This window comes from Globicephala melas, chromosome 8, assembly GCF_963455315.2.
Source record: "Globicephala melas chromosome 8, mGloMel1.2, whole genome shotgun sequence".
NCBI classification, from domain to species: domain Eukaryota; kingdom Metazoa; phylum Chordata; class Mammalia; order Artiodactyla; family Delphinidae; genus Globicephala; species Globicephala melas.
Window position 1 is genome coordinate 12556452 of NC_083321.1, and position 144179 is coordinate 12700630.

Consider the following 144179-nt stretch of genomic DNA (forward strand, 5'->3'; position numbering starts at 1 on the left):
AGGGGTGGCCCAAAAAAAAAAAAAAAAAAATAGCATGATGAAACCTGGCAAACGCTACCTCCACTATGTGATTAACGTCATTGGTGAAATTATGTAGACAGCTGGTACCCCTGATATGATGTATCAAGAATGGCACTTAACTCTGTGGTCTTCCTCCCAGGAACCAATAACATCAGTCTATTCATGATTTTTTTAAAAAATCAAACCAACCCAAATCCAGATACATTCTACAGAACACCTGACCAGCGCTCCTCAAGACTATCAAGGTCACCAGAAATAAGGAAAATCTGAGAATCTCTCACCAGCTTAAAGAACCTAGGGAGGGGCTTTCCTGGTGGCGCAGTGGTTGAGAGTCCGCCTGCCGATGCAAGGGACACGGGTTCGTGCCCCGGTCCGGGAAGATCCCACATGCCGCGGAGCGGCTGGGCCCGTGAGCCATGGCCGCTGAGCCTGCGCGTCCGGAGCCTGTGCTCCGCAACGGGAGAGACTACAACGGTGAGAGGCCCGCGTATCGCAAAAAAAAAAAAAAAAAAAAAAAAAAGAACCTAGGGAGACATGACAACTAAATGTAATGTGGTGTTCTGGATAGAATCCTGGAACAGAAAAAAGACATTAGGTAAAAGTAAGGAAATATGATTAAAGTATGGATTTTAGTTAATAATAATGTATCAATACTAGTTCATTAGTTATGATAAACGTATCCTACTAATATAAGTTGTTAACAGTAAAGGAAATGGGGAGGGAGGGTAGATGGAGTATATGGGAACTCTTTGCACTATCTTTGGAACTTCTTTGTAAGTCTGAAACTATCCTAAAATTAAAAGTTTATTAAAAAAAAAAAAAAGGAACTTTGTGACAGTCATTCTTGTATCTTGAAGCACATCTCTGATTGTTTCCTTAGGATAAAGCCCCCAGAGTGAAATTGCCAAGTGAAAATGTATAGATATTTTTATTGACCAGAGATTATTCTTTTAAAATTATTCTTTTTTTTTTTTTTTTTTTGCGGTACGCAGGCCTCTCACTGCTGTGGCCTCTCCCGTTGCGGAGCACAGGCTCCGGACGCGCAGGCTCAGTGGCCATGGCTCACGGGCCCAGCCGCTCCGCAGCATGTGGGATCCTCCCGGACCGGGGCACGAATCCGTGTCCCCTGCATCGGCAGGCGGACTCTCAACCACTGCGCCACCAGGGAAGCCCCTAAAGTTATTCTTTTTATATGTAGATGTTTTGCTGACTTCTTGAACATGTTTTAGCCTTATGTCTTTATTTCAGCTTTTTCCTATGTGCAGACTTCTGAAACTGGAAGAAAACCAAAGGGATCATGAAACCCAACTTCCCTGTTTTACAGATGAGTAAACTGAAGCCCAGAGAACTGAAGTGACTTGCCCAAGGTCAAGTGGCTAGTTAACAGTGGGAAGTAGAGGGACTTCCCTGGTGGTCCAGTGGTTAAGACTCTGCCCTTCCAATGCAGGGGGTGTGGATTCGATTCCTGGTTGGAGAACTAAGATCCCACATGCTGCACGGTGAGGCCAAAAAATGAGAGAAAAAAAAAAACAACAGTGGGAAGTAGAATCCATATCCCTGTGGACTCTAATCTGTGCTAGGCTGTCCCTGGGTGTGTCTAAATGAAATAAAATTTTCTGACTCATGGTGGAATTAGCAATCAACACTCAGACCTGTGTCTATTTTCTGTAAGTAAATGTAAGCGTCTGCTTCCTTTGTCTTGGACGTGGTTGCTAGCAGCTAAAAGGATTTTTAAGTAAATTTAAAGAATGGATTCAGGCACAACTAATAGAACTGCTTGACTAAATTCTTGGGTATATCAGTTTTCCTTTCTGAGCTATTTCTTCCCTATCAGAAAAATTAGGATTCCAACACGTACTTCTTAGCCTCTGACAGGGACCTTGTAGAAACTAAGTAGCTAAACGCGGATATATCTGCAGAAGCCTTAGAAATGTCATTTAAGGAAAAGGCAGTTGAATGAGAACAAAGGGCACATTTTCTGTTAAGTGGTCTGTCATATCCCAAGAAAGTTCATTTCCTTGCCTGTACAGTCTCTAGACAAGGAAAAATCCCAGACTTGGCATTGGTAAGGAAGAAGAGGGCGATGGAAAGGAAGGGAGAGAATTGTTAGACTTCTTGGCTGGAGTTCAGAAACAAATAGTTCCCGAGCCTGGCATTGTCAGGGGCCAGCATCAGGACCAGCCCAAGAAGGCAGACAAGGAACATTACTGTTCCTGACTTGGCTCTGCACACCGTTACTCAACAGAAACTGATGCGTAAGCAGGATCCTAGAGGATGCAAGAGGAGTATAAACAATCACTGGGTGCGGACCTGTGGTTGCCTATAGAAGCTTTGCCAGGCCCAAGATTATAGTCGTACATTCTTATTTAATTTCCAGACATTTTGCAGGATTTGGGCGATGACAAAAGCAAGCTAAAACAAAACTAAAGTCTGGGATTTAGAAAAGCATTGGCCTCTGACCTCAAACTGGAGCCTCTAATCAAAGTCCTAACACTTGCTCAGGTCAGTGAGCATCCTTGCTTTGCGATATGGAAATGACCTATTTGCCTATAAACATCTGTCAGCACCTGCACCAAATTGAAACTTGGCAGACAAAATGAGGAAGGGGTAATACTTCTTAAAACTCTATTTTTATGGTTTGAAGCTTTTTACTCTTTGAAGGACTAGAACAGGAGAGAGAGTGAGAGAACTCACAGGAGGTGATGAAAGGAGAAAAGAATGAAACAGATGGCAAAATCTCCCAATTGTTATTAATTGCCATCGTTGTTTCGCTGAGGAAGATGCAAAGACATTACCCATGACGAAAGAAGTGACAGCCCTGAGGTTTTAAGAAAGGACAGAATGAGAATGGAGCATTTGAAGTGGGTGCGACGTCGCAAGAATCTAGATTCAAATGAGAATCTATACTTAAAAACCTGAATCGCTAGATTAATTGTATTGTGTACTTTCACATGAAAAAGCAGCTCTGGGTTTTGTGTACATGCAAGTAAAACTGTTTACTGGATCAGCTTTGATCTTGGTCTTTAAGCTCAATATTAATTATATTTTATTGAGATGGCTTAACTGTCCCTGTTAAGCCTGGCTACATATCTGGTTCCTTGTTGATGCCTCCAATTCCACCATTAGAGTTCCACTTCTTTGAATTAGATGGTAAATTGATTACTTATCACATGTTAATTCCAGTCAACTGATAGCAGCTGTCTGAATCACTGTGTTGAAAGGATATTGAGGTAGGAAAGGACTCCCACAACTGATTAGCAAGATGAGCAAGAGAGGAAAGAGTGACAGTGGTCTGTGGGTTAAGGGAATGTGTGTTGCAGTACCCATACCTCTGGGAAGGGCAATTTATTAAGCTTTTCTATCACTGGCATCTCAGCATGAATTCATCTCAGATCATTTCCAATGCTGGTTTCAATAGGTATAGCACACATAGAAGCAAAATTCAGGATATATGGTTCAAGCAAGGCCTTTCTTTTCCGGTTTTGTGAATTAAGTACATGCAAGCTCTTACAAAGATATAAAAATAACATTTAAGTAAGCATGTAATGAACCACAACATATTGAAATTTATGGGAAATATTATAGGAAAGGTGAAAAAAATCCAAGGCATATGGTCCCCACGGATGAGTCCAAAGCACAGGAAAATCAGGTCTGGGTGGGAACCCTGGGCTTTCAGGGGCCATCAGAGGACCCTGCTTTCTGAAGTCATGGTGGTTTTCTAAGCCGGTAGAAAGAATCATGTAAAGGGAAGTGAAATGTCACCAACACACTTTGCTTATTCCACAATTTTGCTTTTTAAAGAAACTTCTCCTGATGGGCTCTGCTCTGGGGGTTTCCTGGGGAGAATTTCAAATTCTAGACAGAATGTTGGGGCAATTATTAAGAACCTACAATGTCATCCTGGTTTCCCCATGAGTTACCAACCCTACAGTGATGTCTTCTCTGTTTCAACAAGGCCCACGCATATTAAGGTTCTCTATACTGGGGCCGGATCAACCTTTCAAAAAAATTTTTTGAAATATTTACAAAGTTTGGTTTGAGATCCAATAAAATTCTTATAGCAAATCTACAACAAGAATGTCTAATAGAGTACTTTAAGCACTGAGTTGTAAGGAAAGACATTTAAGTAAATCTAAACTCTTCAGTAATAAAGGAAAAGCTCTTGCAAAAGGTCCCCAGCCTTCTAAAAACCACTCCTCACCCCAGTTCTCTCCATGCTTCTAAGACTTTTTGCCTGGAATGCTCTTTCTCCTTTTGGTACATATCTCTTTTATATTAATTAACATATTTTACTGTTATCTGTATTTCTCCTTTGTCTCTCTGTTAAACTGGCAGAGTCCCAAAAGCAGAGAGTGTGAAAGTTTTATTCTGTCCACAAATACTACTTCATGAACAAAGAGGAAGTGCTGGTCACAATGCTAGGCACCAGTGATACAACAGAAAACGAGGCAGATAAGACCCCTGACTGCACAGAGCCTATATCCTGAGGGATCTTTCTAACCCCAGTGACTAGCACATGGTAGGCGTGCAGTCAAGACTGCAAGAATAAATGAAGCTCCTGCCAGGAATTTGAAATTTAGTCGCTATGATTAACACAGCAACAAAGGTGAATGGCAATTAAAAAAAAAACAAAAAAAACCAGAAATAGAAAATCTCAAGTCATTTGCATTGTGGTTATATCCCAAGTCATTTCTGCTATCACTAACAGCTATTATTGAAAATAACTGTCCAAACAGCAGGAAACCACATTCCTAGAACCCAAGATTTCGTAAAACATATTCAATGTGAAATAATGCTAATTTCAATTAAAGAAATGATTACCTAAAATATTAACTAAGATCCTTATAAATGTAAGGCATGACTATGACTTCTTACAATACTCCTTGAATTCACCATGTCTAGAACATGGACATGAAGGTCAAAGAAGGCTTTGTAGTCAGGAAAACACTAAGCAGTAATCGTTTTTTTCAATTTTAGAATCTTTTACTAATAAAATGTAGTAAATTAATCTTAGTGAATTTTCCCATACCTTAGTAAACCCAAACATGCTTCTGTACAAACACAAAATCCCCATACTCACCAAAACAAAATGAAAAATCTGGGTATTTTTAACATATGGGGAAAATGACAATAAAGCAGTGCTTCCGCAATTTTTTCCCATAGAACAATGGTCCAATGAGTTGTTCCTTGAAAAGAGCATAGAGTCTGGGAAACACATCACACATAAGGCCCAACTGGAGGTTTACAAAGCACACTATCATATTAATGTCTCTGAGAAGTTCTGCAGGAAAGAAATATGTTGAATTTCATTTATCATCATTTCCCATGCTTATTTCAACCACTGATTTCTTCTTTTAAGGAATAGCTATTCAGTTAATTTAGGAAAATCTGATTTAAAGTTCAATTTACAATACCCTTCACTTATACTTAGTGGTGATTTAGCAAACCAAGACACTCTCAAGGCAAACCAAGACAAGAGTGTTAAGCAATAAAAATATTTTTCCTATGAAAGTATCTGTAAATAAAACTTGCTGCACAAACAATAATCTTGGTAACATTCTGCATTATGTTTCTAAATGAAGTCACCCCCTAACCACTAGATGGCAATATAATTCCACTTATGTTACAACCATACCATGCCAGTATATTAATAGTTCAAAGGGTAATTGAGTGTTCTAAGAATGTATATGCGCATTTATTCATCTTTAGTCACTCTTTCAAACACTTCCTAGGAAATTTTAAGTTCTGAGAGCTCTGATGGATGCTGAAAATAAGAAGAGGAATAAGACAGCTGTCAAAAACTATAATTCCTGGATTCCTGGGAAACGAAGATGCCCCATCAATTTACCAACCACTTTTTTTGGAAAAAAAAATAAAAGAAAGAAAGAAGATGCTCCATCAATTTACCAACCTTTTTTTTTGGGAAAAAAAATGAAAGAAAGAAAGGAAGAAACATGGCTACATTAGGCATATTGATTGCATGACACATTCTTACTTTTTTATCTTAAACATTTTATTAATTTTTCACAGTTAAGCCATTTATTATGCAACAAATTTTTTAATCTTTTTTACTCTTTTTTTAATACATAAAAAAATTTTAAGTATACATCACAGAAGTGAGAAAATGTGATGTATGGAAAGCACTGTGATAGACAAGTACCTAAGAAATTATCACAGTCTGAACTGAGTGGCACAAAGCTCACAGGTTGGGTGACTCTGAAGTCAATTTTGACTCAGGGAGGACATGCCAGTCCTCAGTCCCAGGGAGCATTCTGAGCCTTGAAATTAAGGAGAGATGAAGGTGAAGACCCAGCCTGTCTCCGACTTTTAGGCCACAGACCCTAGAGCTTTAGTGTCAGGAAAGAGCTTGAAAGTCAATAAGTACATCATCCTCTTCTAAGAAACTGATGCACAGAGATCTTGGGGGACTTCCCAAGTGAAAAGAGGTTAGCTGAGACACAGCTAGACCTTGAATCCCAGTCTTCTGATGCCCAGCTGATGTTCTTTCCAACACTGCATCATCAATTTTGGAATTTAGGAAAGATCCTCGCCTAAACTCTTTCCAACTTCTTTTTCCCTGCTGGTTCCCAGCTGGCTGCCCATCCTTAGACAAGAGGTGATGTGTGACTGTCTCCTACAGGATTCCCCGAAGCAACACTCTGAGGCAGAGATTTGCACACAGGAGGTTTGTTGGAGGGCGCACTCAGGACGAGCACTTCGTAGGGACTAAGCGAGGCAGGACTGGGCAGAAGAGAAGTTGAAGCCTCAGATGATCCCACTCAGTGCTCTGGAGCTGAATGGTCCTTCACAGTTGTTCTAGATCCAGGCAAGAGGGCAGGACCTTCAGATTTTCCACACTGACCACTCACTGGATACAGGGGGCATAACCATACGCAAGGCAGCTAAAAGCAAAAAAAAACAGTAAGCTAACATCAGGGTGTTGGCAGGGTTCCACTCCTTTCTGGAGACTTTAGGGGAGAATCTGTGCCTGTGCTTTTTCCAGCTTCTAGAGGCTGATCATATTCCTTGCTCATGGCCCCCTTTCTCCATCTTTACATGCCAGCCATTTCGTATAACTCTAACCTTTCTTCCGTCCTCACACCTCTCTCTTTCTGACCTCAACAGGGAAGTGTTCTCTCCTTTTGAGGACTATGTGATTAGACAGGGCCCACCTGCATGATCCAGGCTCATCTTTCCATCTGTAGATCCTTACCTTACTCACATGTAGTACAAAGTCCTTTTTGTCATGTAAGGTCACAGGTTCCAGGGATTAGGAAGTAGACATCTTGCGGGGGGAGGGGGCATAATTCTACCTACCACAATCTGGATTATATATTTTTTGCAAGAATAATTTATATGTTCATATCAGCATTATTCATAATAGCCAAAAAGTGGAAATAATCCAAATGTCCAGCAATTGATGTATATATGTGTGTGTATGTGTATATATATATATATATATAGTATAGGCAAATCTATAGAAACATAAGTAGGTTAGTAGTTTCCAAGGGCTGAGGAGGGGGGATGGTCAGTGACTTCTGGGTGATAAAAATGTTCCCAAATGAGATTGTGGTGATGGTTACACAACTATGTGAATATACAAAAATCACTGAATTGCACAGTTTAGAGGGGGAGATTTTATGGTATGTGAATACTATCTGAAGAAAGTTGGTTAAAACTGCCTTACAGGGAACTCCCTGGTGGTCCAGTGGTTGGGACTCCTCACTTTCACTGACGAGGACCCAGGTTCAATCCCTGGTCGGGGAACTAAGATCTTGCAAGCCACACAGTGTGGCCAAAAAAACCAAAAAAAAGCCTTACAGGTGATGTTGCATCCTTCATTTTATAGCACACCAGGAGGCACCTTATATCTGGTTGTCCTTATTAGTGAGTAATGCTAAGATTGAACTCTGGGTTAAGGTGATGACAACTGATGTAAATTATATTTTTAACAAGTGCTTCAGAAAAGTTATCTACCTTACAAGGATAATGCTGCTTTACAAGGATGCTATGAGAATGAAATCAGAATGTGACATGATTAGTAAATCATAAATATGGTGGGTAAAAAAAATGCCCCCCCCCAAGAAAGATGTCCACATCCTAACCCCTGGAACCTGTGAATATGTTACCTTACATGGCAAAAGGTACCTTGCAGATGTGATTAAGTTTAAGTATCTAGAGATGGGGAGATTACTCTGGATTATCTGGGTGAGCTCAACCTAATTACATGAGTCCTTAAACACAGAGAACCCTTCCCTGAGATCAGAGAGAGATATGACACTGCTGGCTTTGAAGATGAAAGAAGGGGGCCACGAACCAAGGAATGTGTTGGCCTCTAGAAGCTGGAAAAGAAACGGAAAGAGATTCTCCTTTACAGTCTACAGAAAGAATACAGCCATACAGACACCATGATATTAGCCCCATAAGACCTGTATTGGACTTCTACGGAACTGTGAGCTAACAGTATTGTTTAAGCCACTAAATCTACGGTAATTTGTTCTAGTAGCAATAGAAAACCCATACGATAAAGCACACAGAACTCTAATAAGAAGATGACATCGCAAGTGAAATAGTTCAATATGGTAAAACCCAAATTTCCCCAACCCATGGATAAAAGCACAGTTACATTAAAAATGTGAACAAAGGGCTTCCCTGGTGGCACGGTGGCTAAGAATCTGCCTGCCAATGCAGAAGACACGGGTTCGAGCCCTGCTCCGGGAAGATCCCACATGCCGCAGGGCAACTAAGCCCATGCGCCACAACTACTGAGCCTGCGCTCTAGAGCCTGCGCGCCTCAACTACTGAAGCCCGCACACCTAGAGCCCATGCCCTGCAACAAGAGAAGCCACCACAATGAGAAGTCCACGCACCGCAGCAAAGAGGAGACCCTGCTCGCCGCTACTAGAGAAAGCCCGCGCAGAGCAACAAAGACCCAACGCAGACAAAAATAAATTAAAAAAAAAAATCAGTATGGAGTTTCCTTATAAAACTAAAAATAGAACTACCATATGACCCAGCAATCCCATTACTGGGCATATACCCTGAGAAAACCATAATTCAAATAAAGTCATGTACCACAATGTTCATTGCAGCACTATTTACAATAGCCAGATCATAGAAGCAACCTAAGTGTCTATCAACAGATGAATGGATAAAGAATGTGTGGCACATATATACAATGGAATACTACTCAGCCATAAAAAGAAACGAAATTGAGTTATTTGTACTGAGGTGGATGGACCTAGAGTCTGTCATACAGAGTGAAGTAAGTCAGAAAGAGAAAAACAAATACTGTATGCTAACGCACATATATGGAATCTAAAAAAAAAAGTGAACCTAGTTGCAAGGCAGGATTAAAGATGTAGACATAGAGAATGGACTTGAGGACACCAGGTGTGAGGGGGAAGCTGGGGCAAAGTGAGAGTAGCATCAACATATATACACTACCACATGTAAAACAGATGCCTAGTGGGAAGCAGCCGCATAGCACAGGGAGATCAGCTCGGCGCTTATGTGACCACCTAGAGGGGTGGGATAGGGAGGGTGAGAGGGAAAGGATACGCAAGAGGCAGGGGATATGGGGGCACATGTATGCATATGGCTGATTCACTTTGGTGTACAACAGAAACACAGTATCGTGAAGCAATTATACTCCAATAAAGATCTATTAAAAAAAACACGAATACAGTCTCTTGAAAAACTTTCAACACAAAATGCCCCTCTGCCCTTCACTCCCTCTCCTCACTGTCCCTACGGTCGCTTAAGAGCAAAGAAAAGGAGACAGGGTGGAGATTCACTGACTGACACAGCGACGCAGGGAGAGGTGACCGCAAGCTAGGAATCCAGCAGAGGGCACCCATCTGCTGGGCCTCCCCGGACCTCGACCCTCGCGGGAGACTGGGCCCCGCTGCCCAGGCGGGCGTTTTTAAAATGGAAACAAGCCCGGCCCCGCCCCCTGCCCTGAGAACGCCGGGAAAATGGCGCCGCGCCTTGGGGCTTCCTAGCAGGCCACGCAAAGGTTCTCGCAGGTAGAGTCTGCAGGCTTCCCCTACCTGCTTCTCATCTGGCTTCCTCCCTGCCCACCCTGTCTCCAACTAACTGGGTGGGAGCCTCACAACGCAGTGTCGGACACGCGCTTGACCTCTGCCGGCTTCTTCATGTGCCCGCATCTCCATCCGCTCAGCCCCCGGAAGTGACGATGTCCGCCGGGTCCTGCTGATGTCCCGTCGGGCCTCGCGGTGGCGCGGAAAAATGGCGACGGCGGGAGCCATGGAACGGAGCTTCGTGGAGCTCAGCGGAGCTGAGCGCGAAAGGCCGAGGCACTTTCGGGAGTTCACAGTCTGCTGCATTGGTACGGCAGAATCCCAGTAGGGCGCGATCCGATCCTTCGCTTCTGGCTTCTCCCCTGGATCCCTAAATCTCTGACCTCCCGTTCATCCTTCTGAGCCCACATGCCTATAGCCCCGGAATCAGAGCTTCTTTAGTGTCCTACTTGTGCGTCTTTGCTTCCCCTTCTTTTTGTATGGATTGTCAGTCCGTCACCCTCTGCTTTCTCAGCACCCTCAGTGCGTGTCATTCCCAGAGAACCACCTGTGCAGGCTGACCACTTTCATTTTGCAGGAACTGCAAATGTCGTGGCCGGAGCCGTGAAATACGGTGAGAGCGCGGGAGGCTTCTGTTATGTGGAAAGTGGCAAGTTGTTCTCCGTCACCAGAAACAGGTTCATTCATTGGTAAGTGCTGTGTTTGGCAAACCCCCTGGAAGGTCGGGTTGTTCGGCGGCGGAATTTTCGCGGCTGTTCTTAAGGTGTCATTCATTCTCCGAAGTGGTTATCGACAGGAAAAGAGAAAGACTGTTTTCTATTCATATGTGAATCAGTGGAAAATTAAGGAGACCCAGAGTTCTAGAAGAGGTACCCTCCCAGGCAGCACTAAAAGCAGAAGAAGTGTAGCTTAGGGGTTAAAGTCCAAAAGACCAGTTTTAAACATGAACCCATTATGTTTTTATAGTGCTTTACAGCTTCCTTCATTCTACAAATATGTTTGAGCCTTTATAGTCAGGCACTGCTAGGTGTGCTGGGGGTGAAGTGAGGAACAAAAACAATCACCATTTTCATCATGCAAGATGTAACAGTGTAAGAATAGATGTGGACCCACCTTTCATGGGGCAGTTTTGAGAAGGGGGAAGACATTATATAGCTAATGACCACATTTATAAATACAAATTTTTCATACTTGCCTAAGAGGAAAAGTATAGGGGCTTTGAGGGGCTAATGGGAGTACCAAATATTATTGGTGGTGCTGGGAAGGCCTAAAGCAAGTCACATTTAAACTGAGATCTGAAGGATGAAACGTTAGCCAGGCAAGGGGTTGAGGGAGAGAGCAGTTCAGCAAGTGGGATCACCGTGCAGAAAATCCATGAGGTGGAAAGAACATGACAGGTTTGAGGAACTGACTGAAGGTCTGTGTGGCTTAGGTGCAAATGGGCAAAATGGAAAATGATGTGACAGATGCTAAGACTAAGGAGGTAGGCAGGACTCAGATCAGGAAGGACTCTAAGGTCCTTTTTAAGGATTTTGGATTTTATCCTTAGTACATTGAGCAATCATTGATGGGTTTTAAAGGATTACTAAAATGATCAAAATCACATTTTAAAATAATCAGTCTACTTTGTGGAAAGTAGATTTGGGTTGGATGGGTACAATACAAAAGAACAACTTGCTTATATGATGGACCAGGTAAGATGTTAGTGACTCAATTGTGGGAGTGGCTAGGAAAAGAGAAATACATGGATTCAAGATACACTTAGAAGTTAACTTCATTTGGACCTGGAGATAGATTAAATATGGGGTGAGTGAGGGGTAGTAAGGGAAAAGGAGGGAGCAAGGACAAGCTCCTATTTTCTAGTGTGACTAACCAAATATTGGGTAGAGGGTTTGCCATCTAATGAGATACAGAAGATGGGTTTTGGAGAGATGTAAATAATTCTTTTAGAGGTACTATTGAAGTATCTGTGTAGTAGCTCTTTGGCAATGTCACGTAGGCATTGAAATTTATAGGCTCAGAAGGAAGACCTGTGTTAAAGATGCATATCTCATTTATATAAGAAATATTTACGACGGAATTCCCTGGCGGTCCAGTGGCTAGGACTCGGCACTTTCACTGCTGTGGGCCCAGGTTCAATCCCTGGTCAGGGAACTAAGATGCCACAAGCTGCTCAGCGTGGCCAAAAAAAAAAAAAGAAATATTTTTGAGTGCCTAATATGTTCCAGTCAATGTTTAGGGACTGAGGACATAGCAGGGAGCAAAGCAGGCAGTCCCTGCTCTTGTGGAGGGAGCAGATCAACAACAATAACCAAAAATACCAAGTAAATATAATTCACCAGGTAATAATTAGAAGAGAACAGGGAAGAGGGAAGGGGAATTATTATTTTTAATATTTCACACAAGGTAGTCCGGCAAGACCCAGTGATAAGTTGGCACTTGAGCAGAGGAAGTAAGGATATCTGAGGGATGAGATTTCAGGTAGAGCCTTCCAAGAAAAAGGAACAAAAAATGCAAAAACCCTGAGCCAGGAGCTTGTGTGTTGTTTTCAAAGAATGGCAAAGGGCTAGGAGTCTGCAGCTGAGTGCACAAAGGATAGCGGAGTAAGGTAGCCAAGAGCCAGATTAAGGCTTTGTCGGTTATTTTAAGGCTTTGACTCTTACTCTGAGTGAGATCAGAGGTTTTTAAGTGAAGAAATGGCATGGTCTAAGTCGTGTTTTTAAAAGGTTGCTTGGCTGCTGTGTTGAGAACCAAGTGTAATAGGAAAGGGTGGGAGCAGGGAGACCAGTTAGAGGTTGGTGCCACAATCCAGACAAAAAATGGTGGTGGCTTAGACTGGGGTTGGTATTGTTAGAGGCAGTGAGAAATGTTCTGATTGTGGATATGGTTTTTTTTTTTGCGGGGGGGTGCTGTGTTGGGTCTTCGTTGCTGTGCGCGGGCTTTCTCTAGTTGTAGCAAGCAGGGGCTACTCTTCGTTGCAGCATGCGGGCTTCTCGTTGCAGTGGTTTCTCTTGTTGCAGAGCACGGGCTCTAGGTGTGCGGGCTTAGTTGCTCCGCGGCGTGTGGGATCTTCCCAGACCAGGGCTCGAACCCATGTCCCCTGCATTGGCAGGCAGATTCTTAACCACTGTGCCACCAGGGAGGTCCCTGTGGATATGTTTTAAAAGTGATTTTATTAGAATTTACTATTAGATCAGATGTAGGGTATATAGAAAGAGGAGATTCAAGGGTGACCCCCAGATTTTTGGCTTGAACAACTAGAAGTTATAGAGATGTCATTAATGAGTTGGAAAAGTGCAGGTGAAGCAGGTGTTTTTGTGTCTTTGTCTTTCAGGTTTGCTCTGTCCTGGAATTCTGTTTTGGACAGGTTTAGTTTGAGATCCCTGTTAGATATACAAGTAGAAGTGTTGAGGCCGTAGTCAGGAGGTCAGTGGAGAGTTTGGGCTGAATGAGATACAGATTTAGGAATTGTAGGCATTCAATGGCATTTAAAGCTGTTATATCAAAGGAGATCATCTAGAGAATGGATTCGGGTAGTGTGGTAGATGAGGTGATGGCAAGTTAGGGCATTCCCAGAATAGTGCTTTCTATGGTTCCAAAGCTACCACATGGCAGAGTTGTGCCTCAAGAAGAGTCTTCCCTGCATCCTAGTAGGAGGAAGCGATAGAAGGGGAAATACCCACGTTTATAAGGTCACTGTAGTCTGACCCTGTAGTAACATACGTAGAGGCCACATTGCACTGTAAGTAATGAGGGTGTGTGGTGTGAATTTTCATTATAGTGGAGTTTAATTGCTTTGAATATTGTTTTTTAAAAATGGACTATGAAGTTTGGAAATGCCTCCATTTAACAGAGAATCATATAATAAGATTTGAATTTTATACAGTGCTGTGTTTTGTAGACTATATAATGTGGTGGTTTGGAATGTCAAAATTGGTCTGAGTTTGTTTATCCAAAATTTTCAAATTGGGAGAGTTCACCTGGAAATTATTGCCATACATTTCAATGCAACAATCAGAAAGAAAAGCATAAACTTTTTTTTTTTAACAAATGTCTCTTCACTTTAATAGGAAGACCTCTGGAGATACATTGGAGCTGGTGGAAGAGTCACTGGACATAAATCTGTTAAATAATGCAGTTCGCCTCAAATTCCAAAATTGCATCCTCTTACCCGGAGGGGTTCATGTCTCTGAGACTCCGAATCATGTGATAATCTTGATATTAACCAATCAAACAGTGCACAGGTTACTTTTACCACACCCTTCCCGGATGTATAGGAGTGTAAGTTGGTTAAGTATAATATCCTTTAATTCCCAAAGTTACTCTGACTGTCATAAATTTAGTAATAGAGCAATGTCCTTTGGAATTGAAGAATATTTGGATTCTTTGCTGGCCCTAACCAAGCATACTATCATAGTTACTATTTAAAGTTATCACACACATTTTAAGCTGCAAAAATAGTTTCATTAAAAAGAGTAGCTTTGGGGACTTCCCTGGCAGTCCAGTGGTTAAGATTCCATGCTTCCACTTCAGGGGGCACGGGTTCCATCCCTGGTCTGGGAACTAAGATCCTGCATGCCATGTGGTGCAGCCAAAAAAAAAAAAAAAAAAATAGTTTTCTGGGAATTCCCTGGTGGTCCAGTGGTTAGGACTCCACACTTCCATTGCCGAGGGTGCAGGTTCGATCCCTGGTTGGGGAACTAAGATCCCACAAGCCCTGCGGCCCAGCCAAAAATAAAAATTAAAAAAAATAAATAAAGTGGAGAGCCATGATGTAAAAAAAAGAAAAAATAGCTTTCTTTTTAAGCTCAACAATTTTTTATTTTAAAAACTGATAGCGATTGGAAGGAACTGAGCAAAATCCAGTTTATTTTGGTTTAACAGATTTTTCTTTTTAATTACTCCACAGGAGTTGGTAATTGAAAGTCAGATGCAGTCAATATTCACTGACATTGGAAAAGTTGACTTCAGGGATCCTTGCAACTATCAGTTAATTCCAACAGTACCTGGACTCTCCCCTCATTCTACCACCTCGGCAGCCTGGCTTAGCAATGACGGGGAGGCTCTGTTTGCTGTACCATCTGCCTCTGGGGGAATCTTTGTTCTTAAACTACCTCCTCATGACGTACCTGGTAAGAACAGGAACTGAGCATGAATTTAATTTTAAACAAAGGAATACTGGCATTAAAACAGATGTTAGAAGTCCAAGGCCATCATCCAATGCAGGAATTGCTTCTATACTACCCTAAAATGATCATTCATTATTGCTTGCATTATGACTCCCTAATGCTTTACTGTTTTTTTCCTAAGAGGGCGGGATTTTATATAGTGAACGAGGAACTGTCCAGCTTACTGGAGTATGGGAAAACAGATAACTGTAAGGTGACCTATTCTAAGGCCTTTAGTAGACATGAGTTGACTGGTTTTCTACCTTCACTTTGTGGTACTGTAACTAAAATAAGTTACCTGAAACAAGGAAGCTCAGTGCTGATACCCTGCTACAAGTCACCACTCCTCTTACCTGGATTATTGCATTTGCTTCCTAAATAGCTCCCCAGATCTGTCCTTACCCCTCAGCAGAAACTTCTCAGGAAGACCGATACATTTTAAAACCCAGGGTGAGTCATGTCATTCCACTACTCAAAGCCCTCGGATCGGGGCTGTTCTTCATCTCACTCTGAATAAACCCAAAGTCCTTACTGTGACACCCCACTGCCTCTCTAATCTCATCGTCTCATTCTTTCCCCCCTCCTCTGAACCGGCCACATGCCTTCTTGCAATTCCTTGAACATACCAGGTACACCTAGCTCAGGGCTTTGGCGGGGCTAGTCTCCCCAGCTACCAGTGTGGCTCATTCCCTCAACTCCTTTAGGTTCTTACTCAGTGTCACCTCAGTGAGTGACCTGACCACCTTTTTAAAATTGTAACACAATTTTAACAATAACACAATTGTACACATGCACCCCATCCCCATTCACTATACCCTTTCTATGTTTTATTTTTCTCCACTCTTTACATTCTACTTAATTTGTTAACTGTCTCTGCTTCTCCCTTCCTGCCAATGGAATGTAAGTTCCATGAGGACGGGAGTGTTTTAATTTGTTCTATTTACTGCTGTATCTCTAGCATCTAGAACTGTGCCTAGCACATGAAAGGTACTCGGTGTTTCTTTTGGAAAGAATGAAGTGCTGCTTCTGAGCAGCAATATGGGTTACTGTTTGTAAATGGCAAAAATTTCCCCTAGGAATATAAAAATGCTGTTGTTATTGTTCCCATAATGATTCAAAATATTTTAGGTATGGTGTGTGTGGAAAGGTACAGCCTAAGACTTCTTAGTGTAGAAATGTAGAAGCCTGTCACCTGTTACAAATTCCTTGTTCATGGTTGCATCCTTCTTGCCTTTGGGCTTCACTAAGTATGATCAAGAGGTGCCTTGGATATCATTGGTCTATTTTCAATCTTGTAGGGATGGTGTCAGTTGTGGAGCTGAAACAGAGTTCAGTAATGCAACGATTGCTTATAGGCTGGATGCCAACAGTTATCAGGTGAGTGGTCTCTGGTCGGTAAATCATAGGGCCCAAGAACTTAATCTTTTGCCCTGGTCAACACCTGTTAGTACTTCTAGTCTGACTCCAAGGCAAATAAACATTATACTGGAAAGGAGAAGGGTCTACACAACGTTACATTCCATCTGAGAAGAGCTGCACTCCAGAGCCCACTTCATTTGGGACTTGACACTTTGACAACAGAAACTGACTTAACTGTACTTCTCACAATATCCAGTTCAGTGCTCTGCCCTGACTTACCAAATCCAATTTTGTGTAATATTAGAAGTAGAAAGTTTGATGGTTAGAACAGTATTCCATTGATATCTAGAGCTTTTTAAAATTTATCAGAATAATGGATATAAATCAAATAGAAAATGTAGTTATCTTTTTTTTTAATTAATTTGTTTATTTTTGGCTGCGTTGGGTCTTCGTCGCCACACGCGGGCTTTCACTAGCTGCGGCGAGCGGGGGCTACTCTTCGTTGCAGTGCACGGGCTTCTCATTGCAGTGGCTTCTCTTGTTGCAGAGCACACTTCTAGGCACGTGGGCTTCAGTATTTGTGGCGCGTGGGCTCAGTAGTTGTGGCACGCAGGCTCTAGAGCACAGGCTCAGTAGTTGTGGCACACAGGCTTAGTTGCTCTGTGGCATGTGGGATCTTCCCGACCAGGGCTCAAACCCATGTCCCCTGCGTTGGCAGGCGGATTCTTAACCACTGCGCCACCAGGGAAGCCCAGAAAATGTAGTCATCTAATACCAGCCTATAAACTCTTCTCCTTTTGTTAAGAGTGTGCATTTATAATTTTATTTTATCTCTTAAATTGCAAATTCTAATGATCAGGTAATTTGCAACAATAAAACTCTAAAACTTGGCCTTATGTTTTCAGAGGTGATCAGGGGCCTTCAGATCGTCCCCTGAGTCTTGCTGTTCATTGTGTCAAGAACGATGCCTTCATCTTTGCTCTATGTCAGGATCATAAACTACGAATGTGGTCTTATAAGGTAAATGCTACATTTATAGTTACTGCAAGTTAAAATAGGATTGCAAATTGAAGGGGAATTGAAATAAATCTTGCTTCTCATAATATGATCAGATCTCTTAGTTTGGAAATTATGGGGCATTTCCAGGTTCAGACAGTTTCATTTAGCTTTATTTTTCATACATTTCTCCCCTAACTTTTTGTATTTTTATTTTGAAAATTATGAGTCCTACAGAAACATTGAAGTGGTACAGCGTATACTCTTCACTTCGAAACAAATGTATTTTTATCTTTATTTATTTTATTTATTTATTTATTTATTTTGCGGTATGCGGGCCTCTCACTGTTGTGGCCTCTCCCATTGCGGAGCACAGGCTCCGGACGCGCAGGCTCAGCGGCCATGACTCACGGGCCCAGCTGCTCCATGGCATGTGGGATTTTCCCGGACTGGGGCACGAACCCGTTTCCCCTGCATCGGCAGGCGGACTCTCAGCCACTGCGCCACCAGGGAAGCCCAACAAATGTATTTTTAAAATGCAAGTTGGTAAAATAGTTTTCAACATTCGCAAACAAAACAGCTGATGATTTTATTTATCAGACTAAAGAGATATTTTCATCTCAGCCCTTTAAAAAAAAACCCTTAGGGCCCTTCAGATAAATTAGATACAGTGCTGGATGTAATGAATGTGCATTCTTTAAAAAGGGAAGGAGTTTGTTTTTCTTCCTGAATATTCTTTAATACTACTTACTAAATGTTTTCTTGGGCAGGAGCAAATGTGCCTGATGGTAGCTGACATGCTAGAGTATGTCCCTGTGAATAAAGATCTTCGGCTCACTGCTGGGACTGGACACAAATTACGATTTGCCTATTCCTCTACCCTGGGAGTCTGCCTAGGGATATACATGCATGCACCAAAGCGAGGACAGGTATGAAACAAATAAGACACGTATCAAGTTATTCTGTATATACTGATATGGGGAAGTAGCTATAGACTCATTGAGTCTATTTAAGCTTTTCACACCAACCTAGATGTATCTTGTGTTGTTTCCACGGAGATGGTAGGTTTTGTGCTAATATGTGAATTAAAAGATCTTGAAGGAAAAGTCAGGATGAAAGGGAGTAGAGAGTTTAAAGGAATATGGAAGGAAAAGTTAACCAAAACTAAGCAAGAAAGAGCCAATTTGAAAGTATGGGTGAAAAAATGGAGTTGTGAAAGGGATGTAGGTGTTATTAAGAGGTACAGGGGAAGTTAATTTTTAGAAATAATTTTGCTCATCATCTAATCGCTAGCTATTGTATGTCAGTGAGGTATTTAGGATACAATACAATAGTATAATCATATAATAAACAGCCACGGGAATTCCCTGGCATTCCAGTGGTTAGGCCTCTGAGCGTCCAATGCCAGGGGCCTGGGTTCAAAGGGGAACTAAGATCCCGCAAGCTGCGTGGCCAGATAAATAAATAAACAGCCTCTTGTTGGGTATTGTGTGTTTGGCATGTTGCCAGGCCCTTTATGTACATTAATAGCAAACGCTTGGACTGTGCTTATTACTCACACACTACACACATCATCCATTTAATCCTAATAACATTCCAGTGAGGTAGGGTTTGTCCTCGCTCTGCCGGAGCCCTGATTCCCCACGCTGGGTGCTGCTCTGCTTGGTGCCCTCCTCACTCCTGTTGGGCTCTGATATCCCACTCCAGGTTGCCCTTCCACATGGATGCCCTCCTCACCCTACTTGGGCCCGGACACTCTGTACTAGTCCCCCCCCGCCCATGCAGTGGACACCCTTCTCACCTACTTGGGCTCTAGTCCCCAGTGCAGGCTGCCACTCTCTGTGGACACTCCTCACCCTGCTTGAGTTTTCACCCTGCCCCAGACCTTCCATATATGTGGACACCCTCTCACCCTACTCATACGCCTCACCCTAAGCCAGGCTACTCCCAAATATGAAAACTCTTCTACATTCTTGGGTTCTTGATTCATTCTGCAATCCCCTCCTTGGGCTCATAATTTGTTAGAATGACCCACATAACTCAGGGAAACACTCACTTACATTTACTAGTTTATTGGGTGATAAATGATGAAGAGGTATGTAGGGCAAGGTCCAGAAGGGTCTCATGGTATTGAGGTGCACCACCCTCCCAACACATGGATGTGTTCACCAACCTGGAAGCTCTCCAAATCCCATACCTTAAGAATTTTTAAGGAGGCTTCATCACATAGGCATGATGGGTTACTAATTCAATTTCTAGCCTTTCTTCACTTTCCAGAGGATGGGAGTTAGGGCTGAAAGTTTCAAGCTTTTAATTAGACTTGGTCTTTCTGGTGACTAGCTCCCATCCTGAAGCTATCCAGGAGTCACCTCATTAGAACAAAAAGTGTTCCCATAACCCAGGATATTCCAAGGAATTTAGGAGCTCTGTGTCGGGAACCAGGGTCAAAGATCAAATATTAGAACAAAAGATGCTCCTAGCACCTCTATCAGTCAGGAGATTGCAGGAGTTTTAGGAGCTCAGTGTCAGGAGGCAGAACCAGAGACCAATATGTATATTTATTATTACTTCACCGATTCTGATAGAGGTTTGTTGACTCTGTAGATCATATTGGAAAGAATTGCCATCTTGGCAATATTAAGGCTTTTGGTTCATGAACATGGGATGCTTTTCCATTTATTTAGATTGTATTTAACTTTTTTAGCAGTGTTTTGTAATTTTCATAGTATTAAGTTTTGCAGGGTTTCTTTAATCAGTTTATATGTATATATTTTATTCCTTTCGATACTATTGTAAATGAAATTATCTTCTTATTTTCATTTCAGATTGCTCATTGCAGGTTTATAGAAATACAATTCATTTTTTTATATCAATCTTGTATCCTGTAACCCTACTGAACTCTAATTAGTTTTAGTAGTGTTATAGTGGAATTTTGGGGACTTTCTGTTTACAGGACAATATCATCTGCAAATAAAGATAGTTTTACTGCTTCCTTTCCGATCTGGGTGCCTTTTTTTTTTTTTTTTCCCTTAAATTGCCTTGGATAGATCCTCCAGTACAATGTTGAATAGAAGTGACAAGAGTTGTCTTATTCCTGATTTAAGAGAGAAAGTTTTTAGTCTTTCACCATTGAGTGTGATGTTATCTGAGTTTCTCATAATGCCCTTTATCGTGTTGAGGAAGTTACTTTCTATTCCTGGCTTGTTGAGTGTTTTATTAATGAAAGAGTATTCAGTTTGGTACCACGGCCTTGATTCACATTGACACCAATAATTTTACCTACCGTTGCTTTTGCATTATCAGTGCAAATATTAACACAGTGGAAAGGGCAAATGATGTAGTGTTATTATGAAAAGTGTTTTGACCTCACTAATCCCCTGAAACAGTCTTAGGGACCTCTAGGAATCGGACCTCTAGGAATCTATGGACCATATTTTGAGAACCACTGCTCTAAACATTAGTCTGAGATTGAATATGCTATTTTAGGAGTGGTATCAAACTGAGCTGAGCTATTACCTCCTTTGGTTTGAGCATTATGGTTCTATTAATGAAGCCTAAAATCAGATACACTTTTAGCAGCCATGTAACACTGTTGTGCCTATTCAGAGTATAATGAAGTTGAGGTCTTTTTTTTTTCCTTCTTTTTTTGAACAAAAACTGCTCTTCAGCATGTTTTTTTCTCCCTAATCTACACATTTGAAGGTTTTATTTTTAATCTCTGTAATATTTTACACCCATTCCAATTTTTTTTTATTAAATTTATTTATTTATTTATTTTTGGCTGTGTTGGGCCTTCGTTGCTGTGCGCAGGCTTTCTCTAGTTGTGGTGAGCCGGGGCTACTCTTCGTTGTGGTACGTGGGCTTCTCATTGTGGTGACTTCTCTTGTTGTGGAGCACGGGCTCTAGGTTCGCGGGCTTCAGTAGTTGTGGCTCACGGGCTCTAGAACGCAGGCTCAGTAGCTGTGGTGCACGGGCTTAGTTGCTCCGTGGTATGTGGGATCTTCTGGGACGAGGACTTGAACCCATGTCCCTTGCATCAGCAGGCGGATTCTTAACCACTGCGCCACCAGGCAAGCCCTACACCCATTCCTGTTAATTTCATTTGTTTCTTCTTGGTTTTCTTTTCGTTCTTTGGGTTCTAATTATGTTAATAAGTGCATTAATTTAATCATTTCCAGCATCATGTTCTCAGTGTTATAAATATGCCGTCTGTATTTCCATCTAGGACACTAATAAAAATCTCAAACAGAAGTCCTGTAGACCTATGGTGTGGTCTGTGGAATGGTCCTGGGCCACAAATTATTTGTTACTGGATTGCAGTAAGATAGATAAAATCAAAAAAAAAAAAAAAAGATAGATAAAATCAGAAAGTGAGAGAATGCATTAGAAGCTTTTATAGTGACATTGCCACAGACATTCAAGGTTTCTGTATTTCATAAAAGTATCAGTCTGGAACAGATTAGAAATTAAAGAAAAAAAAAACACTTCCTTTCCACATATAGTTTGAGAAGCACTGCACTAGACCAGCATTTTTCCAACTTTTTGGCTAGAATCTACAATATTTTACATTGCTACATAGTATATACATATGTGGTGATGATGGGCATGTAACAGAAAATAGTTTTCATGAAACATGTTTACCTTTACCATGAGTGATGAACTGATAAACTCTGATACTTTGTTTCTTTTTCTTTTTTCTTTTTTTTTTTAATGCTGGTTGAGACCTCCTAAATTTGATTCATGTCCCACTAATGGGTTGAAATATGCAGCTTGTAAATACAGCTCTAGGCTAGAATGAATATGAGCATTACATATATTTCTCATATTTCATACACTCCTATTTTTCTCTCAAAAGGACTCTCACTGTATATTTTTCTTTTAGTACTTCCTTGTGAACAGTTGATTGTGTTATAAGGATAGAATCTTCATCACTCTTATCAGTTTATAATACACTTTCTTTATCAAAAAAAAATTATTTAAAATATTGTCCATCAAATATTATTTTTGAGTTTGACATTTTTTGTTTCAGCAACAGAGTTAAATACTAAACATGAATTATTTTATAGGGTTTTATTTTTAGTGAAGATTGACTAGAGTTGATTTGTATTGTGTGTATGTTTTAAATTATTTTTGGTACTTTGGTAAAAATATAAACTTAAAAATAGATTTCTCACCATAGTGAGATACCACCTCATACCCAAAAGGATAGCTACTTTCGGGGAAAAAAACAGAAATACCAAGTGTTGGAGAGGATGTGGAGACATTGGAACCCTTGTGCATTACTGGTGGGAATATAAAATGCTGCAGCCACTATGGGAAACAACATGGCAGTTCCCAAAAAAATTAGTCATAGAATTTCCATAGGGTCAAGCAATTCCACTTCTGGGTGTATACCCAAAAGAATTAAAGTAGGGTATTTAGGAGATATTTGTACACCCATGTTCATAGCAACAATATTCCCAATAGCCAAAAAAGTGCAAGCAACCTAAGTCTTCATCGATGAAAGAATGGATAAATAAGATGTGGTGGGCTTCCCTGGTGGCGCAGTGGTTGAGAGTCCGCCTGCCAATGCAGGGGACGCGGGTTCGTGCCCCGGTCCGGGAAGATCCCACATGCCGCAGAGCGGCTGGGCCCGTGAGCCATGGCAGCTGAGCCTGTGCATCTGGAGCCTGTGCTCCTCAACGGGAGAGGCCACAACAGTAAGAGGCCTGCATACCGCAAAAAAAAAAAAAAAAAAAAAGAGAAAAAAAAAAAAGATGTGGTATATACATAAAATGGAATATTATTCAACTTTAAAAAGGAGGGAAATTCTGGGACTTCCCTGGTGGTCCAGTCGTTAAGACACTGCACTTCCAATGCAGGAGGTTCAGGTTCAATCCCTGGTCGGGGAACTAAGATCCTACATCCCACATGCCATGCGGCCGAAAAAAGAAAGGAAGGAAGGAAATTCTTTTTTTTTTTTTTTTTTTTAACATCTTTATTGGGGTATAATTGCTTTACAATAGTGTGTTAGTTTCTGCTTTATAACAAAGTGAATCAGTTATACATATGTTCCCATATCTCTTCCCTCTTGCGTCTCCCTCCCTCCCACAGGAAGGAAATTTGACACGTGCTGCAACACGGATGAGACTTGAGGATGTTATGCTAAGTAAAAATACAGTCCCAAAAAGACAAATGCTGTTAAGATTCCATTATGTAGCAGTCAAGGTCATAGTAGAATGCTGGTTGCCAGGGGCTGTGGGGAGGGGGAATGGGGAGTTATTTAATGAGTACAGGGTTTCTGTTCTGAAAAAATGAAAAAAAGTTTTGGAGTTCAGTTGCACAACAATGTGAATATACTTAATACTACTAATCTGTACACTTAAAAATAGTTAAGATGGTAAATTCTACATGTATTTTACCATACTTTTTTAAAAAAATTAGCTTCCGAATGCTGGTAAGTCTTGCATAGAAGCATAACATGTTGGTTGTTTCAAGTACTGAATTATCAACTTGTGTTTTAACAGTTCTGCATTTTCCAGTTGGTAAGCGTTGAGAATAACCGCTACAGCATAGATCACATTTCCTCACTATTCACTTCTCAGGTAGGTTGAGTCATCCTTTGCATATCATAGAAGTACAGGAAAGAAACATTGGCTAACTTAACTATGTTGTAATGGGATTGAAATCTTAAAATGGAATATTTAATGAAACTTCATGCAAAAAAATTTCATTTGGATTTTACCAAGTTCACGTGGTACTGTCTTTTGTTTTCATGCTTTTACCTCTCCTACTAATACAAGTTTAAGTCACCATAACTTAGTACCTTTTCTTTCTTGTTTTAACAAGAGTTTTTGTTTATTTGTTTCCCCCCTACATTTCCTTCTAGGAGACACTGATTGACTTTGCCTTAACCTCTACGGATATCTGGGTCTTGTGGCATGATGCTGAGAACCAAACAGTTGTGAAATATATCAACTTTGAACAGTACGGGTCCCTCACCTCTGTCATCCTACCTTACCCCAAGCAAATTCATACTTAGAAAAGGAGAGCTTTTTATGTAGAACAAAAGTCAAATGTTCGCATTTAAAGGATTCAGACCCGGGTTTGCCTATTTTCTGACATACCTTCTTTTTTATTTTTTGTTATTTCCTACCTTATGATTTTAGGACAAAATAAGTATTCTTAGAGTTGGAATGAGGTGAAGAAAATACCATCTTTTTGGGGAGAGATAGCACATAACCAGAATACTTCTTTTTTTATTTAAAACAAGCTCTGGCTGGTTTTATTAAAGAAAAGTTGTGCATGATTTCCTTTTCACCAGTCTGTTCTGGCGTGCTTCTAATGATATCAAAACCACCTGGATCAGTGATAGCCAGTGTGCATACTCTGTAGTATTTTCCACACATTGTGCCCAGTTCAGTACTATTGCCACTGTAGTGATGGATACATGGCGTAATACTCTATTTCAGATTTCCCCAAGGCTGGGCAGTTGTTGGCAAGGATGACCAGTTTCACTTTGCCTTGTCTGATCATTTTCTAAGTCGTCTTGTACCCGAGCACATACTTTCCACTTTTCATAACAAGTTGGAGCCTAGAGTTGATCGACTCCAACAACTTTTTTGTCTTCCTTGCGGGCACCATCTTCCTGCCTGAGGTGCAGGACACCCCCAACCAAGAGCAGCTGCCAGGATGGCCAGGGAGCGAGAAAGGCCCCAAATGCTTCTAATCTGTGCATTTTCTGTTTCTGTGCAAAGGCTATTTCTGATACCCACAACTTCCAAAAGACACTGCAGCCCCTTTGGGGTCTCAGTTTCCTCATGAGATGAGAAGTAGATTGGACAAATACAGTGCCTCTCAAACTTTTTTTTAAAGCAGGAATCCCTTTTTTTTTCAAAAGATAATGAACTCCAGGGTTTCCCTGGTGGCTCAGTGGTTGAGAGTCCGCCTGCCGATGCAGGGGACACGGGTTTGTGCCCCAGTCCGGGAAGATCCCACATGCCGCGGAGCAGCTGGGCCCGTGAACCATGGCCGCTGAGCCTGTGCGTACGGAGCCTGTGCTCCGCAACGGGAGAGGCCACAACAGTTAGAGGCCCGCACACCGCAAAAAAAAAAAAAGATAATGAACTCCATTATATAACAAAACCAGTATTTTATGAATATAAAATTATAACACAATTTAACATGTTGATAACTAATATTAGATATATTTGGAATATCTGATATTTTTAATGTACATGATATTCATTTCAACATTTTCAATAGTTACAAAATACATTTAAAAACAAATTTTGAATCAAACACTTGTGTAGTCCCTGAAACACCTGTGGAGGATTCCCTAGAACATTGTTTGACGTCTCTGGAACTGCAGTTGACCCTCAAACAACATGGATTTGAACTGTGGGGGGTCCGCTTAATACACGGATTGTTTTCAGTAGTAAACACTGCAGTACTGTTTGATCTGCAGTTGCTTGAATAAGTTATACATGGATTTTTGACGGCACAGAGGGTCGACACCTGTAACCCCCCCATGTCGTTCAAGAGTCAGCTGTAAACTAATTGAGCTCAAGTGGGTCTCTCATGACCCTATATTCTAGAATAGGATTCTAGGAGTGGTTGCCCCCAGATTGACCCTGAACCACACCTCAGAAGATAGAGAGTACCCCTTATAGATGGCATTCAAGCAAAGAATCTGCGGTCAGGTGAGAGTTTGAATCCTGGTTGTACAACTTACTAGCTGTGAGATACCCTAAACCTCACTTTTGACATCTTAAAAATGAGGGCAGTGTGTCCTTCAAAGAGTTATCCTAAGGTATACATGAATAGTATCTAGAATTGCACCTAGTATAATGTGCAGCATATGGTAAATGCAGAATGAAAGTTAGCTATTATTTGTAGATTTGTGTTTAGAGTTTTAATTTCAGGAAGGTGCCTATTAGAACAAGTAAGAGCACTTCTATAGTCCAGACTCTGCTATGAAGATGTTTCTTTTTTTGGAAACTTTTTCAATAGAATTGATCAAGCAGTAGTTGCAGAGGTTCAGTGATGGGACCCTCCCTGCCCAAATACTGCCAACAACATAAGCTTCATTTTTATTCATCATCTTTATGTAGACTGATGGACTTTTTCTCTCTATAGTAATGTTACAGGTCAGTGGAATCCAGTTTTTATGCAACCTCTGCCAGAGGAAGAAATCATTATCAGAGATGATCAAGACCCCAGAGTAAGCAATGCTAAAGTCTTATGTAAGGAGATGATTTACCCTGATCATTAGTTTGAGAAGAACCAGTTGTATTAGCAGAACTCTTTCAGCTGCAGATGAAAGAAACCCACCTCAAACTGACTTAAGCTGAATGTATTGGCTTGTGCAGCTGGGAAGTTCAGAGTTACCTGGTTTCAGCCATGGCTGAAACAATGCCTTCAGGGCTTGATCTCTCCTTTGTCTCAATTCTGCTTTCCTCCTATGTTGGGTTTATTGTCCGGCAGGCTTTCTGAGCAAGCTTGCCTTCTGTGAACTTAGCAACCCCAGGGGAAAGAGCACTTCTGTTCCAGGCCCTGGAGTTGACACTGGCCTGGCTTTAGTCATGTGCTAATTCCTGGCATAGTCACTCTGATCAGAAGGAATAGAATATTCTGGCTTGGCATGAGAAACATGTCCAGCATGGGCCCTGCTATTGTGGAGGGTGAAGTCAGTTGGGTATGGGTACGGGAGGAATGGTTCTTCAGAGAAAGGTAAGGGATTTGTTAGTAAAAGAAGGGGAAATGGATTCTAGGCAGGCACAGACAGTAGGTGTCCACTATACTAACCATGTGAATATATGCATAAAAACTAGACATAAGAGGTATAAGCTATGACGAACATAACTTTAAAAGGTAATGCAGGGCTTCCCTGGTGGCGCAGTGGTTGGGAGTCCACCTGCCGATGCAGGGGACGCGGGTTCGTGCCCCAGTCCGGGAAGATCCCACATGCCGCGGAGCGGCTGGGCCCGTGAGCCATGGCCGCTGAGCCTGCGCGTCCGGAGCCTGTGCTTCGCAACGGGAGAGGCCACAACAGTGAAAACCCCGCATACCACAAAAAAACAAACAAACAAACAAAAAAAAAGGTAATGCAGTAGCAAAACAGGCCAATTTCCCTGTTTTTCAAGGACATCCTCAAGACAAATGGAAGAAAAACTTTCAGTTGATGCATTAATATTAAAATGAGATAAAGATCATGGGCTCTGGGTCTGAAACAATGACCCTTTGTAGGATTGGAAAACCCATTTTGAATATCTGAAATTGAATATTGCAAAATTTTTAATCCCAAGAGTTTATTGGCACTTAACTTCTGTCTAAAAGCCAAAATCACATACTAATTATTAAAATTCTTGTTTTTCTCCATTTTGGTCATTTTATATCTCCTAGAATCTCAGTAGAAGGAAGGAAACTTGAATGAAGGTCAGCCAGGTTTGCTACTTATTGCCAAATCTGGTTTATAAAATTTGGTCAAAATGAGACCATAGGCAGTATGAGACTTTCCATTTTGTTCTCTCTACTTCATTTCCCCACTTGTGAGAACTTTTTGCAGTTTTTTTTGTTTGTTTTTTACATATAATACCTATCATTATCAATTCCTTTTCTTTTATATGTAAACCATAAAAATGAGTTCTTTTGTGGATGGTGTAGAAACCACCTTAGTTTAATTATTCTCTTAACCAGCGTTTGTCACTAATAAACTAGATACAACTCTTGCATTTAAGATTGGCATTTGACAAGCTGTGTTTTCCAGTGGAACCCATTGAAGTGCACCATGAGGAACACAGCATTCTCAGTGTAGTACCTCTAGTTGACTCAAAGACACTGCAGGCTTCACAGTGTGAAAATATATGACTGCTCTGCCACTTGTTACTGCTCAAATGCTGAAGGGCAGAATTTCCACATTCATGTAATAGGAATGCAGCCTTTGGTTTTAACGTGTTGAATTGTTCATTCAGATTTTTCCAAATTTTATCTTTTTTAGAATGATACTAATTCTTGTTTCAATGTTCTAACAGGAGATGTATTTGCAGAGTCTTTTTACACCAGGGCGATTCATTAATGCAGCTTTATGTAAAGCTTTACAGGTCAGTGAGAAAATATTTAGTGTTCATTTAAGACTCTCTCATTTTATTACTAATTATATAATTAATGATTACTGTTAATTTTGTTGTTTTGCATATACTAATACCATAGTTTTGCAATTGTATATACATGTGTTTGTAAATGCTACTGTAATTTTTTAAAATGTTCTTTCCATAAAAATGGCAAGAGTCCAGGCGGGGAGATAGGATTAAGGGCACTTTCCCAATGACTAGTGAAGCATGCCAGTAGTAAAAAGAGAAACTTGTACCTACACTATTGTAAAAAGATATACCATACTACACTGCATATAATCTCTATGCTTGAAAGAAGTTTTCTTGGGTAGGTTTGATGGTACTGTTTTTACCCTTTTGTTAGTACAGTGAAGGTCTAACTTGGTTCAGGTTCAAGAAAATAATCTAAGCTTCAAAGGTACATGGTTTAAGAGATGTTTAACCTTTTCCAAAACAATTCTTTACTTTAAAGTCACTTAGGCTTCCTTAAATTGCTACTTAGCTTCATGAATTTAAAATAGAATAATCACTTATAGAATTCAAAAGTTACTTAGAATCTCCTGGTCTGACCTCCCACACAAAGCAGAAATACCTTCTGAGGCTTCTCTGACAGACAACTATTCAGCTTCTAGTTGTGTCTGCCTCCAGTGACAAGTCTCTCACCAGCTCTTTTGTGACTTACTGTTCAAAACTGTGCCACTTAAAAGTTCAACCCTGGGAATTCCCTGGCAGTCCTGTGGTTAGGACTCGGTGCTTTCACTGTCCGGGCCCAAGTTCAATCCCTGGTCGGGGAACTAAGATCCCACAAGCCGTGCAGTACGGCCAAAAAAAAAGTTCATCCCAGTATTGGATCAAATTTAACCCCCCCACCATTTAGGTAGCATCTTTCTTTGGGAACTTCATAGAACATGTCTCTTCTATAAAGCAACCCTTCAAATATTTTAAGAATCCTTCCATGTTATCTTTCTGCAGGGTAAAAATATACCCAGTTCCTTAACTTTCTCTCAGGTGATGTGGTTTCCAGATCCTTGACTTTTCTTCTAGATACATTCTTAAATATCTGGCTATTCTATGTTTTCTGTTTTCTCTCTAATAAAACTCCAAGATGACACGGTCACTTTCTTCTAAGGTATTATTTCTTTCATTTCATCAGCCCTTCTTATTAACAGTAATCACATGTATGATTTCTCATGGTATCTCTTGCACACGGAGATATTGAATAATCAGTAAGGCGTTGCTCACAAGCTTTGCCTTAGGAGAATTATTCCCATTAGAGTGACCTACCCCACCACTACTCTAGCTCACCTTTGTGCCAGTCAGGATGTATATGTTTGGCATCATCTTATATCTTCCTCCAGCTAAGCAATAGCCATTATGTTTCCTTTTGCTTTTTGTAATGATCCAGATGTACCCAATTATAATTCTTACAGATTCATGAGCTTCTATAGTTTATTCTGGACTATAGAAACTATTTCAAAGTTGCTATGATTTCACAATTAGAAGTTATTTGCATACGACTTCCCTGGTGGCGCAGTGGGTAAGAATCCGCCTGCCGATGCAGGGGACACGGGTTCAAGCCCTGGTCCGGGAAGATCCCACATGCCATGGAGCAACTAAGCCCGTGCGCCACAACTACTGAGCCTGCGCTCTAGAGCCCGCAAACCACACTACTGAAGCCCATGTGCCTAGAGCCCGTGCTCCACAACAGGAGAAGCTACCACAATGAGAAGCCCAAGCACCCCAAAAAAGAGTAGCCCCACTCACCACAACCAGAGAAAGCCCACGGGCAACAGCAAGGACCCAACGCAGCCAATCAATCAATCAATTTATAAAAAGAGGTTATTTGCGCAATGTTAAGAGTAAATGTGTGTTTCAGGCACGTCCAGTCTCTACTGTATAGTATGTTACCTCGGTATCTTCTGACCCGGAGTATTTTTCATTCAGTTTTTAGTAGTATGTGATACTCTAAAGTGTCTCTTTGTGTCTGTTTTATTTTTAGATTTTCTGTCGAGGAACTGACAGGAATTTAGATCTCTCCTGGAATGAACTAAAGAAAGAAGTTACTTTAGCTGTTGAAAGTGAGGTGAGGTTTGGGTAAAGAAAGAATGATAATTTCTTTCATCTCCCTATGGAGCAGATTGGTACTGAGAAATTGTTCAGATTGTTCCTTGGACCTTGTTACTAAGAACTATAAATGTCTAAACCTTTTAATTAGTCTATGGCATGTAATGCATAAGGGATATTCATTTGCCTATAGCTTAGTAAAATGATATTAAACAATTATGTTTTGGGGGGAGAAAGATCCCAAATGGTATCAAGAGTATTTTTTTTTTTCCGTTGCCAGCTCCAAGGAAGTGTAACAGAGTATGAATTTTCCCAGGAAGAGTTCCGAAATTTACAACAGGAATTTTGGTGCAAGTTCTATGCCTGCTGTCTTCAGTATCAAGAAGCCCTTTCTCATCCTCTTGCCCTACATGTGAATCCACACACAAACATGGTGTGCCTGCTGAAAAAAGTAAGAGCAGAAACATAACAGAAGAACTCCTTTAGACTGTTCAGTGGGTCTTTCAGAATGTAGTGTCTATTGTATATTGTAGTTAGCTTTTAGGATTTTGGTGGGTTTTTTGTTGGGCGGGGGTCCTAAAATTATAGTTCATTTTTGTTTAAATATTCTTCTGCACTATTTATACTTTTTTGCATCTTGTTTTGTATTGAAGTGATTTCTAATTTGAAAGTTACAAGAGTAATACAGAGAACTTCTGTATACTCTTCAACCAGATTCACTGTTCCTTAACTTCCATTGCTTTTTTCTTTCTATAGATATGTTTTTTCCTTCCTGAGCCACTTGAGAGTTAGTTATAAACATCATTCCCCTTAATCCTTACACATTTTAGCATGTATCTTAAGCACAAGGGTATTCTTATATTACCACAGCACAATTTAAAGATCAGGCAGTTTGATATTGATATAATATTATACAGTTTATATTCAAATTTTACCAGTTGTGCTTACAATTTTTATTCTTATCTGGGATCCAATCCAAGATCTTGCATTTATTTAGTTGTCAGGTTTCTTTAGCTTAATCTCCAGCTGTTGTCAGCCTTTCTTTGTCTTTCATGACAATGACATTTTTTTGAAGACTACGCCTGTTGTTTGGTAGAGTGTCCCTTTATTTGGATTTGTCTGGGGTTAGCTCATGATAAGATTCAGGTCTCAAATATTTTTTATCTTTAAACATTCACTGAAAAAAAAGTGTAACTGGAAGATTTGTATTTCCAGGGGTACCTATCTTTCCTTGTGCCTTCCTCCTTTGTGGATCATTTATATCTCCTACCTGATGAGAATCTTTTGACAGAGGATGAGACAATCATATCTGATGGTAATAGTAATTGTTATGTCCATATTTAAGCCCTTTCCGCCATGAACCCTATGCTTTCTTTCAAATGAATGCAGAAAACATTGATTTCCACTGTGGTCTTTCCTGGCCAGTTTACCACACTGTAGATATTTTAGGGGAAACTGAAGAGGGCTAAACATCTTTAAGACCTCAGATAGATACCTGGCATTTAATTATTAATATTTTAATTTAATATTAGCTAGCAGCTCTTCATTGGCTTAAGACGTGAATGTCAACTTTCTCTTACTTATAGATGTGGATGTTGCTCGGGATGTCGTATGTCTCATAAAATGCCTTCGGCTGATTGGAGAGTCAGTAACTACGGATATGTCAGTAATGATGGAAATGAGTTGTTACAACCTACAGTCTCCAGAAAAGGCTGCAGAACAGATTCTGGAAGATTTGATCGCTATTGATGTGTAAGGAGAATTTAGGGTAAAGTCCATTTCCTAATGGAAATTTAGCAATTCTCAGTGCCAAAATCAGGTGTTTTTTTTGGTTTGTTTTTTGTTTTGCGGTATGCGGGCCTCTCACTGTTGTGGCCTCTCCCGTCGCGGAGCACAGGCTCCGGACGCGCAGGCTCAGTGGCCATGGCTCACGGACCTAGCCACTCCGCGGCATGTGGGATCTTCCCGGACCGGGGCACGAACCGTGTCCCCTGCATTGGCAGGCGGACTCTGAACCACTGCGCCACTAGGGAAGCCCCCCAAATCAGGTTTTTAATGTACACTCAAGTGTGTACAAAGTAGAGGCTTAAAGTTAAAGTGAGTTGCCATGATTCTCAGTAGATATTTCAGCTTTTAAACAGAAAATCTAATACATGAATGAATTCAGGTTTGGAAACAGACTCATGAATTATGGTCTGGCTATTAACTGAGCTATAAATTCTAAAATGTAAAAGTATTTTTCTCACTTCATTTTGTCTGTCATTTCCAAAAAAAAAATAGGGAAAAATTTCTGCATGGAGAAAAGTATCTTGTACACCAGAGTGATTATCTCTACTCCTTTATTATATGGCTGGTTTTCCTGTTTCATAGAGCATTTAGCTTATACGGCATATAGAGTCTATCTCATATATTCTCGGTAGTAATAGGAATTTTCTAATTTCCTTATAGAGACAGTGTGATGGAGGATATTTGTAGTAAACTGCAAGAGATTAGGAACCCAATCCATGCCATTGGACTTCTTATACGGGAAATGGATTATGAAACAGAAGTGGAAATGGAAAAGGGATTCGATCCAGGTAAATGACAGAACAACAAATGTACCTCTCTGATTTAGAGAAAACAGTGATACATTTAACTGTTTTGTTTTGTTTTTTAATTACAGCTCAGCCTTTGAATATTCGAATGAATCTTTCCCAGGTCTATGGTAGTAGCACAGCAGGGCGTATTGTGTGCAGAAGTGTGTGTAAAATTGCCAGTACTCGCTTCCTCATCTGCCGAGACCTCTTGATCTTACAGCAGCTACTAATGAGGCTAGGAGATGCAGTAAGTACTACCTGAGGGAAAGCTTGTAACATCTGAAACCTCTTCTTGACCTACAGACACATAGCAGAATGTCAGCTCTGAGAGCACGGAGACTTCTGTCTTTGTTCACTGCTCTATCCCCCATGCTTGGCCCTTAGTAGGTACTCTATAAATACAGGTTGAATTAAGAATGAGTAAACATGATAACCTAAAATTACAGATTAAGAACGTATATGAAGCAGGTTGTTTTACTCTTTGTGTATATAATGGTGGGATAATTTGTGTATATAATGGTGGGATAATTTCCTAGGGTGGCTCTCCCAAAATGTAGTATTATTAGTACAACTTTGGATGTGATAGCAGGGCACCATTTAGTGTGGAGGAGAGAGGAAGAAGAAGAAAAAGAACGTCTCTATTTCTGCAGTACAGGATTTACCCTAAGCAGTTTTAAGATTATAGAGTTTGTTTTGGGGGTCCTCCTAACTCCATTCTCTGCATCCTTTTCCATTTTATTCTCCTTAGGCCACCAGACCCTTGTTACCATACAACTGCCCTCTTCTCCCCACCTTCTGAATGTTTTATGTTCAAAAATTACCTTTCTGCCCACCATCAGAAGTCCCATTTATCTCACTCATCTGAACCTGACAAGGAAGCCATCTAATTCATGTTAATGTATAAATAGCTGAAAGGCCTTTGGGGCTCCCAGGGATATTTATACTTTTTAAATCAGAATTTATTAACTCATATACGTTGCTAATGGCAGAATTTCAGGTAAAAATAAGGAAATAACATTTAGGAAGATGATTTGTTTAGGACACCAAGGAGAAACAGGAACCTTTCCTGAGAGTCTGTCACTTAGGGCAGCCCTTACTAACCGAGTTCTTTTTAATCTTTGTAGATTCTTCCATTTCTTCAGGTTTTGGGGGGTATTTTTGTTTGTTTTTTTGTTTGTTTGTTTGCCGCATGGCTTGCAGGATCTTAGTTCCCCAACCAGGGATTGAACCCAGACTCTGACAGTGAAAGCCTGAGTTCTAACCACTGGACCACCAGGGAATTCATCTGTAATCTTCTACCCAGTGATAACCACTATTACATTTTTTTTTAATATTTATTTATTTTGCTGCGCCGGGTCATAGTTGAGGCATGCGAGATCTTTTCGTTGCAGCATGCGGACTCTTAGTTGCAGCATGCCTGCGGGATCTAGTTCCCCAACCAGGGATCAAAACCAGGCTCCCTGCATTGGAAGCGTGGAGTCTTACCCACTGGACCAGGGAAGTCCCGCTATTTACATTTTGTTATACAGCCATTTTTTTTCTCTGCAAATAGTTTTAAAATTTTATTAGAAAATTAGTATATGTTATATACTATTTTTCAGAATCTGGTTGTTTTTATTCTTCCACTTTACAAATCTCACCAACATATTCACATGTTACTAAGTATTTTTATACAACATTACTTTTAATAGTTACCTACTATAATTTTAATTTATTCAACCAATCCTGTGGCCATCCAGGTTGTTGCCAGTTTTCCCCTTATAGATAGAACTTTCTGCACCCCTTTGACTGTATCTCCAGGATGAATTCTAAGAACTAGAATTGATTGGTCATAAGTTAACACACATGTTTTTTTCTTTTCGGCCACGCCGCGTGGCATACGGATCTTAGCTCCCTGACCAGGGAACGATGAACCTGTGCACCCCACAGTGGAAGCGCAGAGTCTTAACCACTGGACCACCAGAGAAGTCCCAAAGTTATGCACATTTCTAAAACTTTTGGTATTCTTGTAAAATTTTCCTCTAATGGTCATACCTATTTTTACCCAAGACCAGAAGCTTAAGAAAGGACTTAGATTTCTCTGTTACTCTTCTTGGGTCCTGAACCTACAGATTTAATGAAAGTTAAGCTGTTTGTTGTTGTTTTCTTTTACACCATCAGCTCCCATGACATGGTGAGCTGTTTTTTATTATTTTGTACTGTTAAATGGGTAGATATTTTTGCCGCCTGCTACCCCAAAATGTAATAGGGTGTTGCTTTTATGTATGTGTATGTGTTGCTTTTATGTATGCCCTTTGTAACTGTATTATTTTATTTTACCTCCACCTGAACCTAAGAGTTATCATTACTAACTGCTGTTTACTGTCTCACCCACCCACCCACCACGTATAGGTGATTTTGGGAGCTGGTCAGCTCTTTCAGGCTCAGCAAGAACTACTACATCGAACAGCTCCCCTCCTCTTATCTTATTACCTCATTAAATGGGGAAGTCAGTGCTTGGCTACTGATGTTCCAGTTGACACACTGTGAGTTTCATTGTTCTGATTATTTTAAAAGTAAATTGTGAGCTTAATTATTTTTTCCATTGTCTGAAAGAAAAAAAAATTTAATATTATGCTATAGCACTGATATACCTTTAAAATTCAGAGCTTTCAGGTACTCCCTTTTATAAAGGTTAAAGGCAACTTCTAAGAATGAAAATAATAAATATATATTTATTATTATATATGTGTATGTATAATGCAAAGACAAATCCTGTTGAAGGCAAAATAATAAGATGAGGTCATGGGGAAAGTTAGACCACACATAAAAATGTGCTAGTTATTAAGGGTAAGCTGAGATTCTTTATAGCCAAAAGAAGAAAGAAAATTCAATATGTACCTACAAGACTCACATTTCAATTAGATAAGCCATTTTGTTTTTGCTGGCAAGGGAAAGATTTTCATGGCATGGAGGTCTTAAGAAATTTCTGCTCTGGCTTCTCATTGAAGGATCACTGAATGATACGATGGGCAACAATCTGAACCATGGCTCATTTTCCAGATTTTCTTGTGCTTTCAACGGAGCTTTCATGTGTAATTTGTTAATAAAATTGACAGTGTTCTTGATAGGCTAACTTGTTGAAGTAATGTTTAGCATACGAGAATTTATTGAGCTGTTGTTTTTCTGTTTTCCTTTTCCTCACAGGGAGTCTAATCTTCAACATTTATCAGTACTGGAACTAACTGACTCTGGTGCTTTAATGGCAAATAAGTTCGGTAAGGACTGGACTGTGTATGCATTTGATTTCAAGTTTGGCATTTATTGCATATTCATTAAAGTGGTCTTTTGCCACCTTTGCTTTGGAAAGGTCGGTTAGGCTGTGCTTTCACCTTGAGAGGGTACAAGCAAGCTGTGTCCTGAGACCTCTGGTTGTGACAAGAGGTTTGTGCAGGTGTAACCCTAGATCAGACATAAATGAAGGGTATTGCGTGTGTTTATATGCACTGCTGCTTTTCCATTGTATATTGACACTCCAGTGATTAATTCAACAAAATCTTTTTTTTAATTTGCGAAGTTCATGTAGCTTTTGTAATCTTGTTTTCATCAGCAGATATTCAAAAGGAGCCCTCTCTCACGCTTGAGAACCATTCTGGAGAATTTATTTTCTATTGTTTAGGTATAAAACTTAGAATCTTAGGACTGTACTTACTGGAAGCACTTTCTAGAGAAAAGGAATGACTACAATGTTAAGTGGTTTTTTTATCGCATTTATATAGTACTTCATAGTTTACAGATTGCTTTTATTTATATTGGCATTGATTACACCAGTGATGCATTTTATATTTTGAAATAAAAAATGTTCTTTGTTACAGGCGTAAAATGAATCAGTAGACTGTCTTAATTGAAACTTGATGCTACTATCACAAGTTGGTGACTGTTAAAACTTTTTATTTTTAAGTATCTAGCCCTCAGACAATTGTGGAGTTATTCTTCCAAGAAGTTGCAAGAAAACACATTATATCTCATTTGTTCTCTCAACCGAAGGCACCTCTAAGCCAGACTGAGTTGAACTGGCCTGAGATGATTACTGCAATTACCAGTTATTTATTGCAGCTTTTGTATCCTTTCATTTAAAAGCCAGTTGAATGGTTTCTCTTATCCAGATAGTCTAAGATTCAGTAATATTCTGCCTGTGTAATGAAGATGTTTTGTTTTTTTTTTTTTGCGGTACGTGGGCCTCTCACTGCTGCGGCCTCTCCCGTCGCGGAGCACAGGCTCCGGACGCGCAGGCCACGGCCACGGGCCCAGCCGCGGCACGCGGGATCCTCCCAGACCGGGGCATGAACCCGCGTCCCCTGCATCGGCAGTCGGACTCCCAACCACTGCACCACCAGGGAAGCCCTGTAATGAAGATTTTTAATGAGGTTGGGTACTTATCCCCCCAACAAGAGATGATATTTATTTTCAGATATCCCAATTTTTATTTTCTTTTAATTTGTTTTTTTGCTCAGGAGTTGAGCCAGATTTTATTGGTGCACACACATTTGATACCTAGATCTCTTTTTTATATATATATATAATTTATTTATTATTTTATTTTTTAATTTTTGGCTGCGATGGGTCTTTGTTGCGGAACACGGGCTTTCTCTCATTGCGGTGTGTGGGCTTCTCATCGCAGTGGCTTCTCCTGTTGTGGAGCACGGGCTCTAGGGTGTGCAGGCTTCATAGTAGTTGTGGCTCATGGGCTCCAGAGCGCAGGCTCGGTAGTTATGGCACACGGGTTTAGTTGCTCCGTGGCATGTGGGATCTTCGGGGACCAGGGCTTGAACCCATGTTGCCTGCATTGGCAGGCAGATTCTTAACCACTGCGCCACCAGGGAAGCCCCTCTTTACCTTCTTTTTAAAAATTAAGCCATTTCATGGAGTTTGATGCCTAACATGTATTGATATATTTAAGTTTTGCCAAAACAGTAAATAATCTCCTTAACCAATGACTAGATGGCCTAGCAATCCTGGTTGCCTCTTTCTAGAATGTTTGATGGGAAATTGTCAGTATGTACAATTGCAGGTGAGTACTGTTGAACATTTCAGGACAATCATTCTTGTAAAGAATGGGATACCTGGGACTTTTTTCTTTGTAAATGTTTCCTGCATTTTAATTGGGCTGATAGTAAGAACCACAATAATGTACACTCATTTACACCGAAACATACCCCAGAGAGATTTTCTTTACTTCCCTCTTGGCAGTATCATTCCTAACAATTTTTTATAGAGCATTTTTTTGTTAGTTCTCTTTGTTGGGTTCTCTTTATAGTAAGAAAACATACCATTGTCTTAATGTAAATCCTTCACTGGAATCCAGTCAGTTGAACCAGTAAATACCAAAAGTTGGAAAATTGCTAGGATGGAAAGTGCATGTTTGTTTACATGTGTTAGTGTTATTGCAGTCCTGTTTGCTTTCTTAAAGTGTCTAATAACCTAGTATAAGAATGGATTAATGGGATTCGGTTTTAATCTCCAGATGATTTCTGGAGATACAACTTTTGTGTTGATTGACCACTATCTTCTCTCCCTCTGTGAAGAACTTGGAAATGAGTATCTCCTTAAGGAATATTTATTCTCTAATCAGAAAGCATCTTTTATGCCTTTAAGGATTATATTCAACTGCTACATCCCTGGTGTCAAGTCAATGTTGGTTCCTGTCGATTTATGCTGGGACGGTGTTACCTGGTTACAGGAGAGGGACAGAAGGTAAACTGCATTTGAAAGATGAGCAAACCTTAGTGCAAGGAGAACACTTAGTTTCCATCTAAGTGAGGGAATGGGAGGCACAGAATCCTCCAGATAAAGATACAGAAAACTAATAGTGCCAACAAGGGGCATAATATACCTGTGGGGACCGTTTAGCTTCACATACTTTGCAGATTACTTAGGACACAGGAAAATATGAAGAAGAAAACATTAAAACCCTCCTGCCCCTGTGCAGGTATTTTTAGGGATACATTTTTGCAAATAAAATTTATTTCTCAATTACACTGTTTTTATTATATCTTTTTTTTTTTTGGCTGCATTGGGTCTTCGTTGCTGTGCATGGGCTTTCTCTAGTTGTGGCAAGCGGGGGCTACTCTTCGTTGCAGTGCACAGGCTTCTCATTGCAGTGGCTTCTCCTGTTGCAGAGCAAGGGCTCTGAGCACATAGGCTCAGTAGTTGTGGCTCGCAGGCTCTAGAGCGCAGGCTCAGTAGTCGTGGCGCACGGGCTTAGTTGCTCTGCGGCATGTGGGATTTTCCCGGACCAGGGCTCAAACCCGTATCCCCTGCATTGGCAGGTGGATTCTTAACCACTGCACCACCTGGGAAGTCCTATATCTTTTTTTTATGCTGGTTTTCTTCCCATTATGGTAGTTTACATTTCTAATTTTTTCTTCATATCCTGTTATGGAGCTTTTCAAACATAAAGAAAAGTTCAAAGACTTTCATATTAAACAATCATATACCCCCCGCTCAAATTCTACAGTTGTTAACATGTTGCTACAGTTGGTGTATCACATTTATCCATCAATTTTCTTATTAAAGTTTACTTTTTAATTAACAGCATTTAAGTTAAAAAGTTAGATAAATTAGGGCTTCCCTGGTGGCGCAGTGGTTGAGAGTCCGCCTGCTGGTGCAGGGGACACAGGTTCGTGCCCTAGTCCGGGAAGATCCCACATGCCGCGGAGCGGCTGGCCCCATGAGCCATGGCTGCTGAGCCTATGCGTCCGGAGCCTGTGCTCCGCAATGGGAGAGTCCACAACAGTGAGAGGCCCGCATACCGAAAAAAAGAAAAAGTTAGATAAATTAAAGAAAATATTAAATATTGCATCAGAGAGAATTTAGATATGACAGAAACTGCAAATGCAGTCAATGGTCTTAAATAATTTTATTTCTTTTTTGGTTCTCGTTGGTACAAGAAACCTTGACTTATAGCACCTAGAAGTGGAACAGTCTATCATAAGTCATTTTGTATTCTTCTATTTCTCCAGGCTCTGGAATGTTTCTGCCAGGCAGCATCTGAAGTGGGCAAAGAGGAATTCTTAGATCGCTTGATCCGTTCAGAGGATGGGGAGATTGTGTCCACCCCCAGAATGCAGTATTATGATAAGGTATATTCTGTCATGGTTTGGTCCTTCTTATACCACTCTGTGTAAAAATGTAACAGGGCAGGGGGGGCAGATAAATTAGGAGTTTGGGATTAACATATACACACTACTATATATAAAATAGGTAAACAACAAGGACCTACTGTATAGCACAAGGAACTGTACTCAATATCTTGTAATAACCTATAATGGAAAAGAATCTGAGAAAGAATATGAATATATACATATAGATAAATATGTATAACTGAATCACTTTGCTGTACATTTGAAACTAACACAACATTGTAAATTAACTATACTTCAGTTTAAAAAAAGTATCTGAAATGTATTAGTTTGGTATTTGGGGAGAAAAATAACATAAAAATTTAATCACTCCCTGAATCTCCAAATGAAGAGAAAAATGAATTTGCCTAGAGAAATTGAAGAAACATATTTTAAAATTTGATATATGGTATTTTTGTTTTTTCATTTTTTTTTTATTTGGTTGCACTGGGTCTTAGTTGCAGCAGGAGGGCTCCTTAGTTGCGGCATGCATGTGGGATCTAGTTCCCTGACCAGGGATCAAACCCTGGCCCCTGCATTGGGAGCACGGAGTCTTAACCACTGCGCCACCGAGGAAGTCCCTGATAAATGTTTTTAACTTAAATGAAATTCCCATCATGATATAATTTTGTTAGCTCTGTCATCATTAGAACTTTGTTACTTAGTATTCATCTTGCTGATATCTCAAAGAATTAACTTGTAATGCTGTATTTAGCCTTAGTTTGTGATTTAGCCCTGGGTACCCCTCCTGACCTTTTTTTCCTTCTACTCTTTCCTGTGGTCACTCACTCAGCTATAACAGTAGTGGCCTTCTTACTGTCTCATAAAAGCCAAGCACATACTCTATTCCCTTCAGGACCTTTCTCCCTGCTGTTCCTCATCCTGGAATGGTCTTCCTCCAGGTAGTCAAGTTTCTAATGCCCTCATTTCATACAGGTCTCTGCTCCTGTGTCACCTCCTGAGAGTTCCTCCCTGCCTTGCCTACAAAGAAGCAGAGTAACTGTCGTGCACGTGCTCTCCTGCACACCTGCTCCTTCTCTCCCTTAGTGCAGAGTGAGGCACTGTGGGCAGTCTCCTTGCCCCGCTTTATTTTTCTTTATGACATTTAGCCATGCTTGATGTTATATTTTAGACTCTATGTTATTTTTTTTTCACATCTTTATTGGAATATAAGTGCTTTACAATGTTGTGTTAGTTTCTGCTGTACAAAGTGAATCAACTGTATGTATACATATATCCCCATATCCCCTCCCTCTTGAGCCTCCCTCCCACCCTCCCTATCCCATCCCTCTAGGTCTTCACAAAGCACTGAGCTGATCTCCCTGTGCTATGCAGCTTCCCACTAGCCATCCATTTTACATTTGGTAGTGTATATACGTCAGTGCTGCCCTCTGACTTCATCCCAGCTTCCCCGCCCCCACCACCAGTGACCTCAAGTCTGTTCTCTACGTCTGCGTCTTTATTTCTGCCCTGCCACTAGGTTCATCAGTACCGCTTTTTAAAATTCCATATATATGCATTAGCATACAGTATTTGTTTTTCTCTTTCTGAGTTACTTCACTCCGTATGACAGATTTTTCGTCCATTCACCTCACTACAAATAACTCAATTTCGTTCCTTTTTATGGCTGAGTAATATTCCATAATATATATGTGCCACAATCTTCTTTATGCAGTCATCTGTTGATGGACATTTAGGTTGTTTCCATATCCTGGCTATTGTAAACAGTGCTGCAATGAACACTGTGGTATGTGTCTCTTTTTGAATTATGGTTTTCTCAGGGTATATGCCCAGTAGTGGGATTGCTGGGTCATATGGTAGTTCTATTTTTAGTTTTTTAAGGAACCTCCATACTGTTCTCTATAGTGGTTGTACCAGTTTCATTCCCACCAACAGTAGGAGGGTTCCCTTTTCTCCACACCCTCTCTAGCATTTATTGTTTGTAGATTTTTTGATGATGGCCATTCTGACTGGTGTGAGGTGATACCTCACTGTAGTTTTGATTTGCATTTCTCTAATGATTAGTGATGTTGAGCATCTCTTCATGCGTTTGTTGGCCATCTGTATGTCTTCTTTGGAGAAATGTCTATTTAGGTCTTCTGCCCATTATTGGACTGGGTTGTTTGTTTTTTTGACATTGACCTGCATGAGCTGCTTGTATATCTTGGAGATTAATCCTTTGTCAGTTGCTTCGTTTGCAAATAATTTCTTCCATTCTGAGGGTTGTCTTTTTGTCTTGTTTATGGTTTCCTTTGCTGTGAAGAAGATTTTAAGTTTCATTAGGTCCCGTTTGTTTATTTTTGTTTTTATTTCCATTACTGTAGGAGGTGGGTCAAAAAGGATCTTGCTGTGATTTACATCATGGAGTGTTCTGCCTATGTTTTCCTCTAAGAGTTTTATAGTATCTGACCTTACATTTAGGTCTTTAATCCATTTTGAGTTTATTTTTGTGTATGGTGTTAGGGAGTGTTCTTTTTTTGTTGTTGTTGTTGTTTTTGGCTGCATTGGGTCTTCCGTTGCTGCACACGGGCTTTCTCTAGTTGTGGTGAGCGGAGGCTACTCTTCGTGTGGTTTGAGGGCTTCTCATTATGGTGGCTTCTCCTGTTGCAGACCACGGGCTCTAGGCACGCGGGCTTCAGTAGCTGTGGCACACAGGCTCAGTAGTTGTGGCTCATGGGCTCTAGAGCACAGGCCCAGTAGTTGTGGCGCACGGGCTTAGTTGCTCCATGGCATGTGGGATCTTCCCAGACCAGGGATTGAACCCATGTCCCCCGCACTGGCAGGCAGATTCTTAACCACTGCGCCACCAGGGAAGTCCGGGAGTGTTCTAATTTCATTCTTTTACATTAGCTGTCCATTTTTCCCAGCACCACTTATTGAAGGGCTGTCTTTTCTCCATTTTCTATTCTTGCCTCCTTTATCAAAGATAAGGTGACCATATGTGTGTGGGCTTTCTATCTTGTTGCATTGATCTATATTTCTGTATTTGTGTCAGTACCATACTGTCTTGATTACTGTAGCTTTGTAGTATAGTCTGAAGTCAGGGAGCCTGATTTCTCCAGCTCTGTTTTTCTTTCTCGAAGATTGCTTTGGCTATTTAGGATCTTTTGTGTTTCCTTACAAATTGTAAGATTTCTTGTTCTAGTTCTGTCAAAAATGCCATTGGTAATTTGATAGGGATTGCATTGAACCTGTAGATTGCGTTGAGTAGTGTAGTCATTTTCACAATATTGATTCTTCCAATCCAGGAGCATGGTATATCTCTCCATCTGTTTATGTTATCTTTGATTTCTTTCATCAGTGTTTTATAGTTTTCTGAGTACAGGTCTTTTGCCTCCTTAGATATGTTTATTCCTAGGTATTTTATTCTTTTTGTTGTGATGGTAAAATGGGATTGTTTCCTTAATTTCTCTTTCTGATCTTTTGTTGTTAGTGTACAGGAATGCAAGAGATTTCTGTGCATTAATTTTGTTTCCTGCAACCTTACCAAATTCATTGATTAGTTCTAGTAGTTTTCTGGTGGCATCTTTAGGCTGTTCTATGTATAGTATCATGTCATCTGCAAACGTTGACAGTTTTACTTCTTCTTTTCCAATTTGTATTCCTTTTATTTCTTTTTCTTCTCTGATTGCTATGGCTAGGATGTCTAATACTATGTTGAATAATAGTGGCGAGAGTGGACGTCCTTGTCTTGTTCCTGATCTTAGAGGAAATGCCTTCAGTTTTTCACCGTTGAGAATGATGTTTGCTGTGGGTTTGTCGTATGTGGCTTTTATTCTGTTGAGATAGGTTCCTCTGCACCCACTTTCTGGAGAGTTTTCATCATAAATAGGTGTTGGATTTTGTCAAAAGCTTTTTCTGCATCTATTAAGATGATCATATGGTTTTTGTTCTTCAATTTGTTAATATGGTGTATCACATTGATTGTTTTACATATATTGAAGAATCCTTGCATCTCTGGGAAAAATCCCACTTGATCATGGTGTATGATCCTTTTAATGTGTTGCTGGATTCTGTTTGCTAGTATTTTGTTGAGGATTTTTGCATCTGTGTTCATCAGTGATATTGGTCTATAATTTTCTTTTTTTGTGATATCTTTGTCCGGTTTTGGTATCAGGGTGATGATGCCCTCGTAGAACAAGTTTGGGAGTGTTCCTCCCTCCACAATTTTTTGGAAGAGTTTGAGAAGGATAGGTGTTAATTCTTCTCTAAATGTTTGATAGAATTCACCTATGAAGCCATCTGTCCTGGACTTCTCTTTGTTGGAAGATTTTTAATTACAGTTTCAATTTCACTACCTGTGATTGGTCTGTTTATATTTTCTAATTCTTCCTGGTTCTATCTTGGAAGGTTTTACTCTTCCAAGAATTTGTCCATTTCTTTCAGATTATCCATTTTATTGGCTTATAGTTGGTTGTAGTAGTCGCTTATCATCTTTTGTATTTCTGTGATATCAGTTGTAACCTCTCCTTTTTCATTTCTAATTTTATTGATCTACGTCCTCTCCTGTTTTTTCTTGATGGTCTGGCTAAAGGTTTATCAATTTTGTTTATCTTCTCAAAGAACCAGCTTTTAGTTTTATTGATCTCTGCTATTGTTTTCTTTGTTTTTATTTCTGCTCTGATCTTTATGATTTCTTTCCTTCTACTAATTTTGGGCTTCCTTTGTTCTTTTTCTGGTTGCTTTAGGTGTAAGTTTAGATGTTTATTTGAGATTTTTCTTGTTTCCTGAGGTGACCTTGAATTGCTATGAACTTCCCTCTTAGAACTGCTTTTGCTGCGTCCCATAGGTTTTGGATTGTTGTGTTTTCGTTTTCATTTGTTTCTAGATATTTTTTGATTTCTTATTTTATTTCTTCAGTGATCTCTTGGTTATTTAGCAGCGCACTGTTTAGCCTCCATGTGTTTGTGTTTTTTACTGTTTTTTCCTGTAATTGATTTCTAATCTCATAGCGTTGTGGTCAGAAAAGATGCTTGATACAATTTCATTTTTCTTAAATTTTCCAAGGTTTGATTTGTGACCCAAAATGTGATCTATTCTGGAGAACGTTCCATGTGCACTTGATAAGAAAGTGTATTCTTCTGCTTTCGGGTGGAATGTCCTAAAAATATCAATTAAGTCTATCTTGTCTGTTGTGTCATTTAAAGCTCGTGTTTCCTTATTTATTTTCTGTTTGGATGATCTTTCTATTGGTGTAAGTGGGGAGTTAAAGTCCACCACTATTATTGTGTTACTATCGATTTCTCCTTTTATGGCCTTATGTACTGAGGTGCTCCTATGTTGGGTGCATAAATATTTATAATTGTTGTGTTTTCTTCTTGGATGAATCCCTTGATAATTATGTAGTGTCCCTCCTTATCTCTTATAACAGTCTTTATTTTAAAGTCTATTTTCTCTGATGTGAGTATTGCTACTCCAGCTTTCTTTTGATTTCCATTTGCATGGAATATCTTTTTCCATCCCTTCACTTTCAGTCTGTACGTGTCCCTAGGTCTGAAGTGGGTCTCTTGTAGACAGCATATATAAGCATCTTGTTATTATATCCATTCAGCCAGTCTGTGTCTTTTGGTTGGACCATTTAATCCATTTACATTCAAGGTGATTATCGATATGTATGTTCCTATTACCATTTTCTTAATTGATTTGGGTTTGTTTCTGTGCGTCTTTTTCTTCTCTTGTGTTTCCTGCTTAGAAAAGGTCCGTTAGCATTTGTTGTAGAGCTAGTTTGGTGGTGCTGAATCCTGTTAGCTTTTGCTTGTCTGTAAAGCTTTTGATTTCTCCATCGAATCTGAATGAGATCCTTGCTGGGTAGAGTAATCTTGTAGGTTTTTCCCTTTCATCAGTTTAAATATGTCCTGCCACTCCCTTCTGGCTTGCAGAATTTCTGCTGAAAGATCAGCTGTTAACATTATGAGGATTCCCTTGTATGTTATTTGTTGCTTTTCCCTTGCTGCTTTTAACATTTTTCTTTGTATTTAATTTTTGATAGTTTGATTAATATGTGTCTTGGAGTGTTTCTCTTTGGGTTTATCCTGTATGGGACTCTCTGTGCTTCCTGGACTTGATTGACTATTTCCTTTCCCATGTTAGGGAAGTTTTCAACTATAATCTCTTCAAATATTTTCTCAGACCCTTTCTTTTCCTCTTCTTCTTCTGGGACCCCTATAATTCGAATGTTGGTGCATTTAATGTTGTCCCAGAGGTCTCCAAGACCGTCCTCAGTTCTTTTCATTCTTTTTTCTTCTGCTCCCTGGCAGTTATTTCCACCTTTTTATCTTCCAGGTCACTTATCTGTTCTTCTGCCTCAGTTATTCTGCTGTTGATTCCTTCTAGAGTATTTTTAATTTCAGTTATTGTGTTGTTCATCACTGTTTGTTTGCTCTTTAGTTCTTCTAGATCCTTGTTGAATGTTTCTTGTATTTTCTCCATTCTGTTTCTGAGATTTTGGATCATCTTTACTATCATCACTCTGAATTCTTTTTCAGGTAGGTTGCCTATTTCATCTTCATTTATTTGGTCTTGTAGGTTTTTACCTTGCTCCTTTGTCTGTAACTTTTTTTTTTTCACTTCTTTTTTTTTTTTTCTTTTTTTGATGGGTATGGCTGTATTCCTGTCTTACTGGTTGTTTGGCCTGAGGCATCCAGCACTGGAGTTTGCAGACAGTTGGGAGAAGCCAAGTCTTGGTGCCGAGATGAGACCTCCAGGAGGCCTCACTCTGATTAATATTCCCTGGGGTCTGAGGTTCTCTGTTAGTCCAGCGGTTTGGACTCAGAGCTCCCACTATAGGAGCTTGGGCCCGACCTCCGGCCTGGGAACCAAGATCCCGCAAGCCAGGTGGTGTGGCAAAAAAAAAAAAAAAGGGAGCAATACAATAACAAAGAATAAAAAACAAAATAAAATTAAAAAGATAAAAAATATATTAGGAAAAATAAAAATATAATTGAAACAACTGCAACAAGGTAAAATAAAACCACAACAGAAAAAAGAAAAAAGGGTGGTGGAGGAGGGGGGGAACAAGCCAAAAGGAGCAGAACAATAACAAAGTATAAAGAATGAAAGTAGAAAAATAAAAGATTTATTAGAAAAAAATGTAAATGAATCAACAAGGTAAAACAGAACCCCAATCTAAAAGAGCAAAAAAGAAGAAAAGAAAAAAAAAGCCTTGGCTATGGGGGCAGAGTTTAGGTGGGGGCGGAACTTAGGCAGCGGCAGGGTTTAGGCTGGGGCAGGACCTAGGCGGGTGGGGGGTGACATCTGAGCATGGGGCAGGGCATGGATTTAGGACCCACGCAGCTGGAAAAGGCTTTGGGGGTGAGGCCTAGCTAGGGTGACATTTAATTGTAGGGTGGGGCCTCTGCTTAGGACTTGCGTGGAAGGGGAGTGGCAGCACCTCCCAAGGAGGGCCTCTGGAATGTGGGGTTCAGGAGTTTGGAGTAAGGCCTTGGGTGTGGGTGTGTGGGTGGGGTTTAGGCCTGGCGTGTTGGAAGGGGTCTCAGAGGAGGTCTCCAAGTGTAGAGGTGTGACCCTGGGTGGGGGTGTAGGGGTGGGGCTTGGGCTCTGCGCTGCAGGAGGGAGGCTCCCTGGGCAGAGTATTTGGCCCCAGAACCCAACAGGCTCTCCAGTGCCTAAGTGGACAGGGAAAGTGCTGGCTGCATTCCCTTCCATTCCTCTGTGCCCCCCTCTCCCCCCACAGTCTCCCCCAGGGTCTCCCCCATCCCCTCTGGACCCCTAACCATGGGTGGGTTCTGCTGGGTGTAGGAACTCCTCCCCTCCCCCAGCCGCCCCTCAGGGGTGCGGTCCCGTAGTTCCAGCCTTTATTTTTGCTCCCCCTTCCCTCCCTCCCACTCTGTCAGGACCCCACGGCTGGAGGGGGCCTCGATGGGCAGAGGATCAGGCCCAGATCTCAGCAGGCTCCCGGGGGCCCAAGTGGGCAGGGAAACCTGGCCACTCTCCCTTTTGATCCTCTGCCCTCCCAGTGGTCCCCCAATTTCCCCCTTCGGGTGTGGGATCCTTCCCCCTCCCCCAGCCGCCCCTCAGGGGCACCAGTCCTGTCCCGCCTCCACTTCTCCCCCCTCACCCCCCCCCACTTCACACATCCTACTTGGTCGCTGGGGGTTCCTGCCATCCCCGTGGTCCCCCCGACAGGTTCCTGTAGGTGCCCTAGTTGTGAGGAGACACGAATTCCGTGTCCTCCTCGTCCACCATCTTGACTCCACCCCTAGATTCTACGTTATTTGTTTATCTGGATTTCCTACCAAAAAGTAAATGCGACAGGAGCAGGCTTCACAGTTTGTTCATTGCTTGTTAAAGAGATAAATAAATTTATACGGAAGTAGATTTGTAACTCTTAATAACTGTCTGCCATTCTACTAATAAGAAAATTATTTTGAATTTTAAGTAAAGATTTTTAATCTGAGGCCAGATAGGTTTGAGGTATCAGTACATCCCCTGAAAATACGTGCAAAGCATTTTGTATTTTTTTCTGTGGAGACACTCCATAGTTTTCATCACTGGAAAAAAAAAAAGCATAAAAATCACTGCTCCAGTGGACTCACTCACAGAACAAATAAATTAAGATGTGCTAATGTTTAATATCAGGATTGACTCTGGTGCCCTTAGTCCTTTCACCAGGTGGTCATTTGTCACTTAGTCTCGAGGTAGGCATCTGAGGGAAGAGTGAGTCACAGCGAAGGGCAGGGTTGCAGAGTGGCACTCTCACTCATCCACTTGATTTCAGTATGTTTGCCTGGTTAAGCTGATTTACACATTATATTGCTTAATTTTAATGAAAATCACCAAAAAAAAAAAAGAATGTGTATATATGTATAACTGAATCACTTTGCTGTACGGCAGTAATTAACACATTGTAAATCAACTATACTTCAATTAAATAAATAAAATTTTAAAATAATGAAAATCACCTTCACTGTATGGACTTGGCTTTTAAAAACTCATGTGAAGGGACTTCCCTGGTGGTCCAGTGGTTAAGACTCCACGCTGCCGATGCAGGGGGCATGGGTTCGATCCCTGGTTGGGGAACTAAGATCCCACATCCCATGCATTGTGTGGCCAAAAAAAAAAAAAAAATTCCTGTGAAGCAGCCAGATTGAATATATTAACAAAGTGCATACGAACAAATTAGGATAAGATAGGGCTGGCACTTCTACTTTTGATATAGGCTCTTCATCAACCACATTGCAAGGTAAAAAGAGTGACGGTCTGTAATCAGGTCTGAGAATCAGCCAGAAACAATTGAACTTTTCAAGAATGCCACTTTAAAATCTAACTAAGTGTACCTTGAATTAAAATGTCAATTCAAGATAGTAGGAAGCCATGCAAATAATCAAGGCATCCTGATCACCTATGGTGGAGTATAAATTGGTTACAGCCACTCTGGAAAACTTTTTACCTACTGGCTCCAATCTTTGACATGCCTTCTGACCCAGTAATTCCAATTCTAAATATATATGGAAAGATATACATGTTTACTAAAAGAGATATGTATGTATGTTCCAAGCAGCATGTCATAAAATTCATGTACTAGAAACAATCCAACTATCCATTAACAGAATGGATCAATGGATTATGGTATATTCTTTCAATGGACTACAACACAGCAATGAAATGAATTGCTGAATGAAATAACATAGATCAGTCTTACAAACATGTTAAGCAAAAGCAGGCAGACAGGGCTTCCCTGGTGGCGCAGTGGTTAAGAATCCACCTGCCAATGCAGGAGACACGGGTTCAAGCCCTGGTCTGGGAAGATCCCACATGCCGTGGAGCAGCTAAGCCCGTGCACCACAACTACAGAAGCCTGCGCACCCTAGAGCCCCTGCTCTGCAACAAGGGAAGCCACCACAGTGAGAAGCCTGCACACCACAATGAAGAGTAGCCCCCACTCGCGGCAACTAGAGAGAGCCCGCGTGCAGCAACGAAGACCCAACGCAGCCAAAAGTAAATAAATAAATAAATTTATTTTTTGTTAAAAAAGAAAAAAAAGTAGGCACACACACACAAAAGAATACTATAGATCCTGTTTCCATGAAATTAAAAACAAAACTAATAAAATTCAGTAGTGGCTGGAAGGAGTCATGTGGGGGCTTTGGAGTATTGGTATGTTACAATTCTTAACTTGGCTGCTGGGAACATGGGTATGTTTACTTTGTGAACGTTCAACCAGCTATGTACTTAGGATTTGTGTACGTTTCTAACTATGTTATACTTCATTAAGAAGTATAACCTTAAAAAAAAAAAAAAACTGTAAGCATCCAGAAGAAAAAGATGTTTTTATACTGCTAATAAGGCAGAAAAAAGCAAATAATCAGTAAGTACTAATAACTACAAATAATAATTTTTAAACTACCTTTATCTTCATCTTTAAGAAATTTCTATTTTGAAAGTGTTATTATACATATTTTTTAGAAATGTGTGTATATAGTATAAGTAAATGTCTGGGGAGTGTACTCAGACATTCTCAATAGGGTGGACAATCAAAAAAGTTTAAAGAGCACTATCCTATGTTGTATTAGAAATGGGTTATGTCAGACATTAATGTATTCTCTTTAGTGTTTCTATAAGGCTATGATGCTAATTTACTAGGCTTTAAATTCATCTGTGACCTAAACAGTTAGTAGGAAAAGTTAGTAGTGAAATTATATTTGCTCATTCAACAAACGTTTACTGAGAACCTATTATGTACTAAACACTGAGGATAGAGCTGTGCACAGAAAAGACCAATAAAGGGTTTTACAACAGGTGTCTTATTTAACAGTAGAATCTAAAGGAAAATCTTAAATGTTAACCAAATAATCTTGTCCATCTTGTTGTCGGCACCTTTGATTTAATCTTTATCTTACCTACTTATCTTTCTAATTGATTTTAAATCGTAGTCTAATTTGAAGTGCACTATACCATGTTAATATTAATGGAAATTTCTTCTTCTGTTTCCCCTTAGGTTTTGCGTCTGCTCGATGTCGTTGGGTTGCCTGAACTGGTTATTCAGTTGGCTACATCAGCAATAACTGAAGCAGGTGATGACTGGAAAAGTCAGGTAAGGACTAACTGTAATCTAGTTATTGCCCTTGAGGTTTATCATGGATGTGGTGTTTTAATTTCTATTGTTCTTTTTTTCCCTATGTTTGATACTTAGGCTACTTTAAGGACATGCATTTTCAAACATCATTTGGATTTAGGTCACAATAGCCATGCATATGAAGCCTTAACCCAAATTCCTGATTCCAGCAGGTAATCAATCTCACAGTCTTATTTAGAGGAGGCAATTTACCAGCCCTGTGTAATCCACTAAGAAAATTTACCCTCATATCACTTTTCCTTCTAGACAGTTAGATTGTTTACGGCAGCTGGTGGTAGTTCTTTGTGAACGCTCACAGCTACAGGATCTTGTAGAGTTTCCCTATGTGAATCTGCATAATGAGGTAATTTTATTTATCCACTGATGACTGGACATAGCTGTGGTGGTTGTCATGCTGGCTACTAACTTTGATATCTGATTGCCTCCTTTAGGTTGTGGGAATAATTGAATCACGTGCGAGAGCTGTGGACCTTATGACTTACAATTACTATGAGCTTCTGTATGCCTTCCACATCTATCGTCACAATTACCGGAAGGGTGAGCAGTTGAAGCGTACAGTCTTTGTGGAGGCAACCTTATCAGTTGTATTGTGTCTTACAAAAACTATTATCTGTTTGACTTAGTAATTTTTACCTTATTTTTACCATTGGACAAGTGTTCTCTACAGGCATTTGGGGAACTTATGTTTAAGTTCGAGGTTAGCTTCACCTTTTTGTGGATTACCTGTACGCCCTAAAGATAGGCACTTCTCGTGAATTCCCTGGTGGTCCACTGGTTAGGACTCCCCGCTTTCACTGCCGAGGGCACAGTTTCAATCCCTGGTCAGGGAACTAAGATCCCCACAAGCCACTCAGCGCGGCCAAAAAAAAAAGGCACTTCTCCCATTCTAGAACATTCTTGAGGCATTTCTAGTTAGATGGCATTCTGTGTGTATCTTCCATCTAATTTTATTTTTTACTATTATTTTTATTTTTTTGGCTGCATTGGGTCTTCATTGCTGCCCACGGGCTTTCTCTAGTTGCGGTGAGCAGGGGCTACTCTTCATTGTGGTGTTCAGGCTTCTCACTGCGGTGGCTTCTCTTGTTGCAGAGCATGGGCTCTAGGTGTGTAGGCTTCATTAGTTGTGGCGCACTGGCTCAGTAGTTGTGGCTTGAAGGCTCTAGAGTACAGGCTCAGTAGTTGTGGTGCACTGGCTTAGTTGCTCCGCGGCATGTGGGATCTTCCCGGACCAGGGCTTGAACCCGTGTCCCCTGCATTGGCAGGCGGATTCTTAACCACTGGGCCACCAGGGAAGTCCATTCCATCTAATTTTAAAAGAAATGTTATTTCACTAAAGGCACCTTGAATTCTTGTGGCTGGTTTTAAGTTCCTGTACCATTTTGCTTTTGGCCTTTCTTTTCTCTTATTTTTGCTGATCCTTTTGAGAGTAAGTTGTGGACATCATGTCTCAGTACATAAATACTTGCATCTCAAGGACATTTCCTTATATAACCTCAATACAATTATCAAACTGAGAACATGTAACTAATTTTGTGAATTAAATGTAAATGTGGTGCTCTTATCTTATGTGCTATTCACATTTAAATATGGCCAAACATAATGGGTTTTTTTTTTTTAATTTATTTATTTTTGGCTGTGTTGGGTCCTCATTGCTGTGCACGGACTTTCTTTAGTTGTGACGAGCAGGGGCTACTCTTTGTTGCCGAGTGCGGGCCTCTTGTTGTCGTGGCTTCTCTTGCTGCAGAGCATGGACTCTAGGTGTGCGGGGCTCAGTTGTTGTGGCTTGCAGGCTTCAGAGTGCAGGCTCAGTAGTTGTGGTGCATGGGGTTACTTGCTCCACGGCATATGGGACCTTCCTGGGGCAGGGCCCAACCCCGTATCCCCTGCATTGGCAGCAGATTCTTAACCACTGCACCACCAGGGAAGACCAATGATTTTTTTTAATAGTACATTTCTCCCATACTGTCCTCACCCCCTGATCTAGGATCACATCTTGCATTTAATTGTCCTCTTTAGTCTCCTTTAATCTGGAGCATTCTTTTAGCCTTACTTTGCCTTTGATGACGTTGATATATTTGAAGAAGAAAGGCCAGTCATTTTTGTAGAACGTTTCTAAATTTGGATTTGTATGATGACAATGAAGTCATTATCAGGTCAGCTAAAATAAAGGGATTACATATCTGTTTTAAGATCATATTTTACAAGATGACCATTGTGGTTACCCTTTGGAACCTCTAACATTTTTATACCATTTTCACTCAGAGTCTTTTATTAGGTTTCTTACTCATTTTCATTGGGAAGAATGGATGGAAGTAATTCATAGGCATGTTCTTAATATTCCTAATGGTAAAATATGTTTACATATTCTTTTTCTTTTTTTTTTTAATAAATTTATTTATTTATTTTTGGCTGCGTTGGGTCTTCATTGCTGCGCAGGCTTTCTCTAGTTGCGGCGAGCAGGGGCTACTCTTCATTGCAGTGCATGGGCTTCTCATTGCAGTGGCTTCTCTTATTGCGGAGCACGGGCTCTAGGCGCATGGGCTTCAGTAGTTGTGTCACGCAGGCTCAGTAGTTGTGGCTCATGGAATAAGTTGCTCTGTGGCATGTGGATCTTCCCAGACCAGGGCTCAAACACGTGTCCCCTGCATTGGCAGGCAGATTCTTAACCACTGCGCCACCAGGGAAGTCCTGCATATTCTTTGAGTAATGCAAGAAAGGAAAAATAGATGATTCAAGATATATTACTACTTTCACAATGACAACATCCATTACATCAACCTGATTAAGACCAGCTTAGCTAGATTAACGTTCAGGTCTTTCTGGAGCAAGGCTGTTTTTCTGACAAAATGTCTTACATATTGCAGGCACTCAAAATATTTGTTGGGATGAAAAATAGTTTGATTTGATTTGGAAACTGAAAGGGAATTTTAAAATCTGTTTAGTTTCTGGAGTCCCATGCTGTCTCAGAACAATGTTTTTTCAATATTTCATTCAACCTATGTAACTAAAGCATTATAAAAATAAGAGTCTGGGACTTCCCTGGTGGAGCAGTGGTTAAGAATCCACCCACCAATGCAGGGGGCACAGGTTCGAGCCCTGGTCTGGGAAGATCCCGCATGCCACGGAGTGGCTAAGCCCGTGCACCACAACTACTGAGCCTGCGCTCTAGAGCCCACGTGCCACAACTACTGAAGCCGGCACGCCTAGAGCCTGTGCTCCGCAACAAGAGAAACCACTGCAATGAGAAGCCCACGTACTGCAACAAAGAGTAGCCTCCGCTTGCCGCAACTAGAGAAAGCCTGCGCGCGGCAACAAAGACCAAACGCAGACAAAAATAAAAATAAATAAATTTATTAAAAAAATAAAATAAAATAAGAGTCTGTGACCTTGGGGGACTTCCCTGGTGGTCCAGTGGTTAAGACTCCACACTTCCAATACAGTGGGTGCAGGTTCAGTCCCCGGTCGGAGAACTAAGATTCCACATGCCACATGGCATAGCCAAAAAAAAAAAAAAATGAGTATGATTTGGACAGAGCACCCAAATCCTGGGTGGGGAATAGGTGACAATATGGCTGAGACTAGCTCTCTGTACTCTCTGGGAACGTAGTATCTAAACATCAAAAGTAACATTTTAGATGTTTGGGGGATTTTTTTTTTTTGGTGGTGGTGGTGGTGAAGTACATATACATAAACTTTACTATCTTAACCATTCTTAAGTATTTAGTAGTGCTAAGTACCTTCACATTACTGCGTAATCAGTCTCCAGAATTATTTTCATCTTGCAAAATGGAAACTATACTCCTTAAACAACAACTTCCCATTCCCTCCTCCCCCATCCCCTGGCAACCACCATTCTATTCTGTGTCTATAAATTTGGCTACCAGAATCATATAGTATTTGACTTTTGTGACAGACTTATTTCACTTGGCATAAACTCTTTAAGGTTCATCCATGTTGTAGCAAGTGTCAGCATTTATAATATTCCATTGTATGGATATATCACATTTTTCTGGAAACTTTCTGGATGTTTCCATCTTTTGCCTGTTGTGAATAATACTGCTAGGAACAAGCATGTACAAATAATTCTGCAAGACTCTGCTTTCAGTTCGTTTGTTTGTTTTTGGGGGGGTGGTATATACCCAAAAGTGGAATTGATGAATTATAAGGTAATTCTATTTTTAATTTTTTGAAGAACTGCCGTACTGTTTTCCGTAGTGGCTATACCAGTTTACATTCCCTACAGCAGTACACAAGGGTTCCAATTTTTCCACATTCTCACCAGCACATGATTTTTTGTGGTTTTAAGTTAAACTCAATTTTTGTTTTAAATTTTAATGTTTGATAAGTGTGACAAACTCTCTGTGTATCTCTAAAGAGATACATTTTTGAAATTGTAATGTCTATTATTGCCTTATAGCTGGCACAGTGATGTTTGAGTACGGAATGCGTCTTGGCAGAGAGGTTCGAACTCTCCGGGGACTTGAGAAGCAAGGCAACTGTTATCTGGCTGCTATTAATTGTTTACGCCTTATTCGCCCAGAATACGCATGGATTGTTCAGCCAGCATCTGGTGCAGTGGTATGAAAACTTTCCATCCTGGAATTGGGGGATCATTTAATTTATTTGGTTTGGTCCTTTGAAAACTATTACCTCATTTTGCTTCATTTCATTTAAAATTTCCACTGGGATATTTGTGGACTTAATATATTTTTGTAGCAATTCATTTGTTACATGTTACTACCCCTTTAGTTTCCAAGTTCAGAATTATTGTAGGAATAAGTATTACAGAGTGGTTTTGGAGTTAGACAACCTAACTTCAGGCAAATTACTTAATCTTTTACTGTCCAGTTAGCCTCTTGGATAAAATAGGGATGATGACAATAATAATGTCTACCTTATAGGATTGTTTGGGTATTAAATGAGATAATTCATGTAGAGTGCTTAGAGCAGTGACAGTGCCTCGCCTGCAGAAAGTGCTCAGTAAGTGGTAGCTGCTTTTATTTCATTCATTTTTGTTAATTTAATCTATTGCTACTATTTTAGGGGAGGCGAACTGTGAGGTGTTTTTTTTTTGTCATGCTGATGGGGTCATATACTCCCAGCTACTTGTATTGTATAGTTCCTGAATGTACTATGCTTCTTCCCAGGGTTATGGGTAGAGAATGTAACTCTGAAACCAAGGAAAGTCAAGTGGTTTATATGGAGATCAAATCTGTGTCCTTGGACTCAGTAACATATTTTAGCTAAGTGAGCCAAGTTGGCAAACAACTCCATTTCTTTGTCTAGTAGTTACAGTACTTTTGTGAGAAGAGCTGTGCTAGTTGAAATAAACATAATTTACGTTGAGAGAATTTAAGCCTGAAAGCTCTGGATCATAGTTAATGAAAAAAAAAAAGGGTATATATTAAAAATGAGGGGCTTCCCTGGTGGCACAGTGGTTAAGAATCTGCCTGCCAATGCAGGGGACACGGGTTCGAGCCCTGGTCTGGAAAGATCCCACATACCGTGGAGCAACTGGGCCCATGAGCCACAACTACTGAGCCTGCGCATCTGGAGCCTGTGCTCCACAACAAGAGAGGCCGCGCACCGCGATGAAGAGTGGCCCCCGCTTACCGCAACTGGAAAAAGCCCTCGCACAGAAACAAAAACCCAACACAGCCAAAAATAAATAAATAAAATTTTTTTAATGAATAAAATAGAAAAAAGAATAAAAGTTCCCACACACAAAAAAAATGATATGAAAATAAAATGCTCATTTTTCAGGGACTTCCCCAGCGGTCCAGTGGTTAAGACTCCACGCTTCCACCACAGGGGCATGAGTTCAATCCCTGGTCAGGGAACTAAGATCCCACATGCCACACGATGCAGCCAAAAAATAAAATTAATTTTTAAAAAAAACCCTAGTTTCTCACAGTTATATCTATTGTTTTGTCTTTTCAGTATGATCGCCCTGGAGCATCCCCTAAGAGGAATCATGATGGAGAATGCACAGCTGCCCCAAGTGAGTCAGGGATCTCATGCTGATTCTTTGCTGAAGAGCAATTATATTGTTATAGTAGTAGTATTTATATTTATTTTTTGGATAGTAGTTGTAATACTGTGTATAATTATATTGTAGTATATTGTATATGTATGGTAGTTACATTATTAAAATATTGTAAAGTTCCTTCTTGGTAGTTTGTTTTCAATATTCTGTTAAAGGTTGTCTGGTAGCTCTTTGAAACTTTGTATGCCTGTATGGGAAATGAAAATGCTTAAAAATGTGTGTGTGTGTGTGTGTGTGTGTGTGTGTGTGTGTGTGTGTGCGCGCGCGCACGCGCGCGCATGTGCATTTGTTGTTTGTTGTTTTTAAATCAGCTTAGTACCAAACGTTTTTTTATCAGGCTCCTTTGGTATCACCATGGAGGCATGATTTCCTTCCTTAAAGAGCCTGGGTTCTAGAGTCAGGCACAGTTGGTTTTAATTCTGCCTCTCACTTTGAGCATGCTCCTTTCTTACTGATAGAGATAGCAGTGTTTCACAGTTGTAAGAGTTAATTGAAATTATTTGTGAAAGGCCTTGCAAGTGCCTCCTCATTTGCAGCTGTTGTCATTAGAGTCCTTTGATTTGACTCAGCTGTAGTGTGAGACCGGGATGTTACTTTATTTTTCAAGTTAGCTTTTATTGAACCCCTTGTTTTCTCCCCACCTTCATGAAATTAAAACTGAATGTTACTTAATTTTTAGTGGGAATTGACAGGTTGAGTTAGTCTAATAGGCACTTCCTTTGTACTTTGGGAATTGAAAATGTTTTTCTTTGGCTTATAGCAAATAGACAAATTGAAATCCTGGAACTAGAAGATCTGGAGAAAGAGTGTTCCTTGGCTCGCATTCGCCTCACTCTAGCTCAGCACGATCCCTCAGCAGTCACGGTTGCAGGTAGGCATTCAGCACCAACAGCACATTTTAGGGCCGGGCAGTGGACATAGTATACTAGATGGGTATTAAAGCATGTCATTGTTATTATGAGGTATTCATCAAGGAAGCAGTCTTTGGGTTCAGTTCATTTCCATATGCCGTTGGGTGCACTAAATAGCTCTTTTCCATTTCCGCAGGAAGTTCGTCAGCAGAGGAGATGGTCACTCTCTTGGTTCAGGCTGGCCTCTTTGACACTGCCATAGCACTCTGCCAGACTTTTAAGCTTCCCTTAATGCCAGTCTTTGAGGGACTTGCTTTCAAGTATGTATGCAATTGTCTTTCAGTAATCTTAATTTTCTAATGCAAAAATACTCTGCTGTTGCTTAGTGTGAAGCAGTAGTCACACGAGCCGGTATCCTACAAGGCTGCTTTAAAGAACAGTTTTTGTGTAATACACACAATGATTTTTTTTTTTTTAATCTTGATTTATAGCTTCTTTTGAGAAATCAGATCTGGCATTCCTGAGCCCACATGGCCACATGACAGTAGATAACCTGGGTTAAATAGTGGTGTCCATTTAGATAAGGCATATGTTCTCTTCAATCCTTTAGGACATCTAGTGGCCCCTGCAAACATTGTTAAAAAGTACTTCTTATTAAAGTTACATTATACCTAAATATTAGTCAAGTTGTTTGTGAGTTAGAAATAAACCATCAGATTTTTTTTTTTTTGGCTGCGTTGGATTTTCCTTCCTGCATGCGGGCTTTCTCTCTCTAGTTGCAGCGAGCAGGGGCTACTCTTCGTTGCGGTGAGCAGGCTTCTCATTGTGGTAGCTTCTCTTGTTGCAGAGCATGGGCTCTAGCCGCACGGGCTTCAGTAGTTGTGGCACGTGGGCTCAGTAGTTGTGGCTTCCAGGCTCTAGAGCGCAGGCTCAGTAGTTGTGGCGCACGGGATTAGTTGCTCCGCGGCATGTGGGATCTTCCCGGACCAGGGCTCGAACCCATGTCCCCTGCATTGGCAGGCAGATTCTTAACCACTGCGCCACCAGGGAAGCCCACCATCAGAATTTTTCATCATCAATTTTCTCTTGTAAGTAAATAATCTCAACACTTATTAATGGCCTTGTGGGTCATCCAGTTGTGTGGCTGTGAGGAGAGGGAAGAGCCAGTACCCAGGGTGAATTTAGTAATAGACTAGAGCTAAAGTTGTCATCTCGTCTCCAGTTTCAGTAGCAAAATAATGTGGTGCTTTTCAGCACATTAGTTTACTCTGTGTGGAACCATTTTCATTGCAGATGCATCAAATTGCAGTTTGGAGGAGAGGCAGCCCAAGCAGAAGCCTGGGCCTGGCTAGCAGCCAATCAGCTCTCATCAGTCATCACCACTAAGGAGTCTAGGTATAGCCCTAGTCTTCATCCAACCCTGCAAGGGCTTACCCTCCATATCCTTCCCCAGTGTCTACCTGAATGTACTTTAGTGTCTTCAGAATCCTTCTCTAACAACCCTAACCCTCAGTAAACTTCCCTTTCCTGAATTGCATTTATAATTTGTATTATGCAGCTTAGCACTTTAGAATTATAGCATTTTACAGTCTTGAAGTCTTCTGACATTATTTTTCAAACCCTAAATTAACACCAGAATTACTATCAAAGTACAGATTACAAGATATCACCCTAATCTTCTAAATCAGAACTACTGCATGATTCTAATGCTTGATCAGGTTTGGAAATAGTGGCCTGAGCCAATTTCCTTGTTTTAGAAATCTGGAACAAACAAGTAAAGTGAATTGTTTAGTTGAGTTAATATGTGGTTATTGGGAAATACAAGAATCCAAGTCATCTAGTTTCTAGTACCACCCCTAAGTCACATTGGCCCTAATAATGTTAGTTGTCATTTAGCTGTATTATCAATTCTGTTGTGAGTGTCTATAAAGATTTTTTCCATGTAAATACATGTTTTGAATGGTACTATAATTATCTATTAAGAATCTGGAACTCAAAGTCCTTTCTCCTTTTATCAAGTGCTACAGATGAAGCATGGAGGCTATTATCAACTTACCTGGAAAAGTACAAAGTCCAGAATAACTTATATCACCACTGTGTAATCAACAAGCTCTTGTCTCATGGAGTGCCTCTGCCTAACTGGCTTATAAACAGTTATAAGGTAAGTGGTATCTTAACTTATAGAGAGTAAGAACCTGGTCTTTATCGTCCTGAATAACTTCATGAGATGATTAAAAAGGAAAAGATAGAGTGACAATTTATGGAAATATACCGACTTATATACTTACAGCTTCTCAGTCTTAGCTAAAAACAGTTTACTTCAGTCCTGTGAAGTACTGGGTGTTTAGATTTAAAGTTCTCCGTGTTGGTGATTAAGTTAATGCATGCTTGTGTGCTCACTGAACAATGAGTGTGTATTTAGAACAATGAGTATATATGGAACACAGCATTCACTGTTCATTACTCAAAAAATTCACAGGAGTGAGTGGAATTCTTTTCAAAGTCTACTGTTGTAGTTTATCTTATGACAGGGCCGAAAGCAAGCTCGTCACACGAGATGAATTGTGCCGAAGCACAGCAGTAGAGGGCTGCCGCTCGCTCAGGCAAAACAGCGCCGTCTGTCCTGCTGTGGTAGCTTTTATTAAAGCATTATCTAGGTTTATATTTTAAGACTTATTTTCTTAACATTCCAGAAATGCCAAAGCAGCAACATATGTTTCTATTGATTATACAAGCAATAATGGGCTTTCTTGAAAACATGCCATGCTTCGTCCTTGAGCGCAAAAGCAGCACAAGGTTCCCACCATTATTTTGATTATACTGAAGTAGCACAAGGACATTTCCTTGCATTCCCACCACTCTGATTATACTGAGGACATCTCATCGATCAGTGCCCAAAGCACCCAATGCTTCTTCGCAGGCCCCCGGTTTGCCGGGCGGGGGGCTTATGGGTCACATCTCCTTTCCATGTCCTCAGTTATTCCACTACATTCTACAACAGTGTTTCTTTCAGTTTCTGTCAAAATTGGGTCCTTGGGCCACCTGCATTAAATTATTTTGATGGTGGGCTTCTTCAAAATATAGATTCCTGAGCTCCATCCCAGACTTACAGAATCAAATTACCTTGGAGTTGGGATCCAGGATCTATATTTTAACAAGGTCATGATTTGATTTGATGCATGCTAAGTTTGAGAACTACTGTACCTGAAATACATTGGGCACAATAGGAAAAGAGAATATAAAGCTTAAGAAAGTTAACCTATTTTTTTAAGTTAGAAAGTAGAGAAAGCAGCTAAGATGGTAAAAGTTAAGACTGTGATCAAATCAGAATATAGAAAGCATAATTGACATAATTGACATAATTAGGAGAGGCCTTCCAAACTGAGGCTGTATCACTTTTCTCTCACCCTGAGTTAAATACAAATGTAATTCAAGCATTTAAAGTTGGTGATTCTTTTAACTTCTTTTTCATTTGTCATTCGTATGTTTCTGAGAATTAATGTGACTATGTTATCTCTGGTATTCAGCATTTCTGGGAAGGTTTGTTGACTTACTACTGTGGAAACGAATTAGGAAAGAATTAAAATGTGTCTTAGATCAAAGAACAGGTGAGGAAGGCCACTTAACAGAAAGGGCCTCACAAGGTGCGCAGAGGTAACTGGGCTCTTGGGAATCCGACCCTCATCCCAAGATAAGTAAACCAAGGTGTTTGTTTATTTATAATGAAAAGTATAAATGCCAGGGAATCAGACACTCAACATCCTTTGGTCCATGCCCAGGTAAGATGGAAATTGGTAAGTGTTCTTAATCACTAACTTTTTACAGAAGGTTGATGCTGCTGAGTTGCTCCGTCTCTACTTAAACTATGACCTTTTAGAAGAAGCTGTGGATTTGGTTTCAGAATATGTGGATGCTGTATTGGGAAAAGGACATCAGTACTTTGGAATTGAGGTAGGCTTGTATCCACATTTCCTTTTAATTCTGTATTATCACACTTTCCTTTTCCAAAGTTTTTTCAGATAATTTACATCTAAATTTCAGACTGGAAATAGTATCATTCATTGACAATTTAGAGAAGAGTTTTGTTGAGTGTGTTTATCCCTAATCAGCCTTAGCCCTACTTTAAGATAAAAGATGATATGAATTTAAAAATACATTTGATTTAACTAAGAAAAGGACCAGTTCCCCAGTTGAAAAGAGATGCGGGGTTCCAGTCATGTACCGTGTGCACACGTGTGTGTGCGCACATGCATGCATACACACACAATTTCTTGTTGTGAAAACAAGTAAAGCATTTCATGTTATCGAATCCTGTGGAAGTAGCTACCCAGAAGAAATGGTCCACTTTTCAGATTTTCTTCAAATAATAGGTATTTTTCTTTCCAGTTTCCACTGTCTGCAACAGCTCCAATGGTGTGGCTCCCATACTCTTCCATTGATCAGCTTCTGCAGGCTCTGGGAGAGAACAGTGCCAACAGTCACAACATTGCAGTGAGTAAACCCTCTCCTGGGGCATTTTATATAAGCCCTTGCGTTAGCAGTTACACCTTAAAGCTTGCTTTTCTGGTTCTCAAGGATCAAGGAGAGGGCAGAAGCCATTTATTGCCCTTCACATGCTGCCCAATCCCTTTATGAGATGATTAGTTAAGTCAGATATAACCTCTCTGGTTCTGGGAAGAGAGCTAATAAAGCTTTTATTAAAAATACTGGTATGATTTGCATATTTAGAAATTCGTTAGGGAAACAGGGTTGGAGTATTGTATATAGCAGAAAAGTCCAGTTATATCAGTGGAGTCACAGAGCAGACTCCTATACTGAATGGTGGTTAAATGAAGCACAATGGCTCACAACTTTATTAGGGGAAATCTGGTTGCTGAAGTCAAAGTGATTGATAACTTTAGTCTTTTTCAGTCCTTGACCTATTCTCCAATGATTCCCTTCTTTTCTCCTACAGCTGTCCCAGAAAATCCTTGACAAATTGGAGGACTACCAGCAAAAAGTTGATAAGGCAACACGGGATTTATTATATCGTCGGAACTTGTGATCTGGATGGTTGCCCAGCCTTTGGAACTGCTTGGTGCCTCTTAGGGCTTAAGACTTTACCCAACAGGAAACCTGTACTCCAGGCCGGTTTTTATACCTGTAAATGATGTGTACAACAGTCAAGTCTGCATTCTGCACAAGAAAGAAGGGCAGATGAGTCACAGGACCTGTGCTTGCTGGTGGTGCTAACACACAGTTTCTGGTTTTCAGCCTTGGTCTCAGACAGCTGCTTTTGTATATGATTCACAAGCTTTTTTAGAGTTTATATTTTTTTAAACTACCGAAGACATTCTTTATCTGAAAATTAAAACCCACCTACACTTTCCAAAACAGCTGATGGTTGTTGGTTCGTTGTAGCTGACCACCAAAAGCAGTCACTGCAAATCCTTTCATTCTTCCCTATCACTTTTTGTATTTCAATGGAATTATTTTGGTCCAGAACTGACATGTATTTTCTGTATTGCAAACAGAGGCTAATGATTTTGCATACCCTTTTCATTATTTATTGTGGAGTTTTTTTATGATCTCCAATAAGGTATTAAGTAATTTGCCTAGATTAAGCCTAACGTGATGACCAGCTGTTAAGGAAGATATCTTTTTTTTTTTTAAGGAAGATATCTTGAATCTGGTTCTGAGGCTAAAGTGGAATAAACTCTTAGCTAAGAAAAAATTGAAAATTTATCATCTGTAAAAGTAATACATTTTCAAAGTAAATTCCATTAACCTCCATGATTTATGATAATCAAGCCGGACTTGATCATACAGGCAGTCTAATAACGTATTGGACCAAAATATAAACTTTCCTCTTCAGATTCAGAGGCATTCGTGGCCACAAATTCGGGGGGACGTGAAAAAATAAACTCTTGGATTTTATTCTGTATATTAAAATTTATCTTTTAAGGAAACCATCTGTATAGTACTTGCTTATATGCCCTTTGATCTTTCTTGAGTTGTTCATAAGCATTTAATTTTTATGTCAATACCATATTTACATTATATATTTTAAATAACAATGTGAGTTTCCCTGTGGTACTGTTATTGGTAGATACTGCGGTATGTGACTCTTTCTTCACATTATCTCTGCCACGATTAATGCGAAGTGTTTGATGCAATTAGGGGCCACAAGATGTCTTGCCTTTCCAGCTCCATAAACTTGTGGCTTACAACTGTAGCGAGAAATATATTTTGACCTGTATATACATATATAACCAAGAGAAAGCTTTCACAAAATATGTATCCTCACTTGATATATTTTCATGAGTGACTAATGGATGATAACCTACAGCCTGAAAAATGTCAAACCCTCTTGTAGCCATTTCTGAAAGATAAGAAGTAGCTCAAGACTGGCCCTGTTGCAGAAAGCTGTTCATTTGCATTGTTGAGCAAAGCAGTGGTTTCCATGGTGGCAGTTCATAAGACACTGACCAGCTTTTCCTGTCCTCACTATTTTAGTTCAAGACCTAGAACTCATGCTGGAGCCAGCCCAGCTCTTCTGTCAATTTTCTTCCACCTTCCTCACTTTGAAATCCAACCAGAACAGAAAAAAGGTGTCCACATTCTTTCACTTCACTTTTCTCATCACTTTGAGTCCGCAGTTTCGTTTTCTGGACCATGTGATGTATTAATAGCATCGTCTTTCCTTGTGTTTTCCAACTCTGGCAATTTCCTGATTACAAATTGCTATTAAAAGGGGTCCCTTCTTTTTTAGTGCTTAACTACCATTAAATAAAGGTGTGACTCTTGGAGGAAAACTTCATAGTTCTTAAATAATTTAGCATAATGTAACTAGTAAGGTTACACCTTTCCAGCCTGTGACAATAAAAGTAGGTACCATTTCTGTTAATAATAGAGTTTATGGCACACGGAGTTTCATATTGACCATTCTTACCAAGTTTATTGCTATGATTTTTGTGATCTAAGAAAGCTCATTTGTTCTACAGAGCCACTCATCAGTGAACACATTCTAGGTAACAGAATTAACCTAATTTACCTCAACCTAATAATACTTTTATTTTCTACTAGAACACAGTATATATTATAGAAAATTCTAACATTTGTTTTTTTTAATTTTATTTATTTATTTATCTATTTTTGGCTGTGGTGGGTTTTCGTTTCTGTGCAAGGGCTTTAGTTGCGGCGAGCAGGGGCCACTCTTCATCGCGGTGCGCAGGCCTCTCACTGTCGCGGCCTCTCTTGTTGCGGAGCACAGGCTCCAGACGCGCAGGCTCAGTAGTTGTGGCTCACGGGCCTAGTTGCTCCACGGCACTTACATTTCTTTTAATCTTCACAGCTCTTTCCAATTTTGTACCTAAAAACAAAGATAGTCCTGCATTATTTTTTAATATAATCGGCTCATCATTAACCCTAAGCCACAAGAATATACCTTCCTGTGTCTGCACAGAACTCCAACATCAAAAGACATTTATTGTTCAAATGACTTATGCCAGTTTCTAGAGACTAAAAGTAGGTATTTCTTCCAGTAAATGAGGCTTCATGGTTTAAATGAGCTTCCATGAAACACACAAGGTCAAATAATGTGGTATAATAAAGAGTATATCTGATCTTTTTCCCCTATTCCTGGCATAGAGATTATAGAACCCTTGTAGTTTCCTGAGTGAAAGAAGTCTTTGTTATGCTAATAAGGTGACTCTTGGCAGGGGGGCCCTTAGATAGCTTCAGGATAGGGCTAGTCCCCGGGAAGACCCACCCTGTGATGGTGAATATAGGGTTAGAACTTTGGGCCAGAAGGACAGGGCAGGGGGCTTGAGATTGAGTTCACTCACAGTCACAGTGGCCAGTGAGTCAATCAACCATGCCTATGTAATCAAGTCCCAGTAAAAACTGGACACCAAGGCTGAATAGAGCTTCCTGGTTGGAGAACACATTAATGTGTTGGGAGGGTGACATGAGGACTCCACAGAGAGACAGCATGGGAGCTCTGTGCTCCCTCCCACACCTCACCTTGTATCTTTTTTTTTAAATAAATATTTGGCTGCGCTGGGTCTTAGTTGTGGTATGTGGAATCCTCATTGCCGCGTTCAGGATCTTTTAGTTGCAGCATGTGGGATCCAGCTCCCTGATCAGGATTGAACCTGGGCCCCCTGCATTGGGAACGCAGAGTCCCAACCACTGGACCACCAGGGAAGTCCCTCACCTTGTGTCCTTTATAATAAAACTGGAATCATAAGTATAGTGCTTTCCTGAGTTCTGTGAATGCTTCTAGAGAATTCAAAAATGTGAGGAGGTCGTGGGAACCCCTGATATTATAGCCAGAAAGAAGTGTGAGTGGCATGGGGACCTCATGTGGAGCTGGCTTCTGTAGTAAGGGCAGTCTTGTGTGGGACTGAGCCCTTAAACCTGATTGTTACCTGCTGGGGCTTATCCCCAGAATTGAATTGATCAAAGTACACCCAGTTGGGAGTGAGACAATAATGACTGTTGACCTAAAAAATATATACTGCCAGTTATTTCTCCAGCAAAGATAGATTTATTCGGAATCATCAGACAATTGCAATCCAGGGTCTTGCAACCAAGGCATGCCATGTGCAAGTCCCCCCAGGGCAAGGGAAGGAGCGAGGAAGGGGGGGGAGTTGGGAGAGCTATAGTAAACAAAGCACTTGGCTTTTCATTGGCTGAGTCCTTGCTAGGAAAGAAGAGTTTTCTTCCTATTGAGCTCTGCTATCATCCCAGGGCATGAGAGCTCCCAGTCCTAGTCTCCCAAGACTATTTAATTGAGTTTTCCTTTTTTTTTTTTTTTTTTACATTTATTTATTTTTGGCTGCGTTGGGTTTTCTCTAGTTGTGGCGAGCGGGGGCTACTCTTCATTGCGGTGAGCCAATTCTTATTGCGGTGGCTTCTCTTGTTGCAGAGCACGGGCTCTAGGCACACGGACTTCAGTAGTTGTGGCATGCAGACTCAGTAGTTGTGGCTCGCGGGCTCTAGAGTGCAGGCTCAGTAGTTGTGGCGCATGGGCTTAGTTGCTCCGCGGCATGTGGGATCTTCCCGGACCAGGGCTCGAACCTGTGTCCCCTGCATTGGCAGGCGGATTCTTCACCACTGCGCCACCAGGGAAGTCTGAGGTTTCAGTTTATTAATTTCTTACATGATAAAATTTAGATGAATTAACACACACAACCCTAAAACTTCATTCTACACTGCTGAAGCTGGGATTTCTGTGGACAGTCTTCCTCTGCAGCATATCTCATGTTGAAGTTCCAAAAGCCAGAGCTTTAATATGGATTAGGAAGGTTGGCTTTTGAAATTAACATCAAATACAGAGTAAAGACATCGCCCACCAGTCGTGATTATAACTAAATATATTTGAAAATGCATGTTTATTTAAATGATTGTTCTTCCCAGGTTTCACTTGTCAAATGTAAGCTCTGATAATTTGATTTTACTAATTCCAGAGCTGTTTAGGTCCCCGGCAATCAAAGAGCAGGCCTAATTTTTCTTTAAAGGGAGTGACTGACCATGTTTACTCACCCTGTGTGGAGACGTAAAAAAAAAAAAAGCCAGATAAGTAGTTTAGGTTTTATAGTCTACACAGTTCTCTGTCACATATTCTTTTTTTTAATTGATTACTTATTGAAGTATAATAGATTTACAATGTTGTGTTAATTACCGCTACACAGCAAAGTGATTCAGTTATACATACATACATATATATAAACATACATATACACAATCTTTTTTTTACTCTTTACCATCATGGTTTATCACAGGATTTTTTTTTTTTTTTTGGCTGTGTTGGATCTTCGTTGCAGTGCACAGCCTTCCCATTGCAGTGGCTTCTCTTGTTATGGAGCACAGGCTCTAGGTGCAAGGGCTTCAGTAGTTGAAGCACACGGGCTCAGTTGTTGCAGCACGCTGTCCCCAGAGCACACGGGCTTCAGTAGTTGCAGCATGTGGGCTCAGTAGCCGTGGCACATGGGCTTAGCTGCTCCACGGCATGTGGGATCTTCCCGAACCAGGGTTTGGACCCATGTCCCCTGCATTGGCAGGTGGATTCTTAACCACGGCACCACCAGGGCAGTCCTCTGTCAGACATTCTTTTGTTTTGTTTGTTCAACCCTTTAAAAGGTAGGCCTGGGATTTCCCCAGTGGTACAGTGGTTAAGACACCATGCTTCCACTACAGGGGCGTGTGTTCAATCCCTGGTTGGGGGAAGTAAGATCCCACATGCCATGCTGCACAGCCAAAAAAAAAATTTTTTTAATAAATAAATAAAAAGCAGGCGTAATTTAGCCATGATTTGTCCATTCTTGGTTCAGATCCTAATACCTTCTCTGAGGCCAAAAACAGTAAAACATGTCTCTAAAGCCAGTGGTTCTCAACCCTGGCTAAGCATTAAAATAAAGAGCTTTTTAAAATAAAATTGATATGAGCCCTGCACTCTCAGCCCTGATTCAGATTCTTATATTGCTTTAATACCCTCCAGATGGTTCTCTAAACAGCTGGGGTCGAGAACCCTGGCTACAAACATTAAGAGCTACCTCCAAAAATATAAATTTCCCCCAAGGAAAACAGCCTTTCACATTTCTATGCATTGTGGTTTAGCTCATAATCTCACTTGTTTACAGCCAGTTTTATAATAGGATCTGGACTTTCATGTAAACAAAATGCTCATTAGTAGTAATAATAGCTACTATAGAATAATTGCTTATTTTGTTCCTGGCTGCATTACAAAGAGCTTAAAACTATGATGTAATTTAAACTTCACAACAACTCTATGGATACTATCACTAACATTTTACAGTTGCAGAAACAAGTTTAGGGATGTTAAGAAACTTGTGAGAGGGCTTCCCTGGTGGCACAGTGGTTAAGAATCTGCCTGCCAATGCAGGAAGCATGGGTTCGAGCCCTGGTCCGGGAAGATCCCACATGCCGCAGAGCAGCTAAGCCGTGCACCCCAACTACTGAGCCTGTGCTCTAGAACCCAAGAGCCACAACTACTGAGCCCGCACGCCTAGAGCCCATGCTCTGCAACAAGTGAAGCCACCGCAATGAGAAGCCTGCGCACCACAACTAGAGAAAGCCCGTGTGCAGCAACGAAGACCCAACACAGCCAAAAATAAATGAAATAAATTTGTTTTAAAAAAAGAAACTTGTCATAGCAATCACATCTGGAAGGTGCTGGGGTTGAGTTTTGAATCCAGATGTTTGGCTTCAAAACTCCTATGTACAACTACTGTGTATCAACTACTTCTTTTAATAAATAAATCAAAAAAAGAAAGGAAGAGAGAAAGAAATCATTGGTGACAGCTTCAAAACAGCATATTCTCCCCTGCTTCTAGCTGTTAATTTTTCAGAAGTCTTGGGAGTCTAATCTCAAACCACTCTAATCCAGATATTCCTCCCATAGGTAAGAAAAGGAAAGAACTCTTGCTACTTATTTCTAGTTTGTATATATTCAAGCACTATATTCATTCAAAAACTGAGTGCTTGTGTTCCAGAAAGTGCATTTCAATACTGGGAACAAAACAGACAAGTCACTGCTTTCATGGCTTTTGCACTCAGCAACCAATTTAAGGGTTCATCTATAAATGAGGAATATGATCTATAAATTAGGAATAATGATATCTACCCTATAAAGTTGTGAGAATCAAATGCAATTCTACATATAAAGTCCTTAGACGGTACCTGACACATAGTAAGTGGTCAATAAATGTTACATATTATTAGCATGCTCTAGCAAGAACTGAGTGAGCGCTGGGAATATAAATATATATACCACTGGGGACCTCCCTGGCTGTCCAGTGGTTAAGTCTCTGAGCTTCCAATGTAGGGGGCGTGGGTTCAATCCCTGGTGGGAGGTGCGGCCAAAAATATACCACTGGATTTCTTAAACTCAATTTAGAAGTGGGAGACGAGTATCAACGGTAAGTCAAGTTGCTAGGGAGGGGCTCAGCATTGAGATAAAAGGTTCAGAGATGTTATGCCTGCAACGGGTCTTGAGGAAGGAAAATAATTTTGCCACACGATGCCGTAGTTTTTCCAACTAGCGTGAAGGAATAAAGGTGAGAGAACCGCTCCGAGTGGCTGGCTCCAGAATGGGACAGGGGAGAGGAGAGTGCTAAAGGAAGATAAATCTATGAAAGCGGCCACGTTGGGAAGGCTCCTGTATCCCATCACAATTTAGGCTCTACCCTCGTATGCACTATGTCGTGATATTTTTCCACTTGATAAGCCACACGATGAGACGTCATCTTTGTGCCCCAAGAAAAACTTCACAAAACCATAAAAGACCTACTATTTTACCTAATGTTCAATGTTATATCCAAAGTAAGCCACAATAATCAGGGCGAAACTTGGGAAAGGGCCTGGAAAGCAGCACAGCTTCCTGGACGACAAACGACAAGAAACACATAGGCAAGAACGGGTACAAAATGGAGGACAAGACAGTAGAGAAAAGACTCCGCAAAAACCGCATGGGTGGAGCCTGACGTAATTGGAAGCAAGTCTAAACTCACATCCTTCCGTACTATTCGCTTGACTCTGACCCTTTTTCCTTGTCCATTGGCTACCGGGTTCTTCAATGTGTCAAAACAGCCAATCGTCTAGCCCCGTGGGTAAAGTCCTCCTTCCCCCCCGGGGGAGGAGCCAGAAGAGTGTACGGGGCCCAAGGCGCTTGCGCGGGCGCACGCTCCGCCGGTTAAAAGCGGATCCTTCTAGGAGGCGGTGTCGCAGTGTATGAATATTGATTACGTAGCGTCGCGCCGAACGCCCGCCCCTCTAGGTTGCCCGACGCTCGCAGCTCGCGTTCGGGCTCGCGATGGGGAAGAAGTCCCGGGCGGTACCCGGCCGTAGGCCTATCCTGCAGCTCTCTCCGCCAGGTCCGCGGAGCAGCACGCCGGGACGGGACCCAGATCCGGAACCCGACACCGAGCCGGACTCGGCGGCGGCGGCGGCGGCGGCGCCCAGCCAGCCAGCCCCGGCGACGCCGACGACAACGACCGCGGTCACTGCCGCCGCGGCTCCGGACGACTCACCTTCAGAAGGTAAGCGTGCGCGAGGGGCCGCGGCGCCTAGGTGGGGCGTCCGAAACTCGAGCTCGGGGCTCGCGGCCTAGGCCTCTCGGGCGAGTCCTAGGAGGAAGAGAAACCCGGGCGGGCGGCGTCCGCATCCGAGGCCTGTTGCGTGCGGCCTGCGGTGAGGACGGCTGTGAGCCCAAAGCTGCGGAAGGGGCGGCGGAGCCGTGTGCGCCCGGCCGGAGCCGACCCAGAGGCGCCATCTCTGGTGCAGGGATTGGCCCAGGCGCCCAGTCTGCTCAACGTCTGTTCTTGGCTTTGAATAACTTACGGGGTAAATGTGAGAGTATGCGTTTCCGTGTCCTAGGTTTGGTGACCGTGGAACCTGCCGTTTCCTACACGGCATCGGCTTTTCCTTTTCGTTTTTGTTGAAATTGAGAGAGACCCTTTAGAAGTGAGCATACCATTTTTATTATGCCAGCTAAAATGTAAGTAACCCCTAGTTGGCAGGTTTCCCAAAAATCCCTGGAGAGGTGGTGTTTGTGGGTTCCCAAGTACTTGTGTTTATCCCTAGAATGGTACTTGGGTTAAGAATAACCGGACTGGGCTATACTGCAGGGGCCAGACGCCGGAAAAGCCCCGACCATTTCAGGTTTAAAAAACAAAAAAAAATCACGTTGGGTGGCTCTTGCGAAAAAAATGCTCTAGTTGTGCTTTTCGTAAAAGCCTTCTGGTAGCCTGGAGAAGATTTATTCTGTGTGTGTGTTTTAACTTTGGATTATTTCAGATGTAATTTTTATATACGGTGTTTAAATTCTTAATGTTAAAGCCACTAGGCAGATGGAAGATTCTAGTTATACTGGTTTTCTTTATTTGGGTTAGTGATGAGTTACAGCTACCCTGTTTTTAAATTGATGAAATCTAGACTTGAGAAGTCACAGATTGTTTTGTCACCTGTATAGTTTTTTCTGTGTTCCGTCGTCTGACTGTAGTTTTCTTTTGTTTGCTTTTTTAAATTCAGATGAACAGGAGGTGGTGGTGGAGGTTCCTAGAGTTCAGAATCCTCCCAAACCAGTCATGACCACCAGGCCCACTGCCGTTAAAGCAACAGGTATAGTTTTTTTTTTTTCATCTTTTCTACATTAGGATCAAACCGTGTTTGTATATAGTGTTTTGATGAATGTTTCAGTGTTGCTAATTTATATTCCTCCCATAAAATGGAAATTTTAAATCTTTGTGAGGGCTTGTTGGTATATATACTTTAACCAATGTAAAAGAAATTTTATTTATTTATTTATTTATGGCTGCGTTGGGTCTTCATTGCTGCGCACGGGCTTTCTCTAGCTGCAGGGAGCGGGGGCTCCTCTTCGTTGTGGTGCACAGGCCTCTCACTGCGGTGCCTTCTCTTGTTGCGGAGCACGGGCTCTAGGCACGCGGGCTTCGGTAGTTGTGGTGCGTGGGCTCTAGAGCGCAGGCTCAGTAGTTGTGGCACACGGGCTTAGTTGCTCTGCGGCATGTGGGATCTTCCCAGACCGGGACTGAAACCCATGCCCCCTGCATTGGCAGGAGGATTCTTAACCGCTGCGACACCAGGGAAGTCCCTTAACCAATGTAAAATTTGCTGTTCCCTTTTCTCTGTACCCAAATTACTTTGTACTACTTTTTCTACTGATGCTTTTGTAACTAGTTTTCTAGCTCCCCATTATCTTGGCATTCTTTAGGGACACCAACAGTGTCTTTTCATTGTGTTATTTCTCTAACACACAGCTTTGATTGGTACCTAGCAAATGTTTGTGCAGCTGAAAATTGCTCTTATTATTTTTTAAGCATGAAGGAATATTTGCAGTGATGGTTTTGTAGACAAACCTGGGTTCAAATCACCACTCTAGCATTCATACTAAAACCTCAGGACATCATTTATCTGTAAAATAGATCTTACAGCCCTAAGTTATTTTGATGATTAAATTGAACAATATATATAAGTTTCTAACACAGCAAGTGCCAAGAATGTTAGTTTTCTCTACTCTTTATGTATCTTGAAAGATTAAAATATGTTTTGATACTAAATATTCTATAATTGGTAGTAATTTTATTCTTCTGAATTTGCAGGACTTTTTGTACTATGTGACACCTGAAATAATAGATGCTTGTTCCCCCCTACCGCGTATTTGCCACTTAAAAAAAAAGTATGGGTTGGAAAAGGTAAAACTACATTGTGAGAGAAATTCCAGAACTAGGAAATAGCATTTTGTATTTGTAAACTACATATATTATTTCATTTGGGTCTTCTAAGGATTATGTGCAATGGATAGAATTTAAATGTTCTACGAGAAATTTCCTTGGTTGCAGTGTCAGTCAGCACTTCAGACCTTTATGTGCCTTGTGAACAGAACTGTTTTCATTCTGTTCAGCTTCATACTGCGGCGTAAGAATATATCAGCTTTACACTCCATCCCTCCCCACTGCCGTTGGCAACCACAGGTCTGTTCTCTATGTCAGTGAGTCTGTTTCTGTTTCGTAGGTAGGTTCATTTGTGTCATATTTTGGATTCCACATATAGGTGATATCATGTAGTGTTTGTCTCTTTCTGACTTGCTTCACTTAGTATGATGGTCTCTAGTTCCGTCCATGTTGCTGCAAATGGCATTATTTCTTTTTTTTCTTTCTTTTTTTTTTTTTTATTGTGGTGCGCGGGCCCCTCACCGCTGCGGCTTTTCCCGTCGCGGAGCACAGGCTCCGGGCGCACAGGCCTGGCGGCCATGGCTCGTGGGCCCAGCCGCTCTGTGGCATGCGGCATCCTCCTGGACCGGGGCGCGAACCTGCGTCCCCTGCATCGGCAGGCGGACCCTCTACCACTGCGCCACCAGGGAAGCCCCTTTTTTTTTTTTAAAATAGCTGAGTGGTATTGCATTGTATATATGTGCCACATTTTCTTTATCCATTCTTCTGTCAGTGGACATTTAGGTTTTTCAGATATTCTGTTTCTTCTTGACTCAGTTTTGGTTATTTGCATCTTTCTAGGAATTTGTCTATTTTAACAAAGTTGTCTATTTGTTGCTATAATTAGTTCAGAATATTCTCTCATAATCTGTAAGGTCAGTTATGAAGTCCATTCTTTCATTTCTGGCTTTGGTAATTTGTGTCTTGTCTCTTATTTTTTTTGGTTAATATAGCTAAGTTTTGTCAATTTTGTTGGCCTTTTCCTAGCATCAAATTTGGTTTCGTTGATTATCTCTATTAATTTTTTTGTGTCATTGATTTCTGCTTTTAATATTTATCATTTCTTTCCTTCTATTTGCTTTATAATTGTTTGCTCATTTTTTTCTAGTTTCCTATGGTGAACGCTTGAGTTGTTGGGTTGAGATACCTCTTTTCTTTTTTGACTTAAGGCAATAAATTCTCCTCTAAGCAAAAAAAAAAGAAAAAAAAGAATATATCAGCTTTATTCATTTCTTACTTACTAGTTGGTATACGCATAGGAAAAAGTTTAACAAAAACAAAAGGGAAGCAATTTTCCATTATTATTTGCATGGCTTTGTGAAACTGTAGATACTCAAGAATTGATATATATATGTATATATTTTTTAAATTAATTTATTTTATTTATTTTTGGCTGCGTTGGGTCTTCTTTGCTGTACCCGGGCTTTCTGTAGTTGTGGCGAGCGGGGGCTACTCTTTGTTGCAGTACACGGGCTTCTCATTGCAGTGGCTTCTCTTCTGATGCATGGGCTCTAGAGCGCAGGCTCAGTAGTTGTGGCGTACGGGCTTAGTTGCTCCACGGCACGTGGGATCTTCCCGGACCAGGGGTTGAACCCGTGTTCCCTGCATTGGCAGATGGATTCTTAACCACTGCGCCACCAGGGAAGTCCCTTGATATATTTTTTTAAAGATAATTTTAGTTAAAGAATTTACTTTTATCACTATAAACATGCTGAATTTCTTTGCACAAAAATGAAATTTAAATGAAATTTTAAGTTATTAAAATATGCTTTTATAATATAGTAGAGAAGCATATGTAGTATTTTTATGCTAACAGATATTATGGTAAATGCATTTGAAATTATCTAAGGGAAAATTTAGAATAAGTTCTGTTAAATTAGGCCAACAGACTACCATGATAGTCAACAGTATTTAAGCATCTTCTAGAAAAGGGTATTTAATGTGGTTCCATAGATGAGTGTCAGACATCTGTGAATCCCCTGAAATTGCACACTCAAGTGTGTCTTCCTGAGAGAAGGTCCACAGCTTTTATCATTTTGATTGTTAATAGCTTTCTGTGACCAAAAGAGTTAAAAATCACTGTTCAGTGTTATGAGGAAATAGTTTCTAAGGGGCATAAGGCACAGTTACTGTTTGAAGCTTATCAGGAAAGTAAAGTATATATCTAAGAAATAAATAATTTACTGCCCGATATCATTAGTTAATTTGCAAATTGTGTGGCACCATCCATTAGAGGTAAGCATATTGAGGTTTGAGGAGTCAGTACTCCTCAAAAAAGACTGCTAAGGACTGGCTCTGAAGATTGGCCTTGTTTCCTCTGGCTTCATTTAGCAACAGCTTCTCAGTAGTAGTCTAGAAGCCTGGTCCTGTGAAGCTTTTGGCTTTCTAAGATTATGCAATTTTGTATAGTATTGTGAGATTTTTTTTTTAGTGTTATTCTAAATGCATGCCTGTTTTTATTAATGTATAGAATAAATTTTCAGAGATGTAATTAGAACTTGTTTCATGACTTGATTTTATCTTTTATTCCTTTAGAGTTACCTTTTGCCCCCTTAACATCATTTTATGTAATCCCATAATGGTCTGATTAATCATAAAGTGATATTGCATCTGGCACTGTGCTGGAATTTGCTTTTCCCATCCCCTGTTTGAGAGCATTTGAGTTGTTTACAGTTTTTGGTTATTTAAATGAGGCTCTTAAAAGCTTTGTGCAAAACAATTTTTGTAATTATTTCTTAGGGTTATATTCTCAGAGATGAGATTATCTAGCTATAAGAAACTTTGAGAGTTTTGTAGTTCTTGGTATATGTTACCAGATTGTTCTTAAATATTGTATCAGTTTATGGTGTCGCTAACAGTATTAAGTATGTGTCTTTCCCCCAAATGCTGCGTTTAATCGTTTTCATTTACTTTGCTATTTAATTGTCATTATGTTATCAGGAGTTTGGAAGAGGTTTTAAGTGTGTAATATGAAAAGCTCTGAGTTGAAGAGAAAAAGACTAGGTGGAGCCTTGGCTAAACCTTTTTTTAAAAAATAAATTTATTTATTTTATTTATTTATTTTTGGCTGCATTGGGTCTTCATTGCTGCCCGCTGTCTTTCTCTAGTTGCGGGGAGCGGGGGGCTATGCTTTGTTGCGGTGCGCTGGCTTCTGACTGCGGTGGCTTCTCTTGTTGCAGAGCACGGGCTCTAGGCGCACAGGCCCAGTAGTTGTGGCACACGGGCTTAGTTGCTCTGCGGCATGTGGGATCTTCCCGGACCAGGGTTTGAACCCGGGTCCCCTGCATTGGCAGGCGGATTCTTAACCACTGCGCCACCAGGGAAGCCCTTGGCTAAACCTATTGCCCTAGAGACCCACTCTGAGCCTGGGGAATTACCCCTGCTTGGGAATTTTGTAGTCAAAATTCCACACGGCTCACCTGGTTGGAACCTTTTACCAAAAGATACAGAATTAAAGAACTAAGGCCAGTGATTATTGTCTCTCAACTAAGAAGTGTGTTTATATAAAAATATAAATTTCCCATCCTCCGCCTTCCCTGAAAAACCCATCAGTGCTAAATACTAAAATGCAGATTTTTTCTGTACAGAAATGTCTTATGTAGTTCTATCTTTATCTCTTGTTCAGAAAATGTGGAAAATTGACTGGTATGACCCCACCCCCAAAATGAGATATAATATATTTGGTAACTGGAAAATGGAGATACTGTGAAATATCCATTTAAGAATCTTCCTAATCAGTTTAAAATAATATTTTGGAAATTGATAGTGTAACAACTTAGCTATATACTAAAAAAATAATGAAGGTGAAATTTATGTGGCTAAAACAATGAATGTGAACTTTTGTATGATAAATGAAGCAATTTGTGTTCATGTTTAGGTGAATCCATGAATTTGTTTACAGAATTATGACAGAGAAAACTAGGTTTTACCTCCTGATAAATCTGTTCAGTTACCAAGGCACTGGAAAATTTAGTCTTATTAATAGCTGCATAGTCTAGCTAGACTTAAATATTTCATATACCTATTATAATAAAATGATATATGAAGAGGGTATATATGCTCACTTAATTGTAACATTAGAGTAGCCATAGGTGATACAAAAGGAAATGGCATAAGCATTGATCAACTAGTAAAAAAGTGTATAATTTCAGTTTTTTTTTAAGAAGGAAATTGCATTGCAGCATCACAGAGGCCATACCTAATACCATTTGAGTGGGAATTTTGGTTTTAGCTGGGTTTTTGTTTAGCTGGGTATTTGTTGCTAACCTAGCATGTTAGGTTCTGTTTTAATTTGTCACTTCTTTTTTGAGGAAAAAAAATCATTGAAAAAGAGCTTTGTTTTTCACTTTGAAAATCTCCTTGTTTCATTTACTAAACCCTAATTGGTTTACTTGTTTGAGATGGACACGTAAAACAACAAATTCTAAAATCAGGATATACTATGTGTTATTTTGACAGAGGGAGTATGAGGTTGAATAATTGAGCATATATTTTGAAAAGGATGTCAAGTTGCTATGCAGATTGATTTTATTAGCTCTAAGTGCATAGTCAGTTTGTACCTCTTTTTGGTAGTTCATTGAAGACTTTTTTGAGGTTCTACAAGTAAACTAAATGGCTAAAGAATCATATTTTCTCTTGGATACTTCCTAGGACTTTTTGACATTGTTATAAACGTTGCTTACCTTTTTGTTTCCAGGAGGTCTGTGCTTACTTGGTGCATATGCTGACAGTGATGATGAAGAGAGTGATGTTTCAGAAAAACCAGCACAGTCTAAGGAAGCAAATGGAAACCAGTCAGCTGATATTGATAGTACATTGGCCAACTTCCTAGCGGTTAGTGGTGTTTTTGTTTGGGTTTTTAGTTATTGAACACTTTGGGATCGGAATTTCAAGTGGTTAGCCTACTTGTCAATCTATGTCTGTCTCTCCTTTTTTTTTAGTCTCTCCCCATCTCCTCTTTTTGTGACAGTTGTAATGAGAAAAATGGGGAAGAGGAGGGTTTTTTTGGTTTTGTTTTGTTTTGTTTTTTCAGTATGCGGGCCTCTCACTGTTGTGGCCTCTCCCGTTGCTCCGGACACGCAGGCTCAGCGGCCATGGCTCACGGGCCCAGCCACTCCGCAGCATGTGGGACCTTCCCGGACCGGGGCGCGAACCCGTGTCCCCTGCATCGCCAGGCGGACTCTCAACCACTGCGCCACCAGGGAAGCCCAAGAGGAGGGTTTTGACTTGGGAAGCTGAGACTTAAGCTTCTCAAGTCAAAACCCTGTGTGTGTGTGATTTTTTTTTTTTTTAAAGTGATGGCCATTTTTCTGGTTTAATGTGATTAATGAGTTTGTCACTATTTTCATTCTAAAGGAGATTGATGCTATAACAGCTCCTCAGCCTGTAGCTCCTGTAGGAGCTTCTGCTCCACCTCCAACTCCACCTCGGCCAGAGCCAAAGGAATCAACATCTGCCCTTTCTTCCATTACCCCAAATGGGACAGACTCAACCCAGACTGCAGGGTGGCAGTATGATACTCAGTGTTCACTGGCAGGAGGTAAACTTGATCCTTTGAGTTTTAAAGAAATCTAAAGTGTAGTTCTTAAAGGTGTTCTAGGCATTGAGGTTCCCAAAGGTGAAAGCCTGTGTGCTTCAGCCCCAGACTTTAGAATTCTGGTTTCTTAAATACAGTATTTAGAAAATGAAAACGGCTAGGGTATATTTTTTTCTACTGAAAGATAATTGTTTGCCTTTTAACCAGTAGCAGATTATGCTCGGTAAATAATAAAAGCCATTATTTTAAAAAGTATTTTGGGATTCAGAATACATTTTTCAACTATCAAACTGCTTTTTTAAACCATGTTTGCAAAGATGACTGAGGAGGGGGGAGTGGCCCCCCCAGGGAACATTTGACAGTGTTTGGATTTCTGGCTGTCAGTCACAGCAGAGGGTGGTAGTGGGTGGTGAGAGGAGGGTTTACTGCATCGACTGGGGAGAGGCAAGGATGCTGGTGAACACTACATCGGACTGCCTCCACAACAGAGAAGTGCCCTGCCCAGTTGTTAACAGTGCTGTGTTAGGTTGTTATAGCTTTAGAGTTGACTTGAGATAGAAAGTCAGAGTTGTGTGGGAATATGTGCTTCTTAAAATTTGTTTCATTTTCTTCTAGTTGGAATTGAGATGGGAGATTGGCAGGAGGTCTGGGATGAGAACACAGGATGCTATTATTATTGGAACACACAAACAAATGAAGTGACTTGGGAATTACCCCAGTATCTTGCCACCCAGGTGCAGGGATTACAACATTACCAGCCCAGGTAAGAATAGACTTGAAAAAAAAGTTACTAGAAGGAAATCAGAGTCTTATCTTTTGCTGATAATATTTGCCTTCTGTTTCTCTTGCTAAGTATATTTTTTTTAGTTCCGTAACAGGTGCTGAAGCTAATTTTGTGGTAAATACAGACATGTATACTAAGGAGAAAAATATTTCAGTTTCCAGTAGTAAAAGTGCACCAGTCATAACCAAGCGAGAAGTTAAAAAGGTCAGTGTTACAACTTACCTCATCTGCTTATTTTCACATCTAAAGAACTTGAATGTTACTCTGTCACAGGTATATAAGCCTTCTGTTAATATTTTACAGCATAGATGTGAAACAGTATACATTTTGTTTCTTAAAGTTTTACATAATCTGTGTCTGTTTATTATATGGCATTTATAGCAGTTACCCAGTTCAGTGGTGCTTTTGGAGCTTTAGGGTGCAATAGAGGCTCCTTGAGTCATTGTGAAGGACATGGGAGCAGCCAAGCAGGCAACGCTTCGGGTCCCCTTCTCTGCTTCAGAATAGTTGTATTTTGGGATTCCACCTTTTTTTTTTTTTAATATAAAGATTGGCTACCTTAAAAACTGCTACTAATAAAACTTGACCATTTTTGTAATCTCATCAGTAAGAAAAGTAAGTTGTACTCTACAGAGAGAATGTGTTGAATTTTAATTTATCTTGAATTTTTGAACGATGACGGAGTTGTATCAAAAAATGCTTTTACAGGGCTTCCCTGGTGGCGCAGTGGTTGAGAGTCCGCCTGCCGATGCAGGGGACACGGACGGGTTCGTGCCCCGGTCCGGTAAGATCCCACATGCCGTGGAGCGGCTGGGCCCGTGAGCCATGGCCGCTGAGCCTGCGCGTCCGGAGCCTGTGCCCTGCAATGGGAGAGGCCACAACAGTGAGAGGCCCGCGTACCGCAAAAAAAAAAAATGCTTTTACAGAATAAGTTCACCTTTACACCTGTAAGAGGGAGGTAGAATAAATATCCCAGTGGAGGAGGTAGACACTTTAAATGAAATCACACATTTCATTTTAGAAATATTTCACTTTCCTCTGAATCACCTTCACAGCATATTTAAGTTATCTCATCATACAGAAGAGGAAGGTGAAGATTTATCCAGTCATGTGTTGAACTGGCAAGATTCTGATCTTATTTAAATCTGCCTCTGTTTCTTACTAGTCTGCCTTTTGATGTACAGAGAATAGAAGAAAAGATATGTTTGAATCCCACCCAGAACTGTAATACTGCCTTCCTAAAGTAGCAGTGTTTCCATTATACATGTGTAAAGAAAATGGTACAAACATGTACACTAATCTGATGGGAGTCAGTGGTTTTTAAGAATATCCAGTGACTGAAAATTATGGTCGTTTTTATTTTTATTTTTATTTATTTATTTATTTATTTTTGTGGTGCGCGGGCCTCTCACTGTTGTGGCCTCTCGCGTTGCGGAGCACAGGCTCCAGACGTGCAGGCTCAGCGGCCATGGCTCACGGGCCCAGCCGCTCCGCGGCATGTGGGATCTTCCCGGACCGGGGCATGAACCGATGTCCCCTGCATCGGCAGGCGGACTCTCAACCACTGCACCACCAGCGAAGCCCTATGGTCGTTTTTAACACGAACAATTAAATGTACTGTATATTTAGGTGAGATTTCTTTGAAAGTTAAGCAAAATTATTTTATTCTTTATAGGAAGTGAATGAAGGAATTCAAGCTCTCTCAAATAATGAGGAGGAGAAGAAAGGGGTGGCAGCATCACTGCTTGCTCCTTTATTGCCTGAGGGAATAAAAGAGGAAGAAGAGAGATGGAGAAGAAAAGTAATTTGTAAAGAAGTAGAGGCAGTTTCAGAAGAGAAAGAAACAAGTACAACAGAAGAAGCAACAATAGTAAAGCCACAAGAAAGTCTATTGGATGGTGTGGAAGACCCTACTCAGGAGGATATTTGCAGTGTTGTTCAGTCTGGAGAAAGTGAAGAGGAAGAAGAACAAGATACCCTGGAGCTGGAGCTGGTTTTGGAAAGGAAAAAAGTAAGTGTTTGAAGTTCTGTTAGATGTATTTTCTTCCTTCGGAACTGTCATACTCTGGGATTGCTGTGCTCAATTTACAGCCATCGTTGGGATTTTGTTTTTCTTATCCTTTCACCTAGATATGCTTATGTAATAAAAACTTGAACTATGGAGTTGTAGTTCTTTTGGTCCCTGATGATGCTTTTGGTAGTTGACAACCAATAAAGACTAACGTTGTTATGATTTAAGGATAGATACAGTAAGTAATGTATATCTTTGGTTTAGCTTCTTAACAAACAAACATTGCGAATTCTTGTGATAATTTGGTTTTTAACCCAACAGTTAAAGTACAAGTTGACTTGCAATGATCACCTGTGGTATTGTGTGTATAGTTAAGTGGACCTTATGGGAATTCCCTAGCAGTCCAGTGGTTAGGACTTGGCGCTTTCACTGCCTGGGCCTGGGTTCCATCCCTGGTCAGGGAACTGAAATTCCACAGACTTCTATGCGGCCAAAAAAAAAAAAGGAAAAAGAAAAGTGGGCCTTGTGGGAAGATAACAGGAGAGTTTAAGAGGAACCCATTATTTCATGTGCTTTCCTTCTAAGATAAATGGTCCACAGGAAACTTTCTGATTGAGAAGTTGATTTTTACTTATTTTCTGCCCTGATTTTTCTTGGAACAGTTTTATCTACTGCTGCCTTGAGTATATACGAAGCAAAGTCTTAACAGGTGTTATAGCAGTAAATCACTTTGAAGCTTCCCGCTTTTGAAAAATTTGAAGCTATAGAGAGGGACCAGCGAAAGTTGAGCTTTATCCTTTGTGTACATGTATTAGAAAATTTGTTCATGGATCTTTAGAACCTATACCCTTTAAATCAGTATTTGTTAACTGTAATCATGAGTAAACATTTATTGAGTAACAGTAGAATTTGGAGCATAATGATCAATCCTGATGTAAAAATGTATTAAAAAATACTTATTGTCCTCAAAGGATTTAAATTCCAAAAACACATGGCTGTCATTCTTGCTACTCACACAGATAAATGTTGGTAAACAGTTAATTCCTGTTCGTCGTAGGCAGAGCTGCGAGCCTTGGAGGAAGGAGATGGTAGTGTGTCAGGGTCTAGTCCGTGTTCTGATATCAGCCAGCCAGCATCTCAAGATGGAATGCGTAGACTTATGTCTAAAAGAGGAAAATGGAAGATGTTTGTTCGAGCTACCAGTCCAGAATCTACCAGCCGGAGTTCTAGCAAAACTGGACGAGAGACTCCAGAAAATGGAGAAAGTGGTAATTTGTGCTTTAATTAAACTTGAGAGTTGAAAGATGTAGAGGAGAAATCCCTCTTACCCTTTTCTGTTTTCTCTTCAGCAAATAGAAGGATATAGCACTTTTACCCTTTTAGGAAATGCGGGGAAGGAAACTTCTGCCTTTTCCTGCTCCACCTCTGGTGGAGCAGTAAGAAATTGAGAGGCTAGAATCCATCGGATGAGATTGGGTCTCTCCCTCCCTTTTCTTTTTATCACTCACTACAGTAATTGTCATGATAATCTGCATAAAGACCGTGGATTCTCTTTACCTCTCTATTACCAGTTGGTAAACACGGCAGGCAAGGCCCACCTCTGGCAAACCCAGCCTCATTTTCCCTCTCTGTGTACAAGTTGTCCAGCCTTTGGTTGGGTGTGTAGATAGTCTGGTACTGTCATGAGGACCCAAGTCATCTTCAGGGTAATATAGAGGAGAACCTGCTGCATTTTTGCAGTCTGTTACCAGAACTAACTAATTTTAATCACCAAACCTTAGTTGAGTGTACCAAGCAGAAGGTACCTTATAGGTTACAGTTTAAAAATAACAAGTAAACAAAAACACAGGTAATAAATAAATGCAAACATCCTTGAATTTTTCTTTCCAATCAACCATATAGAAGAATATGAAGTAGAATTCTAAAGGTGCCCCTCCCCCCTTCGTCTTTTCACTGTTTTCATGCCCTACCCTGAGGTCCGTTTTCTTTATTTTTTTATCTACATATATTCTTCTAGACCTTTTCCTCTTTTTTTAATATACGTTGGTGGTTTTGTGTGTGTGTGTGTGTGTGTAATGTGCATATGTAAATTTGTGTGTGTGTGTGTGTGTAATGTGCATATGTAAATTTTACCATAGGTGAGATTAACCATATGGATTGTTAGACATACTTTTTTGTTTAACAAGGTCTTGAAAATTGTTTTTAACTACTGAGTAGTATAGATGTCTTCATTTAACTCTTTCCCCATTGATGGACATTTGTGTCCTTGTTTCACTCTTAGAAGTAATATTACATTCATTTTATCCCAAAAAAGTATAAATATTAGCCATTCAAATATCCATCAAAAGAGTAGTGGATAAATTGTGATGTATTCTTCCAATTGAATACTAAGCAGCAGTAAAAAATGAATGATCCATTGCTATATGCAGTAACATGGATTAATGTCAGGAACAATAATGTTGAATTTAAAAAGCCACAGAAGAATGCATATGTTAGTGCTCCATGTATATAAGTTGAAAAATAAGCAGAAATATTGTGCTTAAAGATCTATCCATGATGAAAGTAGAGGCATTTACCAACACCATCAGGGTGTGTCTGGTGTGAACATGTTGGGGGAGAGGCACAGGGAGCTTCGAGGTGTTATTAATAGTCTTCTGTTAAGCTGGGTTGTAGTTACTTGAGTGCTCATGTTGTTTTTTAACTATATTATACTCATTAGTTAATGATACTATGCAATTAAAATAATGCTGTAGTAAACATCTTGGTACATCTATCTTTATGCAGATTTTAGTACCATTATAGTATAGATTCCCAGTGGTATATTGCTAGGTCAAGGGGTATATGCATTTTCATTTGATAGATCCTGCCTAACTGCCCTCCAAAATAATCAAGTCTTAGAGCTCTAGCAGTGCTTAAAATTGTTAAATTCTTAAACCTGCCATCAACTGTAAGATGTCTAATATACCAATGAACTATAAACTAGTAAGTGAGAGAGTAGAAAGATTTGGTTTTAGACAACATGAAAATGCAGAAGGAATATTAATGATCAAATAAAAAGAACAAGGCCATTGTATGAAAAGATTAAGTACTTAATACAAAATTTTAGGCTAATGAAAGCTGTTGAGAGTGATATTAAAGTCACATTTCTTCTCTAGATCAAATATTAACCAGCGTTAAGAAAAGGTACTCAAATTTGTTTTTTTGTTTGTTTTTAGTCTGTGATCCTCCAGAGAGATGGATTTACATTGTATATGTTTGGTAAGCAGGTGTTAAGCAAACATAACAAAGAGTTCATATCTTTTAGTCCATTTAAGTATGTGGTAAACCTACCTATTCTTTTTTGGAGATTCCCACTACCAGCAGACAGCACCAACCAGAAGAGTAGGTAGGTCCAATAAAGGCTGTCTACAGGTGTTAACCAGTTCAGGAAGGGAGTTATTTGGTAGTTTAATATGCTGCTCTGGTCTTGAAAGCCTTTTTTTAAAAAATAAATTTATTTGTTTTTATTTTCGGCTGCGTTGGGTCTTCATTGCTGCGCGTGGGCTTTCTTTAATTGCGGTGCACGGGCTTCTCATTGCAGTGGCTTCTCTTGTTGCGGAGCACGGGCTATAGGCACATGGGCTTCAGTAGTTGTGGCACATGGGCTCAGTAGTTGTGGCTCGCGGACTCTAGAGGGCAGGCTCAGTAGTTGCGGCGCACAGGCTTAGTTGTTCCGCAGCATGTGGGATCTTCGCGGACCAGGGCTTGAACCCGTGTCCCCTGCGTTGGCAGGAGGATTCTTAACCACTGCGCCACCAGGGAAGCCCTGAAAGCCTTTCTATCAAAACCCATTTGATAAAGAACCGTTAGATATTCTAGCTTTTGTAAATAATTGAAGCCATGATTTTCTGGAAGAGAAGATTAGAAAAGATTAATAGATGAAGGAGGAAGGGAAGGCAGAAACTTCTTGGTAATGTGGTAAAACAAAGTAAATCATGTATATAGACACATTTTAAGAAAGGTGATTATAGGGGCTTCCCTGATGGTGCAGTGGTTAAGAATCTGCCTGCCAATGCAGGGGACGCAAGTTCGAGCCCTGCTCCGGGAAGATCCCACATGCCGTGGAACAACTAAGCCCGTGCACCCCAACTGCTGAGCCTGCGTGCTGCCACTACAGAAGCCCGCAGTCCTAGAGCTCGTGCTCCACAACAAGAGAGGCCACCGCAATGAGAAGCCTGCACACCACAATGAAGAGTGGCACCCGCTCGCCACAATTAGAGAAAGCCCGTGTGCAGCAATGAAGACCCAATGCAGCCAAAAATAAATAAATAAAATAAATTTATTTTAAAAAAAAGAAAGGTGATTATAAAGGATTAAATTTTTTGGCTCTTTAGAGACAGTAGGTTGATAAGTCACTAGGGCTTCCTTAACATGTAAGGAGAAAACAGGCAAAGGAGAGCACTAATAACTTTCAGATATTTGCTACGGGGTAAGAAAATGTATTTGGGGCTCTATTAGTATTGGTCCTTTTTTTTTTAATTTTTTTTTTTTATTGAAGTATAGTTGATTTACAATGTGCCAATCTGTCCTGTAGAGCTAAGTGACTCATTTATACACATATAGACATCCTTTTTTTTATATTTTTTCATTATGGTTTATCAGAGGATATTGAATATAGTTCCCTGTGCTATAGAGTAGGACCTCGTTGTTTACAGTCCTTTTGATTTAATTTCACATATTTTCTTTTTTAGCAATTGGTGCTGAAAATTCAGAAAAAGTAGATGAAAATTCAGACAAAGAGATGGAAGTAGAAGAATCTCCAGAAAAGATTAAAGTACAAACAGCACCTAAAGTAGAAGAAGAACAGGACTTGAAAGTATGTATATTACTTAATGCAATTTGACAAATAAGTATTTTTAAATTGGCGAACCATTTTAAATAGGCCAACTACTTTCTTTTAGCAAGTAGTAAAAAGTAATCTTTACTATCTCCAAATATAAATCATTTATTTGGTTAGGTGAAAAGGTTATATTTAAGGCTGAAATAAGGAGCTATGAGACTGACTTGATGTAGAGAAATTATCTAAAAATAAATTCTAAATGCTTAATTACTTATAAGTAAGTCTCCATTGGAAAGCAGTAGCTTATCAACTATAGGCTTCTCTAGTTTGGAAGTACTAAAGAGACTCAAGTTACAAATTTAATTCCTGCATGAACTACTTGTCCTTACACAAAGGCATATTTGTTTCCAATTTCATTTCTGTTGCTAATGTCATGAGAAGAATTGGACCAAGTAAGTGTGTGGCTCTTAAAGTGTGATCTGTTGGAAAAACCACTTAGCATATTCTTTTGACTTGAAAGAGTTTGTCCACTCACCAGTTAGTGTACAGCCGTGTAGATGGGACTGGGAGAATTAATTTTGTTCAGTGTGGGGCTAGTGTAAGCAATTAGTAATGGATAAATGATGGCTTGGACAATATTGGGGGTTATGTCATTTAGGACCTATTTTCAACTTCCATATCGTATTAGAGTAGATAGTGCGTCTAATTTCTCTTGACCTTGTCTCATTATTTAACACTTTGTTATGTGAATTATTTTACTGTAAATTAGGGTTTTATCTTGTACATAACTAGTTGCGGTATGTGAGAAAGGCTGTTTATAGGCAGACCCATTTTTCTAGTATCTGCAACAATAAATGAAAGATTTTACATAATAAAATTTTGCTGACTCTGTTTTTATTTTTCCTTTTTTTTCTTTCCTGCATTACAGTTTCAGATTGGAGAACTGGCAAATACCCTGACAAGTAAATTTGAATTCTTAGGCATTAATAGGCAGTCCATCTCCAACTTTCATGTGCTGCTTTTACAGACTGAGGTAATTTAGCCATTTTTAGTATAAATAGTCAGTGTTTGAATGAAATGCTGTGTGTGTGAGGAATCTGTCTTATTTATGTTTCAATCCTAAATTTAAATTTTTAATCTTGATGTATATTTGAACCACCAACCCAGGAAATAAAACTATGTATTAGCCAAAGCAAAACATAATTATGGAAATAAATACTGAGAGTTTGTGTATGATGATGATACTTAACCCCCTTGAATTGGCATATATTCTGTTTTTCTAAGAAATTAAAATTCTGTTCATAGTGATGATGAGACCACATAATGTTGAAAGTACTTTATAAGTGTTAAAGCATTATAGACTTTTTTGGCGGGGCACGGGCAGGGGTGGCACTCAGCTTTTGGGATCTTAGTTCCCCCACCAGGGATCACACCCGGGCCCACGGCAGTGAAAGCGAGGAGTCCTAACCACTGGGTCGCCAGGGAATTCCCTACAGGTCTACTTAAAAAGAGAAGTTCTGGATCCTATTTGTAACCTGTGTACTTTACAATAAATAGGATTAGGTAAGGAATTCCTGTAGGAAGCTCACTGATTTCCTTGAGAACTAAACCTTTAATTTTGATTAATAACATTACTTAATTGAATGAACTATCCACCCAAAAAATAAAGTTACTGGGGAACCATCTTAATATAGTCCAAAGGGAAAAACAAAACTACTGCTACTCATTTTCACAGATGTTGGAGATTTGACAGTACTGGGGTCCAGTCTCATTTTTGAGAACTCTGAAGGGCAAACAAGATTTTTAGGCTGGGATTTCTTTTCCCGTTTGGTCTAGTCTGCTGCCAGAGTATACATCATGGACCAGAAGACTTAAGTTCCTTTTACCTCTGCCTCCTGACATAATAATAAGTCTTTAACTTACTGCTTTTTTATTTTAGACACGGATTGCAGACTGGCGGGAAGGGGCTCTTAATGGAAACTACCTTAAACGAAAACTTCAGGATGCAGCAGAACAACTAAAACAGTATGAAATAAACGCCACTCCTAAAGGCTGGTCCTGCCACTGGGACAGGTACGCACTCTTCTCCCCTTTTCACCTTTCACCTTTGACATCTCAGACTTGATTTGTGATCACCACCACCTGACGACCTGACAGCCTGTCTGGAGACTGAGAGCAGCTGCGTTAGCGGTGCTGGGCAGGCAGAGCACCCCGAGCACTTGCAGAGTTTGGGCCAGCCACACGTTGGAGAAACAAAAAGCAATGTCTAAAGTGTTCCATGTAACGGATTTTTTCCCAAGATTGGACAAAGCTGGTTTTTACTCCAGAGTGTTGTTGCACGGAGTAGGGCGGGCTTGGGGGTTAAGCGCATGCGAGAGCTCTGTGCGCTTTACAGGACCTCTGGAAGCAACTACTCCTGATTAACCTCGGTGAAGTTAAGGAAAGCTTCGTGGCTGAAGATGTGAATGAAGAACAAGATTACTATCTTCTGCCAGCAGGTCAGATGAAAACATTTCTTTTTATATTTGGCTTTTCTTGATTTTTTTTTCGTTATTTGAAATCTTTGCTCTTTTATTTTTCAGCTCCCAGATCCTCTCCCTCTCTTTAGCTTTCACTGTGTTTGGTATCAAGAGTATGAAATGTGAATTCCACGGTTCAAGAGGGGAAGAGTCACCTTTCGCAAACTTCGTTCTCTTCTTTGGAAGGGAAATTAGTGTTCTAGGAGATTGAGTCCCTTTGCTAATGAAACTTGAAACCCTGTTAAGCATTGGCAAAAAAAAAAAAAAAAAAAGATGTGAGAGGTGTTTTTCTAAGTCATCTGTTGGAGTGAGAGGGCTCAGGGCTGTATTCACAGAGCTGCTGGCAGTGCAAATAGCTTTGAATTATCCTTGGTTCTCCATCCTCAATTGTCAAAGCTCTTTGTTGCCTTTGTGAATAGCAGTCCATTAAGAAGAGGTTCGTCCCTGTGAGAGCAGACTGCTGTCCTGGGACAGGACCAAATGGAAGTGTCTTTGTAGGAGAATGGGTCTTAAAACATGTGTTTTCTTTCTTGTAATTTAGGGATCATAGACGATATTTCTATGTAAACGAACAGTCGGGCGAGTCTCAGTGGGAGTTCCCAGATGGTGAGGAGGAAGAGGAAGAAAGCCAAGCACAAGAAAGTAGAGACGAGACTCTTCCTAAACAGACCTTGAAAGACAAAACTGGCACTGACTCAAATTCTACAGACTCTTCCGAGAATTCCACAGGTGGGACAATTTACCCTATATTAATTGGAGAGAAATTATTTTAGAGGAAAAAAAAGACTTGTATTAACATGTAAAAGAAAATAATTTGAATCATAATCACATAAATTTCTAACTAAAAAATAATGGCTTGCCCTAAGGAAAAGAAAAAAAGAATGCAGGGCTTATATTGAAGAAAATTAAGGTAGTGACTAGTTGGAAGTAAGCATAGTATTGATACCAGCCAGACTCTGCTAAAAAGTAAAATTATGAGCCGGTGTATTTTGATTTTAAAAGATTGTCCTATAACTATTCTGTCATGCCACAGACGAAGCTGTGGATTTCCAATAACAGGAATTCTAATTAATGCTAAGGAACCAGTTATTTAAATTGTCGATATTTATGTGGAGTAATAAGAGATTTGTTCTGCCTTTCTGTAGAGCACTTAGTCTGCTGATTTTGCAACCTCATTTTTACACTTCACTAATCTCGTAGGAAGTATGGTTGTTACAAACCAAAATGATCTGAATAAATGCTGTGAAACTAGGACCATACTTGTTTCAGAGAAGCAAAATAATTGATCATTGCAAATCATCAATATTCTCGTATAAAACAATTAAGATGGCTCAATCCAGTTAAAGTACTCTTAGGGAACTTCAGTTTGGTTACGTAATTTTTTTTTTTGCGGTGTGCGGGCCTCTCACTGTTGCGGCCTCTCCCGTTGCGGAGCACAGGCTCCAGACGCTCAGGCTCAGCGGCCATGGCTCACGGCCCAGCCGCTCCGCGGCATATGGGATCCCCCCGGATGGGGTTACGAACCCGCGTCCCCTGCATCGGCAGGCGGACCCTCAACCACTGTGCCACCAGGGAAGCCCTGGTTATATAAATTTAAAAAAGAAAAAAAAGGCTTTCACATTTCACAGTTTTTCATTTACTCTGAGAATCTGAAGAACCATTGCTTGATTTCCTTATTATGGAAGAAGATACACTGTTTTTTTTCCTCGAAGTCCCATCTTTCTTGGAATGACAAAAATAAGTGGCTAATGAAGCATAGTCAAGACTGTGATGAACAAACAGCCTTTCAATCTGAAAAACTGGTAGATGTTTGTTTAAATGATAGCATGTGAAGGTAAGAGTGTTGTGGAATGATTTCTAAAGTCATAAACCTTTGTGAACTATATTCAATATTTTGTAATAACCTATAATGGAAAAAATCTGAAAAGTATATATATGTATAACTGAATCACTTTGCTGTATGCCTGAAACATTGTAAATCAAACTACAAGTTTTTTTTAATTAAAAAATAAAGTCACAAACCTTTGAGGATAAAAAGATAGTTTTTGGTAAGATGAGAGTGAAGAGCTGAATTCTTATGTCCTCTGCTAATCAAAAATAATATTTTGTATTCTACTGGCTCCCTAATCCCAGTAGAAAAGTTCTGATTGTGTACCAAATAAAAATGGTCATGTACCAATGATTTTGTTAACTTCTTAAATAGCCTAAGAATCATTATCAGGTCACTCAAAATAGGCACCTATGACTGCAGATAATTTTAGAACATAGCAAAAAAGTGGTTTTCTACTTCATATTTCAGAAAAAAAAATTCTTAAGTTACAGGGTGTACCATTTTCATGAAGAGATTTTCTTTAGATTACTTTCTCATTCTTTGGGTAGTGAATAGTAGATACGTCTAGTAACTTGGTTGTATTTACTTTTTAATAGTTAGTGACCTGAAGAGGCTTGATGGTGGTTCTGGTTTGGTGATTCCCTTCTTGACCAGTGTCTAATGTCCCTTCTTATATGTTCTAAAGCTTAATTGCTAATGCTAAGTGTTGTGTGAATACCTTAGAGTTAAACATTAAGTTACTTTCTCCCTTTGTTAATGACACGCAGTTGGTACTGTCTGATAAAGGAAAAAGCCGCTGGTAAACCAGCTTATATTTTTGAGCCTCTTGATTGAGAGCTACTAAAACCACATGATAAACTTGATCTAAATAAAATCCAAATCTTGTACTAAGGTCTTTGGAATTGAAGAGCAATACCAATCACTATTTTAAGCCTGTAAAGAAAGTGTATAATGCTTGCTTTTTGTCAGCCCAACAGTGGTTAAAATCATCTTTTAAAGAAGAAAACATATACACTGAGGAGCAAGAAAGTTTCAAAGTTCTGTTCATTTTTAATCCTTGTTCATTGTTGCATGTTTGAATTTGACATTATATCTCTTAAGATGAGTGATACTTCAAGATACCCAACATGTCTGTTTTGCTGGGCTTTTGTCAGGTTAAGTTAAGCTGCTTTTCCAAAAAGTCTTATTTCTATAATAATTTCTTGATTTAAACTGATAAACTGGCCTCTTGCCTCAAAATACTAAGCAATAATACTTTGGGGGGAGTATAGGAAAACAATAAAGGAAGCCTACCTTTATAAGAAAGAAAGCCTGATTTTCTATTTATATAGAAGTAAAGATTCATAGAAAAAATATGTTCTTGGAGAATTCAACATTTGTATCCTCACGGTATTCTGTTTTTAAGCTCGGTAGTTTAAAAAATTTATTAGCACATAATAAAAGCTATGTATATACCATTTTAATCTCTCCTTGGACTTCAGACTTAATGTTCTCTTAAATGGCAAAATACCTCAACTGGGTTAAATTTAGAAATGAAGAGAAGCAGTATGTAATATGACATCCATGGATATTCAAACTAGGATTTCTCGAAATTCTTTGTATTTAAGCTAAAAGAGATAATTATCAGTGTTACGATGCAGCTTTTATGTTTTGAGTAAACTTAGTTTAGGATTCAAATATTAACTCTAAAAGTGCTCCTTGTATGATCTAAATTTATCAAGTCTAGTTTGTTTCCTATTTACAGAAAGCTCAATTATTTCTGATTAACTTTGTTGAAGGTTGTAAACCACATTATTAATCTTGAACCTGCTTTGTTTTCTTGATTTCCTCTGCATAGCAGCTTCTCACCATCATAAACATACCAGTATTGCATTATGCTTCCAGATGAGAAACCTGCCAACATATAAATCTGACAAATTTGTTTACCTACCATATATTATGGTTGGTTTAGTAAAAGGAAGTTTAATAAGTTATTAATCCTCAGTGTTTACTTCCTCAGTTCTGATGTAATCTTGATGTACTATTATGTAATGTAGTAGACTGCCTGCCCATACCCAAACTGTCTACCAGTTAGTGTAGAGATTCATAAAGCTTAATGAGACACTTGAGGACTTTTAGCTGGAAAACTACATTCTTGTTTTCTGGTGAATTTTTTTCAGTTCCCTTTTCCTTGGTAGTAAGCAGTTTCTCAAAATAATTAGAGTAACTGTGTGAATTATGTTCTTCAAGTCTCTTACATAATGTATCATCTACCTGTTCCGTAAAAAAGTGAAGCTATTCTAAAAGCCAAATGGTTCATGGCTGCTTTGGTTTTACACTGTTGAGTGCCAGTGTGCTGTATTTTGAGCAAAGTAAGGTAAAAGGCCTTATCCTTGTTCTAGAGCCTTTTATAATAGAGTCGTTATTTAATCTACTGCTTTGACCATGGAATTTGACAGGTGACGGCATCTGGATCTCTACTCCGTGAGAAGTGAAATTTGAGATTTCTAACGCTCTTAGACTCCTGATATTTCACCAGGACATCTTGTTAAAATAGCACTAGGGGAGTTCCCTCATGGCCTAGTGGTTAGGATTCTGAGCTTTCACTACTGTGACCCGGGTTCAATTCCTGGTGGAGGAACTGAGATCCTGCAAGCAAAATGCACGGCTCGGCCAAAAAAATATATATATCACTAGACTAGGGGTCAGACTTGACCACTAAGAGCTATATGATCTTGGGCAAGTCATTTCCCTCCTGGGTTTCATTACCTTTAAAATGAGAGGGGTAAACTAGACGATTTCTCATGTCTCTTCTACTCCTAAATTCTATGATTTTAGGGAGAAAATCCCCTTCAGCATTCCTGGGATATATATCTAATAGTCCCAAATATTGTGAAACTTCCCTATTGACGATAAAGAGGGATGGGGAAGGCTGCAAGTAAGTATATCTTCCTATTTTCTCTAATCTTTAAATCTTTTCCCAGCAGAGAAAGGGTAGTAATTTACTATGACTTTTGCAAATTTTGAGGAAAGCTAACCCTGCAGCTCCTCAGCTATAATTTCTTAACTTCAGCAGCCATTTCAAATCCTCCATATCTTCAAACACCTCTTCTCTGTGTTATATTTATCATTATCATTTACCTTGAAGATTCATGCTCACTGATTTCCCTTTTCTCATCACAGGAATAAAAAATTACCCTCTCTCATTTGTTGCTGTGATTTAGTAAATGAATAATTCACACAAAGGTGTGAAGGAATGATAGGATTGACAATACCACCTTGCAAATGGATTTTTGAAACTTAGTAACCCAAATTAATTGAAATGGGGAGAGTTTGTGTGATTTGAATGTGTACTTCTCTGGGTCATCCTTAATTACTTATCTAGCTCACTAAAAGATAAAGTACATGGAATCAGTATTGCAAATGCACATCATTCACTCTCTTTTGAAATAAAGAAGACCCCAGAATGTTGCCTTCTAGTTGTGTATCTTTGAAATAAACTTCAGGTTCAGATGACTGAATTTCTCATTAAGTTGATGTGATGTTGCTTCATTTACTCAGCCATAAATCTGTACCCAGAAAACAAGACTAGTATAACACAGCTGGGGCGAGTGCTAACAGTAAATTCTATAAATTTATCTTTTCATGGAAGTCATTTTTGAACTGAGTTTAATATTTCAGTGACATCAGTGTAGAATAGATGTCTGTGGGACAGGTTTTGTCTATATAATCAGTTGAACATTTCTGTGTTCATGGAGTTTTAGTCTTGCTTTTTCCCTGACTCCTATTTGTTTTCATAGGTTCTCTTTGTAAAGAGTCCTTTTCTGGCCAAGTTTCTTCTTCATCACTCATGCCACTTACTCCGTTCTGGACCCTTCTTCAGTCAAATGTGCCTGTGCTTCAACCTCCATTACCTTTGGAAATGCCACCGCCTCCGCCTCCACCTCCAGAATCCCCGCCTCCCCCTCCCCCTCCTCCTCCTCCTGCAGAAGATGGTGAGATCCAGGAGGTCGAGATGGAGGATGAAGGAAGTGAGGAGCCTCCTGCTCCAGGAACGGAGGAGGATACTCCATTGAAACCTTCAGCACAAACCACAGTTGTAACTAGCCAGGTGAGAAATGCCATCTGGCATTCTGAAAAGTTTTGGGGGACTGGGGCATGATTGACACGTTTTATTTTTTTTTAATTTATTTATTTATTTTGGGCTGTGTTGGGTCTTTGTTGCTGCGTACGGGCTTTCTCTAGTTGTGGCAAACGGGGGCTACTCTTCATTGTGGTGCACGTGCTTCTCATTGCAGTGGCTTCTCTTGTTGCAGATCACAGGCTCTAGGTGCGTGGGCTCAGTAGTTGTGGCATGTGGGCCCTAGAGCACATGGGCTTCAGTAGTTGCAGCGAGCAGGCTTCAGTAGTTGTGGCTTACAGGCCCAATAGCTGTGGCTTGCAGGCTTTAGAGTGCAGGCTCAGTAGTTGTGGGGCACAGGCTTACTTGCTCCGCAGCATGTGGGATCTTCCCGGACCGGGGATTGAACCCGTTGTCCCCTGCATTGGCAGGCTGATTCTTAACCACTGCACCACTAAGGAAGTCCCTACATGTTTTATTTTAGAAGAGGATACTTAACCAGGGGCTAAAGCCACTGACAAGAATCTCTGTTTCAGACTTCAGCTGACTGTACCATCTCTAGTTCTCCTTCCACTAAAGCAATAAAGAGAAAAGCTACAGAAATTAGTACTGCAGCAGTTCAGAGATCAGCTACCATTGGTAGTTCTCCGGTCCTCTACAGCCAATCAGCTGTAGCTACAGGTAAGCATTGTGATTAAAATGTATTTTCATCAGTGTATTATCTTTGTTTCCAGAATTAGATATCATAAATTAATGTTAAAGGCTTTTCATTGCAAAGACAGTTTATGTGCATTTATTTCAGTTACTAAAAACCACTGCTAACATTGGCATATATCCTTCCAGATTGTTTTCTGAGCATTTACACAACATCATTGATCTTGATGTTTAAGTACCTTAATGCTAAAATATTCGGAACACCAGAAAATGTGACTGGGTTTTTTGTTTGTTTTTGGGGGGGTGGTTTGTGTGTTTCTTGGCGGGGGGGGGGGTATATTAGAATCACTTTGTAGGTGATCTAACTCCCAATTTCCTTTTCCTCCTCCTTCTTGTTTTTGGCTGTGTCACAATGTCCTTTTTTTTTCTTTTTTTTTTAAGATGTTGGGGGTAAGAGTTTATTAATTTATTTATTTTTGCTGTGTTGGGTCTTCGTTTCCTTGCAAGGGCTTTCTCTAGTTGTGGGAAGCGGGGGCCACTCTTCATCGCGGTGCGTGGGCCTCTCACTGTCACAGCCTCTCTTGTTGCGGAGCACAGGCTCAGTAGTTGTGGCGCACGGGCCTAGTTGCTCCACAGCATGTGGGATCCTCCCAGACCAGGGCTCGAACCCGTGTCCCCTGCATTAGCAGGCAGATTCTCAACCACTACGCCACCAGGGAAGCCCCACGATGTCCTTTCTATAGTTTTATGTTTTCTGTTCTAGGTCACCAGGCAACAGGGATTGGACACCAGGCACTATCAGTTAGCCATCCAGCAACAGGAATGGGTCATCAGGCCAGAGGAATGAGCCTACAGTCCAATTACTTAGGACTGGCATCAGCTCCTGCAATTATGAGCTATGCTGAGTGTTCCGTCCCAGTGGCAGTGACTGCTCCCACATTGCAGCCAGTCCAGGCCCGCGGCGCTGTGCCCGCCACTGCCATTATAGAGCCGCCGCCGCCGCCACCTCCTCCTCCTCCTCCTCCCCCCCCACCACCACCACCACCAGCTCCCAAAATGCCAGCACCTGAGAAGACAAAAAAAGGAAAGAAAGATAAGGTAGAGTAAACCTCTCTTTACATTTTAGTTTAAAATTTTTGTTTTATTGAGGTGATAGTTAAAGTATAAATTCAGTAGCACTTAGTATATTCACACTGTGGTGTAACCACCACCTCTCTCTAGTTACATAACATTTTCATAACTCCAGAGGAGAACCCTATACCCATTAAGCAGTCACACCTCATTACACCTGCAGTGAACATTTGGGTGCATATGTCTTTTTGAATTATGGTCTTCTCTGGGTATATGCCCAGTAGTGGGATTGCTGGGTCATATGGTAGTTCTATTTGTAGTTTTTTAAGGACCCTCCATACTGTTCTCCATAGTGGCTGTATCAGTTTACATTCCCAGTAACAGTGGAGGAGGGTTCCCTTTTCTCCACACCCTCTCCAGCATTTATTGTTTGTAGATTTTTTAATGACGGCCATTCTGACCAGTGTGAGGTGATACCTCATTGTAGTTTTTTGCATTTCTCTAATGATTAGTGATGTTGAGCATCTTTTCATGTCTTTGTTGGCAATCTGTATATCTTCTTTGGAGAAATGTCTCTTTAGGTCTTCTGCCCATTTTTGGATTGGGTTGTTTGTTTTTTTGATATTGAGCTGCATGAGCTGCTTTTATATTTCGGAGATTAATCCTCTGTCGGTTGCTTCATTTACAAATAATTTCTCCCATTCTGAGGGATGTCTTTTTGTCTTATGGTTTCCTTTGCTGTGCAAAAGCTTTCAAGTTTCATTAGGTTCCATTTGTTTGTTTTTATTTCCATTTCTCTAAGAGGTGGGTCAGAAAGGATCTTGCTGTGATTTATGTCATAGAGTGTTCTACCTGTGTTTTCCTCCAAGAGTTTTACAGTCTGGCCTTACATTTAGGTCTTTAATCCATTTTGAGTTTATTTTTGTGTATGGTATTAGAATTTCATTCTTTTACACGTAGCTGTCCAGTTTTCCCAGCACCACTTACTGAAGTGCCTGTCTTTTCCCCACTGTATATTCTTGCCTCCTTTGTCAAAGATAAGGTGACCATATGTGCATGGCTTTATCTCTGGGCTTTCTATCCTGTTCCATTGATCACTGTTTCTGTTTTTGTGCCAGTACCATACTGCCTTGATTACTGTAGCTTTGTAGTATAGTCTGAAGTCGGAGAGCCTGATTCCTCCAGCTCTGTTTTTCTTTCTCAAGATTGCTTTGACTCTTCGGGGTCTTTTGTGTTTCCATACAAATTGTGAAATTTTTTGTTCTAGTTCTGTGAAAAATGCCATTGGTAGTTTGATAGGGATTGCATTGAATCTGTAGATTGCTTTGGGTAGTATAGTCATTTTTACAATGTCGATTCTTCCAATCCAAGAACGTGGTATAGCTCTCCATCTGTTTGTATCATCTTTAAGTTCTTTCATCCGTGTCTCATAGTTTTCTGCATACAGGTCTTTGTCTCCTTAGGTAGGTTTATTCCTAGGTATCTTATTCTTTTCGTTGCAGTGGTAAAGGGGAGTGTTTTCTTAATTTCATTTTCAGACTTTTCATCATTAGTGTATAGGAATGCAAGAGATATCTGTGTATTAATTTTATATCCTGCTACTCTACCAGATTCATTGATTAGCTCTAGTAGTTTTCTGGTAACATCTTTAGGATTCGCTAGGTATAGTATCATGTCATCTGCAAACAGTGACGGTATTTTCAGTTAATTTTTGTATGGTGTCAAGTAGAGATCCAATTTCACTCTCTTGAGTGTGATACCCTGTTGTCCCAGGACCATTTGTTGAAGAGACCATTCTTTCCCCCATTGAATGGTAGACCTTATCTAAAATCAGTTCACCATAAACATATGGGCTTATTCCATTGGTCTATATGCCAGCACCACGTTGTTTTGATTACTATAACTTTGTGATATGTTTTGAATTTGAGACGTGTGAGTTCTCTGACTTGGTGCTTCTTTTTCAGTATTGGCTCTTCAGGCCCCCTTGTAATTTCATATGAATTTAAAGGTCAGCTTTTCCATTTCTACATAAAAGGCCAGTGGAATTTTGATAGGGATTGCATTTACCTGTAGATTGCTTGGGTCTTATTACCTATTTAACAATATTGAATCTTTCAGTCTGAGCACAGGATTCCTTTCCATTTATTTAGGTCTTTAATTTCTTTCAGCATTGTTTTATAATTTTCAGTGTACAACTCTTTCATCTCCTTGGCTAAATTTATTCTCAGGTATTTTATTCTTTTGCGTGCTATTTTAAGTGGTATGATTTTACCCTTTTATCGTTATGTAATGTTCTTCTTTATCTCTTTTAACAGTTTTTTACTTAATTTCTATTTTGTCTTGTAGTAATCCACTTACCCCTTCTTTCTCTTGGTTACAATTTTCATGGAATGTGTTTTTCTGTCCTTTCACTTTAAACTTGTGTATGTCCTTAGATGTAAAATGAATTTCTTATAGACGTGATCAGTTTCAATTGCATTTTGTTTTTTTAATCCATTCTGCCAGTATTGTAACCAAAGAAAGTGGGGGTTCCAGCTGCTCACCACTCAGAAGCCAGTAAAGAGGCAAGGTTGGCGGAAAGGGAAGTTTGCTTTATTTTTGATGCTGGCAACCCGGGGTGGGAAGGAACTTCTGTCAAGAGGCCAACTCCCCCCACTTACAGTCAGTGGACAAGAACTTTCATAGGTGAAGGGAGTGGGCTACAGGCAGAAACAGCACTGTCAGCTCTAACAGTCCATCTTGAAATTGGTCATGCGGTGGCCTGATCAGCATCATCGTGATTGTTTTAGGTACAATTAATCTTCAGTTCCAGGGTCAGTTTGTTCCCATTTCCTTGAGACCATTTCTTGGAATTGTGGCAGCTTATGTCATGGCTACAGTCTGGTCATCATGTAGTTAACATCTTCCACCTGGTGGGGGTTTCAGTATAAGACGGCTCACAGGATGTGGCTCAGAATATTATCTATAGCCCTTGAGAAGGAACTAAAGGTCCTTAACTATGCTTAATGACTAAACATTTATTACTTGGTCTCATTTGACTGTTTTCCTTTGTTTCTGCATTTTCTCATTTCTCCAATGAAACTTTTTTTTTTTTTTTTTTTTGGCTGCGCTGCTTGGCATTTGGAATCTTAGTTCCCCAACAAGGGATTGAACCTGCACCCCCTGCAGTGGAAGCATGGAGTCTTAACCACTGGACCACTAGGGATGTCCCTAATTAAACTTATTCTTTGGCTGAAGTTTTTTCACAGACAAAATGTAGGCCAAGGACATGACAGGAAGGGACCATAGGGTCCTGCTCCATTGCAGTATGTGTTTTTTGATTGTAGCGTTTAATCCGTTTACATTAGTAAATTAATAATTTACTATAGTAATTACTGATAAGGATTTGGTATTCCTTTTGGTTGTTTTCTGTATGTCTTAATAGCTTTTTTGTCTCTCATTTCCTCTCTTACTGCCTTCCTTTATGTTTAGTTGATATTTTTCAGTGACACATTTTGGTTTCTTTTTCATTTCCTTTTGTGTATATTCTATATTTATTTTCTTTGTGGTTATGGTAGGAATTACATGTAATATCTATTTTAAACTGGTACAGTCAATTGCAGACAAAAACTCCTATACAGACGCACCTCCACTCTGTTATGTTATTGGTGTTACAGATTATATCTTTATATACTGTGTACCCATTAATGTAGACTTGTAATTATTTTTTATGCTTTTGTCTTTTAAAATCTGTAGAAGAATAAAAATTATGAATCAGTATCACAATAATACTGGTTTTTATGTTTGTTCTTGTATTTACCTTTACCAGAGAACTTTAAATTTTTGTATGACAAGTTACTATCTAGCATCTTTTCATTTCAGCTTGAAAGACATGCTTTAGCATTTCTCGTAGGGCACATCTAGTGGTAATGAATTTTCTCAGCTTTTGTTTATCTAGGAATATCTTAGTTTTTCTCCCTCAGTTTTTTTACATTTATTTATTTATATTTTGGGCTGCATTGGGTCTTCCTTGTTGTACGTGGGCTTTCTCTAGTTGCAGCGAGTGGGCGTTACTCTTTGTTGTGGTGTGTGGGCTCTAGGCATGCGGGCTTCAGTAGTTATGGCTCACAGGCTCAGTAATTGTGGCTTGCGGGCTCTAGAGCGCAGGCTCAGTAGTTGTGGCATACGGGCTTAGTTGCTCCGCAGCACGTGGGATCTTCCCGGTCCAGGGCTCAAACCCGTGTCCCCTGCATTGGCAAGCAGATTCTTAATCACTGCGCCGCCAGGGAAGCCCCATTATTTCTTACATAACATCTTTGCCCTTTTCTCCTTCTGAGATTCCCATAATGCATATATTGGTCCATTTGATGATGTCGTATAAGTCACTTGGACTCTGTTCACTTTGCTTCATTCTTTTCCTTTTTGCTCTTCAGACTCAATAACTTCAAATGACCTATCATCAATTTTGCTGATCTTTTTTTATGCCTATTGGAGTCTGTTGTTGAAATAGTGAATTTTCAATTCAGTTGATGTATTTTTCAGCTCCAGAATATTTCTTTGGTTCTTTTTAATAATATCTGTCTCTTTGTTGACAGTCTCATTTTGTTCACGTCATTTTCCTGATTTCCTTTCATTCTTTGTGTTTTTCTTTAGTTCTTTGGGCACATTTAGGACAGTTATTTTAAAGTCTTTGTCTAGTAAATCTGAAACCTTTCTTTCTTCTTTTCTTCCTTTCCTTTCTTTCTTCTGCGCTGGGTCTTAGTCGTGGCACATGGGATCTTTTAGTTGCGGCCTGCAAACTCTTAGCTGCGGCATGCATGTGGAATCTGGTTCCCCATCCAGGGATCCAACCTGGGCCCCCTGCATTGGGAGTGTGGAGTCTTACCTACTGGACCACCAGGGAAGTCCCAGCATGTGTTTGTATGCTTTGTGATCTTTGGTTGAAAACTGCACATTAGAAAAAATAAACTCTCCCAGTCTTTGCACACTGACTGTGTATGGAGGAAAACCTTCCTTAATGAGTCCAACATGAAAGTGCAACATTTTTTCAGGCCTTTCCTGGGCATATGTGTTCCCTGGACATGTGCTGTTTTTTGTTTTCCTTTCCCCTTGTGTATTTACTTTTAATTTCCCTAAGAGAGCCACACCTGCTTCTTCTGTGAGCCTTATATGTTCTGTTGTATTCCTCTGCCCATGATCTTTTGCCCCCATCTGTCCACATGACTTCTGTCCCACTGTGGTTTTCACATGCCGCAGCTCCTGCTACTGCCTTCACGGTTTCCAACCTGAGACCCAAAATATGCCACCATTCCTGGCTGACCTCCAAGTTAAGACAGTATTGAAACCAGTCCCTAAGGCAACCACAGACAGTCTAGAACATATCAGACATTCCAGTTATTTCCTTCCACCTGGAGGGGGAGAACTGAGAATTGGGCCATTTCATCCCAACCACATTGGGGAGGGTGTGTGGAATAAGGCAAGCAAACATGCCACAAAATTTCCTGTTTTTAGTGTGGGTTTTTCTTGATTGGGTGTTCTCTTGGTTGCTCAAGATCTTTGACTGGTTTCCAGAGTTCCCACAAAGCCATTTTAGTCAGTCTCTATTTGTTTATATAATATTTCCATGGGGAAACAAGGGCTTGGAGCTTCATAGTCCTCCATCTTTCTGACATCATCCTCATGAACACTTTGAATGTCCTAAATTACCTAAAGAAACTTTCTCATCAGCTTTTCCCCTCCCAGTGAAGTGTTATAAAAAATCAACAGTGACAGGATAATGTCTTGAATTAGATTCTTGTCAGACAACTTACTCTACCACATACAGTTCTCCTGAGCCAACATACTGTTGACCACCTACGTGTCTTTACTTTGTTTACCAGTCCCACTACTATTCATTCTTTTATAATTAAATTGTTAGAATGATCAGTGCCCAGGAATCATTTCTCTTACGAAGCCTTCCTTGGCGCCCTGCCTCCAGTCTTCCAAGAGAGATAATTACTTCCACCTCCATTCATTCAACAAGTAATTTTTTAGCCAATCATGCTTTTATAGTCATATAAATAATAGTTTTGAAAATCCAGTATTCTACATTAATATGTCATTTTTATGTACCTGTTATCTGAAAACAATGATCCATCTCTTTAGTGTTACCGGCCATTTTTAAAGGATATAAGAGAGTGGGGGGGGTGGGCAGTGGGATGAATTGGGAGATTGGGACTGACGTATATACACTGATATGTATAAAATAGGTAACTAATAAGAACCTGCTGTATAGCACAGGGAACTCCACTTCCCTGTACAATGAAAACTAACACAACATTGTAAAAAACTATACCCCAATTTAAAAAAAAAGATATATACTCAGTACCTCTGATGTTCAAGAATATTTAAGACCAGTGTGTATTTTTGCTGAAGAGTTTTGTGTGCGGTTTACTAGAAAATAAACTAGAAAAAAAGGCATTCTAGCCATTTAATCTTTATTCCTCTGGCTGCAGTGTTCCCATATTAAAAACGTGTTCAAACAGCCAGTGCAACTCGGGATCCATGGTTTTGAATGTGATCGGCAGTACATAACTTCTGAAACATAAAGTACTTTCCCATGACAAATAGAAATGAAATGCACTACAAATTTTCAAAATCCTATGGAAATCAGAATGAAAGCACAACTCTACCTAGATCTATGTTTTTTAATCATACTTGGAGACGTTCGGCGAGAGCTTGTAACCCCAGTGAGCTCTCTATGCACAGGTGACCGTTATTAATTCATGTTACTTTTTACTCAGTTGGTTCCATGCTAACCCAGATGAGCTATGTTGGAGCTTGCTGGAAGGGTGTATATGCAGTGGGTCAGGTTGTACCACAGGTGAAATGACAGAATGGAATGTGGGAAGGTGTGTGGAGCAGAAGGTTTAAGCACTATAGATGGTCATTTCCCCAGAAGGTTAAAAACTGTCAGTGACAGTCAAAATAGGGTATCGAGCAAGGAGCCAAGTAATTTTAAAAGACTGAAAATATTAAGCTGATTTTCTCAACTTTTTTGGGGACTTAATCAAGAAATGTGTTTTCTCTTAAGTGCAGGCCGGAAAAAAAGCTTGGGTCCTTATACCCGATCCTCACAGGAGCACAGCACTCAGTCACACCTATCACTTGAGTGCCTGCTTGTCACGTTTAGAGTGTAACCTGGCCAAGTCTTCAAAACCGCAGGGATAAAAAGTGGTTCTTATCAATGTCTAATACAGTGTTTCTCTAAATTCAAAGACCTAATCACAAATATCAGCAGGTATATTTTGAATACGTACTGTGTCAGGCATTCTCTCTAGGAGCTCTGTGTTCTGTAGCTAACCAACGAAATCTCTGCTTTTGCTTTTGTAGAGCTTTTCTGGTGGGCTTGGAGAGGGTATGGGGGGACTGGGTTGCAGAAACAGATAAGCAGATATATGTTCAGTGTTTAAAAATGCAATGAAAAAAAGTGTAAGAGGACAGAAAGTGACCTTTGGGAGGTGGTACTGTTTCATGTAGATAGGGTGGTCAGGGAAGGCATCTTTGCTAAAGAGTGCCATTGATCAGAACTCTGAAGGTAGTGATAGAGCAAGCCATGTTGGATATGTAATAAATATCACAAGCTTTTTTTACTGTGAGATTATGTTTATTATAGGCAATTTAGAAAATGAAGTTAAGCTGCTAGAAAAATTTATTATTGTATCTCCTCTTAGAACTAGTCTCATCATTAATGTTTTGATATACCTCTTTGCTTTTTTCATATTTAATTGTTGCCTTTGACTCTGTTGGCTCTTTCCAGAAAAGCTGGTCATTTGTTTCTCAGCACTGTTTCACTTGATGTGAACACTGCATCCATTTAAAATTGTAAAAAGGTACACTGTGATTCTTTTTTCCTTTTTCTTAAAAAAATATTTATTTATTTTGCCTGTGCTGTGTCTTAGTTGCAGCTCACAGGATATTTAGTTGCGGCATGCAGACTCTTAGTTTCAGCGTGCATGCAGGATTTAGATCCCTGACCAGGGATCAAACGCAGGCCCCCTGCATTGGGAGCATGGGGTCTTACCCACTGGACCACCAGGGAAATCCCGGGTACACTGTAATTCTGAGAAAATGAGACAAGGGCAAGAGTTTTGAATTTCATAGAATAAGGCTAAAGAAGATGTTTCTGACTTGATCTCATAAAACACCACATTTACACTTTTTAGTTTTTTTTTTTTTTTTTTTTTTTTTGCGGTACACGGGCCTCTCACTGTTGCGGCCTCTCCCGTTGCGGAGCGCAGGCTCAGTGGCCATGGCTCACGGGCCCAGCCACTCCGTGGCATGTGGGATCTTCCCAGACCGGGGCACGAACCCGTGTCCCCTGCATTGGCAGGCAGACTCTCAGCCACTGCGCCAACCAGGGAAGTCCCCCAATTTTTAGATTTTTAACCAAGCTTTAAGTTTATAGTTGGTAGAAATTTCTGGCAAGAACTTAGAATGGTATTTATTTTTGGTGTTTCTGTTCCTTTAATTTTGAAGGTCACTTATTCCTTCGAACTAAGGAAAAGATCCTGATCTCGTGTGAAGGACTCATGCACTTGTTTTATGTATTATATTCCTTTGTTACAGGCAAAGAAGAGTAAAACCAAAATGCCATCTCTGGTAAAGAAGTGGCAGAGTATCCAGCGTGAGCTAGATGAAGAGGAGAATTCTAGTTCCAGTGAAGAGGACCGAGAATCAACTGCACAGAAGCGAATTGAAGAGTGGAAACAGCAGCAGCTGGTCAGGTAAAAGAAAGAACCATAGATGGCGTGGATAGTGGTGGTTGTAGCTGTGGTTTTAGAGCCATCATGTTCTTAAAATCATAGCCCTTAATTTGATTCCTTTACAGACTTACCTAAGTAGTTTTTAGTTCGTAGAAATGTTTATTTCCCTATAAAAATTATAATCTAGCCTTTTTCAAAATCAGAAACATCAAATCTGTAATACTTCTCACTGATTGTTCCTCTTAGGCAAAGAGCTATCTTAACCCTGAGCATATGGGGAAAAATAGTCATCCCCATTTACCATGTAGCTCCAAGAGACTCTTCTATATGTATATTTTTAAATTTTACAAATAATTTACAGACAAAAAATAAAGAGGAGAAAACTTAATTAGAAATTTTAGTAAGAATCTAAACATAGCTAACTCAAATTTTTATTTATTTTCATGGTTTTTGAAGGTACACATACTGAAATGAGCAACATTCTTTGAATGCAACTAATTGCTCAGTTGTCATGCGTAACTTGGAACATACTCCTCTCATAAATGGTGCCAGATTTCAGGTTCATCTCTGATAGGTTCTAGCTTATCATTACTTCTGGTTCTTGCACTTGCAACCTCCATAAATGCAGTACTTATGAAAATATTGGGGGGAGTTCCCTGGCGGTCCAGTGGTTAGGACTCTGCGCTTTTACTGCTGAGGGGCCCGGGTTCAGTCCCTGGTCAGGGAAAGATCCTGCACGGCATGGCCAAAAAAAAAAAAAAAAAATTTGGAGAGGATAGCCATCTTTGCTTCATAATTCAAAACATTTTCATTCTTAGATCCATAAACACTAATTGGAATAGTCATTCCAGTGAATTTTTTTGTTCCTAAAATATCTGTTTCTCTCCAGCCACTACACACCTACTTTCAGCATTTGTCCCACTTACGAACCTTATCAAATAAATTTTAGCATGTAGCAGTATAAAACCTGAAAGGTTTCTAAGGAAAATGCGATCGATGGTCCCAGTTCTTGTTACAAAATATTGGGTGAAGGAGGTTGTTCAGATTTATTTATTATTTATTTATTTATTTATTTTTGGCTGTGTTGGGTCTTAGTTGCAGCACACAGGATCTTTGTTGAGGCATGTGGGATCTTTCATTGTGGCGCGAGGGCTTCTCTCTAGTTGGGGCATACTCGTTTTCTCTTCTCTAGTTGTGGTACGTGGGTTCCAGAGCACGTGGGCTCTGTAGTTTGCGGCGTACGGGCTCTAGTTGAGGTGTACGAGCTCAGTAGTTGTGGTGCTCGGGCTTAGTTGCCACACAGCATGTGGGATCTTAGTTCCCTGACCAGGGATCGAACCCGTATCCCCTGCATTGTAAGGCGGATTCTTTACCACTGGACCACCAGGGAAGTCCCAGGTTGTTCTTTTCAATGAGACTACTGTATTTCCTTTTTGACCTTACATTTCCTTACTTTTACAAGAATGTGTTGTTTTCCTTCAGTATGTTCACTCATCAGTCTTGAATTTGAGAAGATTCATCTAGATTATGGTCCTCTTATCACTCATAGTCTGAGATTTTACTTATCCAGTCAATTTTACCATCACAGTTAGAATCTACAGTGCCTCTGTCTCTTGGCATTTATCTGATTGTATAATATTGGGGAGCGGTAGGGCAGACTATGAAGATGTTGTCTCCAGACTTCTTGTTTACTTCCTGGAAAGGAGATGCACTGTTTTGGGCAACACAATAAGAAAGCTGAGGGGTGGTATTAGTGGTAATTTATTTAACTTTTGTATCATCGTTGTAGATGATTCAATTATTCTTCAGCTTTCTTACTATTTTAATCTTTTTTTAATATTGCTGGGAATTGACTAATGATTAATTCCTACAGTGATGAAATAAACTATTTCAAGATGATCGGAAGTCACAAAGATTCTGTAATTAATCTTAGCTCATTTTGTATTTATAAAAGGGTCTAAGGCACCCATTCTGGTAATTGTAAGTTACAACCTGAGTTTTTGTTTGTTTTTGCCGTGCTGCGAAGCTTGTGGGATTGAAGCCAGGCCCTCGTCAGTGAAAGCATGTAGTCCTAACTACTGTACCACCAGGGCATTCCCTAGAATCTGAGTCTTAATCGGTTTTATAAATGATTGAATAAGCCATGAGAGATCAATCCTAATTAGAACTGATCAAGAGAGTCAAAAACGTTAGGTCCAACGGTCCCTGATGGTATGTTAAGAGTTAAATATATCTTCCTATGTGTTAAATATATCTAAGATAAAGAATCATAACTCCTAGGGACCAAGAAATACTTTTACAAGAATGTGTTATTTTCCTTCTGTATGGCTTCAGTGGTTGCTGGGGAGATACAAAAACAAATATGCACTTACATATAAATAAAACTATAGAGAAGAGTGCTTTGTATGTGTTTGATTGACCTATCAATTAAGAAATTTGATGAAGAATAACGCTGGTACTTAGCTGAGAAACTTGAAACATTTTCATGAACATAGATAAACTATGTCACATTTTCGGTTTCAGTTAGCTTTTATTTGCTAGGAAATAAACACTTTTTCGTTCTTTTTCTTTCCAGTGAACTAATTTAATCTGTACGTTGTTTTCACAGTGGCATGGCAGAGAGAAATGCTAATTTTGAAGCCCTTCCTGAAGATTGGCGAGCAAGACTGAAGAGAAGAAAAATGGCTCCAAACACATAGTTTTTTAAATTTTTATTACTGTTTTTTTGTTTGTTTTTTTAATCATTTCCGAGTCTTAACCAGTCTTACTGTTGTCAATAAACTATAAATGTCATGAGGGAGAGCATATGATGAATTTCCTGGGCAAGAGTATACACGTACAAAATTGCCACGTTTGTGAAATGTAATTTTTCTGTTTTGCTGAAAGGTGAGGTGACTGAATGCTCTGACCTGGCTGCCTTTATTCTCACACTGGCAAACTCAGCATGTTAGGTACATTAACCTCATCAGTCTGGAACATGTGGTTCATGCGTATGACACCTCTGTAGAGGACTCACTGAAGAAAAGTGAAGGATTTTCCTGCCTCATAGAGGCTCTTGTAGTTCCTAGTGTGGCACGCTCTCTCTCATTAACTTCTTCAGAACAAGTGCAATTAAGAAAGCAGCTCTATATTTTGCCTTGCTTAACTGGGATTATAGGAATCTCTTTCTGACCTCTTCCTCTAGTCTGCCACCCCTGAAGTGCTGAGATACATCAAGTCGTTCACCTTGTTCTAACAGATGGCCACACTCTTCAGAGTATTCTTTCTCACAAATTCTAGAACTGATAAAGATAGCTCAGTCATTTCACATACTAGGTGGCATATTTAAATTACAGTATAGGTGGCAGCAGCAGCAGGTGTTTGCGTCTTTGATTTTGAGAATTTCCTCCTCACGTATGTGGCAGTAAATGTAACAAAAGCCACTGTATGTACTGATGTGTCTCCATTGTCTTACCTTGGTCCAAAGTTCACCTTCCATTTATGTGTGAATGTATTCTCCATAAAATTCCAGTATTTAAAAAGCCAGTTTACTGTTCTGTACTTTCTATTGTATCACAATCAGGTAAAAGTCACTTTAAACTGAAGAAAAAGCAAATTGTGTTTTAAAGCTGTTTGTATTTCTCCAGTTTCTGACCTTGTAAATTTGTATATATGCACTAATAAAGCTTTTTTTATACTTCTGATTGATTGTTCTTTTGCTCCTGTTTTGCCTGTTAACTCCACGATTATGTAACCAAGACTTACTTTAAGTCAATTGTTTTTTCTAATCAACTATAGTGTAAGGTATGTGCAAACATTGAAGAACAGCTCCAGGGAAAAAAAGCATCAGGATCTTGAGCCCGTTGCGGGGTGCGAGGACGGGGTTAGAAAAACAGGCCTCTAGTACCAGAAGGTGTGACTTAAATTTTGGAGCTTGTAGTCTGTAATATTAGCTAGTGTTTGGCCTACTTAAATCCTGGAAATGATGTAATGTGGTTAATATTGTGAAAAAAATAAAGGTGCTTTATATTTTTTCCACTAATTACAAAAGTTATGTATACTTAGAGTCATGTAAAGTTAACCAAAGACAACAATAGTTAGAATTTTATTCTAGTATATTTATATGCATATAATTGTCTAATCAGTGTCATGTATGCTTGTGTTGGTTTTTTACCGTTATGTATTTCGGTGACCATTTTGTATATAAATTGTTTTTCTGGGCTTCACTGGTGGTGCATTGGTTAAGAATCCACCTGCCCAATGCAGGGGACACGGGTTTGATCCCTGGTCTGGGAGGATCCCACATGCTGCAGAGCAGCTAAGCCCGTGCACCACAGCTGCTGAGCCTGTGCTCTTAGAGCCTGCGAGCCACAACTACTGAGCCCTCGTGCCTGGAGCCCATGCTCCCAGGGTGGAGGCCACTGCAATGGGAAGCCCACGCAACTGCAACGGGGAGTGGCCCCCGCTCGCTGCAGCGAAGACCCAATGCAGGAAAGAAAAATAAATTTTAAAAAATCAAATTCTTAAAAATGTACCATAAAATTTTTAAAAATAAAATTGTTTTTCTTGTAATTTGCGTAGAGCATATTTCTGGAAATAGAGGCTGTCAACTAGCCATTAAAGCTTTTGCTTTAAGTGCCAAACAGTTTTCCAGACTTCTGGGAATTGGTACAGGGACGAAGTGCCTTTGTCCCTCTCCTGCCAGAAAGGAGCGTTTTTTAGAATCTGACAATTTGATAGTCAAAATGTGTGGTTTTAATTTACTAACTTGTATGTTTTCAATGTAGGAGGTAATTTATCAGTTCTAGCTATGGGATGGAGAGAAGGTGAAAGAGGGGAAGCGGCTCCGTTCGAGCAATACTCAACAGTTTCCTAAAGCTGAGGAACAGCTGCTTTTTTGTTTGGGGCCCGGCCACGGGGCATGCGGGATCTTAGTTCCCCAACCAGCGATCGAATCCGTATCCCCTGCAGTGTAAGCACGGAGTCTCAAACACTGGACCACCAGGGAAGTCCCCATCAATGCAATTTCTAATCCCCAGAAGCCAGGCTGCAATACTGTAGGAAAGGAGGAATGTGAATCCTTGGTACCTGAACGCCAGTCTTCGACTTTTCTCCTGTTCCCCACCCCTTCCTCGGAGGCGGAGCCTCGCTCTCCGGAAGCGCCCAGCCGCCTCGCCCTCCCGCTTCCGCCTCGTGGTTGCTAGGCAACTGGGGCCCTAGAGGAAAGCAGTGTCGCGTGAGCGTGACGGGAGTGTCTTGTGGTCGGTGCGCGACTGGTTCTCTACCTGCGGACCGTGTCCCTCGCCTCGCTCACGCTCCTCTGTCGCCACAGGCTCCGTACGCACCCCTGCTGCCCCGGACGGGCCGGGGCGCGGAGGCGGTAGCAACCTTCCCTCTGCAGTCGTAGGACATCTCTACGCCCCGTCCCGCGACTCTCCGGGAAACTGCCCTTCGCCACTTTCTCCCTGCCCAGGAAGCCCTGAATCCCTGAATTCCGTTTTCAGAGCCCACTCTCCGGGCTCTTGACCTTTCTTTTCCACCCACCCCGAGACGACTGCGCCGGACCCCTCATCCCCTTTTCTTTCACTTTCCTGAGGCGACCTGGTGGGGGGCATCTCCCTCACTGGTGGGGAAAGAAGCATGGGGCCAGCAGGGGTCCTGGCGCCACCGGAGGAGGAGGCTGGAAGACAAGGCGCTCTCCCAGATTCTTCAGGTGCGCATCGGGCCTCGTGGCGGGTCCCTGTTTATCTGAGGAGAGGTTGGGTTGGCAGGGAAGACGGAGCGGTACCGCAGGGTTTCCTAAAGTAGCGTGGGAGCTGCGAAGCGGAGGGAGGGGACGTGGGTGAATTTCTACAGTTTTTCAGTTGTTCTAATCTGGTTTTTTAGCTTCTTCTATGTAATCAACTGCCCTTTTGGAAATTGGTCAGGGATTGTTGCTGGATGCCGGTGTCACTGACAGGTCTTCAGCATACCATGCAGAAGTAACATGTTCCCAGCTTTGGAAACAGAGCTAAAGCAGCAGGTCGGTACACACTCCTCTCCAGGCACTCCACAGAAATCCAATACTAGATCCGAAGGTATATTCTGGTGGCATCTTTTTCTGGCTGGAGATCTTGATCCCAAAGATAGAATAATTTGCACAAATGTCTTTCACATCGTTTGTTTACAGAAGTTCCCAGGTATAGTGTCCTCTGCAACAATGCTTGTGTATTTTTGTTAAGAGTCAGTATTATTCTTATAACAGGCTGTTATAATAATTCTCTACAATTACGAAAGCACTTTCTTGATTGAGATGGCCTGTCGTTTCACAGACTCTTCCTGAGGCCTATGAAGACTTCATGTACCATCACCTCCAGTACTATGGCTACTTTAAAGGTAATATCTCATTCTTACCTAGCATCACCTTTCCTGGGTTCATGAAGTAAATTGTTTGATCAACTGAGAGAGTTGTGCTTGGATAAACTGATGAAGTTTTCCAGCACCACCATTAGTGAAAGAACTTCCTTTCCCTACTGATATGCTGTGTTACCCCTGTTGCGTGTCCATTTATACAAGGGTTTGTTTGTCTGTCCTTGCACCAATACCACCCTTTCTTAATGACACCACATGGCATTAAAACAGTCTTGATCTCTGGAAAGACATGTCCTCCCATATTGTCGTTCTTCAAAAGTGTCTTGGCTCTTCTTACCTTTTTATATAATTTTAGAATTGGCTTGTGATGCTTAAAAAATATATGGGATTACATTGAATCTATGCATCAGATTTGACAAGAAATGAGAATTTTCCAATACCAGGTTCTCCCATCTATTAATATAGTCTAATTCTCTAATTTACTTAGGTCCTCCTTAATGTCTCCCAATAAGATTTATAATTTTTTTCGTAGAACTGCATATTTGTATGCTATTATAAGTGATATCTTTTTAAATTTTGATATTCTAACTTTGCTCCTGGTATTTAGAAATAAAATGTAGGGCTTTTTTCGTTTGTTTGTTTTTTTGTGGTACGTGGGCCTCTCACTGTTGTGGCCTCTCCCGTTGAGGAGCGCAGGCTCCGGACGCGCAGGCTCAGCGGCCATGGCTCACAGGCCCAGCCGCTCCGCGGCATGTGGGATCCTCCCGGACCGGGGCACAAACCCACGTCCCCTGCATCAGCAGGCGGACTCTCAACCACTGCGCCACCAGGGAAGCCCCTAAAATGTAGGTTTTTATATTGATTTTATTTCTGTCAACCTTGTTAGACTTTCTTATTAACTATTTCATTTTGTAATTTGTTGAAAACTGAATTTCCAGCTCACCAGATTCAGCAGAGCCCTCCGGACAAAGCAGCTCCCACTCTGAGTGCTGCACTTTCACTCTGAGTACTTGCCTTCACTTGGTCGTATAGCTGCCTCCCAATTTTCCACTTTACCATACTGCTTCTCAAGTCTTCTCCTCAGCATGAAATGGAGAAAATGATGTTTAATTCACATAAATTGGAATGTGAAAGCTCTTTGGAAAATGGGTTGTATTCATTGTAAACGCCTGTGGTGGCAGGTGGTGACTAGAAGGAGGTTTGCTAGTAGTAGTGGTTTGGGTGTTGACCTACATGTTGGAGGTGATGAACTAGCCTTCCAGCACGTTTCAGTAAACTGCCTGTTCTTAGCTGAGAGGGGCAGTTTACCAAACTGCTACGCACCAGCATGTTGGCAAGAATAATCCTCGATACCTGTTGAGTGGCTCTTTTGGGGAAACAGAGGATTTGATACCAGACCCCTTGCAAAAGGAGAAGCGTCTGTGTGAGTAATAATCAGTGTTGTATGACCCCCAGAACCCTCACGTCCTTGAGCAACAGCTCCTGGTGTTCAGGAGAACATGGCCTAACGTGGGAGAAGCCAAGGGAGCAGCCTTGGCCACCGTTTCTGACATCACTGAAAAATGTTCTCTCTTGGGGCTTCCCTGGTGGCGCAGTGGTTAAGAATCCGCCTGCCAATGCATGGGACACAGGTTCGAGGCCTGGTCCGGGAAGATCCCACATGCCGCGGAGCAACTGAGCCCGTGCGCCACAACTACTGAAGCCCGCACTCTAGAGCCCGCGAGCCAGAACTACTGAGCCCGCACGCCTAGAGCCCATGCCCTGCAACAAGAGAAGCCACCGCAGTGAGAAGCCCGTGCACTGCAATGAAGAGTAGCCCCCACTCGCCACAACTAAAGAAAGCCCATGTGCAGCAGCAAAGACCCAACACAGCCAAAATAAATAAATAAAATTTTTAAAAAATGTTCTCTCTTAAAAAACAAAGAAAGAAATTTTTTAATGAAAAGAAAAATAACAAAACAAAAAAATATTCTCCCTAGATCTGCTTTGGATTTTGTAGGTTTAAATTAAAATACTGTGCATTCTGGATGATCTTCCTCCAAATTATTAGAAAATTTGTTAGAACGCCTTGGTCAAGAGTAACACATTGATTTTTTTTCATGCAGTTTTGGTGGATATATTTGTTAAGGCTCTTTGCATAAGAGTGGTGGAAACCAATTCCAGCCAGCTTAAGCAAAAATAATTTTTTACAGGGATTCCACAAGTTTCTTCTGGAATCCAAGGGTAGGAATGCAGTTGAATTTCTCCCTCAGTACCTATCCAACCAAACATCAGTTCACTTCTCTTTACTGCACATCCTTCCCCCACCCCAGCCCTCCCCCAGCTACCATCATCTCACTATTGAAACAGCCTCATAATTGGTCTCTTGGCTTCTCTTGTTCCATGATGCCCCCTTCCAATCCATTTTCCACACAGCAGTGTTCTTTTTTATGTGCAAATCTGATTGTGTCCCTTTTCTAGTTAAAAATCTATGAATGACATAAGACCCAAAAGCCATAAAATATAACACTGATAATTTTTACAGCAAAAATTTTAATTTCTGTATAGAAAAAATACCATTAGTAAAGGAAAATAATTGGAAAAAAATTTTGTGACAAATATGTCAAAGGGTTAATTTCCTTAACATAACAACTCTTACATATCAATATGTAAAAGATGACCAAATAGAATAATGGACAAAGGACATAAGCAAGGAGTTCATAGAAAAGAAAACACAGTCAACAAGCTTTATGAAAAGTTGCTCAATTTCACCTCTAATTAAAGATACAAATCAATATGTCAAGGTACCATTTTTAAATTATGAAATTTGGGCAAAATTTTTTTTCGGTCAGGAGGTGGGAGAACAGTCTCCCACACTGCTGTTAGGAATGTGAATAGATAAGATTTTTTAGAAAGGCAGTTTGGCAATAGGTGGAAAATGTAAAATGGTACTTAACCTTTGATGTAGCAATTCCATTTTCATTTTCAAATATGTATCTTATATTTTTGCTCATCCCAGTGCCCAGAAGGCTTTTCCATTCTGTGTCCCAGAGCTCCTTGCAGGGAATAGAAAGGCAAGGATTGAGCAAAGGAGACTGTTAAGATGGAATGGCTCAGGAGCCAGCTGACCACCCCCCTTCAGCTTCCTCCTGCCCCATTTGCTGACACTTGAAATAACATTGATAAGAAACAATTGCCAGTCTTAATATAATAAAAAAATGTAAAATGCAAAGACAGCTGCTAGAGGTGACACAACAATGTAGATGAATTTTAGTTAGAGTATAACTGATAACCTGACACTTTTTCCCCCCGTTTTGATCATTGGAGTGAGGAAGATATTTTTCTTTATCTTTGTAGCAAAGCATTTATTATGTTGTTATTGTTTTTTTAAACCAGAAAAGTACAAAGGAGGTAAAAAGGGAATGAGTTATAATGTGCTTGTTTCAAAAAAAAAAAAAAAGAAGAGAAGGAAAGGAAGGAACAAACGAACGGAGGAAAGAAACCAAAAAAGAAAGAAAAGGAAATATATGTATAAGGTTAGAAAATTCAAATGGTAGGAGAAAAACACAAAAGGAAATTAAGAGCTCTCCCTGCCTCACCCTTAATATAGCCACTATTGTAATCATTCTTTTCAGGAAAAAGAAGATATATCCTCAAGTGTCTATATATCTTTTCTTCTTAATTGCTCATAGGGATCCTATACATAATCTTTGATTTTTTTTTGTTTAAAAATAGAGCCTTTTCATATGAGCACAAGAAGCATCTACCTCATTCTTTTTAGAGCACCTACAGTATTCCATCTCATTAACATGTCATAATTATTTTAACTTCCCTTTTGTTGGATGCTTTGGTTGTTTGCACATTTTTATTATTTGAACGTTACTGCAGTGAGCATCTTCGTATATGTATCTTGACGAGCTTTTGTTAAGAAAATCTATAAAGTAATTTCTAGCAATGGGATTGCCGAATCAAGGGTTTGGGTGTTTTAGATCTTACTAGACATTGCCAAATTGCTTTCCAGAAAGTTTGCACCAATTTGCCTTTTTGTCAGCAAGTTATGAGAGTACGTGTTTACTTACACCTTTGCCAGGGTGAGTGTGAAAACACATAAATGTTTTTACTGTCTGTTAGGTAAAAAACCGTTATCTCCTTGTCATTTTGATTTACATTTCTCTATGAGTGAGATTGAGCAGCTTTACCATCTTTTCAAATGTTTGTTGCCTTTTCCCCCTGCATTAAACAGTGGGGGAAATATTTTAGACACAGAAATGCAGGGGCCCAAAGTGGGGGCGGGGGATGGAAAGGTATAGGGGACACGGGCAGGAAAAAGAAAGATCCATCGGACCAACCATACCTCTTCCTTCCCCTTTCTAGGGCCTACCAGTCTATCTTCAACTGTGCACAGACAGATAGAAGCTGTGAGCAGAGGTATTTCATGTCCTTCCAGACCAGAAAACGGAAACTCCTGTAAGGAAATGTCTCTCCGTCCTGCTCTCCCCACCAGAGCTGGGAGTTACCACCCTAGGGGCCTTCAGCCTTTCCTTCCTCTTTCCCTTTCTTTTCATTCTTCCTCTCATTTCCTTTTTTTCCCCCTTTGTCCTTGAACGCCCTTGTTTTCCTCCCTTTTTTCCCATTCTTTATTTCCCAAGAACTCTTCTCTCTCTTCTGCCCCTGCTCACTCCTCTGCCCCTATCCACCTCCCTGTTTTGTAAGTCCCTCTGTCCTTTGAATGGTTATATTATGAACTTGAAATGTAATTTGTAGATTGTTTCACTGTAGTTAATAAAGTTTTATGTCCTTTTTTTCTAAAACACTAGTGGTTGAATTGAAAGTTTTCTTTTTTGCCTCTCTCTAGACAAAAATAATAACACACGTTAAGTAACTTTTATTTGTAACCCACTGTTGAAATGTCTTTGACCCATTAACATTGATTGAAAAAAAAGAAAAAAGTATCTTCTAACTTACTCTAAAGCTTTACATTTAAATGTTTAACAGACTAAGGCAGAACTTTAACTTAACGTTTTATAGTTTTGATGCTGTCATCCCGTACTAAATCTCTTTGAAGGAGAAACATGTCATAGGATTGCGTATCTGTGCTAATATATTAATACAGTGCTTAAACTTACATATTTGTTACAGTTGAGCAGTAAAGTTCCCAAGGAAGAAGAGGAAACTGTTCACTCATTCCCTTTCCCTTTGGCAGATTCCCTTATGCTGAGTTCACCACTTCTTAAGAGCAGACAGCTTCTTCATGATGACCTTGGTGAAGTAAACTCACGTCTTCGAGAACCCCGAGATCTCTTTGCTTTTTTCTCCAGCAGTGGGCCACTGCAGGCTCCAAGATGGCCAATAGAATGTGAAGTCATCAAGGAGAACATTCATCATATTGGTAATGTGACTTACGTGTCATGGTCTTGCCGTTCTGACAGACTATATTACAGTTTTAAGTTCTACATACCACAGTACAAGACGGGACAGATTCACCATCTGTTAGCTCACCCTTAACATGTTTAAGCTCTGGGAAACTGGTATACACTCACCAAAGTCAAAAGTTACACTAATGTATAAACTAGAATGCTTCTGAGTTTATTGGAATGGGAGGATACCTTTCTAGAGGCCAAAATATATCAATACTTAAATCTGTTTTCTAGATTATTCCCATTTCAGTATGTTTGGTTGAGTTTTATAAAAGTTGTATTTTTACCAGCTTTGGTAAAATTGATGAACACCATGTATATAATACCAGAATGTAGTTCTTACTGGTTTTTTCCCCACGGTTTTATTGAGATATAATTGACATAAAACATCGTATTAGTTTAAGGTGTACAATATATATTGCAAAATGACTTTCACAGTAAGTCTGGTTAACATCCATCAACTCACATGGTTACGTTTTTTTCTTGTGATGAGAACTTTTAAGATTTACCCTCATAGCGACAGAAGAGTTTCCAACTAACTCTATCAACCAAATTTTTAAAAAATTTTTATTGGAATATGGTTGATTTACAATGTTGTGTTAGTTTCAGGTGTACAGCAAAGTGAATCAGTTATACATATACATATATCCACTCTTTTATTTTTAGATTCTTTTCCCATATAGGCCATTACCGAGTATTGAGTAGAGTTCCCCGTGCTATACAGCAGGTCCTTATTAGTTACCTATTTTATGTATAATATGTGTGTATTATGTGTGTATATGTCAGTCCAAATCTCCCAATTTGTCCCTTCCCCCACTTATCCTCTGGTAACCATAAGTTTGTTTTCTACATCCGTGACTCTACTTCTGTTTTGTAAATAAGTTCATTTGTACCCCTTTTTTTTTTATTCCACATATAAGCGGTATCATATGATATTTGTCTTTCTGTGTCTGACTTCATTCAATATGGTGGTCCATCCATGTTGCTGCAAATGGCATTATTTTTATGGCTGAGTAATATTCTTTTTTATGGCTGAGTAATATTCCATTGTATATATATACCACATCTTCTTTATCCATTCCTCTGTTGATGGACTTTAGGTTGCTTCCATGTCCTGGCTATTGTAAATAGTGCTGCAGTGAACATTGAGGTGCATGTATCATTTCAAATTAAGGTTTTCTCCAGATATATGCCCAGGAGTGAGATTGCTGGGTCATATGGTAGTTCTATTGTTAATTTATAAGGAGCCTCCATACTGTTCTCCATAGTGGCTGCACCAACTGACATTCCCAGCAACAATGTAGGAGGGTTCCCTGTTCTCCACACCCTCTCTATATTGTTTATAGACTTTTTGATGATGGCCATTCTGACTGGTGTGAGGTGATACCTCACTGTAGTTTTGATTTGCATTTCTTTAATGATTAGTGATGTTGAGCATCCTTTCATGTGTTTGTTGGCAATCTGTATATCTTCTTTGGAAAAATGTCTGTTTAGGTCTTCTGCCCATTTCTGGATAGGGTTATTTGTGTTCTTGATACTGAGCTGCATAAGCTGCTTATAAATTTTGGAGATTAATCCTTTGTCAGTTGCTTCATTTGCAAATATTTTCTCACATTCTGAGGGTTGTCTTTTCATCTTATGGTTTCCTTTCTGTGCAAAAGCTTTTAAGTTTCATTAGGTCCCATTTGTTTATTTTTGTTTTTATTTCCATTTCTGTAGGAGGTGGGTCAAAAAGGATCTTGCTCTGATTTATGTCACAGACTGTTCTGCCTATGTTTTCCTGCAAGAGCTTTATAGTGTCTGGCCTTACATTTAGGTCTTTAATCCATTTTGAGTTTATTTTTGATATGATGTTAGGAAGTGTTCTAATTTCATTCTTTTACATGTAGCTGTCCAGTTTTCCCAGCACCGCTTATTGAGAGGCTGTCTTTTCTCCATTGTATGCTCTCGCCTCCTTTGTCAAAGATAAGGTGACCATATGTGCATGGCTTTAGCTCTGGGCTTTCTATCCTGTTCCACTGATCACTATTTCTGTTTTTGTGCCAGTACCATACTGTCTTTTTTTTTTTTAACATCTTTATTGGGGTATAATTGCTTTACAATGGTGCGTTAGTTTCTACTTTATAACAAAGTGAATCAGTTATACATATACATATGTTCCCATATCTCTTCCCTCTTGCATCTCCCTCCCTCCCACCCTCCCTATCCCACCCCTCCAGGCGGTCACAAAGCACCGAGCTGATCTCCCTGTGCTATGCGGCTGCTTCCCACTACCTATCTACCTTACGTTTGGTAATGTATATATGTCCTTGCCTCTCTCTTTGTCACAACTCACCCTTCCCCCTCCCCATATCCTCAAGTCCGTTCTCTAGTAGGTCTGTGTCTTTATTCCTGTCTTACCCCTAGGTTCTTCATGACCTTTTTTTTTTCTTAAATTCCATATATATGTGTTAGCATACGGTATTTGTCTTTCTCTTTCTGACTTACTTCACTCTGTATGACAGACTCTAGGTCTATCCACCTCATTACAAATAGCTCAATTTCGTTTCTTTTTATGGCTGAGTAATATTCCATTGTATATATGTGCCACATCCATTCATCCGACGATGGGCACTTAGGTTGTTTCCATCTCCGGGCTATTGTAAATAGAGCTGCAATGAACATTTTGGTACATGACTCTTTTTGAATTATGGTTTTATCAGGGTATATGCCCAGTAGTGGGATTGCTGGGTCATATGGTAGTTCTATTTGTAGTTTTTTTTTTGTTTGTTTGTTTGTTTTTGCACTATGCGGGCCTCTCACTGTTGTGGCCTCTCCTGTTGCGGAGCACAGGCTCTGGACGCGCAGGCCCAGCGGCCATGGCTCACGGGCCCAGCTGCTCCGCGGCATGTGGGATCTTCCTGGACCAGGGCACGAACCCGTATCCCCTGCATCGGCAGGTGGACTCTCAACAACTGCGCCACCAGGGAAGCCCTATTTGTAGTTTTTTAAGGAAACTATACTGTCCCTTCCTCCATACTGTTCTCCATAGTGGCTTGCACCAGCAGTGCAAGAGTGTTCCCTTTTCTCCACACCCTCTCCAGCATTTATTGTTTCTAGATTTTTTGATGATGGCCATTCTGACTGGTGTGAGATGATATCTCACTGTAGTTTTGATTTGCATTTCTCTAATCATTAATGATGTTGAGCATTCTTTCATGTGTTTGTTGGCAGTCTGTATATCTTCTTTGGAGAAATGTCTATTTAGGTCTTCTGCCCATTTTTGGATGGGGTTGTTTGTTTTTTTGTTATTGAGCTGCATGAGCTGCTTGTAAATTTTGGAAATTAATCCTTTGTCAGTTGCTTCATTTGCAAATATTTTCTTCCATTCTGAGGGTTGTCTTTTGGTCTTGTTTATGGTTTCCTTTGCTGTGCAAAAGCTTTGAAGTTTCATTAGGTCCCATTTGTTTATTTTTGTTTTTATTTCCATTTCTCTGGGAGGTGGGTAAAAAGGATCTTGCTGTGATTTATGTCATAGAGTGTTCTGCCTGTGTTTTCCTCTAAGAGTTTGATAGTTTCTGGCCCTACATTTAGGTCTTCAATCCATTTTGAGCTTATTTTTGTGTATGGTGTTAGGGAGTGATCTAATCTCATACTTTTACATGTACCTGTCCAATTTTCCCAGCACCACTTACTGAAGAGGCTGTCCTTTCTCCACTGTACATTCCTGCCTCCTTTATCAAAGATAAGGTGACCATATGTGCGTGGGTTTATCTCTGGGCTTTCTATCCTGTTCCATTGATCTATCTTTCTGTTTTTGTGCCAGTACCATACTGTCTTGATTACTGTAGCTTTGTAGTATAGTCTGAAGCCAGGGAGCCTGATTCCTCCAGCTCCGTTTTTCGTTCTCAAGATTGCTTTGGCTCTTCGGGGTCTTTTGTGTTTCCATACAGATTGTGAAATTTTTTGTTCTAATTCTGTGAAAAATGCCATTGGTAGTTTGATAGGGAGTGCATTGAATCTGTGGATTGTTTTGGGTAGTAGAGTCATTTTCACAATCTTGGATTCTTCCATTCCAAGAACATGGTATATCTTTCCATCTGTTTGTATCATCTTTAAGTTCTTTCATCAGTGCCTTATCATTTTCCTCATACAGATCTTTTGTCTCCTTAGGTAGGATTCTTCCTAGGTATTTTATTCTTCTCGTTGCAGTGGTAAATGGGAGTGTTTCCTGAATTTCTCTTTCAGATTTTTCATCATTAGTGTACAGGAATGCAAGAGATTTCTGTGCGTTAATTTTGTATCCTAGTACTTTACCAAATTCATTGATTAGCTCTAGTAGTTTTCTGGTAGCATCTTTAGGATTCTGTATGTATAATATCATATCATCTGCAAACAGTGTCAACTTTACTTCTTTTCCAATTTGGATTCCTTTTATTTCTTTTTCTTCTGTGATTGCTGTGGCTAAAACTTCCAAAACTGTGTTGAATAATAGTAGTGAGAGTGGACAACCTTGTCTTGTTCCTGATCTTAAAGGAAATGATTTCAGTTTTTCACCATTGAGAATGATATTGGCTGTGGGTATGTCATATATGGCCTTTATTATGTTGAGATAAGTTCCCTTTATGCCTACTTTCTGGAGGATTTTTATCATAAATGTGTGTTGAATTTTGTCAAAAGCTTCTTCTGCATCTATTGAGATGATCATATGGTTTTTCTTCTTCAATTTGTTAATATGGTGTATCACATTGATTGATTTGCGTATATTGAAGAATCCTTGCATTCCTGGGATATACCTCACTTGATTATCATATATGATCCTTTTAATGTGCTGTTGGATTCTGTTTGCTAGTACTTCATTGAGGATTTTTGCATCTACGTTCATCAGTGATATTGGCCTGTAGTTTTCTTTCTTCATGACGTCTTTGTCTGGTTGTGCTATCAGGGTGATGGTGGCCTCGTAGAATGAGTTTGGGAGTGTTCCTCCCTCTGCTATATTTTGGAAGAGTTTAGGAAGGATAGGTGTTAACTCTTCTCTAAACGTTTGATAGAATTTGCCTGTGAAGCCATCTGGTCCTGGGCTTTTGTTTGTTGGAAGATTTTTAATCACAGTCTCAATTTCAGTGCTTGTGATTGGTCTGTTTATATTTTCTATTTCTTCCTGGTTCAGTCTCAGAAGGTTGTGCTTTTCTAAGAATTTGTCCATTTCTTCCAGGTTGTCCATTTTATTGGCATATAGTTGCTTGTAGTAATCTCTCATGATCCTTTGTATTTCTGTTGTGTCAGTTGTTACTTCTCCTTTTTCATTTCTAATTCTATTGATTTGACCCTTCACCCGTTTTTTCTTGATGAGTCTGGCTAATGGTTTATCAATTTTGTTTATGTTCTCAAAGAACCAGCTTTTAGTTTTATTGATCTTTGCTATCGTTTCCTTCATTTCTTTTTCATTTATTTCTGATCTGAACTTTATGATTTCTTTCCTTCTGCTAACTTTGGGGGTTTTTTGTTCTTCTTTCTCTAATTTCTTTAGGTGTAAGGTTAGGTTGTTTATTTGAGATGTTTCTTGTTTCTTGAGGTAGGATTGTATTGCTATAAACTTCCCTCTTAGAACTGCTTTTGCTGCATCCCATAGATATTGGGTGGTCGTGTTTTCATTGTCATTTGTTTCTAGGTATTTTTTTATTTCCTCTTTGATTTCTTCAGTGATCTCTTGGTTATTAAGTAGTGTATTGTTTAGCCTCCATGTGTTTATATGTTTTACAGATTTTTTTCCTGTAATTGATATCGAGTCTCATAGCATTGTGGTTGGAAAAGATACTTGATACGATTTCAGTTTTTTTGTTGTTTTTTTTTTGCAGTACGCGGGCCTCTCACAGTTGTGGCCTCTCCCATCACGGAGCACATGCTCCGGACGCACAGGCTCAGCGGCCATGGCTCACGGGCCCAGCCGCTCCACGGCACGTGGGATCTTCCCAGAGCGGGGCACGAGCCCGTGTCCCCTGCATCAGCAGGTGGCCTCTCAACCACTGTGCCACAAGGGAAGCCCACGATTTCAGTTTTCTTAAATTTACGTAGGCTTGATTTGTGACCCAAGATGTGATGTAGCTTGGAGAGTGTTCCGTGACCACTTGAGAAGAAAGTGTATTCTGTTATTTTTGGATGGAATGTCCTATAAATGTCAGTTAAGTCCATCTTGTTTAATGTATCATTTAAAGCTTGTGTTTCCTTATTTATTTTCATTTTGGATGATCTGTCCATTGGTGAAAGTGGGGTGTTAAAGTGCCCTACTATTATTGTGTTACTGTCGATTTCCCCTTTTATGCTGTTAGCATTTGCTTTATGTATTGAGGTGCTCCTATGTTGGGTGCATAAATATTTACAATTGTTGTATCTTATTCTTGGATTGATCCTTTGATCGTTATGTAGTGTCTTTCTTTGTCTCTTGGAATAGTCTTTATTTTAAAGTCTATTTTGTCTGATATGAGAATTGCTACTTACTCCAGCTTTCTTTTGATTTCCTTTTGCATGGAATATCTTTTTCCATCCCCTCGCTTTCAGTCTGTATGTGTCCCTAGGTCTGAAGTGGGTCTCTTGTAGACAGCATATATACGGGTCTTGTTTTTGTATCCATTCAGCCAGTCTGTGTTTTTGGTGGGAGCATTTAATCCATTTACATTTAAGGTAATTATCAATATGTATGTTCCTATTACTATTTTCTTAATTGTTTTGGGTTTGCTATTGTAGGTCTTTTCCTTGTCTTGTGTTTCCTGCCTAGAGAAGTTCCTTTAGCATTTGTTGTAAAGCTGGTTTGGTGGTGCTGAATTCTCTTAGCTTTTGCTTGACTGTAACGGTTTTAATTTCTCTGTCAAATATGAATGAGATCCTTGCTGGGTAGAGTAATCTTGGTTGTTGGTTTTTCCCTTTCATCAGTTTAAATATGTCCTGCCACTCCCTTCTGGCTTGCAGAGTTTCTGCTGAAAGATCAGCTGTTAACCTTATGGGGATTCCCTTGTATGTTATTTGTTGTTTTTCCCTTGCTGCTTTTAATATTTTTTCTTTGTATTTAATTTTTGATAGTTTGATTAATATGTGTCTTGGGGCTTCCCTGGTGGCGCAGTGGTTGAGAGTCCGCCTGCCGATGCAAGGGACGCGGGTTCGTGCCCCGGTCTGGGAGGATCCCATGTGCCGTGGAACGGCTGGGCCTGTGAGCCATGGCCGCTGGGCCTGCGCGTCCGGAGCCTGTGCTCTGCAGCGGGAGAGGCCACAGCAGTGAGAGGCCCTCGTACCGCAAAAAAAAAAAAAAAAAAAAAATGTGTCTTGGCGTTTTTCTCCTTGGATTTATCCTGTATGGGACTCTCTATGCTTCCTGGACTTGATTGACTATTTCCTTTCCCATATTAGGGAAGTTTTCAACTATAACTCTTCAAATATTTTCTCAGTTCCTTTCTTTTTCTCTTCTTCTTCTGGGACCCCTATCATTCAAATGTTGGTGCATTTAATGTTGTCCCAGAGGTCTCTAAGAGTGTCCTCAATTCTTTTCATTCTTTTTTCTTTATTCTGCTCTACGGTAGTTATTTCCACTATTTTATCTTCCAGGTCACTTATCCGTTCTTCTGCCTCAGTTATTTTGCTATTGATTCCTTCTAGAGAATTTTAATTTCATTTATTGTGTTGTTCATCCTTGTGTGTTTGCTCTTTAGTTCTTCTAGGTCCTTGTTAAACATTTCTTGTATTTTCTCCATGGTATTTCCAAGATTTTGGATCATCTTTACTATCATTACTCTGAATTCTTTTTCAGGTAGACTGCCTATTTCCTCTTCATTTGTTTGGTCTGGTGGGTTTTTACCTTGCTTCTTCATCTGCTGTGTGTTTTTCTGCCTTCTCATTTTGCTTAACTTACTGTGTTTGGGGTCTCCTTTTCGCAGGCTGCAGGTTCGTAGTTCCCGTTGTTTTTGGTGTCTGTCCCCAGTGGCTAAGGTTGGTTCAGTGGGTTGTGTAGGCTTCCTGGTAGAGGGGACTGGTGCCTGTGTTCTGATGGATGAGGCTGGGTCTTGTCTTTCTAGTGGGCAGGACTGCGTCCGGTGGTGTGTTTTGAGGTGTCTGTGACCTTATTATGATTTTAGGCAGCCTCTTTGGTAATGGGTGGGGTTGTGTTCCTGTCTTGCTAGTTGTTTGGCATAGGGTGTCCAGCGCTGTAGCTTGCTGGTTATTGAGTGGAGCTGGATCTTAGCATTGAGATGGAGATCTCTGGGAGAGTTTTCGCCGTTTCATATTACATGGAGCTGGGAGGTCTCTGGTGGACCAATGTCCTGAAGTTGGCTCTCCCACCTCAGGGGCACAGGCCTGACACCCGGCCAGAGCACCAAGACCCTCTCAGTCACACGGCTTTTGGGAAGTCTGAGGTCTTCTGCCAGCCTTCAGTAGGAGTTCTCTAGGAGCTGTTCCACATGTAGATATATTTCTTATGTATTTGTGGGGAGGAGGGTGATCTCCACGTCTTACTCCTCTGCCATCTTGAAGGTCTCCCCCCTAAGGTACTTTTCAAAACATAAACCACTCCTTTGAGGAAAGAAGTTGGTTTTCATTGACCCAGTAGGTAATTTTCTTTGTTCACTTGCTTAATTTATTCTAATCACTCTCAGACACAGTGACCCACTACAGTGAAAGTCAGGAAACCTGGTTCCATCTGCCACTTGCTGATCATGAGTCACTGGGGAAAGTGCTAGACCTCTCTGAGCTGAATATTTATTTTCCCTCGAAACTCTGGAACTCCACACTCCAGAGGCCCTCCTTTCGATGTGCTGCCTCTCCCCTTCTGCGCAGGTCCTAAGAAGAAAAAATTTTTAAAAAATTTTATTGAAGTTTAATTGACTTATAAGGTCATGTTTCAAATGTATAGCCCAGTGATTCAGTTATATATATATATATATATATATATATATATATATATATATATATATATATATATAAAAAATCTTTTTCAGATTCTCAGAAACGTTTACTTTTTTTTTTTTTTTTTTTTGCGGTACGCGGGCCTCTCACTGTTGTGGCCTCTCCCGTTGTGGAGCACAGGCTCCGGACGCACAGGCTCAGCGGCCATGGCTCACGGGCCCAGCCACTCCGCGGCATGTGGGATCTTCCCAGACCGGGGCACGAACCCGCGTCCCCTGCATCGGCAGGCGGACTCCCAACCACTGCGCCACCAGGGAAGCCCAGCCCTACTATTTTTAAATCATATTTTGAGTTGATTGAGTTGATTGAGTTTATTGATTGAGTTGATCTTTGAGTTTTTGATGCAAGTACAATCTTTAGCCTTCATTTTATGAAGGATTTTCAGAAGTGGGGACTTTTATGATTGCTGGAACACTCATGTCTCTGCTTAAGACTGCTGATAAACAACTGGGTGTTTCTTATTTTCTCACTTTCCTCTTATAATATTCATTCATTGTATATTCATTAAGCATCTACCATATGCTAAGTATAGTGCTTGGTGTTAGAGATATAGTGATGAGCAAATGGAGACACTCAGAGCTCACAGACTAGTGAGGAAGTTAAAGATAGAACCAGGCAATTGCATAGCACTTGGTCCCTCTGGGAACACTTAACCCCAACCTGGAAGTTCAGTGAGGGTTTCCAAGAGAAGTTGACACAGAAGCTGAAATCTGAAGGATGAGTTAGAAGTGATCCAATTGAAAGGATCAAAGCAAAGTATTCCAGTTAGAGGAAACAGAAAAAGAACAAGACATGTTTGGGTAACCATGAAGCCTTCAACATGAAAGAAAAGAGATGAAGCTGAAGATACAAGGATTGGCTCAGAGTCTTAACTGGGGACAGAACTGCCCTTAGGGTGTTTGGAAATTGTTGGGGGGCACATTTTGAGTTGGCACAATAGCTGAGAAGTCTTAAGGTCATCTGTTCCTACCCTGTAGAAGTGGGGTTTTTTGGGTTTTTTGTTTGTTTGTTTCGCTGCATTGGGGCTTCATTGCTGTGTGTGGGCTTTCTCTAGTTGTGGTGAGCGGGGGGCTATTCTTTGTTGTGGTGTGCGGGCTTCTCATTGCAGTGACTTCTCTTGTTGCGGAGCACAGGCTCTTAGGCACGCGGGCTCAGTAGTTGTGGCTTATAGGCTCTGGAGTGCAGGCTCAGTAGTTGTGACACACAGGCTTAGTTGCTCCACAGCATGTGGGCTCTTCCTGGACCAGGGCTCGTACCTGTGTCCCCTGCATTGGCAGGCAGATTCTTAACCACTGCGCCACCAGGGAAGCCCCCATTTTTCAATTGGATTGTTTTTTTGCTGTTAAGTTGTATGAGTTCTTTATATATTTTGGATGTTAGCCCCTTATCAGATATATGATTTGCAAATATTTTCTCTCATTCAGAAAGTTGCCTTTTGGGAATTTCCTGGTGGTGCAGTGGTTAGGACTCTGCACTTTCACTGCCAGGGCCTGGGTTCGATGCCTAGTTGGGGAACTAGGATCCTGCATGCCATGTGGTATGGCCAAATTAAAAGAATAAAGGGTTGCCTTTTCATTTTGCTGATGGTTTATTTTGCTGTGCAGAAGCTTTTTAGTTTGATTTAGTTCCACTTTTTTACACTTTTGTTGCTTTTGCTTTTGTAGTCAGATTCAAAAACTCATCACCAAGACCTGTGTCAAGGAGCTTACTGCCTGTGTTTTCTTCTAGAAGTATTATGGTTTCAGGTCTTACATTCAAGTCATTAATTCATTTTGAATTAATTTTTGTGTGTGGTATAAGATAGTGGCCCAGTTTTATTCTTTTGCATATGGCTGTCCAGTTTTCCCAACACCATTTATTGGCGAGACTGTCCTTTCCCCATTGTATGTTCTTGCCTTCTTTGTCATAAATTAATTGACCACAGATGCATGGGTTTATTTCTGGGTTCTCTATTCTTTATTTTATTTTATTTTATTTTTGCCGTGCCACATGGCATGCGGGATCTTAGTTCCCTGACCAGAGATCAAACCAGTTCCCCCTGCAGTGGAAGCACAGAATCCTAACCACTGGACCACCAGGGAATTCCCTGGGCTCTCTGTTCTGTTCCCTTGATCTATGTATCTTTTTATGCAGATATCATATTGCTTTAATAACTATAGCTTTGTAATAGAGTTTGAAATCAGGGAGCATGGTGACTCTAACTTTGTTCTTCTTTGTCAAGGTTGCTTTGGCTATTGGGGATCTTTAATGGTTCCATATAAAATTTGGGATTGTTTGCTTTACTTTTGTGAAAAATGCCACTGGAATTTTGATAGGGACTGCATTGAATCTGTAAATTGCTTTAGGTAGTATGGACATTTTAATAATATTGGTTCTTCCAACCTTGAGCACAGAGTATCTTTCCATTTATTTGTGTCTTCTTCAATATCATTCATTAATGTCTTATAGTTCTTATTTAAATTTATTCCTAGGTATTTTACTCTTTTTGATGCAATGGTAAATGGGAATGTTTTCTTAATTTCTCTCTGAGAGTTCATTATTAGTGTATAGAAATGCACCGATTTTTGTGTATTGATTTTGTATTTTGCAACTTTACTGAATTTGTTATTAGGTCCAACAGTTTTTTGATAGAGTCTTTAGGGTTTTCTGTATATAATATATGTCAGTGGCAGTTTTAGTTCTTCCTTTCCAATTTGAATACCTTTTATTTCTTTCTCTTGCCTAATTGCTCTGGCTAGGACTTCCAGTACTATGTTGAATAAAGTGGTGGGAGTAGGCATCCTTGTCGTGTTCCTGATCTTAGAGGAAAAGCTTTCAGCTTTTCACCGTTGAGTATGGTGTTAGCTGTGGGCTTGACATATGTGGCTTTTATTATGTTGAGGTAGTCCCTCTATACCCATTTTGTTGAGAGTTTTTGTCATAAATGGATGTTGAATTTTGTCAGATGCTTTTTCTTCATGTATGGAAATAATCATATGATTTTTATCCTTCCTTTTGTTAATGTGATATATCACATTGACTGATTTGCAAATGTTGAACCATCCTTGCATCCCTGGAGTAAATCCCACTGATCATGGTGTGTGATTCTTTTGATGTACTGTTGAATTTAAGTTGTGTCTTTATATATGCCCTTGGCTTTCATCACTGGCTACTGTACTTAAAATGATATTGAGAAGTCACCCAAGTGTCATATGAGAAATCTTTCAGAATTGAGTGTTAATGAAAAAACCTTGTTTCTTCTGAAGAAACTGATACACTTATTCCTCTATATTAATAAAAAATATGTAGCTGAGCATATTTTCCTGACCGGGAGCTCAGGGACAAATTTTGAAGAGTTGATGAAACGACTATATTGACCTTTCTGCCTTATTTTTAGGTCTTCTATTTAAAGTTTATACTTCTGGGGCTTCTCTGGCGGTCCAGTGGTTAAGACTTCACCTTCCAATGCTGGGGGTGTGGATTCGATCCCTGGTCGGAGAGCTAATATCCCACATGCCTAGTGGCAAAAAAAAACATAAAACAGAAGCAATATTGTAACAAATTCAATAAAGACTTTTAAAATGGTCCACATCAAAAAAAATCTAAAAAAATAAAGTTGATACTTCTGTTGTATATGCTTTTTGTTAAAAATTTCTCCATAGTCTTTATAGAAAGAAGCAAGACATAATTAATTAACAAACACACTGGAAACTTAGGGTGGGAATTTGGTTTGATTCCACCCTACTAGCCATTTGAATAATCATTATTATGATTTCATGTCAGTCTCATAAAGTGCCTTTTGTATTATTTCTTTTTTTTTTTGTACTATTTCTTATTTTGTACTTTTTAATGTCTTCTTTCAGAATGGGTTCCACCTCAACCAGAATATTTCTATCAACCTACAGGAAATGAAAAGGCACCAAAAATTGTAGGAGAAGAAAAAGGCACAGTTGTCTATCAGTTAGATTCAGGTATTGTCATCACACTGAACAGTGAGTGATTAATCATGACCAAATTACAATAAATATATTTTCTCTAATAAAAGTGATTTTCAAAAAGTCATATTTTAGTGATGAAGAAACTGTCTTTTCCAGACCAACCTGAGTGGGAGCCCTGAAATTCATGACCAATCAGTTTTAAATTTTCAATCGTTTTTTTAAAATGTTATTATGTTTTCTTAATAGTTCTGAGTCCTTTTTATAGCTTCTTCCTTGTTATTCCCCTTCCTGAAAATCAAATGTTGGATCTTTGGGTAATTTGCTCTTCTTTTCTCCACCTCCTGAACCATAGTGAGTATTTTGTAGTATGTGCATATGACTGTCATTTACTCTGTGGTTTCCTGCATTAATTTGCAGGCATCCTAGCGGTAGAATTTCTGTCTTTTATAAAAATGTTCAGGACACTGTACCCAACAACAAAATACACATTCTTTTCAAGGGCACATGGTAAATTCCCCAGGATATACCATATACTAGGTTGTAAAGCGAGTCTTAATACATTTAAAAGGATTGAAGTCGTACAAAATATATTGTCTGATCACAGCAAAATTAAATTAGAAATCAACCACAGAATGAAATCTGGGAAATCTACAAATGTTTGCAAATTGAACAACACATTTCTAAGTAACCCATGGGTTAAAGAAATCATAAGAGTTCAAAAATATTTTGAACTGAATGAAAATAAAACAACATATCAAAATTTATGAGATGCAGCCAAACCACTGCAAGGTAAATTTTTGGCTTTAAATGCCTGTATTTAAAAGGAAGAAAGATCTCAAATCAATTACATAAGCTTCCATCTTAATAAATTAGAAAAATAAGAGCAAACTACATCCAAAGTGAGCAGAAGGAAGAAAATAATAAAGATAAAAACAGAAATCAGGGCTTCCCTGGTGGTGCAGTGGTTGAGAGTCCGCCTGCCGATGCAGGGGACACGGGTTCGTGCCCCGGTCCGGGAGGATCCCACATGCCGCGGAGTGGCTGGGCCCGTGGGCCATGGCCGCTGAGCCTGCGCGTCTGGAGCCCGTGCTCCGCAACGGGAGAGGCCACAGCAGTGAGAGGCCCGTGTACCGCAAAAACAAAACAAAATAAAACAAAAACAGAAATCAGTGAAATAGAAAAGTAATACAGAAAATCAAACCAAAAGTTGGTCCTTTGGAAACATTAACAAAATTGACAGAACTTTAGCCAGGTCAACCAAGAAAAAAGGAGAGGAGACACAAATTATGGAAATCAGGAATGCAAGGGGACACAAGCATCAACTCTACAGAAATCAAAACAATTACAAGGTAATGCTATTAATGACTTTATGTCAGCAAATTAAACAACATAGATGAACAGGAGAAATTGCTAGAAAAACATATCAAAACTGATTCAGGAAGAAATTCAGATTATGACAAAGAAATTGAATTAGTAATTTAAAATCTTCCTGCAAAGAAATCCCTGGGCCAGATGGCTTAACAGGATTTGTTTGAATTGTACCAAACATTTAAAGATGAAATAGCACTAATGCTTCAAAACTTTGAAAACAGAGGAGGAGGAGGAAACACTTCCCAGCTCTTCTTATGAAGCCAGTATTCAAAGCCAGACAAAGACATCACAAGAAAACTATAGATTGGTGTTCCTCATGAACATAAATGCAAAAATCCTCAACCAAATACCAGCAAACCAAATTCAACAGCATATGGAAAGGATTATATACCATGACCAAGGGAGATTTGTTCCAGGAATCCAAGGGTGGTTCAACATAAGAAGATTGATGTGACACACCACATGAATACAACAAAGGGAAAAAAAACACAGTCATCTCAATCAATGCAGAAAAAGCATTTGACAAAATCAGGCCTTTCATGATAAGAACATTCTGAAAACTAGAAATAGGAGAGAATTTCCTCCGTTTAGTAAAGGGTATTTATGGAAAGGATGAATCAACTTCAAACCCACTAAAACAGCTATAACAGCAATACAGACAATAACAAGTGCTGGGGAGGATGTGAAACAGATGGTAATAGTAACCTTTAAGGCAGAAAAGATATATCATGTTAAAGAGAAGTAAGCTAATAGATAGTAATGATCAGAAAAGAAATCTATTTTATTGGAGGAGGAACATGTACCAAGTATAATTAGTAGAAATGGGATGTGTTAAGTCAGTGAAATCAGGGGAGGTTTTTACAGAAAAAAACTGTAATAGGAAGGAGGGACTGCAATGTGTTTACATTCCTACAGCTAGAAAAATAAAATGAGCCAGTTTTAGCAGAGAGGACCCATCTGAGATGTGGTTACACATGCTCCGCTCCCAGTTGCCTTGATTTTGAGCTCTCGTTACTATTTTGGCAAAAGCTGGTGAGGTAGAAAAGGTGAAGCAACTCATAGTCTACCTAGCTCCACCTTATGGAATGTCTGAGGAGGAGCTTGGGAGACTTTAAACTCAGATCATAAGTCAGTAGACTTGGGTTATAAATAGTAGGGGATATACTGCTCCTGCAACCTCAAGGAATTCTTGGATATTATAAGCCTGTTTCACCTCTCGTTGACTTTGCTGTAGTCATTTTCAATAAATCAGATGACCATGAATCGCCACCGCTTCATCTGTTCTATCCAGACATATTTTTACAAAGGAGGAAACCCTGGGATTGAGAGATCATTCTCCTGATATGGCAGCTTTTGTGAATTGTCCCTATTGTCCTGTTATTACACATTTGTGGCAGCTGTCTTGATCTTCTTGTCCTTTGGATTCATCAAGGAGAGTTGAGCCCACACTGTTGGAGGAATGAAGAAACAGAAAACTGAGAAGATGGGGCTCCGGGGAGAATCTGGGAGTTTGTTAGCTTAGGAGACCTAGAGCAACCACTTGCTGTAAGGATATTGAGGGGAAAATAAGAAAGAGGTTTTGTTATTGAAAAATGTTACTGTGGGCTATGAGTTGGATCATTTTTTTTGTTTTGTTTTTTTAAATTTATTTTATTTTATTTACTTTTGGCTGTGTTGGGTCTTCGTTGCTGTGCGCGGGCTTTCTCTAGTTGCGGGGAGCAGAGGCTACTCTTTGTTGCAGTGCGCAGGCTTCTCATTGCGGTGGCCTCTCCCGTTGCGGAGCACAAGCCCTAGACATGCAGGCTTCAGTCGCTGTGGCTCACGGGCTCAGTAGATGTGGCGCATGGGCTTAGTTGCTCCACGGCATGCGGGATCCTCCCGGACCAGGGCTCGAACCCGTATCCCCTGCATTGGCAGGTGGATTCCCAACCACTGCACCATCAGGGAAGCCCCTGGATCGTTTTTAAGTTACCTTAAAGACTAAAGAAAATATTGAAATTCCTATATTAATGACATCTGGTTGCCGATCTGTACTTTGTGGTTCCATGAAGAGATCGAATAACATGGGTCCCCAACTCTTAAATGGATTTACTTGTACTCCTGCTGCTGCTTCTGTTTTTACTTCCTCTGTGCTTTCACTCCTTTTTATGCTCGCTTTCTCCTTTGCTTTCATTTATAATCCAAATATTTATTCTCTAAATCTCCACAGTGGCAAGGTTGCGTATAGAAGCAAAAGTCATCATAATGTGAATATACTTACTAATGAACTGACTACTTATAAAATCAGACCCCATACATGTTTCTGTTTGTTTAATTCTCGTATCTATCCTGCCCGATGGTCAGCATCTTTGCTGGTATCAGTCACTTGTTGATGGTGGATATTGTTAACATCTGACAACATAATGCAAGTACAGTAAAAAATTAATTGCAAACTGAAATTATCCTGGGACTTCCCCGGTGGCATAGTAGTTAAGACTCCGTGCTCCCAATGCTGGGGGGCTGAGTTCGATCCCTGGTCAGGAAACTAGATCCCACGTGCATGCCGCAACTGAGAGTTCGCATGCCACAACTAAGGAGCCTGCGTGCCTCAACTATGGAGCCAGTGAGCCACAACTAAGGAGGCCACAAGCTGCAACTAAGGAATCCGCCTGCCACAACTAAGACCCAGTGCAACCAAATAAATAAATATTTTTAATAGTGAAATTATCCTTACAAGAGATGCAGGATTGTATGAAGTTGATGAATGTTAAAGAATTGCTTGCACCACTGCAAAGCCATTGACAACTGAGAATCTAGAAATTTTTTATCAGTTAACAGTTAAAGAGAACATCAACAAAAGATGACAAAATAGATTCTTCTGGACACAACTGATAAGAACAGTGTGGTACAAAGAGAGTCCTTGGGAGAACTGTGGGTCCTAAAAGAGTTTTGCAAAAGTAACTGCAAAAAATCAAAGGTGTCACATGGCATTCTCACTGAATTTGTCTGAAAAATTGTAAGCCCACCAAAAAAAAAAAAAAATTAACAATTGATTCTTTGTTATTCCAAGGATTAGAAAGAGGTTGTGATTATAATCTAAATTTTCCTAAATAAAATAATATAAATTGTGTAATGTTTTTTGTTTTAGCTCAATGTTAAAGAAAAAGTTTCAATCATAACCTTTTCTTTTCACTAATTACTGTGATATTTTGATTCCCCTCTTAGACAAATTGCACTCGTGCCAGTTCTTCTCACGCTTCTATTTTTGTTATATTTAAATCTGGAATGATATACCAAACAATGACATGGAGTGTACTTTATTTTCTCTCTTTTTTTTCCCCCCTTTATCTTCTTTTTAAATTAATAAATAGGTGCTATTTGGCTTTTTGTTTGTTCTTGTAGAATAAGACTGCAAATGTTTTCCGGTGCTCCACTTAGAATGTAATTTTTTGCCAGCATCCTTTTAAATTAGAGTTTAAATGGGTATAAGCAGTATTTGAGTTGCCAAGGGTAACCAGGTAGCAAAAGGAAGTCCTCTAAACTACTTAAAGGTCTTCAAATATATACATTTTTAAAACTTAAAAGTCTCAGCAAGGACAATTGAAAATTTAAATACTCATTGTTCTTAAGCTAGAATAGTGCTGAACACAGAGGGGTTCAATTAATATTTGCTGGATAGATGGATTCTGAGTGAAACTTGGACTGAGTATGTCTGTCTCATCTGCAGTGCCCACCGAAGATTCCTATTTCACCACTTCCAGAGTGGGAGGCAAACCAGGGATTATCAAGGAACTGGCAGTCACGTTGCAAGGACCAGAAGATGATACTCTACTGTTTGAATCAAGGTTTGAGAGTGGGAACCTGCAGAAAGCTACTAGAGTGTGAGTAACAAAGAGGAATTTCCCAAAGGGATGATGACTGAAGTGACTGAGAAGTGTCTTCAGGAATCATGTTAGCGATCAGGAGTGTTTTTGTGAAAGAGAAAAGTGATGAGAGGTGATTGTGAGGACGATGAAGAAGAATGGAATCATTGTGAGTCATACTTTTCAGAATGAAAATTTATCTAAATTATTTTTTCTACTTCTGAAAGAAATCAGTGCGCGTTTGAAATTTGCATTGTTGACCTGAAATAAACAGACTGTCAGATATTTCTCCAGCAAAGATGCGTTTATTCAGGATTGGCAGAGAACTGCAATTCAGGGTCTGCAACCACGGGGGACGCCACATGCAAGTCCCACACTACAAGAGAGGGAGAACACTTTCACTGAGAGGAGAAGGAAGTTGGGAGGGCTCCAGTAAACAAAGGGTCCGTGGCTTTTCATTGGCTGAGTCCTTGCCAGGAAGGAAAAGGAGTCTTTTTTTCTTCCTGTTGGACTCTGCTTTCATTGCAGGGCATGAGAGCTCCCTCTTCTGGTCTCCCAACTCTATTTAATTGGGTTTCTGGTTATTAATTTTTTACAGTCTCAATAAAAATACCATAAAAGTTGCAGTTCTATAATCATACCTCCTGGATGCAGCAACTGTTTATAGTTTTGTGTATATGCATTAATTTTCTCTCTCTCTATAATATGTAATATACACAAATTATATATTTTTAAAAATAGGAAAGTGGTATACATACTGTTTTACATGTTGCTTTTTTCCACTTAATAAAATTTAAATATTTTTCTATGGCCATATCACAGATATTCATATTGTCCTATTGTATGGATACTCCATACCTTATTTACCTTGTCCCCAACTGATGGGAAATTAAGATGTTTACAATATTTTGCTTAATGAATTAATACCCTTATGCATTTTTTTTTTTTTTTTGGTCACACTGTGCAGGTTGTGGGATCTTAGCTCCCCGACCAGGGATCGAATCCATGCTCCCTGCAGTGGAAGCGCAGAGTCCTAACCACTGGACCACCAGGGAACTCCCTGCATTTATATTTTTAAGTATTTGTGGTTTTATGAGATAAACTCTAGAAATAAAATTGTTGGTTCAGGGTTTGATCACTTCAGTACCGCTAGTTTTTGCCCATTTGCCCTCCCAATGTGATTTCAGTCCCCATCAACTGTGTGTGAGAGTGCCTGGTTCGCAGCACTGGAATGTTGATGAGATGGAGGGGGAAAGGGCATCCTATTTTAATTTGTGCTTCATTAATTATGCATGTGGGTGAATATCTTTCCATGCTTTTTGGCATTTGTATTTTGTCTTCTGCAAGTTCAACAAGGTGAAAGCATTCCAGAGATGCCCCCTCATCTTCAAGTAAGTGAGAATCAGATATAAAAATAGCACAGAGGGCTTACAGGTCTCCTCTACAGTGATGATGTCCAGGATGTAGCTAACAGCCAACATGGGGCTCTGGCTTCACTACTGTTCAGTGTATTAAAGAGAAATGTGTTGAAGTGGTTAGAAACTGCTATTGGATACTCTCAAAAGATACCAAGAAGCTCACAGTGCTCCCAGAAATGCTGTGCAGCAGTGTAAGTTTTGAGATTCTTCCTGTCCCACTCCGAATAAACTTTCTTTTCCCAAGTTCCTTCTAGCCTAATATGTGAGTTGGAAAACTAGGGAAATAAGAAAATAAATGTGTGATGTAGCAGGCTTTTCTGTTGTAATAAGATCTGTTTTTACCAGAGGGAAACAATGTTTGTTTTTTGAGGGGCGTGTGGAGTTATAGAGATATTCTTCTGTGTTCTCTATTACAGAAACACCTATGAGTATGAACTCACCTTGCGAACTGACCTCTACACGAATAAGCACACTCAGTGGTTTTATTTTCGAGTTCAGAACACCAGAAAAGATGTCACCTATCGCTTCACCATCGTCAACCTCCTGAAACCCAAGAGCCTTTATACTATAGGGATGAAGCCACTCATGTATTCCCAATTGGATGCCAGCACCCACAGCATTGGCTGGAGGAGAGAAGGAAATGAAATCAGGTACTATAGGAGCAACACGGATGATGGGCAGCAGCGCTTTTACTGTCTCACATGGACCATTCAGTTTCCACATGACCAGGACACTTGCTTCTTTGCACACTTCTACCCATATACGTACTCTGACTTGCAGTGCTTCCTCCTGTCAGTGGCAAACAGCCCCGTCCAATCTCAGTTCTGCAAACTCCGAACTTTATGCAGGAGCCTTGCAGGAAACATCGTCTACCTGCTCACCATCACCAACCCAGCCCGGACCCCTCAAGAGGCAGCTGCAAAGAAAGCTGTGGTCTTGACTGCCAGAGTGCACCCTGGGGAAAGTAATGGCTCTTGGATTATGAAAGGCTTTTTGGACTTCATCCTTAGCAACTCCCCAGATGCCCAGCTCCTCAGAGATATCTTTATCTTCAAAGTGGTTCCCATGTTAAATCCAGACGGAGTGATCGTGGGGAATTATCGTTGTTCATTGGCTGGAAGGGACTTGAACAGGCATTATAAAACTATTCTGGAGGAGTCTTTTCCTTGTATCTGGCACACCAGGAACATGATCAAGAGGTGAGGCCTTTATCTGTTGGTCTTACTCTGAACGCTGTCAGCACTATCTGATGGCATGAGATCTCTTCTCATGGCATAGGAATCGGGTATAGCTTTGTGGACAGTCTTCAACGTTCTCTTTGCAGCCACTTGGGTTTGTTCATTTTCAAACTTTAAATCATGTCTTATCTTTGGGTTGGAACTGAACATGCGAGATTTCAGCTAGAAGCATTTCACTTATAAGTGAAATGATTGAATGGAAAAGGTCAAAAGTCAAGGAGTTCATAGGTCTTCATGATGAGACTTGTGTAACAGTAATAATAATAGTAGTACCTAACAATTAGTGAGTGCTTATGTACGACAGGCAGTATTACACATGACCCATTTAATCTTCACATTCACCCTGTGAGGTAGGCACAATCAATATCCCCATCTTGTATATGATGAGGAAATTAAGGCCCAGAAAGTTTAAGAAACTTGCTCAAAGTCATAGAGCTAGTTCTCTGGTTGCAGAGTCTGAATGCCTTATTACCATCTTATATTGCCTCTTATGAAGAATGGATAATAATGGGACTTCCCTGGTGGCTCAGTGGTTGGGAGTCCGCCTGCCAATGCAGGGGACACGGGTTCGAGCCCTGGTCCGGGAAGATCCCACATGCCATGGGGTACAACTACTGAGCCTGCGCTCTAGAGCCCGTGAGCCACAACTACTGAAGCCCATGCGCCTAGAGCCCATGCTCCACAACAAGAGAAGCCACTGCAGTGAGAAGCCTGATCACCGCAACAAAGAGCAGCCCCCACTCACCACACCTAGAAAAGCCCGCGTGCAGCAACAAAGACCCAATGCAGCCAAAAATAAATAAATAAATTTATTTTTTTTTAAAAAAAGAATAATAAATCAATCTGCATTTTCCAAGCGTATATAAAAGCAGTTGAAGCCTATGATAGAATAGCACCCGCCTTAAAGGAGCTTCCATTTCGCTGGGCATGCAACTGCAGCAGATATGAATATGTGAACGCACGCACCTTCTCACCATATCTGTGTGAATGGCTGAGAGTTGTGTTGGGTTGGTAGGCAAAATGGCTAAGAGCATATATTGGAGTCAGGCAGGTCTGGGTTTGAGACCTGGTTTTACTACTGGCTGGTTCTGTGACCATGGAAGTGATTTAACCTCTCTGTGCTTCAGCTTTCTTATCTGTAGAATGGGGATAATAATACCTGTGCTGGGTGGTTACTGTGAGGATTCAATGAGATAATCCATGTAATCTGTTTAGCACAGTACCCTGCACATTGTAAATGTGGGGCATTATTGTTACCACCACCGTCATCATGGAGAAGGTGTTTGGAGGTGTCCTGGTAATCAGGAAACAAAGAAGAGCTGAGTCTTAAAGGAACTAGCCCTGGAATGTCAGAAACCAAGGCTTTCTTTGGTTCTTTCCCCTCTCTACCTCTCTCTCTCTTTCCACAGTTCTGCACCAGAGTGGGCTTTCCTTTAGTAGATTTTCTCCTCTTTCTTGTCAGCTTATGCAAGGCCTACCCATCTCCCCTTTCCACATCCCCTTTTCCATCAAGTTCCTCTGGCTGGCAGAGGCAAGGAGTGCTGGTGACATGTTTCCAGCAGGGGCTGAGGTTGGGCATAGGGTCCTTTGAAGGTCATTAGGGGCTGAAATTTTCTTAGGGGGGAAAGTATCAACAGACATCCTTAAGGAAGAGACTCCAAAGGATCCTTGGTCATGCTCATGCCCTGTATATCCATTGAGTTCTTTGTTTGCCTCCCCCACCCCCAACAGACTTCTTGAAGAAAGGGAGGTTCTCTTGTATTGTGATATCCACGGCCACAGCCGTAAGAGTAATATCTTCCTGTACGGCTGTAATAACAATGATCACAAGTTCTGGCTTCACGAGCGAGTCTTTCCTTTAATGTTAAGCAAAAATGCTCCAGATAAGGTAAGCATGTAAGGTAATTTTCTGTCCATTGACTAAGGGGGAAGGATAACTCATTGCTTCCTATATGCAGTGTTTGATTTGCCACTTTTATCTCTCCATTATCTTGGGTAAATCCCAGCTACCTGGACTTCAAGAATTTAGAAACGTGTGGCTTTAAGAATTACTCTGTGTCCGATGAAAAGATAAGTAAAATGTAGTGTATCCACACAATGGAATGTTATTTGGCAGCAAGAAGAATTGAGTACTGGTGTGCTAGGACACGGATGAACCTTGAAAACATTACACTAAGTAAAAGAAGATAGACACAAAAAGCCACGTATATGATTCCATTCTATGAAATGTTCAGAAGAGGCAAATCTATAGAGACAGAAAGTGGGTTAATGATTGCCTAGGGCAGATGTGGGGAGGATGGCATGGGGAGTGACTGCTAATGAGGGGTACTGGGTTTCTTTTTGGGGTGATGAAAATGTTCTAAACTTAGGTTGTGGTAATGGTCGCACAACTCTGTGAATATCTTTAAATCACTGAATTGTGTGCTTTAAATGTGTGAATTTTATGGTATGTGAATTATATCTCAATAAAGATGATTTTTTTTTAATTGCTCTAGGCACAGGTTCAAACTGTTAGTAGGTAGAATTCTCTGTCATCTTTCATCCTGTGTTTGGCAGTGGAAGAAGGGACTGAAGGACAAATGCTAATATTGCTAATAGCAAAATGCTAATATTATATGAGTCTCCACAGAAACGTTTATGTAATACAAGATCACAAATAACTGCAAGATATTAAAGGGCTAATAAAAACAACTTAGAAGTCTTTAATAGTTGGCTGAGTAACAGCTCTGTGACAGTTGTATCTGCATTGATTTAGAAGCTGGTTTTCAACATCATAAATAAATTCACAAAATGTAACTGTCATTGGAAAGAAGAAATTGACTGGATTCAGAAAAGTATTTAAATGACAGTGTAAATTTTCTCACATAAAGATACAGGACAAATATTTTGTCTCTGCTACTCTTATCTGTAAAAACAAAGAAGAAAAAGGAAGCCTTTTTTCCTTCTGCCCTTTATCCCTCCCTCCCTTCTTTCCTTTCTTTTTCCTTTTCTTTTTTCAATCTTCGTGTTTTTTCCAGGGATCTCTTTTCTTCACATGAAATCCCATCCGGAACCTAGCGTTTAAAACAATGAAAAGCAGCGCTGCGCTGGTTGAAGAGGGCGGAGGGAGGGCTCAGTACCCTGCCGTCCTGTGTCCTCAGTTCTTGCAGCAGGAGCGCCCTGGGGCTCCTCGGTAGAACCTCTGGATTTCAGAGAGCACAATTCAGAAATCACTGGTAGTGAGACGCCTTCCAACTCTAAAGCATTTTCAGCAGGACAGGATAGGTTGGGATAGTTGCAAAGTATACGTTTACAGACTCCAAATGAGGAAAGAGAATTGGGGCGGTCATGAAAGACAGTGGAGGATATTGAACTCCAAGCCAGAAACGTTAGTGATGAGCAGCAGAAGAGCTCTAGGCAGAGGCTGTAGGGGCGGGGCACACACAGCTCATAGAAAGAGGGCAAATGCAGCTAGACCCAAGGGTTCAAGTTGGGGAGGGGTAGAAAATAAACCTTAGAAAGGCTGGCTAGTGCCTTGAATGCTAAAGTAAGCCAGCATTCCCAAAGAGGCCCTCAAGGAACCCTAGTCCTGCAAAATGTCCCTGGGGAAGGTGGCGAAGGAAAGGAAGCGTTCATGAGCAATGAAAATCAGAATATACTGTCTCCCGTTTGGAGGGTCAGCGTTCACAACAACATATTAAATGCTCTGAGAAGTCCCACAGAGGAGGCCTGTTTGGTCTTGTTAAACCTTCTCCCTGACCAACAGAACTCATTTTTTTCCTCTGTTACATCTAGTAACATCTCTTAGAATTAGTATGTTATGGAACATACGTTAGAAAGTAACATATAGAACCCAAGGGAACGATTTTTTTAATTCATATTAGTGAATTTAGACATCTTAACGTTTGCCAATTTATAATTAACAGAGGGCTTGGATTTCTCTTTAGTTCTCTTTCCATAGTTGTAATTTTAAAGTCCAAAAGTGCAAAGAAGGAACAGGACGAGTCGTGATGTGGCGGATGGGGATCCTAAACAGCTATACCATGGAGTCTACCTTTGGTGGGTCCACCCTGGGTAAGCTCTCTTTTGTATATCATAAGCCGGCATGGCAAGGGGACGCCAAGCAAAGCACTGGGGAGATGAAATCTCCTTGAATGTTGGGGAAATAATTGACCTAGAAGATTTTCTTGTCTGTGCCTTAATGTTAAATTTGAGAACCCAAAATATGAGTGTGAAACGTAATACCTGATGGGGCAGTATAGCATAGTTGTTGCTCAGGCCCTGGAAATCAGGCAGGTCTGGGTTTGAATTTCCGTTTACTGGCAATAATAATAGTACCTGCATTACAGGCACTACTTAAGGAGGCAGTGCATGTAAAGCACTTGACATAGTGCCTACCACAGAGTAAAGCCTCAGTAACTGTAGCCATCATGATTGTAAACTTGTTCATTGTCAGAGATTCTCCTGAATCAAACTAAAACTAGAAGGAGAGAGACCCTGTCCAGAAGCGTAATATTCTAGAATCATAGGTGGTGTTTCTAACGAGATATTCCTAAATGAGATTTGCATTTGCTCATTAAGATTTAATAAGAAGTGTTATGGATTTTTTCCGCAGGCAATAAAAGAGACACTCACTTTACCCTTGAGGATCTAAAATCCCTGGGTTATCATGTCTGTGACACCCTTCTGGATTTCTGTGATCCTGACAGAACCAAGGTAAAAATGGGGTTTCAAGAAATATGGTGATGTGACTGTGATCGTTTTCACGTGGGTCCGAAGTCAGCCCAGTGGGATTACAGGCAATCTTTATTTTCCTCTTAATATTTTTCTGAAGTTTTTCTAATCAAAGAAAATAAGAAAGCCCCCAGCCTGCAGTCTCAGCAAACAATAAGACCTCATACTTCCCCAAGAACAGAGGCCATGGTGCCACCTTCCCTTCAGCACACCTCTCCCTCGCTTCTAGGCTTAGCTGTGGCAGCACCAATTCTTACTTCCCTTCCTCCTATTTCAGAAAATCAGGTGTCCTTTCTCTTCTCCAAAACTATCCCTGTCCTTCAAGCACTTGCCAACCTCCCCTGTGGCCTCCCTGAGGTCTTGCCTCAGTTACCTCCTCTCTTTTCTGTGCCCTCAGTTTTCTCCTTTTCTTCTTCCCCTCAACTGCAGATGTTCTCAAGCTGCCCCCATCCTAAATACAAATGAAGGCTTCCTTTAGCCTTGTTGCTCCAGGAGATTATTTCTATTTCACATCACCACTCGCCTTCTTGAAAGGGAGCGTGTACTCATGGTCTCTAACTCGTCTCTCATACCCCCTCTGAAATGTCGGCCCTGGGAACACATGACATGCACCACTCTGGATGCAACTGTTCAATTAAAAAATACTTAAAAGACACTCTGACCTCAACATAGGGCCTGTTAAATCAGATTTGCCATAGGCCAAATTCTGAACAACCCCATTCTAACTTTCCCTACTCAAAAAAATAAAATAAATCTGACCTTTGCATTGTTCAAGAAGTGTATTATTGGCTTTAGCCAGGGAAAAGTGACTAAAGCAGTGTTCACTGATATTCTGCCCTAAAAATGCTGCTGTCTGTTCTTACAGCTCATGTAACTTATTGTTAACATGTCCTTAGTAGCAGAGGTTACAGCTTACTCATCTTTATGTCCCCAGCAATAAATAAAGTGCCTTTCAGCGTATACTTAGTAAATATCTGATGAATAACTAAATGAATAATCAAAAATAGTTCTTTTTTTCACTTCCATAGTTCATGCAGTGTCTAGCAGAGCTTAAAGAGCTCTTACAACAGGAGATCCATAAGAAATTCAAAGAACTTGGACAAGATATGGATTTAGAAGGAAGCTGGAGTGACATCTCTTTGTCTGACATTGAATCCAGGTAACAAACTTCATTTCAAAGAAAAACCGTAGGGGTTCTATATATATTTTTTTAATTGTCTTGCCTGCTCTGTTGTTTTGTTGGTTTTGAACCTCAGGTGCAAAATATTGAATAA

At 40.2% G+C, this 144179-nt stretch overlaps 3 protein-coding genes and 1 pseudogene across 7 annotated transcripts in view; 3 read left to right on the top strand and 1 right to left on the bottom strand.

Moving 5' to 3' along the window:
• Positions 1 to 10261: 10261 nt before the first annotated feature.
• Positions 10262 to 64136, top strand: NUP160 (nucleoporin 160). The gene is made up of 36 exons (XM_030864403.3): positions 10262 to 10372; positions 10642 to 10753; positions 14135 to 14345; positions 14974 to 15196; positions 16531 to 16609; positions 17497 to 17611; positions 18358 to 18516; positions 24094 to 24171; positions 24456 to 24553; positions 26705 to 26789; positions 28600 to 28668; positions 30677 to 30760; positions 31022 to 31192; positions 31957 to 32056; positions 32328 to 32493; positions 33190 to 33317; positions 33404 to 33564; positions 35709 to 35842; positions 36504 to 36574; positions 37258 to 37417; positions 38298 to 38367; positions 38952 to 39050; positions 40319 to 40438; positions 51435 to 51530; positions 51630 to 51724; positions 51819 to 51915; positions 52004 to 52109; positions 55990 to 56150; positions 57513 to 57573; positions 58379 to 58489; positions 58666 to 58789; positions 59763 to 59864; positions 60489 to 60630; positions 62295 to 62420; positions 62856 to 62960; positions 63424 to 64136. The coding sequence occupies exons 1-36, from the start codon at positions 10273 to 10275 to the stop codon at positions 63511 to 63513; spliced, it is 4209 nt and encodes a 1402-aa protein (XP_030720263.1). The 5' UTR covers positions 10262 to 10272; the 3' UTR covers positions 63514 to 64136.
• Positions 24826 to 25210, bottom strand: LOC115857449 (large ribosomal subunit protein eL30 pseudogene; annotated as a pseudogene).
• Positions 64137 to 71195: 7059 nt separating the features above from the next.
• FNBP4 (formin binding protein 4) lies at positions 71196 to 109432 on the top strand. The gene is made up of 17 exons (XM_030864407.3): positions 71196 to 71512; positions 72504 to 72593; positions 78399 to 78535; positions 79058 to 79241; positions 79854 to 80001; positions 80106 to 80226; positions 81698 to 82033; positions 83091 to 83301; positions 86764 to 86888; positions 87781 to 87885; positions 88792 to 88925; positions 89913 to 90100; positions 94982 to 95292; positions 95838 to 95982; positions 96719 to 97053; positions 105613 to 105770; positions 108358 to 109432. The coding sequence occupies exons 1-17, from the start codon at positions 71287 to 71289 to the stop codon at positions 108446 to 108448; spliced, it is 3045 nt and encodes a 1014-aa protein (XP_030720267.1). The 5' UTR covers positions 71196 to 71286; the 3' UTR covers positions 108449 to 109432.
• Positions 109433 to 110942: 1510 nt separating this feature from the next.
• Positions 110943 to 144179, top strand: part of AGBL2 (AGBL carboxypeptidase 2) — a 43760-nt gene continuing 10523 nt past the window's right edge. For 2 of the 5 annotated variants that reach the window (XM_030864408.3, XM_030864413.3), the window contains exons 1-12: positions 110943 to 111441; positions 111615 to 111750; positions 112040 to 112103; positions 116433 to 116525; positions 117262 to 117447; positions 130249 to 130356; positions 135401 to 135554; positions 137371 to 138153; positions 139924 to 140080; positions 142119 to 142245; positions 142787 to 142887; positions 143934 to 144064. In XM_030864408.3, coding sequence (XP_030720268.2) covers positions 111715 to 111750; positions 112040 to 112103; positions 116433 to 116525; positions 117262 to 117447; positions 130249 to 130356; positions 135401 to 135554; positions 137371 to 138153; positions 139924 to 140080; positions 142119 to 142245; positions 142787 to 142887; positions 143934 to 144064 — 1940 coding nt within the window. In that variant the 5' untranslated portion in view covers positions 110943 to 111441; positions 111615 to 111714. The remainder of the gene's footprint in view (positions 111442 to 111614; positions 111751 to 112039; positions 112104 to 116432; positions 116526 to 117261; positions 117448 to 130248; positions 130357 to 135400; positions 135555 to 137370; positions 138154 to 139923; positions 140081 to 142118; positions 142246 to 142786; positions 142888 to 143933; positions 144065 to 144179) is intronic. The other 3 variants (XM_060303193.2, XM_030864409.3, XM_060303194.2) reach the window with 3 other exon arrangements.

Bases quoted from the DNA above. Each gene is read 5' to 3' on its own strand.
- NUP160 (XM_030864403.3), top strand. From the start codon at position 10,273: ATGGCGACGGCGGGAGCCATGGAACGGAGCTTCGTGGAGCTCAGCGGA. The intron at 14,346-14,973 runs GTAAGTTGGTTA...ATTACTCCACAG, and splicing joins CTTCCCGGATGTATAGGAGT to GAGTTGGTAATTGAAAGTCA. The intron at 24,554-26,704 runs GTACGGGTCCCT...TTCTCTCTATAG, and splicing joins AAATATATCAACTTTGAACA to TAATGTTACAGGTCAGTGGA.
- FNBP4 (XM_030864407.3), top strand. From the start codon at position 71,287: ATGGGGAAGAAGTCCCGGGCGGTACCCGGCCGTAGGCCTATCCTGCAG. The intron at 86,889-87,780 runs GTATGTATATTA...CCTGCATTACAG, and splicing joins AAGAAGAACAGGACTTGAAA to TTTCAGATTGGAGAACTGGC. The intron at 95,293-95,837 runs GTGAGAAATGCC...TCTCTGTTTCAG, and splicing joins CCACAGTTGTAACTAGCCAG to ACTTCAGCTGACTGTACCAT.